The 113742-nt window shown below is 47.0% G+C and overlaps 3 protein-coding genes across 3 annotated transcripts; 2 read left to right on the top strand and 1 right to left on the bottom strand.

The window, feature by feature from the left end:
- Nucleotides 1-1673: 1673 nt before the first annotated feature.
- LHPP (phospholysine phosphohistidine inorganic pyrophosphate phosphatase) lies at nt 1674-76477 on the bottom strand. The gene is made up of 7 exons (XM_030951695.1): nt 76312-76477; nt 64428-64615; nt 62645-62798; nt 59881-59944; nt 58918-59010; nt 52969-53060; nt 1674-2380 (listed from the first exon to the last, which is right to left on the bottom strand). The coding sequence occupies exons 1-7, from the start codon at nt 76437-76439 to the stop codon at nt 2290-2292; spliced, it is 810 nt and encodes a 269-aa protein (XP_030807555.1). The 5' UTR covers nt 76440-76477; the 3' UTR covers nt 1674-2289.
- Nucleotides 76478-77190: 713 nt separating this feature from the next.
- NKX1-2 (NK1 homeobox 2) lies at nt 77191-81791 on the top strand. The gene is given in 4 exon segments (XM_030951764.1): nt 77191-77240; nt 78625-78739; nt 78742-79207; nt 80141-81791. Coding segments are annotated over 4 exon segments (1206 nt in total). The 3' UTR covers nt 80716-81791.
- Nucleotides 81792-92904: 11113 nt separating this feature from the next.
- Nucleotides 92905-103172, top strand: OAT (ornithine aminotransferase). The gene is made up of 10 exons (XM_030950940.1): nt 92905-93005; nt 96095-96321; nt 96809-97033; nt 97160-97255; nt 97828-97955; nt 99253-99375; nt 100036-100164; nt 100818-100931; nt 101708-101852; nt 102768-103172. The coding sequence occupies exons 2-10, from the start codon at nt 96123-96125 to the stop codon at nt 102926-102928; spliced, it is 1320 nt and encodes a 439-aa protein (XP_030806800.1). The 5' UTR covers nt 92905-93005; nt 96095-96122; the 3' UTR covers nt 102929-103172.
- Nucleotides 103173-113742: the final 10570 nt, after the last annotated feature.

The following is a 113742-nucleotide window of genomic DNA, read 5'->3' as shown; positions in this document are numbered from 1 at the left end:
TAAAACGGCTGCACTTCCTCCAGCAGGCAGTGTAAAAACTTTCATGACAGATGGCAGGATGTTTATCTGCCTAAACTTAATCAGATTGAAGTGATAGGCTTAGTATAATAGAACAAAAAAGGGAAGAATTAGGGGTTAAAAAAGAAATTCTCAGTGATCCATCACAGCCTGAACGTTTGACCAGGGTTTCCAGCATCCTTCCGTGTGTGTGGATGCTGACAGTACCATACACTTTGGCTGAACCACTACCCAGAGGACAGAAGATGCAAAAACAGACCCAAAAAATTGCACTAAGGTCATTTTCCCAGATGTAGTTTATTTTATTAGAACTTAATTCCCAGCCCCCTTTCCCCTGCTGTCCCCAAGGGGTGCTGTGCAGCTCCAGGGCCAGCTGGTAGCTCTGAAAAACAAGTGTTCCAACTCTCCAGAAACAGGCAGCATCATTTTGGTGTCCTTCAGTGAGTGGGGTCATCTTCAGCTGTTGGGACTGCTGGAAACAGAGCTGGAATTATCCTTTACCTCCTGCTTGCAGATGCAGAGAGCAGTGGCTGAATGTAGAAAGTGGCCAGCACGTGCTGCCTGAGAGTATGGATATATATTAAATATATGTCACACAAACATAATTACATTATTTCCTTGGTTCCTTAGAGAACTGAAACAGGTTAAAGCCCAAATAGTCTTGCCCAAAGCCCAAGAGGGTACAGAACTGCTGATATGTTGATTAAAAGGTGACTTTTGCCTCTAAAAGGTGACCCTTGCAAACACTACCATGTGTCAGTGAGGGTGGGTAGAGGACTTGATGGAACAACCCCTAATCTTTTAATTTTTTGACCCATTTTGAGCCCCTTCCATGCTCTTGCCAGGTGCAGCATGGCCAGGTGTTACCACACATGCTGCAACAGCTGCACTGCAAAACTGACAGGGGGAGAAACCAAAATCCCAGGGGAAGGGCTGCAATGCCTGCAGGCAGGGAGCAGCTCCTTTTAGAAATCCTTATTCTGATGAGCAAAAAAAGGCAAATCTCATGCCTGTCCTGGCAGCAGGAGGGGGCTGAGCTGGAGCTGAGCTGGTGCAGCAGATTCTCAGCAGGCATGTGGGACAGGATCAGGCTCAGGGGATTGTTCAGTGAGTACAGAATCCTGGAATCCCACAATGGTTTGGGCTGGAAGGGACCTTAAAGCTCATCCTACTCCACCCCAGCCATGGGCAGGGACACCTTCCACTGTCCCAGGCTGCTCCCAACCCCATCCTAACCTGACCTTGGGCACTTCCAGGAATGAAGCAGACACAGCTTCTCTGGGCAAACTGTGCCAGGGTCTCCCCACCCTCACAGGGAGCGATTTCTTCCCAAAATCCAATCTAAACCTGCCATTTTGAAGCTATTCCCCCTTGTTCTATCACTACATGCCCTTGTGAAAAGTCCATTTTCAGCTGGAGCAGTGTCTGACTCAGCCCTGGCAGCTCAGGGACTGCACATCTAAGATTTTAATGGGGAGAGGCAGGAAACCCACACCTCCTCCCACACAGGCTGCTCACAAACCCCCCTGCAGAGGGAAGACAGAGACCATCAGTCCCATGGCCTTTTCCAGCTTTTTCTGGTAGGGAAAAGCATTTCAGGTCCTGTAAACACCTCTGCCAGTGCTGACCCAACTGAACACAACGACAAGACAGGCCAGATCCACAGGACAGGGTTTATTCCTGACAGGATGGTGCAGTTATTCCCTAATGTGTTACTGATTGCTGTGCCCTCTCCTGGGGCTGCTCCACACAGGTTGATCCTGGCAGAACCACGGCTCCTGCCTTGCCAAGGCATGTGGGGCTGTCCCCCTCCCCAGGGCTTTTGTGCCACCCGAGGCACACACAGGAGCTTGGTGGCCTCCATCCTCCCTATCCCACACAGGCACCCCAAAAGGCACAGGACATGGGGGTTAAACAGGTAAATCCATTCAGGAGGGGGTGCCTGGGCTCCCTGTTTCCCACCTCCCCGGGTAAGCAAAGATAAAAAGGGGGAACAGCCCCCCAGCATCACCCAGAGGAGGCTGAGGCCTCCCACAGGCACCAAGGGCCAGACATTGAAAACTTGCCAGAGAACAGCAGGTTTGGTGTTCCCTTGGATGGAAGGTCAGTAGATCATTTTAGTACCATTATGTGAAATATGTCAGAAGGCAGATGCCCACCACCCTAGACAAGGCTGGCCTGGGTTCATTCAGGTGAGATGGAGGTGGGAGAGGATGAAGTGGTTCCATGGAGGCGTTGCACGTGAGGGCTCATCCCTGCTCCTGCTTGGATTTACAGCTCCTGGAGGATGATGTCCACAGCCTCAGCCAGGTTGTTCACGTAGGCATCAGGCTTCACCTCGGGGTGGTTTTCATCGGACGGCCTGGAAGGAGACAGAGGGGTCCAGCTGAGCAAGGGCAGGACCCCAAACAGCCCCCATGTCCCTGGTGATCCTGCTGCCCACAGAGCCCAGGCAGTGCCAATGGAGCACCCCTGAGGTTCACAGAATTCCCAGAATGACCAGGCTGCAAGAGACCTTCAAGTTCATCGAGTCCAGCCCAGCCCCAACAACTCAACTAAACCCTGGCACCCAGTGCCACATCCAGGCTTTGTTAAACACACCCAGGGATGGGGACTCCACCACCTCCCCGGCAGCCATTCCAGAACTTTATCACCCTTTCTGTGAAAAACTTTTTCCTGATATCCAACCTGTATTTCCCTTGAGGCTGTGTGCTCTGGTTGTGTCAGTGCTGCTGGAGAAAGAGCCCAGCCCCAGCTGAGCACAGGCACCTTTCAGGAGCTGCAGAGAGTGATGAGGGCAGCCCTGAGTCTCCTTTTCTCCAGGCTGAGCACCCCCAGCTCCCTCAGGGTTTGTGTTCCCAGCCCCTCTGGATGTGCTCAGTGTCCCAAGGTCCTTCCCAAGCTGAGGGGCCAGAGCTGGGCACAGCACTCAGGGTGTGCCCCAGCAGTGCCCAGTGTAGGGGCAGAGTGACCTCCCTGCTCCTCTGGCCACTCCATTCCTGACTCACATTCCTCCCTCTTCTGTTTGTTTGCCCCCTTTCTCTCTCCCACACCCATGTCTTTCCCAGATGATCAAGTGGATCATATGTCCTTTGTGCAAATGAGCTCAGCAAAACTTTGCAAAACCTCAACTGGAAGAAAATTTTCAATTAGTTAACTAATCCAAGTGAATGCACTGAATTTTACATGGCACTTTTCATCCAGGCAATAGCAGCACCAGACAGGGATCACTGTAAGGACCTCACTGCAAGCCTGGGACCCTACAAAATGACAAATAATTATTCTCCCACAGTTTTTATCTAGAAATAGGCAGAGAAAAGAACTATTCCCTTTCAACCTAGAGACACAGATAGTCTTCACACCACTTCAGTGAAAAGGAAGGCTCTGCCAGGGTTTAATTTTGCAGGACCACCATCCCTTGCAAACCCAGCAGTGCTGGTTTGAAACACCACCAGAAGAAGGTTCAGCCTCACCCTCCACCAAGTCACCACCCCAAAGCAGAGTGACTTGAAGCCATTTTTTGCCAATGCTCAATTAGCAGCACTGGCCTAACGAGGCACAGCTGCACAATCCCATTTTGCTGATTTAGCAGCACTGCTGCTGGGGAGGGGGGCAGATGTGGGAGGCAGAAATTTTCCAAACCTCGTGGTCCTGTTATGGCTCTTGGGCTGAGAAACCCAACAGCTGCTGAAGGGAAAACATATGTACTTTATACACTTAATGACCTTCCTTTGGGAGAGAGATGGGAGCCCAAATGTCCACCTCCCACCTCTCCTGCTCCCTGGGAAGGGCAAACCTTTATTTAGCACAGCCTCTCCATGGGGAAGATGCATTTCCCACCAGATGCAGGGGAGGCAGAGAGATGATGATTATTATTATTATTAATGATGTGCAGGATTTGGTGAGCACTTGTCTGTACAAGCACCAAATCACTTCTTCTGTCCCAGCACTGAAGCTCCCCAGGGCTGTTTCCTTCCTGCTCTTTTCTCAGCCCTGCTCCTCACAAAGGCATGGCCTCTTTTGGAAGCCCACACTGTGTGCTTGAGGCTCTGCTTGCTGCAAAGTTGGGCTATGAACTAGGAGAAATAAAATATTTTTGTATTTTCAGCCGATATTCATCTTTCCTTGTGTCACCTGCAAAGCTATGCCCAGCACCAGGCTCCAGGAAACAAACTGCATCTTATTGAGAGAGTGGATGGGTCTTTCTTTAAATATCCCAATTCCATCTTGTTACAGGGCTAGGGAGCAATGAGAATAATTACTATGATGTTTTTTAGGTTTTTCTCAACTGAAAAAGAGTTTGCTGATGGAGAAAAGCCTTCACACATAAAGCAAGTAAAAATCCAGTGTGTATCCACCCCTTCAGTGGTAATTATTGCTCACTCTGATTTAACCAAGTGGCTTTGATGAACACAAAGATAACTTTGGGCATACAGTAAAATAATCAATTTTTTGTCACTAATCCTTAATTTGAGTGGAGAACTAAATAAAGCAACGAACAAAACTTCACTTTGCATTTTACACCCTGAAAAATGTTCCTTTCCTAGATTACACATTAGGAGAAAATTCTAAGAACTGCTTGAAACGAAAGCTTCTACAAGAAATTTTCAGTTACACAGCACTCTTTGATCTATTAAAAGGATTTTGTGATTAATATCTGTGCTGACTACACAGAAATCCATCTGTAACTCAGCTGCTAAATGCCAGTCATCAAGAAAAAGTCCTGCACACACTTAATGTGTCCTGTGAAAAGGGGGTGTGTGTATGTATATATAAATATATATAAATAAAATATATAAAAATCAATATATATTTATATTAAAATAGAAAAATATATATTTAATACATATAATATATTTATATATATTATAGATATTTTTATAAAAAAAAATATATATATAACATATATATGTATAAAAATATATATATTTTTACCCATTTGCCCAAATACCATGGGATCACATCACACTCCTGGCTCCACTGAAGTCAATATTAAAACATAATAAATAAAGTTGTGTGAACTCTGCAGGAAAACAGAGAGCTGGAATAAACACACTTCCCTGCTTTCCTGCCTTTTCCTAGGGCTGCGCGTGGGGCTTTTGTCCCTGTCAGTGCCACCACAATCCCTGTTTCATGTGGCCCCTTCCTTTGTCTCACAGGCATTTTGTGGCTCACAAAAACAGCCAAGGGATGGGTTTGCTCCCCCCTCTGGCTCAGAGCTGCTCTTGAAGCATCCAAAGAAAGGGAACTGCAAGCAAGAAGCACCAAACTCTAATGCCAAGAAACAAAGCTCCAAATGCAGCAAAACAACTCAGGAGCCCAAGCCTGGGTGCCAGAAGTGAGGCAAAAGAGAGAGCTGTGCCATAAAACCTCTGGGCAAACCCAAATGCTGGAGGATGAGCCCTTACTCTGTTGTCCAGAGGGAGCAGAGACCATGGCTCTACACCAGCCTCTTCCCTGGGGAATTGGGGCTTTTTCCTAAGAGAAACACCAGCCACTGGGAGTTTTAAGAAGGCCTGAGGTGAAGCAGTGCTCTGGAGCTCTGCCCTGATGTCCTGGGCATTGCTCTGATGGGTCAGAAGCCACCAAGGTCACTGGGTGCAGGTGGAAGCTTGAGCCAAGAGCAGAGCTCAGCTTCTCTCAGTGACAACAACCCCATGGAACTGCAGGTCACAGAACTGACAGTGAAGGTTACCTTTTAATACTTTCTTCTTTCCTATTCCAGAAATAAATAATAATAATAATAAAAATCTAAAAATATCTTTAATTTGCTAGGTCAGTTGAAGAAGTTAGCATTGAGCTAACTTTAGGACAGATTCCTTCTGATTTTTTTTCTCATATGGGGCTCTGGTTACAGAGAAGAGCATAAATCAAAATGACAGAAAATTATATAGTGCAGCTGAACATTGAGCTGTCAGCACTCCTGGCCAGTGCACAAACTTGCTTGTGAAAAATCAACTACAGCCTTGGGAAACACTCTCTTCCATAAAGCAGGACTCCTTGGAGCGGCTGAGCACCAGGGCCTGGAAGTACAGAGCATTTCCCAGCCCAAACTGGCCATGGCACTGTGAATGTGACACTTCTGCACTGCCTTTGGTGTTCACCTTGCTGGCAGGGAAAGGAGTGGCTTAGCACAGGACCCCTCTGAAAGCCAGGGTGGTCCTTCCTGCTCCTTATGAGCACACAGGGTGATGTTAGGAGAAGAAAAGCCACCCAAAAGGACCAGTGCATAGAGCACATGAACAATATGAGCTATTTCTAACATGATGCAGCTCAGACAGTGGTCCTGTGTCCATCAAAAGCTCCTCAGGAGATGCCTGAACATCCTCCTCTGCCAGGGGTTATTTATCACTGTCAGGGCTCTGTGGCCCCTGTGCCCTGAGCCAGACCTCAGTCCATACTAAACTGGTTAGTTCAGATCAGTGCTGCACCTGGAGACATCAGGGAGCAGCAGGGTGCTGCAGGGAACTGGCTCTGCAATTTTAACTCTTCAGCTGGGAAGAGAAGCTCCATTTATCAGGAAAGCTCCAGTATCAGAGCTGCTGCCTGTCAGAAAGTGATGGCTTCCTCCTGCTGAAGCACGGAACCAAACTGTACAGGGCTGGTCTTAAAAATCAGCTTCTGCAAAAAGAAGAAGGTTCACTCACTGTGTGGGTCAGATTTCCACTGCTCTGACAGGCTGCATTCCCTGCCTAGACTCAGCTATCAGGAATGGTCTTGAGTTGTCCCAACTTCTGTGCAATTTTCTGGGAGGGTTCACCCAGATTCAGCTGAGCATCTCTGAGAGATGAAGGGATCTATGCTGGCTTGCCTGGTCCTCTCAGGAACTACCTGGAGTCTTTGAAGCAAATGCAGAGGAAAGATGACCCCAAACCCCAGGCTTTGAGTTAATTCTTTTGTTTCCCACAGCAGCTGGGATTCCAGGTGTGGTCTGAGGGTTGGAGAGGATTGGATGGTGCTGCCAGCCAGTTCCAATGGCACTGCCACAGGGAATCACTGCTGGGAAGGGAAGTGCACCTGCAGAACGTGGGATGGGACTGATTCTCTATGAGCTGGCAGCAAACCATCCCACCAGGAGCTAAGAGGGGATGTCTGAGCTCCAGGCCCTCCCAATGCTGTCCTAGGGACCCTCACACACAGCCTGGAACAGCCTTCTCAGCACCCCACTTGTGCTCTTCTCCAGCAAAGCATGGGGAACAGAAAGGAAACAGCTGGGTTAGTGCATGGGCAAAATATTCAACAGATAAAAGGCCAAGTGGAGGTGATAGATGAGCCATGATTGACTCTCACAATTAATGGACTAATCTCATGTACATAGGTTAAGAAAAGTTTTATAGATTTATAGTTAGGTTGTACCCCCTCACGTGGTTATCAAGGGCCAGCTGGAGTTGGGACACCTGGGAGGGCTGGCTTGTCCCTGGTGACATCTCACCTCCAGTCAGGATTTGAGGAAGAGATCTCCACCCCTGGACAGTGAAGAAGGGGTTGAGGGACAGAACTTTGGTAGGAGTAAAAGGGTTAAAAAGGGAAAACCTCCATTGTGAGGGGGCTGAGCACGTGGTGGGAAAAATATTTTGCTCCCGGTGCTGTAACCTTTTTTCTTTATTCAGTCTTCTGTTGTATTTTTGATAAGGTTTAATAAACCTTCCTAACCTATGCAAAGCGAGTAGCTATTTCTGACATGGAGGTAGCTGACATTGGATAGTCGTGGTCACAGGGGTGGAACCAGCACTGGGATCCAGCTCAGCCTGCTGAAACCTGCCCTGAGAGTGAGAGCAGACAGGCATTGATCAACACCTGGTTGGTATCACAGGTTAAAATTAGCTCTTACACAGCCCTTCAGAAACTGGGGTAGGCAGGAAAACACCAAGCAGGGCCAAAGCAAGGCACCAAAGTGAACCTGAAAAAGACAAATGAGCCCACATTGCAGTGCCATAGTCATTGGCAAACCTGATCCCAGCTCTGCACCACTTTTGTCACACAGCAAACCCCACCCCACAAGTCACCCTCTGTTTGACCAAGGCGTCTCTGGGTCACCATTCAGACTCCCCACCAACAGCACCAACCCCTCCTCCATAAAATGAGACAAAAAAGCCTGAGACCATTTCTCCTGGCAGCATATTCTTCAGGGGCTCTTAGCATGGCTGTAAAATATGCAAGACTGGGTTTAACAAGGTTTTCTTTATGAGGAATGCAAACAGACACTGTAACCTTTGCTGGTTGCTTTGGAAAGATGCAATAATTAAACTTGGTGCCATGAGTGAAACTCTTTTTTTTTTCTTCTGTGAAACTTGCAATTTAATCAGTTTGGCACTGAAAACCCAGATAAATCACAATGACTGACAGGTCCCTGATGGACAGCTGAGGGATGGTTGTAAAGCACATTTCCTGATCATCCAATTAGAGAAAAACCTGCACCAAAGTCAGTAACAGCACCCAGGCTGGAGCAGCTCCCAGAACTCTGGGAAACCCATACCTGGGACCCTCTCATGTCATGGACAGATCCCTGGGATAGGAAGAGAGGCTTTTGTGGTTAAAAGACTGGATTTTGGAGAGCTCCAAGCAAAGCAAACCTGTGTCAGAACAAACCAGCATCTTCCACTGCTCCTCTCCTGCCTCCCAGAACTTCACACGGCACTAATTGTGTTTAATTGTGACTCACTGAAATTCAAGCATCCACAAACGGGTGGAAATTACAGCCAAATTGTTTGCTAACACCTGAAGGAACTCTGTGGGCTTGGGACTTAATTGTTCCCATTTCTGTGAAACTGCTGCAGTTCTAACTGAGCAGAATAAACCAGACTAAGTCCAACACTTCTCCAGGCAATACATCTCAGCCTGTGGGCAACACTAAGATTGAGGGCATAGGGAGTTATCCTTCTGCATAGTTTACCTAAAAATAAAATAAAATTAAATTGCCGAATGCTAGAATTAACAGGATCCTGGAATGGTTGGTGTTAGAAAGGACCTTAAAGATCATCTCTGCCATGGGCAGGGACACCTTCCACTGTCCCAGGCTGCTCCCAGCCCCAATGTCCAACCTGGCCTTGGACATTTCCAGTCCAGGAGGAGCCACAGCTGCTCTGGGCACCCTCTGCCACCCTCCAAGGGAACAATTCCATCCCAAAATCCCATCCAACCCTGCCCTCTGGCAGTGAGAAGCTGCTCCCCCTCATTCTGTCACTCCATGCCACATCCAAATTCCCTCTCCAGGTCTCCTGCAGCCCCTTCAAGCACTGGAAAGTCGCCATCCCCCAGATTTTTGTTTTTCTGAATTTCAATACACTTCTTGGGGTGAACACTTGTGCTTTTCAAACATACATGTGCTGAAAATTTAATTGGAATTTGCTAGTTTGTAATCAGTTGGCTGCATGGAGATGCTCTAACCAAAGCTCTCAGATACACAATTCCAGAAATAACTGCTCAGAAGAGGGTGCTGAGAGCACTGGTAGTGCTAAAAGAGGTGCATGAGGGATGCCTGGTGTCCCTGCTGCACTCTGCTCTACCAGGTTTTCCACCAGGTCTTTTTAAACTGCCAAGATCTGGTGCAGGACATCACTTTGGGAAGCAAGGGACAGGCTGGAAATGGGGATTGTAACCACAGCTCTGAAGAGGTTCAGGGAGAGCAAGTGGGACTTTGTCAAATGAAGACGTTAAATGACCAGAGGTGAGAGAACAGAGCAGGAGCTGGAGGCTGGCAGGAACCAAAACCCATGGGTTTCACATAAAAAGCTTGGGAGAGAACACAAGTATTTCCCATAGTCCTCTCCACAGGCATGGCATTTAGTCGTGGTGATTGCAAATTAACCCTTGAGGAACCCCAGTTCCTGGCATCTCTGCAGGATTCAGTGCCCCCTGCACTCTGAGCACACAGAGCTGAGGAAGCAGATGATGGCAGCTGCTTCCCTCCACCTATCCCTATTTATTTTCTCTCTCAGGAAACCCAGCACATGTGAAGACATCAGATTAAAAGCTCTGGAGAATAAAAGTCCTGAAAGTCTGTGCAGAGGATATATACACATCTACAGAGAGAGAAACAGGCACAGAGGAAGGCAGGATGGTGATGGGAAGACGTGATGTGAAGTGCTGCTGTTGGGACAGAGGGTACTCCTGGCTAAATGCTCTCATGTCCTTACACCAGAGCATGAGATTTTATCAGTGCTGACTTCTTTCCCTTACCTCCAAAACCCCTCATGGAAAGTGAAGCTGGTTTGAACAAATATTTAAACAAGCACAGCACTGGTGTTCCGGCAGCTGGGCAGCAATTTTCCTGTCAAAACTGCACAGCTCTCTCATCGTGCACAGCCAGAGCAGTTCAGCAGGGGCCAGGCATTAAAAGTGTGCATACCAGCATTATGGTGGAGGAGAGGGAGCAGCACACATGCCTGATCTGGTTTTGGACTGGATCCCAGCCTGCTAATCCCAAAACAGCTGCACACGTGTCCTGGGAACAGCTAGCATGGCAGGGAGAGCTGGAACCTGCTGGGCACAGGATGGGGGACACCCAGTCAGTCCCTTCTGCCTCAAGGGGCTCTGTCCTTTCCTCTCTGCCCATAATCCAGGGATCCTGTGGGCTCTGAGCTGCTGTGGTCCCATCCTAGCCTGAATGCAAAGGTGAAGCCATAATGGCTCCAGGCTGGGTGGTGGATGCTGGGCTTGAAGACACAGGTGGAAGAGAGTTACTGCATTAGGAGCTGCCATCCTCAGCCCCATGGAAAGCACTTCAATCCAGCTCACACAGTGATGGAGTGCACTGGCAATATCTGTTCAATGGACTCTGTTAGGCCAAGCAGAACAGCCAGAGGAAACACACAAACATCTGAGAGCACAACATGCTCCTGCTACTGCAGAGATGAACATTCACCCTCAGCCACCTCAGGCTTCCCATCAGGCTGGGCCCAGACCCATTTCACCCAGAGCTCTCTGTCCAAAAACAAGATGCTCGGCCCAGGGTGGTCACCTGGAGCTCTCCAGGAGCCTCCTGCTCAGGACAGACAGGAAAGGGGAAAGGGGAAAGTACACGCAGAACCACAGAATCACTCAGGCTGAACCTAACCAAGAACCACAGAATCACTTGGGCTGAAAAGGCCTCAGAGATCACTGAGGCCAACTGTTCCCCCAGCACAGCCAAGGCCAGCACTGACCCCTGTCCCCAAGTACCACATCTACAGGTCCTTTAAACCCCACCAGGGATGGGGACTCCACCACTGCCCTGTGTAACCACTCTTTCCATGGAGAAATTCCTCCTGATGTCCACCCTGCCCTTCCCCTGGCCCACCCTGAGGCCATTCCCTCTCCTCCTGTCCCTGTCCCCTCCTGGCAGGAGCTGTGCAGAGCCACAAGGTCCCCCCTGAGCCTCCTCTTCTCCAGCCTGAGCCCCTTCCCAGCTCCCTCAGCCCCTCCTCTTGGGACTCATGCTCCAGACCCTTCACCAGCTTTCTTCCCCCTTCTTATTCATCCCGCGTTCATCCCAGTTTCTTAGATAACAAGTCTGGATAGGAAATAACCTCTGGAAGAGATGATTCTTTTCCCCACTGACTCTATTTAAACCAGATGACAAGCTCATACCCCAGAGCCAGTTCTTGGACAGCCAGAGTTAGGGTTAGGTGTAAAGAATCTAACTTTTTCATAAAATATAGATAAAGTTCAGTGAGATAAATCCAACTCCTTGTTGGAAACGAGCCATGAATGCCAGCCATGAATGCAATGACCCCCTGGCTGGCCTGGGTGCACTGGGGGACCAGAAGCTCTCACTGCACATGTGGATGCACCAAGTGCTGCAGAGCAAGCACAGCACAGCTGTTTCCAATAAAAGCAAAGCCTCCCTCTCCCCCTCAAAAGTGAAACAAGCACATTTGCTTGTTTTCTGAGAAAATCTGAGAATTGCCCCTGCTCTGCCAAACTATCCAGTCTAACAGGGTGTTTGCAAGCACCCTGAGACTCAGCTCTGCCTGCTTGGATTAATTATTGATGACCTGCTTGGCTTTGCCAGATGACCTTACTCAATTCAGTAGAAAATAATTTTAAACGCCCCTGAGAAAGAATTTGGACATAAATATTTTCTTTGTGCATACACACAAACAGATGTGCATCTTAAATGGAGCTGATGCATTAGCTATTAATCAGATTTAACATTACACAGGAGTGAGAAAGATTCATTTCAAGGGTTGAATGTAAAGCTCAGTGGTGCTCAGACATCTTACTCTGTTAGATACTTTTAAAGACCTTAGCCTAAGAGAATATTTCATGGCTTTCCTTTAATATATCACTTACAAAATCCCTGTGAAAGGTGTAAAATGAATGCTGGCTTCCACATTTGCAAAGCATCTCACGGAGATTTAAGTCACAGAACTCTGGCAGATGCAGATTCTAGCAAGAAAGGAGCTTTGCAGATTATAAAAGAAAGAAGCCTTAATTTAAGGTTTCAAATGCTGTTTGGAGAAGTTTGACTTAAAAACTCTTGGGCCAGATTGGCACTGATAATGCAACCCTCGAGACAAGACACTCCAACTCACAGCTTTAAAAGACTGTTTCTCACCAAAGAAGAATTTGAGCTACCCTAAGGAGAATAATATTTGCCTCCAGATGCCGCTCGCTAAATCAGCCTTAATTTTAAATGAGAATGAAACTATGAGCTATCTGTGCCACTCCCAGGAAACCCAAGCAGACAGACATGCAGCCAGTTCTCCTTCCAAAGGGCAGGAACAGCCAATTCACACACGTGTTGGGAACCAGCACCACCCTGCTCCAAAACCCTTCTCACGTGGGAAGCCAGAAAACCACCTACACAGGAAAATTAAGGCAAAATTTGTATTTTTGTCTGCAAAATTGTTCAGCCTGGACAAGGCAGCGGCATGGGGTCTGTCTGACTTCTCTTCCCAGACCAGATTCCAGATAGGAAAATTGCATCCAACCTCACTCAAGGATGTCAGGAACACTAAATGTGCTCATGCTGAACTGATATAACAAAAGGGAATTATATATCTGGGCTAAACCCCAGGAGTTCTGCCTTGGCTTTGAGTCAGTGCATGATTGATGCCCTCTGGAAGGGCTCAGAGACACCTGAGCATGCAGAGCCACCCAAATAACTCAGCCCTGCTCCTCAGAAACTCCTGCCCCTTCTAAAACAGAAACTTTACTAAAGTTATTCTAAATTAAGGCTCATTTGCTTAAGCAACTCTGTAAATGAGATCTTCACAATCTTCTCTTTGGAAGTTTGCATGGCCTGAATATCTGCCTGCCTTCCCTTCCATGACCACAGTGCCAAGGAAATGAAGCTTCATTTGCTTGGGAGATATATTTACCAATATCTGGAAGTGTTCAAGAGGCTTGGAGCAACCTGGGATAGTGGAAGGTGTCCCTGTCCATGGCAGGGGGTGGCACTGGGTGGGTTTTAAGGTCCCTTGCAATCCAAACTATCCCATGATTCTATGAAGTGATGGAGCTGGCCAGGTTTGCTTTTTGCTTCGTTTCACAGATGAAAAAACCCAGATTTGCTGAGCTGTTGAGGAGGTAATGAAGGAAACTTTGTGCCATGTGCCTGCACGCCCTGGGATAGTGAGTGGGGTCGCTGGGGCATAAGACCCTAAACCCAGCAGAAAGCAACACAGTTCTGTATGGAGCAGCCACAGCCAGCCCACACTGCATCCCTTTCATTTTTTACCTGCCAATGGGGACCTTCCCTGCAGAGGAAGGCAGGATGTTCTCTGCAGGTGGGGCTTACAAAGGTGGGAAGCTGCTCACAGGATGAGGACACGCCGCGCTCGGGGACCGCGCTTCGCCCAAGGATCCCAGGGCTCCTTGGAGCACTGCAGGAAATGTGCAGAACTGCTGCCCTGGAAACACCAGTGCTGCAGGGATGGCTCTGGGCTCCTCCTCCTGCTCCTGGCTCTCCTCCACCCCAGCAGGACGCAGGAGGGAGCCTGGGCTGAGGGAAGGCAGCGAGCACATTTTTCAAGGTGTCAAACCACAGCTAGGCTCGTGCTTAAGCATGGATTATGGAAACTGCACTGAGCTAACAGTGTTAGTGCAGGGATTAAATCCCCACACTCCTGGCAGCCAGCCCTGGGGCTGGACACAGAGAACAGGCCAAGGGCTGTACCTGCTTCCTTCCAGCTCTGACTTCCAGCTCCTCAGATGGAGAAGGCTGCTCGTGTGTCCCACTCGCTGTGCGCTCAGCGCAGGCTCAGAGCCAAGCCCTGGCTGAAGCCTTCCAGGAGTTTTGTCCAATACCAAGTCATGTCAACAGGGATTTTGCTGCATGTTGTTAAAGAGATAATCCCAAATTTGCAACTGAGTGATGAATATTTGGGTTTGGAATGCTTGATTTCACTGCAGGGAGTTGCACAGGTTCAGTCTGTGTCCTGTGCTAACTTACATTTTCTCTCAGTCTCTTCCACCTGCATAAATACAATGGTTAATGCTATGGCCACCTCCAAACAGCTTTTTTTAATTAGTTTTTGTGGGACTGACTGGACATTTCCCACAGCAGTTTGTTGCTGGCTGTTATCACACGTGCAAACCACAGCCTGGAACCACAAAATCATCCAGCAGGATGAGTTTGTACCACACCTGGCACACTCAGAACAGCACCAGGCACCACTGCTGCTTCCAAACCCTGCCACATTCACCCTTGTAGGGCTGAGATGGTTTCTGAGTCAGCTCCTCATGAGCTCCAAGACCCAGAAGCCAAGGATCAGCTGTGCAAGGTGCCCAAGAGGGCTGGGAATGAAAGGGGTGCCCAGGGGCTCCTCCAGTGCAGCTGGCAGGGCTTTCCCATTTCTTAGGATCAGACTGAACTTGGGACATTTCTTAACCATGAAATCAATAAAAAAGGCTCAACAGCTTTGGAACAGAGGAGGAAAAACCCCAAACAAACAAAAGCAGTGGCATGGTAACTGCTTCACCTTCTTGGTATCTGCAGTATTTGCTTTTATCTGAGCATTGTGGTTGAGACCAGTTTCCTCCCTTTGCATCAGCTTCAAGTGAAGACTGATCCTTTTTAGAATGAACAGCCCATAATGAACAGCCCATAATACTGGTTTTAGTGTGCTTCTGTAACCCAACCTGGCCTGAATGAAGTCTATTTACATACCATGCTCAATACCTTTCAGAAAATCTAATACTTAAAATACTTCAAAGGTCTACTTTGTACTGGAGGTGGGACAGCCAAGGCTGTGGTCTGCACATATTGCTAAATTCCAAAGGCATTTCAGGGTGGAGATATTTGTCTGTGGAGTTAAAAACAACCCAACAATAAGCCAATCCCCTTCAAATTGCATTCAAAGCAGCACAGAGCAATCTGTGGAGGGCTGATCAATCCTCTGATGTTTTTTCTCAGTCTAAAATGAAGCAGTGGCTTGGAGGTGTGTGCTATATAAAATATATAAAAATATAATAAAGAATTTTTTGAAACAAACCACCCAAGCCCTTGTGTGGAAAGGGTGTTAGCAGATCATAAAGGAAGAGACTTCATCAAGTAAAACATTAAAGGAAATGTTCTAACTTACAGCACTATACATTAATGCTCAGCAATGTAAAGAGTTGAACTGCCTGCTGCTTTCCCACCATAAATTACTACCTGCAGCTAATGGAAAACCTTCCTCCAGACCTGTTTATGCACCTCACTCTCATTTCAAACACTCACATGGATGGAAAAAACAGCAAGGCGGCCTGGAGTTGTCTGAAGGCCTGCAATGGGCATGTCCTGAGAAAGCAAGGAACATTTAAGAAGACCACATGTGTGTGTTTGATACAAGTTGCTTGAGCAGCTCATCACATATGCAATACTCTGCAGGTTTTATGATTGTTTATATTGAATTTAATAATTAGCTTTAATGTTAAACCATGCTGCCACTCACACACAGCTGTTTCCTCCCCAGGAAAGGGCACTTCCTTCTTTTGGGGGGGAAAAAATATTCACAGAACCATGGAATGGTTTGGGTTGGAAGGGACCTTAAAGACCATCTAGTTCCACCCCAGAGAAAGGGGCGGGCAGGCAGCTTAAAGGAGGAAGAAAAATTACCCATCAGAGGGATGCAGAAATGCAAGGTGACATTTGGGCCTGGGTTTCACTACTCTGCATCTGGGAGATGCTAGTCAGATACAAACCCAGAACAACAAGCCAGAGCCCCAACTCCTTTCCCAAAGGATTAATTAAGGAATCCTCCTCCCAGCCCCCATTCAGAAAAATCTGGCTGGAAACTAAAAGTACCAGCAACTGTTTACCCCATTAGAGCTGTGCAGTATGAAAGGACAGCCTCCTACAGCTTCCCACAACTTGGGGCAAGATAAACATCTTTGTTGTAAAGCAAGAGCCTCTCCAGTTTTATTGATGGAGACAGAAAGGGCCAGAGAATGGGAGCTGCTGAACCCAGCCTCTGATTAGCAATTAAGCACTTGGAGAGGGGCAAGGCTCTGGGCACAAGGTCCTCCCCAGTGATTCATAGCAAACCTTCTCACATAAATTAGCCATCCCTGTGATTTTAGTGCTTGGGTGTGCTCGTGACAAAGGAGCCTCACAGGGCTCTGTGCAGCCATCAGATCCAGCCTTTCTGGACTGAAAATCTGGGGGGAGGTCCAAGATGGACCTGTGCCCCCCTCAGCACGTGTGGTCACAGGGAGCCTCCAGGATGCCACACTGCATTGGGCACGATCTCTTTGGCTTGATCCAAGCAACACCAAGAACAGGGTGGGAGACAGGCAGGGGCTGTGCATGGCTCTGTGGAGCTCCCTGACTCCCTGCTCCAGGCCACAGCAACCTGGCCTCGTGGAAACTGTCCCAGCCCATGGCAGGGGGCTGGAATTAGAGGAGCTTTAAGGTCCCTTGCAACCCAAACCATTCCGTGGTTCCTCGTGCACCACAAGCTGGGGTCCAGCCCCATGCACCCATCTCCACAGCAATGCTGTGATCTACCCTGGCACATGGAGGAGAGACCAGATCAGATATTTTCTCTACAAAAGGAGCTACATAATCTCCAAAGGCTGCTCACATCCACAGTCCATGTCCCTAACTGAAATCTGCAAGGAGGCTGGGCTGATGGATCCTCCCGACACTGCATGCCCAGAGAGGTTTGCAGAACTCATCTGACACTGCTGAGGGCTTGGCTTCCCCACACACCTCCTTCCCCCACAAAAAACTACAACTGAAAAGTCCTCCTGGTCCTTGGAGGGAGCGCTGGCTTTTATCAGATGGTAACAATGAGTACATCATGAAATCATTTAATAGTTCTCATTAAATGCCTTGCTGGAGAGCAGCCCTGATTTATGAACACTATGCTGTGGGTATAAATAAAGCTGCAGTTTGCTTGTAACACAGCTGGTCCCGAAAATTAATGTTTTGTTTTCCATAACCTTTGTACCCTCCCCTTCCTCTGCTACTATGGCAAAGCTCAAGGCGTGTAACTGGATCGCTCTGGGGAACAGCAGACACATCCAAGGGCTCTGCCCTGCCTCGGGATGCAGCTTCCCAAGGGCAGCCCTGCTCTCCAGCTCTCCCTTACACGTGGATGCACCTCTCTGTTTCAAAACACAACCCTCAGGGGCAGCCCTGCCTCTTGTGCTGGAAGTGCTGCTGGAACAGCCTATCTCCCTGAGCCCAGGTCCAAGAAATGCTGATATATTTAGCACTGCTGCATAACTTTCCATCCTTAGAAGCCCAGTGTTCCTTTTTCTTTCTGTGGCCAGGGAATAGGACAAAAGCCACCCAAACCAGCTGTACATCCGTCTCCAGAGCAGAGGAAATGTGAGGCTGCTGTGACACAGGACAGTGGCCAGAGACATTTTTTAATGCTTATATTAACCACGGCACCTAATCCTAAGCAAACACTTCATCAGCTGCACAGTGGTTTTTTTTTTTTAAAAAGACTTTTTAGTCCCAGCACAAGGTGTTCACTGAGAGTGTGACTGAGCACAGGGAAAACTGCACTTCCAGGCCAGGCAGATGTTGAGGAAGCTTAGGAAAGAGTCATTTTAAACAAGGACGGGGAGCAGGGCTTTGCAATCATATGGTTTGCAGCTGGAATTTACAGGCATGATAATTTTATAACCCTCTCCTTGCAGGTTGGAAGCAGTGCAATATTCTCTGCTGCTGCAGGGACAGGGCTGCAGGAAACATCCCCCCGCATCTGACAATTTAATGAGGCCCTGAGTCTGCGCCCTGTGCTGTAAAATAGGCAGTGAGAGCTGGCAGAGCCAGTGGAGTGCAAATGGGCACTTGAATTACACAGCCATTGAAACATGAAGTCTTAAACTTGACCAGTTTACTTCTGCTCTCAGCCAGGCCTGTTGTATCTGATTGATTTTATGAGTATAGATGAGATTTTCTTCATAAAAGTCGCTTTCTAGTGAGCTCATGTAGTTCTTTTCTGGTTGAAACCAAGAAAGCTCTTACTCAACCAAGCATTTTTCATGTGTACATAATACATGAGGCTGCAAAATGATTGCAAGAGGAGACTTTCGGGCAGGAGGACTGAAAGCACTGAGACAGCTGAGAACAAAACAATGAGAAAATCACCTCTAACCATAGCAGGAAATGTGGGAAAGATTAACTTCTTTTTAAGAGTAATATTTTTACATTTCCACAGACACAGCCCCAGCGCATATTCCAGGCACTAACTGTACATGGACTCGCAATCTGCCCAAAACCAAACCCCAGCTATCATCAGGCTTAGTTTAGCCACATATTTGGCCTCTAAACACAAAGAAATTAAGAGTTTTTCCTTGGGAGGCAATGCAGATTCTGGCAACAGCTATTGAGTTTGAAACATTTGAAAGTAATTGCTAATGCACAAAGAAGCTGGAATTGAGGAGAATTTTCCCCAGGTTGGAGATCAGTGCTGGTTTCCACTCCAACAGCTATTGAAGTCACTCAGGCTCAGTCCAACATGCCCTGCACAGATGTCAGCACTATCCCCAAAACACAGATACTCACAGACACCTACATGCATTTGGATGTCCATTTCTCTGTAGATGGAGAAAATTTATATTCAATTACCTTCCTTTAAAATGATACACAAAGCAGGAAGACAACTTGTTACAATAGGAAAAATTTATTGAACTGGTTTCTAGGGTGTATTTATTTGTAATATAAATTTTCACTAGGTGATGGATTTAGATGAATCTGACCTAAAGATTCTGGCTCTTCTCTCCTACTAGTTCATGTCTTGATAATGAATAAAGATTTAATTTTTTCTTGGAATTTAGTAACGTTAAAACACATCAGTTTTGCAGAGTTCATTAACTCCAGGGTTTGTACTGAGCCTCAGGGTTTCCATGGTTGATCTTGGGCTGCTGCAGGTTCCAATCCAATTTTTCTTGCCATGAACCTTTGTTTAATTTTATTGCTCTTTGGGTTTATGAGAGAGGCTGGGAAGGAACAGAGGACATGGAGAACCTATTGCTGCTTCTGACACTGGTGTGTGACCTTGGGTACCTCACTTGGCCTTTCTTGGTTTCCACAACTGAAAAATGAGAATAACACCTTGCTGCTTAGTCTGAGCACCTCAGAACTTAACTGGAGGAAAAACAGATACAGAAGAGTGAGGTGTTTCCAGACCGGGAGAAGATTCAGAGTGATGGATGAATCTGTGGCCAAAAAGAGAATGGATCAGCCACAAACTGTTTGGGATGATGCCCTGGCCAGCTGGGAGCCATAAATGGATTTTGGCATTGATTTCAAGAACTTCAGAGTTTGGCCTTCTACATTGCAGGACCTCAGGTGTAAACCAGAAATAGCAGGATTTCTGTCTTCCCATCCCCTCTCACCAACACGGATTTTGCACCCCTTAAGGACAGGCTGTGTCTCACCTAAGGTGTTAAACTCAGTTTTGGTAGGAACCTGGAGGAAGACTGAAAGGCAGTGAAACAACCCTGCAAGGAACACAACCAGCAATAAGAGGAAGAAGAGTGAGAGAAAATAAGGAGGAGTTGTTTGTGAGTAAGCATTGAGCCCCTCTGGGCTGAAGCAGCCATGGGGTGTGGGCACAGCAATTTCAGGGATAAATTTGGGATAAAGTATGGGATAAACCCTGGTGTCTGAGCAGCTTCCTTTGACTCGAGTGGGAATTGCTTCCTTGCAGCTGAGAGCAGGATTTGTCCCTCTATGTGCAATGATAAAAAAGAGGAGGAGCCCTCTTAGATGATCATCACAGAAATGATCTTGGCCTTTCTAACACTGATACCAAGAATTCAACTGATGAGCCCCCCTCGTGATTGCATTTCTGCCAGAATAAATTTAGAAATCCAGGTTGTTGGCTTGTGTGCAGGAATGTTCGCACAAAGCTTCTACTGATTGTCTACAAGAAAGCAACGTCCCTGACTTCCTTCCATCCCTACCCACGGAATCACAGGATTGTTAAGACTGGAAAAGACCCTGTGCAAACCCCTGGCCCAGCAACACATCAGCTCCTTCCCCCTGGACAAGGGGGACAGCAGCAGCTGCTCCCCAGAGCAGGTCCTTACAATCCAAGGAAAGGAGCTGCTGCCAGGAATTCAAGGTAGCCAACCTTTCCTTGCTTACTGTAAATATTTTGCAGCCTGTTTCAATCCTCCACACTGGAAAATGCTCGCTGTTCCCAAGGCAGGGGCAATCCAACTGAGACTGCTTCTTCCAGTTCCTTTTGGGGCTCTCCTGGGGTTCTCCAGCCTCCACGGGACCATGACCAGCAGTCTGACTGTCCCTGAGAGAGGTGGCTTTGGCTTTGGCCTCGAACAGGCTGAGCCACTTCTTACCCAAACAAGAGAATCACAACAAGCATCCGCCTCAGGAAGAGTTAAAACCAAGAGTCCCGCTAACGCCTAAGTGTTACAAATCTTTCCAGTTAAAATAAATTATTCAGGAGATGTCAGCCTCCCATCAGCACCATATGAGCTACATTTTTAATAGTTCTGTGCACTGAAGACGTTCTGTCACAATATCAGAGAGACTGAGCTGTGAGACGAAGACGAAAGACGAGCTGCTCTCTCTGCAGGGCCATGAAGCACACGTCGCTCCAGGCTGAGTGGAGGGGACTCAGACAGACAGAAATAATGCTCTGACTCCAGCAATCATAGCAGAAGCCTCTCCATTTCCCTTAAAAGCGTTGTCCTACCTGATGGATAATTCACCCACCACCTTCCACCATCCTGAGGTTTCATTTAGTGTGAATGAATTCACTCCGTGGCTCCACCAGATTTTTGCAAACATAAGCAGGAATCGGCACCTGCCTTAAAGTCTCCTGGCTTAAACAATGAAGAGTTTTCTGCTCCATGTCTCCAGGGATAATAATAAAAAGAAGGGAGTATTTCTCTTCGCCTCAGATGTTAAAATAACCACCTATCAGCCCACTGACCCATAAATTAACTCATTTGGCCAAATCACAATCCACTTGGCAAAACCCTTCCATCTCCTGTCCCTGTTTCTGTTCCAGAAGAGGGGAAAAGGACCAGATTTCCCACAGGGAAGCTGTTTGGGGTAAGTAACCCAAGAGCAGAGTCTCTTGTCCTACTCAAGGGAGATGGGCTGTTGAGGAATGACCCCAAATTCTCACCCTTCTTGCTTCTGAACAGGAAGAAAATTTTGCCTCCAGTGCTGCAGCTTCAGCTGGTTCAGCTCTACCTGAGCGAGAAGGAGACACAAGGAGCCACTGCAAGGCTCCTGCAAATCCAAGGAGAGAAAAGGGATGGGGATATGGGAGATCTACAGCCTGCTCCAGCAGCGCTGGGAGGCACATCAAACCCCAGCTTCTGAGGGACAAACACCACCTGTGTCTTCTCTCTCACAAATGAGAACAGCTGCTGACACAAGCCTAGCAGCACCTCAGTAGGTCTGGTCTGCTTTTGGGCTGAACACAGCAAGGTTAATTCAGGATGTTTTACTAACTGGCTCTCCCCAGACAGACGTAGATTAAGAGATGGCTGCTCAGGCCAACAAGGCAGCATATGGAGGATGGAAGAAAGGCCCAAGGTTTGGCAGGAGTTGAGGAAAAAACGAAGCCCCTTGTTGATGGTTCCGGTGAGCACAAGGTGTGAAATCCCTCTGGATGCCCTCACACACTGCCACTGCTCACCCAGCACCTCCCCGGGACTGGAAATAAAATCCTACAAAGCACAAAAATGCTGTGGTCAGTCCTGAGCAGCCAGCAGAGAGAACCTGTACGTGCCCAGGCTGGAATGAAGAAAATCCAAATGCAAATATGCTGAAGGATCACTTGCAGGAGTCAAGTCCCCTGGGGAGTGGCAGGATGAGCCTCTGCCAGCACGGTGGTTTCTGAGAGTCAGGCCTGTGCCCAAAGGAGAGCTGAGTGATGCCATCCACCCCAGGGAGAGCAGGAAGGGCAGTGAAGCCTGAAGGTACAGCTGAACTACAAGCTTGGAGCAGCAATGCTCCTGCCTGTGTGAAAAAGAGAGTAACAGCCCCTGCAATAAAGCCAGAACTCCATCAATTTCCCCATTTTGATTTATGCCTGCTCCCTCAGCTGTAAAACAGCTTAACTCCACTCACCTGCAGCAGATGGGTTTCATCTGCCATGGCTTTGTACCTCGTAAACTTGGATGCAAGGGGGATGAGCTGGCCCTGTGGTCAGCAAGAGAATGCTTGGTAAAGGCCAATCCATCATCCAGGCTGCAGCCCACAGACACAGGAGTGGGCTGGAAGTCAGCTACTGTGTGGATGCACCCAGCATTGGGTGGAACAAGGGTAAAAAGAGAACAGGAAGAGGCAGGGATTGTAACAGTGCCTGTCCTCACAGCATACAGTGCACATCCCTGCAAGACTGGGAGGAGGGACATCTGGGGAAATCTTCCCTTTGGATACCAGGGAGGGTGAGGAACCTTCATCCCATCAAGTGTGAGGTGAGCAGAGCACCAGGATGGAGAAGCAGAGCAAGGGTGGGGAGAGCCAGCTGCTGGTTTTTGGGAGCAATGCTGCCCAAGGTATAAGGGAGGTCAATTCCCTTCTTCATCTCCTACTCACCCCATAGAAAAACAGTTTATCTGACATTCACAGAAGAAACACTGATCTTTTCCAGAAGTCCTGAGCCATTAATTTTGGGCCAGGTCCAGTACTGGTTACAGTTATGGGACCTCCAACAGAAATTGTGCTCCTCTAAATGGAATTTCTAGCAAGAATAGAACTGAGCCCCTGCCGAACTCATGTCCCTGAGAAAAGCACATTTCTGAGTGCCCTTGGAAAGCTGCTCCTTGTCATGTTACCCTCCATCCACTCCAGCAGTCCCACTCATTCCCTGGGAGGCTGAAGACAGCTCTAGGTATTTCCAGACCTGGTCTGTGTTAACAAGTCGACCATAATGCAGCAGCCAGAGGTGCAAAAATGCAGTGACGTTGTAAATAGCAAAGACTGACCCAAGCCAGAGCAATTTGTGTTGTTTGGAGCCAGCCTGGCAGTGGCTGCATTAAGAATGCAGGGACTCGAATGTGGAACATGTGTTTGCTGAGAGTAACAAAGCCTGAGCAGGAAAGCTGGGGTTGTTGAGCCTCCTTCCCTCTCTTGGCAGCCTCAAAGTTGCTTCTGGTTTATGACTTTGGGGGTGAGAGCACGATCAAACAGGTGGGCTGGGAGGAGAGCAAGGGTTTATCCTGCCATCTGTCCCCAGAAATTTGTGTGTCAGGAATGACTGACAGCGATGGGAGCAGCAGGATTCGGGAACATCAGCAAAGCTGGGGTCAGGCCCAAGCTGCTGCCCGCTCTGGCCAAGGCCTGTTTTTTATTTGAACTCCTAAAATCAGTTGCTGCTAACACCCTGAGCAGCTTTTTCTGTGGAACACTGATCTGCTCCAAGCACCCCATGTGATGGAGTGGCAGTGGGGGCCACCGAGGGTCCCTGGCAGAGAGGGCTCCCCAGGAACACCCAGACCTGGGTGACTGCTCTGCAACCCCAGGAGATTCTGGGGCTATATATATATATATATATATATATGTATTTGGGGCAAAATAAATATATTTCCCTATACCCCATTGAATTAACCCCAGAAAAAGCCTTTCTGCTGGGGAGCAGGAGGATGCACAGGTTCAGGTCCTGCCCAGTGCATGAGGCTGCCAATGTGGGAAGGGTTAAGGGAACCACAGTCCCAGGCTTGTTTACCCCAAGCATTAGAGAGGGATAGTTTGCTGTGAACACACTGATCAATATCTCCCAGCTGCCAGTTTAATCAGGATTAAGTGAGCAGCTATTAATTCTGCTCTTTTCCAACAACATTTAGCCACCATGTGAAAACATTTCTTCCATCACAAACAAATTAACCTTGATATCATCTATCCAGACATCTTAAGGGGACTTAAAAAAGAAAACCCCAAATCAAAACACTAACAAGAAGGGCCAAGACCAATAATCTGGCTTTAATTAGAAGTTTTCCAGCTCACAGCTCCATGAAGGAGCGGCGGGGATGCTTGCTCAGAGCCAAGGTGTGCTTGCCTGGCACACGGAGCTGGGTGTTGAGACAAGGCTGGATGAACACCTGCAAATTCTTTGAGTCCTAAAACACTCTGGAGGAGCAGGGAGCAGCCACCAGGTCCCCAAAGCCCCTTCCACAGCAATGTCAGAGCAGAGACACCTCCCTGGGACGTGGCCAGACACAGGTTGCCCCCATGGCAGGACAGGTTTGACTCCTCGGGTGCTAACAAAGCAAATCCCTGGAGAGCCCAGCCCTCGCAGCAAACCCCAGGAAATATTTTACCAGCCTGACTGGCACAGGCTGCAGCTCACCCACAGGCACTGGGTATTTGTGTACGTGCAAAGTGCTTCTCCTGTGAGGCACATCCACCTTGGGCAGGGGTGGCAGGCGGCCGCTGGCCCGGCGCGCAGCCACGCATACAAACACAGCACAGCCATTCAGGCCTGGGACTGAACTGCCCAGGCTAAAGATGACAGATGCTTCCAGAGCCACCAACAAGCGGCTACAGCACAGCCACTCTGAAGAGCCAGCTTCTATTTTGTCTCCTTTTCCCTAAAAAGTCTCTTGTTCTCATCCACGGGGTGACTCATGGAGGAAGAGAACACGGCTTAGGAAGAAGGGAAGCAGGACACACAGAAGCCCAGCTCTGAGCTTTGTAAAAGCCCTTTCTCTCAGCTATTCTGCACATGGCAAAGGCACCAGAAGTTCTCTGAAAAAAAGGATGACAGACGGGGCTGGACTTTCTTTCCAAGCTTCCTCTGAAATCACACTTGGCACAGCAGCCCCGGCCTGTTGAAAGAGCATGGGAACGTGCGTGGCAAGAGCTGCTCTCAGGTTGGAGCTCTCTGGGCTTTTCTAAGCCATCTGGGCTCTGATTTAGCTTGCAAGCCTGCCAGTCCCAAATGAAAAGTCAGCTCCTGACCCAAGGGCTCAGCTCAGGGTCGACAGCTGAGGAGTGTCTGTAGAAGTCACTCTTTAATCCTCCTGGTTAACAGCAGTGGGGAAAGGCCTTTGCCAGGGCAGAGGAAAACTCACCTGATCCTTTCCCAACTCCACTGCCTCATCTAGCTGGAGAAATTCTGCTGTTTCCCCTCTGCTGGCAAAGGAGGGAGAGACCCAGTGCAGGCAGAGCTCAGGAGCTGATGAGTTTCACAGTGCTGGGTTACACAACCCTTCTTCCAGCCAGCAGAGCAAGGCAGTGCTTCAAAAGCTGGTGCTCTCCCTCCAACCCTGAACCTGAAATCCCACCTGGATTAAGTCTCCTGCTGCTACTCCCAGGTGAAAACCCCAATGGCCAGGTGAAAACCACCATGCCCAAGTGGTGAGCAGCCTTAGATCAAACAATTCCAGTGCAAGTTCCATCTGCTGCAAATTCTCATTCTTTATGGAACTCCAAAGCTTTGGGAGATGCAGGGACATCTGTCTCCCTCTTCCCCAGGCAGATCTAGGGAAGTCCTTGAAGAAGGGACAATTTTCACCACAATTCACCAGCTGGTGTGAATTCTGCCCTCTTGGTACTCCACGCAAGCCACAAAGAGCCAGCCTTGGGGTGGGGAAGCACGTCACGAGTGGTGAGAAGCCTTTTGAGAGCAAACCTCAGAACTCTTTCATTGCAGAGCTCGGCTTCCTTCCTCACAAACCATCCCTGAACTGCAAAGTGACACCCAGCCCTGATTAATAGATGTGTGGCTCTGGGCCTCCACCCTGCCCACTTGTGTCAGGAACGGTGCTGATATGGATTTAACTGAGGAGCCATTGTTCACAACGGGCCAGGCTGGGCCATATTTCATCCAGAGGAGCAGAGATTGGAGGGAGGCTGGCACATGGCAGGGCAGGTTCAGATAGCACTGAAGGTCAAGCCAGCTGCACCATGCAGGGCTGGAAACCTTCAGGATTGTGGATAAAATCCTGCTCTCCAAGGAGTGGGAATAATCCGGGTGACAGCCGTTACCCAGAGCTGCCCCTGGGAATGTTAAAATAAGGTTTGCAGGGTTTCTTGAGAGATCTCAGAGAGTTTTACAAACATCAGGGAACCAAATCTCTCGTGCTCCCAGGGTGCAACACAAACAGGCTGGGATAACCCACCGAGGCAGGTCTGCAAGTGCCAACGACTCCTGCATTTGTTTTACTGAAAGGGAAACTGAGGCCCCGGGGGAGCCGAGCCAACATTTCCTAATTTGAATGCCTGATCTTAGGCAACTCATCTGCATGAAGAAATAATTTATAATTTTTACTACTACTTCTTTTTTTTCTTTTCCTTTTTTCTTTCTTTTAAATCAGATTAAAGTATTACAAGGTTGATCCCCTTCCAGACAGCTTGGTTGGCTGCATTGTGTTTCAACACTTGGATTTTTCCCACAAAAACACCACCACTATATTGCAGAAATTTGATCATAGGTCTGCACATGCTTACACAGAGAGCCTTGAAAATGGCAACACCAAATAAGTTTTTTCCCACAAAAACAAAAATTCCCTTTGAATATTACAGCTGATAGATAAAACATATACTTACTACTCCATAATTAAAAAAGCCTCCACAATTTTAATGCATATTGCCCTTGATCATGTGGAAGCAAGGAAGAACAAAATCATTAGAAGCTGAATTATTCTCAAAGCCTATTATCATGGTATAATCTTATTAAAGAAAATTCATGCTGGTGTAGCCTCTTACCTTCACCACTTACAGAAGAGCCATGTGGTGTAGTTCTGAGTGCACAGAGATAATAAAATTACAGTGAATTATGTGGCCTGTGTATGGCCAAAGGAGCATAATTTCATCCCTTCGAGGAGGGCTGCTGATTTTTCTCAGGGAGGCGACACCAGCACTCCTCAGTCGCTGTGCATAAAGGGACTATTCATCATTATCTGCAGACAAGCAATTTTGGAGAAGATCTCGTGGCTGCCAGGGCAGAAAGGCACAGCTTGCTGCCACGGCTCGGCCAGCAGCCAGGGCTGCCTTCCTCAGCCTCCATGGCTGTGGGTGCCTGGAGTGCCCTCCCAACAGCCCTGAGTGTCCCCTGACACGCCGTGGAAGCTGTGGAATCAGATGATCTGTGTGATTAGATGTTCCTTCCAACCCAAACCATGCTGTGAGGGAGGGCAGTGCCACTGCTCCGGCTTCCCCACGCTCCCTGGCCCTGGCTGTCCCTGCAGCCATCCCTGGGATAAAGCACACAGGGCAGGGAAATCCCAGCTGCACTGGGGTGATAACGGGGACAAAGGATGCCTCAGGAGCCCAGGCACAGCAGAAGGCCAGAATAACCTGTCAGCAGACATGGAGGAGCTGGACTGGCCCTGCAGCTCCACTTCCCACCAAAGCAGCACTGGTGAGATCTGAGCTGGTCCAGTCCACCACAGCACCTGTACAGCCCCATCCACCTGGGCCAGCTATCTGGGGACAGGATGGGTGACACCATGGGGTTTGGGGTCAGCTGCTGTCTTTCCTAACCAACCTCTACAAAGGCAGTTTGGCTGGTGATGAGTTAGGGACACAATACAGGACACACGAGGAGAGAGTTCTTGCGTTCATTGTCAGGCGTGAGAGGTCTGTTGTAAGAGGCTGGGATTATCCTGCTCACTTAACTTTATGTAAACTTTTCAGAACTAACATTTCATTTCACCCTTTTACTAAAAGAAACATTGGCTTGCATTCTTGTTTTGCAGATGATCACACTTGACACTCTTGGGAACGAGGAGCTCATTTAGCCTTGCGAGGTGCCTCTTGCTCTTTTGGGTCTGCACATGTGTCCAGGTTCAGTTTATCTCAGCTAAAGTGGATTTCCTTTGTTTTGTTTTTCTTTTCCTTTTTTATAGTATCTACTTTATGGATCTGTGGCTGGCTGCAGTTCTGTTAAACACTTGAAGATGTTACTCAGCTCCTCTGTTTTGAGTGGAACTCTAATGCATTTATTCTGCTTTAACAAAGCCTTAATCTTGCCCCTTCCTGAACCTGTGCAGGGTTCAGTGTTCACCATTACTCCCTGAAACAGCCAGAACACCAAATAAATTTGGCTGCTCCTGCTTGGTTCTCAGCACAAATTGCAATTAGTGAGCAAGGGCTTCACTCTAAATAATTTTTCTCCCATTGTCTGCCCCGAAGCTGGAGAGGAACAAGAGATTGGAGGAGATTGAGTCTGGCAGCAGTGTAGTTGAAGGCACATCCACATCAACCTGCTCCCTGCTGTGCTCCTGGAGGATGTGTGTTCAGAAAGCAGGAGGCTTTAGCCACGAGAGCCATGTATTATCACCCTTTGAATAGCCTGCATTGCTGTTCCCCTACAAAAACCCAGGGAAGGCTCTTTATCTGAAACCAGAATTGCATGAAAATTAGCTGGGGCTCATGAAATAGCATCTGTGGTATCTTTTTTTTTAACCCTGCTTTACCTCTCCTCATCCCAACATGTAAATCCTGTCACTAACGAGATTAATGGCACAGAAACCTCGGGAGCAAAATCTGTGGCTTTTGGAGGAACACAGAGCTGGAGTTTTCTCAGTAAATCACATTCAGGTGCAGCTCTCAGGTGCCTGCTGACTTCCCCAGTTCTCCCCAGGGTTACATGGCCATGTTTGCACACACAGAGACACAAACCCACATGGATGTGAGGATTCTCCATGTCCCAAAGCTCTGAATTTATCCTGAATTAGATTGAATCACCTTAGAATCACAGAAGCATTTTTAGGTTGTAAAAGACTTCAAAGAGTCCAGCCCTACCTGAACATCTTTTAAATCCCTCCAGGGATGGTGACCCCACCACTGCCCTGGGCAGCCTGTCCCATTCTTCTCCTTAACTTTATTTCATGGTGTTGAGGATTTTGGACATTTCAGGGTGTTGAGGATTTTGGACATTTCAGGGTGTTGAAGGTTTTGGACATTTCAGGGTGTTGGATTTTGGCCTCTTCTGGCTGCAGGCTCTCTCCCCTCTGTGCTGCCACAGGAGTGACATTATCTCCTGCTCATGAGTTCCCCTTACAGCATCTCCAGTACCTCCAGCTCCTGGCAACCTCTTTGGCACATAATTAGGTTTACTCACTCAGTGCTACTCCAGCTCCCTGCTCAGAGGGTTGGGCACTTCTCTTTGCAGAGCTGGAGGCTGCAATTCAGCCCTCACTGGGCTCAAACCCTCTCTGCCTTGCTTGTGAACTCATACCACAGACTTGGACACCAGGCAAGCAGGACTCCTAAATCAACCTCCAAATTCTGGTGTAAAATCCCCTCCTGTATCAAAGCAGGGCACACCCAGGCCTGCACAGCCAAGGACTTGATAAACTGAGCAAACACCAGCTACTGACTGGGTTAACATGGCCACTTAGGGCTCTCTAAAATGAGATTGTCCTGGAACTGCAGAACTCACAGATGTCATACCACTGCCATGGCAGGGCTCAGCAGCTCTGGAGCGCTGCCAGGGGGTTTGGGATGATCCCAGACCATTCAGGCACTGATTCGGGCAGAGAGAGGTGGCCAGAGCAGCCATGACAGCAGTGCTGTGCTGTCACAGTGTGAGGGGAGCTGTGTGGCCCCAGTTACAGATGTGTCACTGCAGGTGCTGTGGCACCAAGACCAGAAGGGTTTGCACTGCCACACTTGTTGCAATGAGGGCCACACCTCAGCCCTGAGCTGGTGTGAGGCGCTGCTGAGCTCGGCTGGTTTCTGGTGTGACCCAGATGAGATGTTCTGACTGGAGGAAGCCTTTAGTTCTGGTCTAGGTGTCACCTCAGGAGCTGCCTGGTGACACCCTGACTCATAACCACACGCTCTTCCTGAGCTCACACCTTCTGCTCCCCAGCCCTGCCCCTGAGCAGCTGCTGCTCTCACTGAGCCTCTTCCCTGCTCCTCGTGGCCAGGAGAGCACGAGGCATTCCCAGCTCTCCCCACACATCAGTCTGTCCTTTGGGGGAAAGCCAGGCTGGAGAGCAGATCCCTTCCACCAGCTTCTGTCCTGACCATGCTGGGGGCACCTGGAACATTGACATCTGCTGGTTCCTCAAAAACCAAGCCCTGACAGTAAATTCACAGAAATGATGCACCAGCTTGTCAATGTGTAACTGCCCATGTCTCACTGGTAGTTTGGGGATGCTGCTCCCCTTCAGAGTGAGTTTGCATTTCCCCTGTGCCCTCCCAAGCACCTCCAGGCGGTTTAGAACCAGGAAGGGTTACTGCAGACAGCTGAAGGTCACAGCTGGGAGAAAAGGGATCACAGATATTCAAAAATACTTTTTTTTTGGTGGTTGGAGAGGCCTCAGAAGCAGTGAGCGACTTTGCAAGCATGTCACCTCTGGTAGGAGCTGGGTGGAGACACCACCTACAGCAAATGGCTTTCTCCTGCCCCAGGCAGCGTCCAGAGAACAAGAAAGGGCTGTGCTTTGTCTTCAAACAGTGCAGAAACAGGTGCTGCCAAAAGAGTGGAAGAAATTAAGTCCAGTGCTTTCCAGGGAGAACGCTCTGTTTGCAATCCCTTCCTCATCTGGCACTAAAAATTTGGATTAAAGTAGGTCCGTTGCTCTAGAGCTGCAGAGGTGAGAGCCCTTCCTGACCCCCTGCATTCTGCCATTTCAGCTTGAGCCCTGCTTCTCTGAGCAGGGCTTTCCCTGGGCACTGCTGCTGTACCAACACGGAGCACCTTTCCCCCGTGGCTGCTGTTCAATCTCTGTCCATCTTTGCAAGGTAACAACAACTCCTGGCCCTGCTCTCTGTGCCCAGAGCAAGGCAGAAAATGGTGCCTCTTGCTCAGCAATTAGAAATGCAAAAGGTTCAGGATTGCAAATTCCCCTCTCTCCCACAGGGCACAGGGTTGGAGGGGACTGAGAAGTCGGGATCCAGAGCATGGAAGGAACAATCCAGATCTATATTCCCTCTGTTTCTGAGAGCACAAGAAACTGGTGAATGTTTGCATCCTTTGAAGTAACCTGAATTCCACTTGGATGAAGAATTTAATTAAGTGCTGCAGGCTTTAGACAACACATTAATATTTTCAACAGTTTGATCCCAAACAGCAATTAAAACTCTTTCTGATATGTGCTAATACGTGTTACACGTTTTTGTTTTAATTAGAACAAGATTGTAATCCATACTTCAGTTAAGTTCATTACACTTAGAATCTTAATGCAATCAAAAGACCAATCAGTCATTAGCCAAGTCCATTTTAATTAGCATCTACAGAAAACTTTTAACTGTGTGCCTGTCCTTCACAGCAGGTGATGAGATGAAGAACCATCTCAAGCTCTGCATTTCGTGTCCCTAACTCATGACCAGCTAAACTCAGCTTGCAGAGGTCGCTTAGAGGCAGCAGCCAGCCCCAAAACCCCAAAATGTCACCCATTATTCCCCAAACAGCTCAGCTGGGCTGGCCCAGGCCAGGATGGCAGGGTCAGACCTGGCCATGGAGGAGTTCTGGGGGTGTTTCATGGAGGAGTTTGGTGGAAATTGGAGCTGCAGGGCCAGTCCAGCTCCCCCACACCTGCTGACAGGTTCCTCTGGCCTTCTTTGTGCCTGGGCTCTGCCCTCACACGTCCCTCTGCTCCTGACACCCCATCATGAACCAGCTGGCTCCGAGTCATCACCTGCCCCTCCCTGGCACAGCTACAGAGGAAACCTTCACATACATCTCTGCCAAATCTGGAATGCCAAGGAGATTGCTGAAATCAGGCTGAAAACAGCATCTTCTCAATGGCCAGCATTCCGGCCAGGAAATGTGCTGCCTTTGCTGAAACAAGGAGATGGATTCTCCAGAATTCCCACAAAATATCAATGGGCCAAATCTGTGAAGCTCAGGATATACATACATACATATATACAAATTTTAAAATTTATTTATTTATATATTTATATTTATATTTATTTATATATACATATATACACACACATATATATACATATATATACACATACATATATAGATACACATATATACATATATATGTGTATATATGTGTGTATATATAGATAGATAGATATATATATATATGTATCTGGGAACAACACAAAAACTAGACAAGGAAAAGTCAAATTGGAGCTGCTGTTGGACAAACTTCCATGCAGTTTTTGTAGCACAGGCTGATTTTATCTTCTCCCACCAGACTTTGCCCCATGTTCTGGACAAGGCTCCCCACAACAGGGAGGGAAAGGATCCCCCTCTCTCCTTGTCCCCAGCTCTCTGAAAACCAGAATGCAGGATTTTCTTCCAGGACTATAAATGGTGAATTGCACAGGGCAGGAAGAATTAATTATTTATTCCTTCATTCCTCAGTGCAGGCAAGGCCAAACTGTCTCCTGGGAGTGCATGTGAGAGCCAAGGGCTGTGGACTGATCCCTGGAGGTGTTTTATTGTGTAAAACCTTCCTGAAACTCCAAATGAGGAGGAATATGTTGGGACAGAGGGCTTGCCCCTGCACAGTAGCCCTCTGAGAGCACGCCCACCTGTCCCTACCCAGCAAAATTGCTAATATTGCATTTTTGGTTGACTTCAGGTGCCTGATAAATCTCCAAGTGTCACCTGGGGAGGCCCCTCCTGCCTCTCCTTCCACTGTTCCCTTGTAAGCAGGATAACACCTGAATGGCCCCAGGCACTGTGATCCCTTCCTGCAGAGCATCGAGTTGCTTTTCTTTCAGCTTCATTCCCTTAATCCCCTTCTCCCCACAACACCTGCTCCTCAGGCTCTGCTCACTCACTCCCAGGACACAGGATAACAAATTGCCTGCCACTTTTCATTATTTTTCCTGGGAAGGAATCTTCTCCCTGGCACTGCGGTACATCCCACCTGGAAAACACAGCCCAGCTTCACCCTGTGAAAGGGATTTAGCTGCTGGTGCTGGAAAATTTGCCAGCATTCCAGGCTAAGTTTGTGCCTTAAAAGCCAGATATGAATTGATTCCCTCCCTCAGCACTCTGCAGAGGGGATGTTTGAGGAGCAGCACTGATGGATTGCTCACCTGGAGGATGCTGCTCCCACCTGGCCCTGGCAGCCCCAGGGTGCTCCAAGGCAGCAGCACCCACTGGAAGGTGCCACCAGTGCCAGCCCCAGCACTGCCATGGCACCACAGGAGCACCCACTGAGCCTCCTGTTTGCCACCCCAGAGCCCTCAGGAGGGCTTAATCCTGTTTTTAGGAGATCTAATCCATTAAACAAATGCATTACGCAGATTTGCTTTTCTCCTGGAGCTCCAGCAGAGCTCTGTGCTCACATCTCTCCGTCACACAAGGTTTTTGCAGTGGGCTTGCTCCGAGCACAGAACGTATCAAAAATCTGCCTGGCACACCCAACCACGCTGAAATGTCACCGGTTTTCCAGCCATGGACACTGCCATGTGCCTGCCATGCTCTGCCTCCCTCAAAGCTCACCCCACAGCCCAAATCCTGCCTGGCCCAGCCTGAAGAACCAAAGTCACCTTGAGCAGGTGAAGACTGAAGAGTACAGCCCAAAGGATTTGTGGTATCTATGGCATAGTGAAGAAGGATTTTTTTTTCTTTTTGAACTTACAAATAGAGCAGAAGACAAAGCCAGTGGGAAGAAATTCCAGCTCTTTCCTTTTAATTGAAAATAGATCCATAAAATCCTGCTAAGTCTACTGGCTAATGCAAGCACTGGGAGGCAGCTGGAACACACTTCCCAAGGGCAGGGTATGTCACAATCATTACATATAAAAGTCACAGGGATTTGAAGTTTAACAGTAAAAACTACACTGATGTTCCCTCCTCCTGCACTCACTCACTGCTCCTGACCTCCTTCTGCTAATGTAGGGAGCCTGATTTTGGAACAGCCCCAGAGAGATCAGAAATAATGGTGAGTCAGTGATGAAGTTTCAAAGATGTGATGTGGCACTGATTGGATTTCCCAGTGTGATGTGTCAGCTGAAGCCTGGCAGTGTGCTGGACCTGCTGGCCATGGGAAATCCTACAGGTTGGACTCAAGAAGAGGGATTTCTTCATGTCTCGTAGAGCAGTGACCTCCAGCAACTATGAGGTCTCTTCACAGTTTATAAATAAATACAGAAAAAGGAAGATTTAATCTCCCTACTATGCAGCACACTGCATATGCAAATATTACACACATGAATATAAAGTAAACTAAATTCAGATGTCATAACCTGCACCTGAAGGTCTATAATTAATTTTTCAACGCATTTTTCAGGTGAGATTGTGGCTGAGTGGCCAAAGGTGAGCAAAAAGTCCCCAGTCCCTGCTGCTGGGTGGAGAACTGGGCACCACGCTGGTGTGTGACATGGGACAGGTCACTAAACAGGCAAAAGAAAAGCAATGCACAGCTTACTTTTCATAAGGAGCTGGCTTTTCTTACAGGAATATCTGCTCCAGAGCTGCTGGGACTGTGGGGAGTGGAGCTGTGGGAAAGCAGCGCTTGGATCCAGCAGAGGAACGAGCTGCCTTTGATGCCATCTGCTGGAATGGTGGCTCCAGGGCCTGGGACCTGCTGCTCTGCTGGAGAGCACAGGATCAGGGCTTGCTCCCATGCTGCAGGTGGGATGCAGCCTTGGAAGGGCTGCCAGGCCACAGCGATGCTCTGCAGGAGCCAGGGCTGCAGTGGGATTTCCAGCAGCAGAGGATTTCAGAGGATTCCCATCCAGGTGTGCTGGTCCTGCCAGCCCACAGATGTCCAGGGAAAGCTGGCAGGGAGGCAGAGCCCAAGGAATGCTGTGAGGCTGGAAATGCAGGAGGTAATGGCTCTCCTAGCAGTGGAGAGGAGAGTGACCGTGTTCACAGGGGTTTTAGGATGAGGGAAGAGACCAGGATCTGACTCCATGTTTCAGAAGGATGATTTATTATTTTATGATATATATTATATTAAAACGATACTAAAAGAATAGAAGAAAGGATTTCATCAGAAGGCTAGCTAAGAGTGGAAAAAGAAGGAATGAATAACAAAGGCTTGTGTCTCGGACAGAGTCTGAGCCAGCTGGAGTGTGATTGGCCATTAATTAGAAACAACCACATGAGCCCAATCACAGATGCACCTGTTGCATTCCACAGCAGCAGATAACCATTGTTTACGTTTTGTTCCTGAGGCTTCAGCTTCTCAGGAGGAAAAATCCTAAGGAAAGGATTTTTCATAAAAGATGTCTGTGACAGAGGAGGGACACAGCAGCTCCTTAGGGAGGAAGAGCTTCCTCCATTTGCAGCCAGAGCCCAGTGCAGGAACCAGACTGGAACCACATGAGGCTGGGCTGCAGCCTGTCAATGACAGGAGAAGCAGGATTGGGATGGTGTGGCAGAAATCCTGGGATTTTCCCATGAGGATGGGCCAATCTTCATCAATTCACTGCACAGCACCACCTGAGTCTTCCTCCTCCTCCCCCATGTGCCTTCCAGAGCACCAGGCCAGCTCATGACAGGAAAAGCAAGGCTCAGATCTCTGCTCATCTCCCTTGTGCTGCTGCTGCTTCCCCTCTCACTGACCCAAAATCACCAGGTTTTGCTTTATGCAGACACTCTGCAGGACAAAGAGTGGTGCTTTTTGAGTCCTAGCCATTTTAGAAAGATGTTCAATGCCATATTTCCCTTCCTGGGGTGATTATTTATGGGAGGTTGCGCCTTTTCTTTAAGAACCACAGCAGGTAAGACCAAGACTGGCCCGGGGTTGTTTTTCTTCCTGTCCCAGTAATTATGATTTGCAGATAGGAAATTGCTGACGATGGCAGACCCAGCAATCTCAGGACAAAAGACATTTCTCCCACAGTGCCTCCCAAAACAAGCCTGACAGCATCGTGGCAGCCACGCGGCTCCTCCATCAGCCTGGCAGCTCCGGCAGCACCAGCCCCTGCTGAGCCCTCCTGTGGCTCTACAGCACTGCTGGCCCTTTGGAAAGCTCCTCTCTCGTTCTGCTGGACACAAGATCCAGCAGACAAAGGCAGGGAAAGGATTGGCTGCCATGGGGAAGGAGTAAAGGTGACAAAGCGTGCTCAGTGAGCAAACAGCGAACTTGGATGAGCCACAGGAATAAACTTTTCTCCTGTTACCACATGAGACTTCCCTGTTATTTGAAAGGACAGCTGGCCAAAGCAGATAGAGGAGAAGCCCAAACTAACAGCAGATCTTCATAATTCCACGCTGCCAGTATCCCCAGTCCAATAAATACACAGCCCAACCAGCTGGCCCCTGCATTGCTGTGCCAATAGGTTGTTCTTTAGCACTGTTTGGTGCTTGGACAAGCAGCAGAACCAAGAGTTTTCAAAGGGAATGAAAAACAAGCCTGAGAAAGTCACTTCTCTGGAAAGAAAAGCCCTTTAAAGCAACATGGATGGTTAGGATCACATTTGGGATTTGTGTGTAAGCCCAAGGACAGGACCCACCTCCACAGCCCAGCTGGTGGGGGGCTCATTCTGCAGCACGTCCCGTTCTCCTGAAGGGACATCACAGAGCCCAGCACCCCTGGGACCCAGCAGGACCCCATCCTGTGTCCCAACACCACACCCAGCTGCCTCCTGTGGCCTCCCAGCACAGAGCAAAGCACAAGAGGGAATCAAAGCACATTTTATAAATAAACAAACAAATAAATAAAAGCAGGAGTCTGAGGCAAAGAGATGGAGAAGGGAAAAAAATGAGGAAAATGACAGGATGAGTGAAGACTGGACACACCTGAGGTGTAATAAGGGGAGGGGCTGATTGAGAAAAAAAAAAAAAGGCAAATTCAGTATATTCTGCTCACAGGGCCACACATAGCCCTGTTTAACAGGTTTTGTTGCCTCCAGCATTTCCTGGGCATCTGCCACGGAGATCTGGGCTGCCTCTCCATCCAAACAAATGGGATTGATTAAATCCTATCACACTCTCAAGGATTTCTACAGGCAGGCTGTTCTGTACATTTGCAACGCGGCACTCTGACCAAATTCCCCACAGAGCAATTGCTATAGGAAAACTGTTGTTTTACTGCCCTGTCAATCCTCTAGGAGGTTCCCATAAAGGCAGCAGCTCCTGGATTTACTTGGCAATCAGCCTCTTTCCCCAGGATGGCCACCTGGGACGAGAGAGCTTGTTGTGCTGTCAGGAGGAGATGCTTTGGGAGGGGGCTGAGGGATGGGGTTTGTCTCCAGCCACCCCTACAGGAGTGTGGAATTCTCCCTTTGCAAAACAGGGCTGCACCTGAGCTGGGACAAGCACCACAGCTTTTTCTGTCTGCAATTCCCTGAGTGCTGCTCTCTTGGATAAACCTACCTGGCTGTGCGTGTGGGTTTGGCTCAGAGCAGGGCCAGTGCTCCCATTCCAGCCCCTCCAGCACTGCCTGGGTTTGCTCTTCCCCCAAACTTCTCCCTGCACCTTTCCCATTGCCCAGGTGAAGTCAGAGGGTGAGCACAGCCTGTCCCTGAGGAGCAGAGCCTGGCTTTTCCTGGGAAGCACTGCCTGGGATGTGCCCTAGGGACAGCATCCAGCAGGGACTGGGTGGGAACAGCTCAGCCCTCAGCAAGGGGGACCCTCCTCAGCAATGCCACCCTGTGCAGGAGGAGGTCTGGCAAGCAGGGCACAATGCCAGCATCAGGGAGGGCACTGAGGGAAGTTTTTGACTTTCCTGGTCTGCCCAGAGCCACACAGAGATGATTTCTGCTCCCAGAAGAAAGATATCATCCCTGGATATGTTTAAAAAAAGCCTGGATGTGGCACTGGGTTTAGCTGAGCTGTTAAGGCATGGATTGGACTCAATGATCTTGAAGGTCCCTTCCAGCCTGGTCACTCTGTGAATTCTGTGTACAGAAGTGTGAGAGCAGGCGGGCAGTGTCAGGAGGAGCTGCTGCTGTGCCTCTGCAGACCCTCCCTGAAGCCAGCAGGAGCAGCCCATGCTGGGGCTGGCACAGAGAATCCCATCAGGAGCCCTGAACAACCAAAACCCCCTCCCTGAGCAACCAGGACAGCCACTGGGACCTGAGCTGCAAAGCTGCTCATCCATTCCCATCAGATCCAGCGGCTCCTTCCCATCCAGGCAGCCTGGAATGACACTCTGCATCATTATTCAGCCTGGGTAAGGTTTAAATGTTTCTACAGCAAACTCCACTGCTTCCTTTTGATTGTCCTGTCCTGCTGGTGACAGGCTGTGCTTGGCAGGGACAAAGCTCCTGGGAGTGGCCACACAAGGGTGTGGGAGGAGGGTGCAGCATCTGGAGCTGAATGATGCTCTCTGCAGCTGGAACAGAGCGTCCAAGCACTGATGGAGGCCAGGGGAGTTACTCCATCCCACCCTCCTCAACCACCCTATTTGGCATCTCCTGCAATGCACTTCCCAAAAGCCCCCAAGAGCAACTTCTAAGACACCTCACGTTTGCACAGCATGAAAATCCTCTCCCAAGACACAGCACAAACACTGCCACAGCATTTTGCAGCTGAAAACAATCCCAGGTCAGGATTTCAGGAACAGCCCTGCCTCTTGTGACTGTGGGGTGTGATGTTTTCAAAGTAAAAAAAAAAAAGGAACAGGAAGATTTGGGAGGTGCAAGATGTTTTCCAGTTCATCAGGAGTGATGGAGAGGCTCCCACTGGCTTCAGACAGGGAGGGACCAGACCTGCTCATCTCCCCAGCCTGGCAGGGCTGCCACACACAGATGGCAGCACTCCCTGGCCCACAGCTGCTGCACAGCTGGCAGCAGCAGCCTCAGCCACTGCCACATCCCTGGCTGGCACCATTCCTGCCAGGGCTGCAGCAGGAAACCTGTGAGAGATAAAAACCTCAGGAAGTGGCTTTGATTTCCTAACCCTTGGAGCTGCTGTTGGCTCCCAGGATCAGCAATCTGCCTAAGGAGGGTTAAATGTGGGGCAGAGCTGGCACTGAGGGCACTTGCTGTGCTCTGGACAAAGGGAGGTTCATTTTTTGCTGCTCCCCACCATGTCCCCAAGCACATGCAAAGATTCCTCCCTTTGTCTCACTCAGGCCAACTGTTTTGTAACTTCCAGGCGACAAAGCACTGATGTTCCCTCATAAACCACCAATTCCACACCATCCAACAGCTCACCCCAACTTTCCAGGGCTTGGATGCCTGCAGAAATGTGACCAGGCATGGGGGGATGGCAGCACAGGAGCTGGGAGCACAGCACTGTGGAGACACTGCTGTGGCAATGAGGACACTGGAGCCCCCTGGTACCCCCAGACACATCCCAGCCCTTCCTGGGCCCCTCATTGTCTCGGGGTCTCTGCTGCTCACAGTGACCCTGAGATGTGTTAGAAAGTCTCTTTTCCCAGCCTGGTGCTTGAAGAAGGAGTCAGAGCTCTTCAGTTCTCAGTCTCAAGGTTGTTTATTGTTCCATATCTATAAAATTCTTTCTCTGGCCTGCCGAGGTCCGAGACAGGGCATTCAGCAGGACAGACAGAGGCACTCTGCCTGCCCCAGGGCAGTGTTATGTCTTTATACTAAAAACTATGTGTACAATATTTACAATTACTTCCCAATACCTATCACCTATGTTAGACAGTGAGCTTCTACTCTAAACCAATCCAAAAGTGCCAACATCACAGCAGAGGATGGAGGCCGAGAACAAGAAGGAGGAAGGCTGGACACGCCCCCTGATCCCTCCATCTTGCCCCCTGAACCCCCATTCTAAAACCCCAAAAATCTATTTTTCACCCTGTGATAAATTCACTATCATTCTACTTAACTGCAGATCTTCATGTAAGGTTGGTAACTTGCTCCATGGGTCATAATCAAAGGCACAGGTACCTTGGGCTCTGTGCCAGGGTCTCTGAGCCCCCTGGCAGGGGTCCTGGCCATCCAGGACAGCCAGAGGGATGTCCTGGGTTCTGAGACCTGATTACCTGTCCCATCTGAGCTGCTGGCCTTCCCAGTGACCACACTGCAGCCCTGGTGACAAGGATTTTTTATTTATACAATTGTTTTGACAAGGCCCCCTCTGTGTGCTCCCATGGAAGGTGCAGCAGGAAAAATCCTCCACACCAGCCCAGAGAGGCAGCCTGAGCTAACCCTGCATTCCACCTCCAGCAGGGGCCAGTTTCTGACAGGGGTGTAGCAAAATGTGGGAGATTTTACATTAAAACTTGTGCCCTGAAGGAAAAATGCCTTTTGAATTTTATTAGGGAGAATTTGGCTTGTGTCTTGAAGCATGGAGGCCTAAAGTGCTACTGAACCCCTTGGACTAAACCCCCCACTCAGAAGGAGGCAAAGGAAATTTTCCTTCTGTCTTCTTTGGAATTAATTCCTCTTTGAATTCATTTTCATCTTTCAGGGTTTGTTGTTCGGGCTTTTGTGAGTGCTTGCAAAAAACTCTAAAATCTCAAATGCGTTAGATTTGAACAGGAAATCAAGACTCTGTGTTTCAGCTCCTGCTGCACTGGAAAGACACTGACTTTTGTGGTAAGAACAGAGTAAATATTCAGCCAGAAGGCAGCACAGCCCATAAAGCCACAAACGCAGACAGGCCTAAAAGTTATGAACTTATCACAAAAAAGACCAGAAACAATTCTAAAAACCCAGCCCAGGTATTTTCCTCTATTATTAAATGATGGCAGCAAATGAAGCTGCCAGGTGCAGAGCTCAGCTCCTTTACCTGCCTTTTCACAGATTCTGGATAAGCTCTGCTCTTTACAAAGCTTCTTTTGTCCCAAAGGGATTTTCCTTCTTGTGCTGCTATTCCTGCCTCTAGCAGAGGTTTTCAGTTTTGGTAAGACTGTGTGAGGGACAGGTGATACCCATGGCTTGGCACAGGGTAACTGCAGCCAGCTCTCCAAATATTGGCTACTCTGACCTTCCTTGCATGGGGAATTTCTGAATACATCTTGCCTCTCCTAACAGAGAATCATGGAATGGTTTGGACTGGAAAGGACCTTAAAAACCACCCAGTTCCAATCCCAGACATCAGCAGGGACACCTCCCACTAGACCAGGTTGCTCCAAACAAACCCCATTCAGCCTGGCCTTGGACATTCCCAGGGATGGGGGAAACATGCAGGGAAAAAAAAACCCCAAATATTTACAAAAGAAAAATGGGCAGGTCCTGAAGAGGGGAAGGAAGGAGCTTTGTTGCCTTCCCACCCACAGCTGCAGCTGCTCAGGTCCTCCTCACCTGCAGAGCCCAGTGGAAGGAGAATGTTCTGAGTGTCTCCAGCTGATGTTTGGCCCATGCTCCCATCTGCATCCCCAGCTCCCACGGCCTCCACGTGGTGACAGTGAAAATAACCAGAGCAGCCCAGGCAGATGAGCTCCCAAGTACTCAGATTACCAAACTGCACCTCCATAAATCTGTCAGATCCCCTGCTGCAGGAAAGGGTCTGGGGTGTTAAACAAATAGGCAATAAATTTCAGAGGATTTGGTAAAATTAGGATTGTCGTTACTTTTGCATTCCAAGAAGACTAATCTGGGTTCTAATTATCCCAGCTACATCCAGGCTTTTCAATAGCTCATGCACTGATAAATGAAGCGTTCACTCTCACAAATGCCTCTCCTTCCCCTGATGGATGCAATGTGTTCCAGATGGATGGAGAAACCTTTTTCTTCCCCCCTCTTTTACACTTGCTAAGCTATTTCCAGGCATCCAGAGCAGCACAGGTGTAAATCAGCAGAGCTCTCCCCATTTACTCCACTCCCTGGAGCAGCTGAGGATCCACCCCTTATTTCTAACCTTAAAAGCACAGATTACACATAGGTGATGGTCCCATAAACAAGTGAGGTAAGAAAAAACCCCACCAGACAAACACAAAAGGCATTAATTGCACAAATCACTTTGGGCCTGCCAGCCCCTGCAAAAAAACCACTTTAATTAGGCTGATTGAAATGCAGACAGGGTTTTTTTTCCCCTCCTTTCCACTGAGGTCTTTGTACCCAATTTGTATGAACAGGAGCTGGCCTCCACATCCTCAGCCAAAACCTGTCCTCTCCCTCCTCTCCCAGGAGCCAGGACAGGGGGAAGAGGAGCCCCCAGAGGAGAGCAGCCCCTGTGACTGATCCCTGCTGCCTGATGGAGGGAGGCAGAGATGCTTTTGTGATGACAAAGGTCAGTGCTGCCCCGCAGAGGAGCGGATTCTCCCTCTGCCCTGCCACACTGTGATTCCCAGGCTTTCCTCAGGGCACTGGGATTTTCTGAGTGCCTGCCCAGGGCCAGCTGGGAGTCCATCTGCAGCAGGGCTGAGCCCACACGATGCCCCTGAGGCGGTCACGAGCGGCATTTCCAACATATGTTTGCACAAAATGCTCGAGTCCTTTCCGAGCGGGCACGTGAGCGCTCAGCCCTGTCGCCAGTGCCAGCTCTGAGCTCTGCCTCTTGGCCCTGTGTGCACAGGGAAGGACTGCAAAGCTCTGCCCCAGAAATAAATGCATCAATGTTTGTATTTAACGACCAGAAAGACATGGCAGAAAAAAGAGATGACTGGGGAGGGGAAGGTGTTGTGCTGTGAGTCCCCCACAAGTGTGCAATGGGGAAATGAGGATTCAGCACAGAGAAGGGGATGTAAGTGTTTCACCAAGCACTGCTCCTCAGAGTAAATGCACAATATGGCTCAATTCATGCTGTAATGGCCTTTTAATATGCAGTATTTTTATCTGCATGTGATTTGACAGCTTGTGCTACGTGCAGCAGCGCTGGCCAGCACCGCGTCTGCCAGCGCCTCTGGCCACTGTCTCACAACCCAGGACCCACTCCCTCCTTCCAGGCAAGGCCCATCTCCAACCCTCCCTTAAAACCACAGCACAGACATCTAGGGATGTGTTTTCAAAGAACTCTAAAAGCTCATGAACGTAAAACCAGAGCTTTGTACAAAACTACTGTATCACGAAGCTCAGGGAATGTTGAGAACAGAGTGATCAGTCATGCCAAAAACTGCAGGAAGGGACTTTTCAAAGCAGAAGTCCATTTGCTTGGGTAAAAAGGCAACTCCCCACCTCTCCACATAGTTTAAGGATGACAGGGAAGTCGAGTGTTTGCTAGAACATCTCAAGCAGCAAGGAAAAATAAAAGTGCTCCGTCTGCAAGAACGAGAGCTGGCTCGTCCAGCGTGTGCTCACCCTCACGTCTGTCAGCTCCACTAATGCTCACTGGAATGAAGGCTCTGTGCTGGAGCTGCAGCACGACTGCCATTCACTCCTGGAGTGCCAGATTTACCCCAGCTGCTCAGGTTTAGGCCCCTGCCACTCACCCAGCTGCTCCACTTGGGCTGTTCCTCGTAAGGAGCGCCAGGGATCAAAAGCTCAGAGGTTTCACAGTCTGGCTGCAAGCAGAGATCTGTCCCTGGGTCAGGCAGGCTTCAAGATTTCATGCAGAGAAAGGGTAAACCATAGAAAAACTGGTCAAGCTCCTGTCTGGGAGCTTGACCTCCTTGTATTTGATGCTGGCATGGAATTAAATTCCTGACCCTGCCTGGGTATCACTGCCTGCCCCAGGCTCAGGCAGTGCCAGGGCAGCACCTCTGCCAGCACAGCCACGTCATTTCCCAGCACACAGCCAGTGTCACTGCTCTAGTGATCTAAGAGTGCTAAAACCCCAAGAAGGAAGGGCTGCTGTGCCTGAGCCCTGTTCTCAGTCTCTACCCAATAAATTGGTTTCCTATCAGATGTCTGTGTTGACATGGTAAAAACTCCTTCCCTCTTTATCAGAGCTGGGTGAAAATGCCCAGCAGCACACATGAAATCAGCTCTTGACACAGTGTTTACACAACAACAGCAGCTTTTTCAGCTTCACTGGGGACCCAGAGACCAAACAGTGCCCACGGTTGTGCTCCAGGCATCCCTGCTACAACAGCATCATAAATACATAATGAGAATTTAAAAGGCAGAAGGAAAACAGACAGAGGAGAGTCCCCATATCACACTCAGCTTTCATCATCTGAAAAGAGCTACACATTTCAGCACTGAGGGAAAGGTGTCCTCACCAGAGGGTGAGCACAGGAGCTGCCTGGCAGCATCCAGAGGGAAAAGACACCAAGTTCCAGAGGAAAGCTGCCACCACATTTTATACACACTGTCACTTTTACAGAAGAAAAGGCAGCTCAGCACAGAAGCACGAGGAACTGTGTTCGAGCACAGAACAACAACAGCAAGGTCACCCACGCCATGTGAGCACAGATTTGGATCAAATCCCTGAAGGTTAGCCTGGGAAAAGCTGATTCTAGTATCAGAGAGCTGAAAGCAAGGCAGCCAGTCAGCACCTGGCCATCTCAGATGCTTCCACGGCCACCTCCAGCAGTATCCATGCATTTGCAAATCCAAATCATGCACAGCTGTGGCCAATATCACCACACACCACTGGGTGGTTTCACAGCCAGAACCTTGGGAGCAGCACAGTAACTTTTAGCACACTTCAAAGGAAAGGAAAATGTCATCTTCACAGGGCAGACTCAGCCTGCATGGACTTTATCATCTATCCTCGAGTTGTACACAGACAACACTCCCAAAACTCCTTCCCAACCTGCAGCTCCAATCCTGTTCCTCCCCCTTCAGGTCCTTCCTTCCCTGCTCCCTCTCTCCCCTGATTCATGGCCACAGCAAATGTGCTGCTGGATTAGCTGCTGACACATGCATTTAGCACTTCTCCACGGACAGCAACGAGTCTGGAAGCTTTTCCAACTTCCCCTCTGGATGATGTCACCCTGGGAGGGTGCCAGGCTGGGTTTCAAGTGAAAATCCTTCACTTTGGGGTCAGACATGCTCCTATTTTTAGGCCTGGACTCTGTTGTGCAGCCAACAGCTGAGCTGGACAGTTCTTGTTATTCCACGAGCCTGCTGGCTGTGTCCTGCCCCACAGAGCCCTCTGGAAACTCCCAGTGAGAAATGTGTCCCTGCACTGGGAATGGCGATGGAGAAGGGCCCTGGGGCTGCAGCCTGGGAGCTCCCACCCACCCACCTGGCTCTGCCAGCTCCATCAGCCCAGCCTGCCTCCCAAATTCCTGTTAGTGCCACTGCCCCACGTCCCCAGGTGCCACATCCACACAGCTTCTAAATCCCTGCGGGGATGGCGACTCCACCACTGCTCTCTGAAAATTCCTTTTTGTCAAGAAATTTTCCCCAAAATCCAATCTAATCCTCCCCAGCACAGCTTGAGGTCATTTCCAATTGTCCTGTTGTCACCTGGGAGAAGAGACTGACACTCACCTGGCTGCACCCTCCTCCTAAGCAGTTACAGGCTAAGAAGGTCCCCCCTGAGCTCCCTTTTCTCCAGGCTGAGCCCCCCCAGCTGCTCCTCATCAGACTCATTGCACTAATTTCCCTGACTGCAGCCCCTGATCAGCCAGTGCCTGTGCTGTGGCCATTTAAGCAAGTGATGTGTTACTGTGCACACAAAGCAAAGCAAGGAAAAGCTTTTGGGATGAGCTGCAGATCCACCCAAAGAGCAGCCAGGCTCTTGCTCTGCCCCTCCCAGCACACACCCTGTTTTGTAGGGAGGCTTTTGGCTCAAAGGCCCAGAGGATGCAGACCCCAAGCAGCAGCACCAGCCCCGTGTGCTGAACCAGCTCCTCTCAGCAGGGCTGAGGTGGAACCAAACCCGCTGTGGCAGCCCCTGCAAACCACAGACAAGTGACAATTGGGATGCTCTGGGGGCAAAGTGTGACTGTGAGTCACGTCCCAGGCCAGCTGCAGGCTGCCTGCAGCCAGCCAGAGCAGGGGCAGGGCTGCCCTGCACCCCAAACCCTTCTGTCAGCCACCCTGCCCTGGAGCTCCTGCTGCAGCACACCAGCGCACACACACTCACACAATCACACACACAAACACTCACACACTCACACACACACATATCCCAGGCTGCAGCACCCACACACTCACACACAAACACACACACTCACACACACACACACACACACATATCCCAGGCTGCAGCACCCACACACTCACACAATCACACACAAACACACGCACAAACACACACAAACACTCACACACAAACACTCACACAAACACTCACAAACACACACACACACACACACATATCCCAGGCTGCAGCACACCAGCGCACACACACTCACACAATCACACACACAAACACTCACACACACACACACACACACACATCCCAGGCTGCAGCAGACCCACAGCAGGCACTGCTGGCTGCTTTGATTCTAACCCTGTGAGTCCCATCGCCCTCCCAAAGGGGTGAAAGCCAGCCCAGCAGACGCTGCTGGAGGGCAGCAGTTCCTGTGTCTTGGGGCTGGCAGCCCCTGTCCCCCCAACAAAACCTGCATCCCCTCTGCAGCTGCTGGAATTGATTGGTGTGGGTTGGAAGGGACCTTAAAGCCCAGGCAGTTCCACCTTCTGGGACACCTTCCACTACCCCAGGCTGCTCCAAGCCCTGTCCAAGCTGGCCCTGGACACTTCCAGGGATGGCAGGCAGCCACTCTGAACCCACTCATAGAGAAACAAAAAATAAATGTCACTGGCTAAGCCTGCAGGGACTCTCCAGCATCCATGGGCACACAGAGCAGCATTGAACAGGAATGCTCAGGTGCTCTGTGCTTGCAGGGTGCCAGCACAAGGCACTGCTCTGGCACTGCTGCTCCTGGGCATGTTTACAGCACAAGCAAGGGCCCAAGCCAGATTAAACTTCAGATATTGAACCATTTGCTTCAAGGGAGTTACATCAGCAGCTTGGCCTGTCTCTCTCTTATTTGCTTCTCTCTGCCTTTGAAAACAGTGCTCTGCCTTGGTTTTATCAAGCAGAGCAGTCTGAGAGGACTCCCTGCAGCACCAAAGAGCCTGCAGGACATTTAGCTACAGGAAAAAGACCAGCAGAGAGGAGGAACCTGTGCTTTAAAAAAAAAGGAAATCTCTAGTGAAACACAAATTGTGCAGCTGTCCCAGCTGTGCCCTTCTTACAGCACATTTCAGCACTCTCATCTGCATTTTCACAGAAATAAAGTGGTTTTCCATTGGTATGGAATTCATCACTGCTGCCAGAGGCTGGACAAGCTGAGTGTTCTGCAAGGGACAAGTGTTGAGAAAGGCTCCTTCACTGGGGAATGCTCCACTGCAGCCTTGTGCAAGTGCTGAGAAAAGGGATAAAAATAGGGATAAAAATAAGTGAGGACCATCCCCTGGGCTGTGCTGCTCAGGTCACAGGTGCTGGTGCTGGACACAGCCTGTGGAAATCCTGGAAAAATTCCCTGAACTGCCACCAGCACCAGCTCAGCTCAGGAATATGCAGCAGGAGGGAACAGAAAACACTCTGGACAAGCAGCTGCCAAGGGCTCTGGTGCTGGTCAGGCAGGGCAGGAGCTGTGGAGGGAGGGTGGCTGCCAGCCCAGGCTGGAAGAGCACGTCCTGCCAAGACATCCATGCACCAGAGCAGAAGGGAATGAAAGAAGAAAGGCCATTAGCTTTGGGTGCTGCCAGAGAGGGCCTGGAAGTGCTTTGGTCCCATACACCAAACCAGCTGAGCCACGTGTCCCCCCCAGGTCCTGCTGCCTCTGGCTCCAGGTGGCAGAACCTGGCACCAGCTCCTCCCCTTCCAGCCCTTTCTCAGCTTCAGAAGAGGAGAAACAGAAACCTGAGCTGCCTCTGCTGCTGCATGAGCTGGGAGGATGTGAGGCAAGAGGGGAAGCAGAATTGCAGCTGATGTGGTCAGTGCCAGCCTGCAAAGTGCACGCTGCCTCCCTCCCCAGGGCTGCAGGTGACAGAGCTGACTGCAGAGTCTGTCATGGGACAGGCAGAGAGCAGAACTGTCAGGGCCTGTGGAATATTGCTTTTCCTCACTCATTTGGCTAATTCTTCCTTTATTTCTCCTACTCTCACCGCAGATTGATCTCTTTTCTGATATTCAGGTGTGTCCTGAGCACACACTGCTCCCTCGAGGTTTGTTATGCTACCAATAAATAAATTACCTGCTAATAAACCCCCACTTCTCTTTTAGGCTGAAGATAATTAAATTCATGCATGAGTTAGTAATTTCTGTGACTGGGCACTGGAATGCACTGGGAAGGTGGAAGGCTGTGATCAGATGTGCACACCAAGGCACTGCAGGATTTACTCTGAGCTTCCTCTGCAAAGGTGATTCAAATATTATGGTAACCAAACTGTGGTCAAGCAATTGATAAAAACATGTGAAGATCCTCTCACAGACAGAGCAAACCATAATTTAAAGATGCAATAAAGGGTGATAAGGCTGTGCCTTGGCACTGCCTGCAGTCAGCCATCACAACCAACTCACTGACTCCAGCTTTAATAAACACTGCTAAAGACATTAACCAACACGAATGGTAACACAACTTTCCACAGTGCAAATATGAGTTGGAACTCTTTCCATTTAATGCTTGAAACAGGCTTAATGATCAGGATGTGAGGCCCTAGGAATGCCTCTGGTTGTGTTTCTGCACAAAGGGAGTGCCTCTGCCTGCTCATTCTCATCACACACTGCTGGGAGATGGGAAAGAACTCATAAAATTGTTCATCTTGGCTGGGCTGGTAACACAGGGAGCAGGAAAGGGAGGGTGGAGGGATGCTCCTTCTCTGCAGAGCAGCAAGAGGTGACCATTTCTGCACAGAAATTGTCATGAGTGCCACTGAATGACACAGTGACAGCAGTGAATTTATCATGTGTGGGATATTTTTTAAGAATACTTTTATAACTTCATTTAATGACAGAATCTGCTTTTCCCAATCCTTTGTCAGCCTAAAAGACTTCTCTGCCCCAACTTTTGTATTGGTCACGTTTTGATTTCTCTCCTGGCGAGCCAATTTACTACAAATTCTGTGTGTTTTCTTTAACCAGGCAAGAGGAACAGATCACAAGCCACTTTATTAAGGAAGTCAGGGTAATTATTCTCAGAGGATAATTAAAAAGTAGGGACACATGAAGTAACCTGACCCAGTTCTGAGAGCAGCAGCAGAGCTGGCAGGAGATGGCAGCTCCCAGGGGCCTCCATGCCTGGGGAATCCTTGATGTCTGTAATGAGGCAGCTCAGGGGTGCTCACTCTGATGTCAGCATCAGCCACGGCCACCAGATAAATCCCTGACCCCAGGTGGGCCCTGAGAGGGGATGGATCCCCACTGCCACATTCCAAAGCCAGCCCAGAGCTCTCAGGTGAGCAGGGGCAGTGGGCCATGAATACTCCTGGCTGCTGCCACACACCAGCAATGGAAAATCCATTATTTACAAACTTACCAATCAAAATCTCTAAATAACAACCAGTAGAAGGGGGGAAGCAATTCTTAGCCCCTGCCAAGATCCATCTGATGCACCTGGAAGCTGCTTCCAGAGGTACAGGGAGACACTTGGAAAAGCCTCAAAGCCATTTTTCTCTGCTCTAACTTGCAGGCTACAATAAGGAATGAGGATATTACCCAGCATTGCAGAATCAATAGTTATTGTGGGAATCATTGGTTTGATGTCAAGGCCAATTAGCTGCAAGTGGAATTAGCACATGCCCCGAGCTGGAAGACAAGAACATGCTCTTCCCTAGATGGGAGAGATGTTGGCCAGGTGTGCACAGAAATTCTGGAACTGGCACCACATTTCCCAATGCTGACAAATCCCACAGCCCTCAGGAGCCTGCAGCAGTGGCCTGGGCATGGGACAGACAGACAGGAGAAACCTGCAGCCCAGACTGACCCTTTGCCTTTGGAATTTACACCCAGGAAAGGCCAGCACAGCTATTCACCCTGTGTCAGGTCACCCAGCACAACAATCTTATCCCCCCACCTTCCCAACTTTTGCCCTGATTTGTGCCAGCAGAAGTTTTATTCTGTTTCATCATTTATAGCTTTTCTTGGACTGATCTATGCCTGCTTTGCCTACTGAGGAAGAGTTCAGCACTTGAGATGGAGGGGAACAGGCAAGGAGTGTCACATTAAAGGAAACAGGCTGCACAGGTTTTAATTGACTTTAAAGATCCGAGAGAAGCAAGAAAAAGGAGCCAACTTGCAGGACTCTGTGCAAGGTGGTGCAAAACTGAATGTTTAATGTTTAATATTTTGAATCTCATGCTGGGAGCAGCCAACAGTGGAGAGACTTTGCAGAGGTCAGGAGGGTGAGAGCCTGGGGAGGAGGCAACCCCAGGGCACATCCCTGCATAACCTGGGTGGGCAGCAGACCTTGAAAACCACAGAAGTGTAGAATCAGAGAGTATCCTGAGCTGGAAGGTCCCACAGGGATCATCAGTCCAGCTCCTGGCCCTGCACACACCCCAGCAATCCCACCCTGTGCCTGGGAGTGCTGTCCAAACCCTCCTGGAGCTGTGGCAGTCCTGGGGCTGTGCCCATTCCCTGGGGAGCCTGGGCAGTGCCAGCACCCTCTGGGGGAAAAAGCCTTTTCCTAAAATGTTCATGTAAACTGCACTGAGCCCTGAAAGCAGGAGAGCTGCCCCCAAGCACCCTTGTGCACCTTGGGACATCCTCGGGGTGAGGAAGGAGGGGGACAACCCCAGCCCAAGCCATTCAGTGGTGCTGTTATTGAAACCTGGGGCAATCCCACCACACCAGCACTCCACCAACATCTGCAGCAAAACCCTGACTGCTCTGTGCTTTACAAGACTTTTGGACAAACAGCCCAGGATGGTGGGGAAGCCCCAGGCTGTGGCTGACAATGTGCACGAGCCAACGATGCCATCCAGAGGTGCTCGGGTGCAGCACAGAACTCTCTGTCATCAAAGGCTGAAGGCAAAGACAGCACCTCTGTGCATCTTACATATCAGATTTTAAACTAGCCTCACCACCAAATAATTACATTTTATTTATTTATTTTTAATTTATCCTGCCCATCACTTGTTTATTTTCTGTCTCTCCTCACCGTGTGCCTTGATTTTCTAAGCATACTAAATAAATCATTCTGCAAAATACAGATACACCTCTGACCTCTCCTGGCAAACAGGAGTTACTTCATTTTACTCCCAGTTGCTGAGAGCAGGCCTGGCACAACAGAGGGAATTGAGAGAGACACTCATCTGTGTCTGACTGCTCTGCAACAGTGCCTGAGCTGAGAAAGCACCAGCCCCACACTGAAACAGGAAACACAGTCTCTGTTCCCCATCCAGGACAGCCAGCTACTCCCTTTCAGCTGTGAATTCACGACTCCAACTTGACACAAGAAAATGCCTCTCTAGCACATGATTACACGTATTTATGTGTGCTTGTGTCCACAGAGTTTGTGCCTGAGCAGCGTGGATGCAACATCACCTGGGGCACGTTTCATGATGGGCAAAGCATGGAACAGGAGAGATCTGGTCAGTAGCAAAGACCTAATTCACCTTTGTGTACAAAGATACCCTCTTTGCTGGCACCTGGGTCTGTGTGGCAACAAAATGGGGATCTGCAAAGTGATCCCATTCATATCAGAATAAAGTCAACCACTGAATCCTTATTTTCTCCATGAGGAACCTCATGGGATTAGAGCCACAGAAAGTCCTGAGTTGGAAGGGACCTGCATGGATCATCAAGTCCAGCTCCTGGGATTGCAAAGATTACAGATAAATAATCCCAAAAGCACAAATGATATAATTACTATTTTAATCTTTGGGATTTCCCAAGCTTTATTCAGATACACATCTGATTTTCAGATGTACTATCTTAAAATTATAGAAAATACAATACACTTGCACCTGACTTTTTTTCCTCAGAAACCATCAGTTACTGGTTCATTAGAATTAAGGCACAGGGTATTATTTTATCACCTTACACAAACTAAAAAGGAAAATTGAGGAACAGCTTGGCTTGAAAACAAGCAGAATAACTTTTCATATAGTTTAGGCAAGCATAATTGTCATGTGCTGTATCCCTCCCCAAAGGAGCATCCTTCTCTTACAGTCTCAGGATTTGAAAGTGAAGAAAAACTGAAAATACAAATGACATCAGATGGCAAAGGGTGTGGCTGAACCATACTACAAGGAGGCATAGTTCTGGGTAAGGGGAGATGGCTAAAATGAGATTTTGGTGTTGGGATCAGAATGTCAAATGGAGGGACAGATCTCTGCACTGCATTTGGAGCCACCTTGGGGTGCCCTCAAACCCAACCTGCTCAGCACTGGGCATGTCCTGTTTAGAGGTGCACTCTGGGCCCCCCTCAGCAGCTGGCCTGTGACAGCTCAGTGAGAGCACAGAGCATGGGGACAGCTGCACAAGGACAAGTTTGCTTTGGGAGCCAGGAGTGACCCTACAGGACCCTGCAGTCTGGCAAGGTGAGAGCTGGGGATGCAGCTCTTGTGTTTCAGACACCTCAGTGCTGAATGTGTGTCTGGAGGGAAGGGCAGACATATGGAGCCCTTCCTAAAGCTGTGAGAGAGGAATGACCCACAGGGATGGCTGAGTCAACAGCCTAATTTTATAATCCCAATAACATAACCCCTGCCATGGGTTTCAGACATGTCTTATATCAAGTGTGCAACACTTCCATGAAGCAGCAGGAAAAAAATAAGCAAACCCCAGGAAATACACCAGTTCTGTGTGCTGTGATGAAAAAAAAAAAAATACAGCAGGAATTTAGCAGAAAATATTTCTTCCAAAGATCAAAGACAGTCTGTCCTCCCCTTCCTGCTACTTTCACACAGTTTTTTTCCTACAAGAAAATATCACCATCCACCCAAGTCTGTGCTGCTTGAGCAGACAACAAATGCAAACCTAGGTTGAGAGCAGGGGGAAAGGATGGGGAAAGGCAGGGACAAAGCCTGGCCTTGAGGCTCTGCTCTGGAGCAGCAGGGTGAGCACTGACCTGAACTTGCCCGTCCGCACCTGCAGCGCTCTCATCCCGCACTGCTGGGCTCCCCCGACATCATTCACAATGTCATCCCCGATCATGATGGCCTGTCAGGGCAGTGAAATACAGGAAAAGTTCATTTCTGCCATCTGTCACCCTCCCCTGACATAACAAACAGCTTGATCTGAGGCCTAACGCTGCCACTGGACAAATTAAACACGATAATATTGTCACCGTATTGATTAAAAGTCATCCTGCCCTGAGGGAAATTCATGCCACAGCTCCTCCAGCAGTGAACTGGCACAGCACACACCTGTACAGTTTGTAATCAATCACAGAAATCAAAGGGATTTGGGGCACAGTTGAAAGAAAATGGTGAGTTTTATGAAGTTAGGCCTCTTCTCTTCCTAACAATCCATTCCTGCTATGCTCCAAGCAGCTTAAATTAAGCTTAACTTCTTAAATCTGGTGTTCTACAGGCTGGTCAAAAGCTTAAGCTTGTAATCACTGAGAGCCTGATCCCAACCTGTTCTCAGGTTGATACAGAAATTCAGGAAATCACCGTAAAATGGAATTTATTCATTTTTGCACAGAAGGACACAATGTGTACAGGCCTAGCACCGTTTGTGTTACCATCAGTTTCAGTATATGCTAATATTAATCAACAAAAGTGAGTGGATTACCAAAAAAGTAACTGGTTGTGCTAAGATTTGTCTGGTGCTTGATAAAGAGTGCACAGAGCACCTTCCTGCCTCTGTTAAAGATATTTATTAGATCAGATTAGATTGTATCAACCAAGGGCTCCTTTCTGTTGACAATCACATCATCAAAATTTCCAGTGCTTATCATCTTGCATTACAAATTACTGTATTTATTCCATTCTTCAAATTTAAAATGATTGGGGGAATGCCATTTTATAGTTTGAACAAAACCCAGTATATACACAAAACAGCAATTTTCCATTAATGATCAAAACCATCAGCTTTACACTTCCCAAAGGTGTTCTGGATTATTCTGCAGTGAACAGAGGCAGCACCTAAAACTGGGGAGGCACAGATTTGATGGTGTGTAACGTGGTTTATCAATCAGATTTTTTCACCTTTTGCTTTGAAGTTGAATTTTGTCTAACAGAGAGTTAGCTGCATCTTTAACTAATTTATTTTCATCTTTTAAATCAGCCTTTTGCTTCATGAATTTAACTGCCTAGCTTTCACAACCATGGTACCTTCCAGCTCCAGACACTCCTGCCTGAACTTCCATCCCTTCCCCAGCTCTGTTTTGCTTGAGAAAGAATAAAAATACTAAACCTCCAGGGCTATTTTTATGAATTATCTAATTGCAACAGGATCTTCTCCCACATATTATATTCCATGTAAAGGAAATCTCAGGATATACCTAAATTTTCTGAGAGGATTCATAAACCAAACTGAGCTACAAACATGTAAATATGGGACAGCTTCTCCTGTAGATAGTTCAGCTTTCCTTAGTGCTCTTCCAAACCACAAAATTCAGCATGAAATGGGGAGAAAATGATGGATTAGATTTAAATAATTAGGAAATAAAACATAAGGAAAAGAGAATAATTCCATGGTTGCATGGAGAGCTGCAAGACCTGGCAACACCATCCCCAGCCAAGCACTATTATCAATTCTCCCCAAGCTGCTCCAGGATATTTAACCACTCTCAACCACTGGTTTAAGAGATTGTAACTCCTTTTCCTTACAGAATTCCTCCCAACACCTCCCTGAGGGTGAGAGGGAACAGACCTGCAGCACCTCATGCCCTCGCTCATCCCAAATCCCAGCATTCGGGATGTAAAGGCAATTTCAGCCCTAATAACCCTGAAAAGAATTTCCTGGGACAAAAAAGGGCAGAGCAGGGCAGCCTCCCCATGCAAGCCCTCTCCTGCTCACCAGGGCTGTATTTGACCCCATCCAGGGAAGTTTTCCTGCAAGACTCTGGCAGCTCTGGAAGTGCAGCTGCAGCGGAGCAGCGATGCCTGTCCAGGCCAGCTTGTGGCACACGCATACAAAAATGTGCTCCAGCCCCCAGGGATTTCACAGATTTACTATCAGTGAAGGGCAATAATCACTAAAGGAGGAGCAATTATTCCAAAATCATTTAGGATTTAAAAAATCATTGGCAAGAAGATAGAGGTCAGGAGGTGCGCTGTCAAGGGAAATAAAAAAACTCTACCTGTCAAACCTGGGTTTAACTTCCTCTCTGGCTGCAATATGGTAAGAAGAGAGAGAAAGATATAAAACTGAAAGGTCACATAGCCACTGAAAGCTGGAATTAAAAGATCTCCATTCGTGTTCACATTTTACACAGGGATCACACCATTAATCTGTTCAATCCTTCTGCAAAAGTTACCTTTTTTTTAGATTGGCTACAAATTAACTAAAAAGAAAGAGGAAAAAAAATGCAGGGAGTCCCTGGGTGTAATTTCAATTTCCCTAAGATGGTGAGAGGTGGTGTGTGGTTGTACACACACAGCAAATAAAGCACAGGTGCCAAAGCTGAGGGAAAACACTGCTCTCAAAGGGTTCCACCAGACTCAGCCCAGAGGGGCAGGGAGAACAGAGGAGATCAACACAACCCCCAGGAATTTGGGGTGGAAATGCAAAATATAATCCCCACAGTCAGCAATGCCACTGGTGCTCTCTGTGCCACAAACCCTGAGCAGCCAAAACTAACAAATCTTTTAGAGATGCTGTTGGGGTGGTGAGTGAGAACCTCAGATAGGTTTTGTCCACAAACAGACTTTCAGCATTCATTAACTGGTCCCAGAAAAATGTCTGATCAGAAAAGGAATTAGAGAGTAAGGAAATGAAGGAGGTAAAAAGATGAGAACACCCTGAGTTAACCAGCCCTCAGATGGGGATTTTGGAGGCTGGAGCCCATGCAGGATGCAAACACAGATGCACAGAAGGCAGTGTGCTAACTCCACCAGAATATTTAGCACAGAGAATGCTTCTAGAGTCAGAGATATTTATGCCTAAACAAACTTTTTGCTATAGATTTAATAACCTTAAGTTAAATGTGCTAGGACCATAAGGAGATAAAGCTTATACACCACACCTTGATGTATTAAATCCCTTTACACCAGAAATACAACACATTTACTTTTCTCCCTGTCCTCCTTCACCCAAGGAATAATATCCCAGGCTCCAGGATCCCACATTACTGTTCATTTTGTTTCTATCTCAGAACTCCAAAGGTGCAGGGCCAGACAGCTGCCACTAAGATTTCAGCTGGAATGAAGCTTCAAACTTCCCTTGGGCACTTTTATTTTGGGATGGAGGATCCTGCCCTGTTGTGGCTGGTGGGCAAGGAGGGGATGCTGGCCCAGGAGCAGGTCCCCTGTGCCACCCCTGGGTGACCTCTCTCTGCTCTCATGCACCACTAACTCCCACCTGAGGCTTGCAGGTGGCAGCAATGGGAATTGCTTAACTACCAGGAGTTTATGGACTCCAGTATGACCTGCCATAACTCCCATTAAAGCAGGATAATTTGCTACAGAGAGAACTTTTTATGATTATATAAAACTACCAGAACCTTAACATTATTTAGGTTTTATTGTAAAGCTGTAAAAATCATCCACTGTTAACAGCTGCCTTAAAACACATGAATTAGGCATTTCAGTAACCTTTAAGATGTGTTATTCTTTGTCATAGCACTGAACTGTAAGATAGGTCTGGTTACCTCTAAGAGGTTTAAATTTCCAATCTATTGAAGTAATACTGGCAATCTGTTATTTCTAGGCCATTGAGGAAAGGTTAAAATGAAAATTGGACTTTAGGGAGTTCCTCTTATTCTAAGTGCAGGCTGAAAACATCTCAGCAGCAGAAGGCAGAGTCAGGGTCTCAGTAAGAAGCAGTTATCAAGGGAAATGACTGGTGATAACTTTATTGATTAAAGCAGCTTGAGGAATTTCAGAATTGCCACTGTCTCAAATTACTGTGGTGAGACAGCTTTATTAAAAAGGTATTTTTCATTAAAAGCCACGTGAAAGAAAATTGTACTATGTTTTCAAAAGCACAGCTCATCTAAAATGGTTTAATGATGGTATGGATTAAATGCATTCCACAGGTGGAATAAATTATTGGAATAAACATTTTGTAAAAGCAAAGGAAAGTAAAACCAGCCCCTGCCATGTTACTACAAATGCAGAATTCATCCAGGAGAAAGATTAAAATGCAATGTAGTGCATTACAGGAACTTACTGAAGGGCCTATACTGAGGTTTTAAACTGAAAATAATGAGGTTTTATTACTGTGTACCACAAAACTAAACCAACCTGCAAATCCTTCTCCAAAAATACAATACAGTCACAAGGTCAAGCACTCAAAAGTTAGGAAAAGATGCCAGAATAAAGGCAGTTTGCTTGTTTGGAAATACTTCTTCCTACACATGTGTGAATCATGATCCAGCCTTTAACTCCAGCAGTGTGGATTATTGTTTCCATGGTGGAAAGCATGGAGTGACTGGTGCCTTTATCCAGAGGTGTCTGCTCCACTCCTCCTTGCTTAAGAACACACTCCCTTCACTTCCAAACTCTCTAAATATAAAATCCTATACCTACAAACTAGATATATCACTGCAACAGATTGAGAGCATTTATCACTAGAAACAATATGATGAAAAGTCAAAACTCTGACAAAATATGAAGTTGGGCACGAGTAGCAGACATGGCAAACAGCAGAGAAGGAGGAAATAATCTCTTCTGGGTACTATTTCTGCTTTTCTGTACCCAAAACAAACACTCCTGAAGCTGATGGGAACCAAAACCCTATGGGACCAGCTTTGCCAGCCTGGTGATGCACCACATCAGGTTTGTTTCCTGGGGCAAGGGTTAGAGACAGGAGTTCCTGCACCTGGGTATTGCAGGGACAGTCCAGACTGGGCTATCTAATTCCTGGGAGGATATGGACAGACTGAAGGGAGCACAGAAAAAAGGAGGGAGACTGAAGGGAGGGAAGCAGCAGAACTAAAGCACAATTTTAGCAAAAAAACACCTCCTGCAATGATAACATGTCTAGACATAACTGGATGGAGAAAATATCCAGCAAGTTATTTTGGTTGTTAACTAGAGTAAAACTAGAAATAAGGAGGTGCATTTTAAAAGGGAAATCTCCTGACAAATCTCAGGAAAAGCTGCCTTCCCCCAAGACCCACTGGGCTGAACACCGCCCCCAGGGCACTGACAGTTCTCTGGCTCTCTGAAAACCACTGTGGACAAAACATTAATAACTGTGGAGGAGGGAACATTCCTGCATGGGGAAGGAGATGGATTAGATGGCCCACTAGGTCTTTTCCATCTCCCCACTCTGTAATAAAGCAAAACCCAAGCACATGCTGAATTACAGGGCCATAATTTCATCTCCAGGCTCCAGGGACCTACAAGCCACCCCAAACTTCCCTCCTGTTGTTTATAATGTCACCCAAACCCCCCTGATGGAATTACTGTGTTGTAATTCACTGCTGTTTGTGAGGCTTCTCATACTCATCCTTATGTCCTGTGTGACAGAACAACAAATCAATAAAGAGGAGATGGGAACAACTACAGAGAGGGGAAAATGGGCTGTGCTGAGGAAGCACAGCATGTTTCTGGAAAGCCAGAAATACAGGAGGGGGTTTTGGGGTCAGTCAGTGCTTCCTATTCACCAAAATGATGAAATATTTTACTTCTGCCTTTTTCTTTTACTGAAAAAAGGTAGTCAGGGTGAGAGCACAGGAAATAAATGACATTTTGAGATCAATTCCATCACCCTGCAGCCACCAGTCTTCCAAGCAGACTGCCAGGCATTAGGGCACCTCTTCTGCCTCTGCCAGGCATTGAGTCCTGGTCACATTCTCCTTCAGCCTCTTCTGCAACTTTTCAAAGCTGCAGCAAAGCAGGAAAAAAGCAAAAGTGGCCACAAATATCTGGCACAGCCCCTGGGCATGGCACCTCAACCTTACCTGCTCTGCTGGGACTCCCAGTTCTGCCAGGGCTGACTCAAAAAACCTCTTTGCTGGCTTCCCCACCACCTCAGCCTGGATATCACAAGCATACTGGAGGGAAAAGAGAGAGAGAGAAACACAAAAAATGCTGATTGGAATAGGATTTGTTCAACTCCATAACTCCAGTTATAAAACTTTTGTGATTATTGATTTTTGCCCTTAAATAACACAATGGATTAGCAGGTGAAGGTGAAGATCAGAGAATTTGGATAAAGTTTTTTGGAAGGAGAGAAAATGCTCGTGAAAGGCCTCAAGGTACAAATCTTTCACATTTTCCATCATTGAGTAATCTTCAAACTCAGTTCCAGTACTGTTCATTTTGTTAGGAGCATCACTCTTAGAGATGTAACAAATATTCTTTATATAAAACTATCAAAAGTACTGAAGGGCCTTAAAAGATATAGAGGATTTCTTCAACCAGCTGGCATGATTTTAATGATCCAAGTGAAAAATAGAGTTTCAAATTCGGGTTTTGAAAAGTTACACTTGAAAAAGCAGATTTTACAAGTTACATTTTCCTGCAACTAAGTATCAGTGCTACACTGAAAAAAATTGTTTCTTGCTTGTTCCTAGACAAAAGCCTAACAGCTAACATGGACCTTCAGGTTTTCCTGGGTATCTTGCACACAATATTGCACTTTTTTCTTGTCTGACTCCTCCTTTCAAGGGCCTCACTTGCAATAAGGGTACCACAACAGAAGAAGTTCATGGTTTAAGTAAAACAAATTTAAACCAAAAAAAAGAGAACAAAGGCAGAAAAGAAATTAATCCACCCATCTTCAGAATGCAGCAAATGAGTTTCAATGTGTGGAAACTCCCTCCACCAAGGTGAGTAATTACAGAGGATGACCCATATTGATGCCAGTTACTCTTTTAACAAGGTGCACAGGGTGGGTAAGCACAATTCCAGCTATAAAATACCTCCAGTGCCTTCATATATGCTCCAACATCAAGTTTCAGCCCATCGGTTTCTTTATAGTAGCGTCTGGAAATGAAAGTGATAAAGTTCCCATGAAATGAAAATGCTGGCAGTTAAAGACAAAGAAACCACATTTTATTATTTCTGGATCTTTATGGATGTCCATATGGCTGCATAAAAAGTCAAGTAATCAGAAAATCCCAGGCCAGGTTTAACACCAGGAGTTAAGGGAAGGACAGGCGCAGGACCGTGCAATGCTCAGGCAAAGGATCCCAGCTGCCCATCTGGGAACAACCTCACTGGTTCAGAAGGATTTCAGTGGACTTAGACCAGGATGGGCTGGGCTGTGCATTATTGCACAGTGACACAGAGCCCTGGCAGGTAAAAGGTGAGGGCTGGCCCCACCCAGCAGCTGTGAGCCCTCCCCAGTGTGTCTGCAAGGAGACCCCAGACAGGACCATCACTGCTGTCTCAGCCTCCCACACCAGGAAACCCTGGTTAGAAGGACTAAAAGCCCTCAAAGCTGAATTTTGTTCCTTCTTAAAATGCTCCCATGGCCATGAAGCTCATGGAATTAGACGGTGTCTTCAGAGAGTGTAGCCATGATATTTTCTGAAAAATCCTTTCCTTAGGATTTTTCTCTCCTGAGAAGCTGAGAGGCCTCAGGAACAAAATGTAAACAATGGTTATCTGCTGCTGTGGAATGCAACAGGTGCATCTGTGATTGGTCTCGTGGTTGTTTCTAATTAATGGCCAATCACAGCCCAGCTGGCTCGGACTGTCTCGGTCAGTCACAAGATTTTATTATCATTTCCATTCCTTTTCTATTCTTAGCTAGCCTTCTGATGAAATTCTTTCTTCTACTCTTTTAGTATAGTTTTAATATAATAGATATCATAAAATAATAAATCAAGCCTTCTGAAACATGGAGTCAACATTCTCATCTCTTCCCTCACCCTAAGACCCCTGTGAACAGCACCACAAGAGAGTTTTTCTGGAACAGCAATTCACATTCTTGCAGGTCTTCCAAGCTCTGGGCAGAGCAAAGACAGGTTTCTGTATGACAGGAAAAAAGGTAGGATGAGCAGTCAGCTAAGATTTTATGCCTTATCCTTCTGCCATTTTCGATTATTCAGCATAGCCTTCCTTTAAAATGACCACTTGACCTTTGCTGGAACAGCCATTAACCTTCCATAGTCTGGCGTAAACAGCTTAATTTTCTGACAGTGGCATGACAGAAGAAATTACAAAGCCAATTCCCACTCTCAGCCCAAAACAGATGCTAAATGTAAATCACTCCATTTCCAAGAGCAGGGCATTCTGCTTCAGTGCCTCTGACACTTTTGTTTTCTATGGAATGAACAAGAACTTCTACCAAAACCAACCTTACTGGCCCAGGGCAGGCACCTTGCTAAGGCCCTCCCAGCTGTGCTGGTTCTGCAGGTTGAAAATGAAGCTGGGTTTTGTAGATGGCCCTTTGCATCCATGAGGCTTCTCCAGTCAGGAGAACAGTTCTTATAATTTATAATCTCCCTCCTTTGAGTCAGAGAACTCACCAGAGAACTTGTATTCACATCACCTCAATGATCAGCCATTAAAAGGCAATATGCTCTTGGTTAAAAGCTCTGAATATCCCAAAATCTTTACTTTCTAACAAAAAAGAGTATTTCAAAGAAGTAATAAAAAGAGCTGTTTCTATCAATGAATGACCAAATAAATACTTTTTACATGCACAGGGTACAAAGAATTTTTGTATTGGTGACAATACAGTTCCTAAGAAAAGAGTGACTCTACATTTAATTTTGAAATATGGTATTACATAACACAAAATTTGATTATTTTATGTACATTAGCCAGTCTCCTGTTGGATCAACATTTTCTCCTCATCCTTCTGAGAAACAGTAAGGATTTTTCAGCTCTGTTGGAGGATTAGAGTGTCGGGTAAGGCAGCACAATGAATTTAACTGCTCCTTCCCACTGATAAGTTCTGCCCAGCTGGATCAATAACCCACAAACTAAGAAGGGTTTCATGCCCATTACAGTCTATTGAACCACTGAGCAAAGTTGTCACTGCACTTTCCCAAAGATAAACATGCACAGTCTCTTTTAAACCCATGCATCACACAACAGATAAGAATAACTCCTCTTGCTCCTGTTGGGATTTGTCATTATTCAGCAGGAATTAATAATGTCCTGTTTAAAATCTCAGAATACATCTAAATTAATTATTTTCAGGAAAACATTCCAGCTCCCTGACTGAATTTTTTCCTGTGTGTGAAAACAGGAGGTCAAAATTTACCCTTAATGTGCAGTGAGTAATTAAAAATGCTGCCTGACATTAAAACTACCAAAACAATTGATCTGCCACTTCAAAAGCATCAAACGGCATCAAAAACCTACACTGGGAAAACTTTGTGTTTCTTTCACTATGAAAAATAATTTATATTCAGCTCAGATAGGAACTACAGTGGCTACAGGCAGCAGTTAAACCAACAGTTCTCACCTCTGAGATACTAAATACTCACTCACTTGGGGGTCACACAGATCAAAATCCAAACTCTCCGTGATTCCTATGAGGCTTTGAGGCTCTCTTGAAGCACCACAAATCCTCTTTGACAGGCACCTGATCAGGTCAGGCCTCAGCCCAGGCACACAGACTAAAAACTGAAATGTTGGTACTGGGAGTGCCCACACTGATTTCTGGCCTCCATTAAAGATATTATTAAAAAATGAAGAGACTTGAGGAAAAACCAGAGCTTAACTCACCCTTTTCCAAGGGAGATCAAAACAGGCTTCTCCATCCCAATCAGAAGTCGGAAAGCCTCGTTCAGGTTTGCGTAGGTGAAGTTTTCTGCTGCATCTCCAAGAACCACACAGTTTGGGTTTGTCTTATCAATCTCAGCAAATTCAGGGACAAGATCTACAGAAGGAGGCAAAAACCAAAAAACATCACAAATCTCTCACTGTGGATTCTTTGCTTCTTTTTTCTGCTAAGGTCAGGATTAAGTGTGTGAGATGGTATTTCTTGTTGGGACTCAGATGTTTGTTAGTTCTTATCTATGTTACAGTCTCACAAACCCTGAGTTCTACAGCAGTTCACTGTAACAAACTAAAAATGGAGCCCCATCTCTCTCTCTACAAGGCCTTTTAAGGATAAACTGTCTAATTAAGAAACGACACTTAAATTATTCTTACTTTTAACCCAATAACCAACCTCCCATGCCCTCAATGTGGACTTTTTAATCCAATTACACAAAACCACCCAAACCCACGGAGAACAAGGTGAAGAAGAAGGACCAGCCTCCACCCTAAAACCTCCATCTTGCCTTATAAATATTACTATACTCTAAAACCTTAAACTTTGAGTTTTCCACCCTGCGACATTACACACTTCTAATCAAACTCCACACCCACAATCCTGTCGCTGTCATATTTTATGAAAAATTCCTTTGCCAGGATTTCTTCTCCTGGGAAGAAGGGAAGCTTCAGCTTCTCCATGTTTTGCTCCTCTGGAATGTGATTTGGACAACTGTTTACCCAGCATGTGAATTGTTTTTAATTAATGGCCAATCACAGCCAGCTGTGTCAGACTCTGAGTCTGTCACGGGTCTTTTATTATCATTCTTGTTTAACCTTCTGATGTCTCCCTTCTCTTTCTTTAGTATAGTTTTAGTATATATTTTTCTTTTAATATAATATAATATCATAAAATAATAAATCAGCCTTCTAAGAACTTGGAGTCAATTCTCATCTCTCACCTCGTCCTGGGACCCACAACAACACTGCAACAATTAATAACCACAACTGGTGACCGCCAACAATTGGTGTCCCTGAATGAGTGACATCCCAACACAATCCCAGTTCCATCATTCCATTTTGGAAGCCTTCTCCACAGCCTCAGGTCAATGCAGTGTTCTCTTGGGGGTCAGTGCCTGTCAGCACAGAAAGTCTGAAATTCTCAGCACCCAGGGTTCCAACACCTCATCATTTCAGATCCCATGGAAGTGACTGTGGTGGTGTTCGCAGGGGTCCCAGGATGAGGGGAGAGATGAGAATCTTGACTCCATGTTTCAGAAGGCTGATTTATTATTTTATGATATATATTATATTAAAAGAAAATTATATACTAAAACTATACTAAAAGAAAAGAGAAAGGAGACATCAGAAGGCTGGCAAAGGAAAGGAATGGAATGATAATAAAATCTTGTGACTGTTCACAGCCTCAACACAGGTGGCTGTCATTGGTCATCAAGTAAAAACAATTCTCATGCTGGGTAAACAATTCTCCAAATCACATTCCAAAGCAGCAAAACATGGAGAAGCTGAAGTTTCTCAGGAAAAAGATCCTGGCAAAAGGATTCTTCATAAAATATGTCTGTGACAAGAGACAAACCCCCAGATTCGTGCTTCCCATCACTCACGACAACACATGAAAAAACAAATAAATCTCAGTCTGAACCAACTCTTCGTACACCTACTCATCTACCCCAAAACAAAGAGGAAAACAGAGCACTCCCCTCCCTCCCCTATGTCCCCAGGGCTGTCCCACCGTGGTGCACCAGCAGGTGTGGCCTCAGGCCGCGCTCCCTCAGGAGGTGACAGGCGGCCGGGGCCGGCGCTGTCACCTGGGCCACCGAGATGTCGAAGCCCAGGGCCCGCAGCTTCCTCACAAAGCTCTCCCGGGTCGCCTGCGTTTCGTTGGTGCAGAGCTGCAGCTTCAGCCCAGAGGCTTTGATCCTGTGGAGGGAAGGCAGCAGAGGGGGTAAGGAGATGAAGGAAATGAGACAAGAGTCACTCTCAAGGGAAATATAGGTTGGATATTAGGAAAAAGTTTTTTACGGAAAGAGTGATGAAGTTGGCTGCAATGGCTTGCCCAGGGAGGTGGTGGAGTCACCATCCCTGGATGTGTCTGGGAAGTTTTTGACTTTCCTGGTTTGCCCAGAGCCACAGAGAGATGATTTCTTGTTGAAGAGTTTTTTGCAGGTTGAGGAGTTTTTGCAGGACAATGGCCATATTCAGCCGATGCACAATCCAGCCTGCTTGTACTAATGGACAATGGACACGTTCACAAACAATGAATAATGGACATACTCAGAAATGGGGTTGGTATATCCTTGAAAGAGTTACAAGAAGAAGAGTTGTTAAGACTCAGCAGGTTTGTCAGCGAGCTTGGGAAAGTAAGAAAAAAGCAAGCCATGGGTGGGCCAGATGACCACAGCAAAACGCGTGAAAAATTAGCTGATCCAATCAGCATTCTAAATTAGACATGTGAACAGCACAACGCTCCCTCGCATAAGTTAAAAAAAAAAAAAAAAAAAAAAAAAAAAAAATAAAAAAAAAATAAAAAAAAAAAAAAATAAAAAATTTAAATAAATAAAATATGTTTTGTTTGAAGGACAACCCCCACCCCCCCCACCCACCCTTTCCTCCCAGGAGAAGGTCCTGGATGTGGCACCGGGTGCCAGGGTTTAGTTGAGGTGTTGGGGTTGGGTTGGGCTTGATGATCTTGAAGGTCTCTTGCAACCTGGTCATTCTGTGAATTCTGCTAAAAAGGTTGAGATGATATTCCAAACCAGGAGCAGGATCCTCTGCTGGGACCAGATGCACCCGAAATCCTGACTCTGGGCACTGCAGCTGCCAGTTAGTTCAGTGATGTTTTATCAACACTGGGGTGGATCCAGTCACATTTATCATTAAATCTCTCCTAAAACACCTGTGCTGTTACTTGGTGGATCATCCTGAAAAATCTGGCACTTTATCTGATTCATTAATAAATGTTTACAGGCAATTGGCATCTCAGGGGACGAAAACACAGCCACGAGTGTCCAGAGCCAAGGACATGGCTCCTGTGGACTGGCACTCTGCAAAAGTTGTGTTGTTGCCCCATTCCTGCAGTGTCCAAGGCCAGGCTGGGCAGGGCTTGGAGCAACCTGGGATAGTGGAAGGTGTCCCTGCCATGGCAGGGGTGGAATGGGGTCTGTAAGGTCCCCTCCAGCCCAAACCATTCTGTGAATCACCTGCAAGCCCTCTGCCTCTGAGCAGCTTTGCTTCCCAAGCTGGGAACCTGCTGTGCATGTCCCCAAAAAGCCTCTTCCCCAAGGATGAGCTGTCAGCTGTTTGGAGAGCCAATGTACTTCAAAGCGGCCATAGAAAATCAGAAGGACTGAAAATGTACCACAGTTAATAAAAATTAAACATTTGCCTAAGGGACTTTCACTCAGCTCCTCTAATACATGAAAATGCCTAGTTTTTGTCGGTTTTCATGTGAATTTGTGCAAAAGCATCTTTGAGGACCTGAGCACATGCAGATTCAGATTCTTAGGTAAGTCTGGAACCAGGCTTATAAATTTTTATAAAAATATTATGACTGTTCTTTGTATTAAAACGAAAAAGGACTTTTCTACTAAGGAAGTCCCTGCACTGATTCTCAAGATAACAAAACACACTGGGTCCATTTTGTAGGGAAGATCATCTCAGTTGGTTGGTGCAAACACCAAAGCCACCTCAAGACAACAGATCTGATGATGAACTTTCCATCAAAGGATTCTTGGAAATCTGGTCCTGACCCAGAGAGTCCCTTCTGCTCATATAAACTACACACCAGTGTCTTCTTTAATAATGCTGGTGATTCATTTCTTTCTTATTATTTGTCTTTCCTAATCATAGATATGTGAATTATCAATTACACTTAGTGGTTAATTGCCCTTCATAAAGATAGCTTTTCTCTTTTAAATTAGGCAGTTAATATATTGTAACTAATAGCATCCACTTGTACATTATAAATATATCTTCATTGATTGGAGCACTGAATGTGAGATTCACTCTCAAGTTAATGAAGCAATTGAGTGAAGAAGTGCAGGGTGTACCCAGGGAATAATTATTGTTAATGAATTATGATGTGACCTTCTCAGAACAATGAACAATTGGTGTGACAGTGGGATGACAATATTCCACATCTGTTATTTGAGACATGGTTTCAGCTGGAGTTAAAAAGCAAAGCAGTGTAATTTGGATATACAACAAACTTTAATAGAGTGTGCCATGGATGAAAAAAAAAATATTCTAAATGCAAAGCCTCCCTGCACACTCTTTGGGAAAAAAATCCCATGATTCACAACTGCCTGGAAGCAGACATTTGTTGAATTAGAATCTGCTTTTTCTCTTCCTAAAGGTCAACGTAATGAATCCAGGGACAACATCAACCACAGACCTCTGCAGACAAAGCAGCACCCTCACAGGTCAGCTCAGTGAAAGCACAGATTCAGTTATCCTGTACTACAAACTTCACTTCTTTCTCAGCACTTTGGATGGAAACCAGAGCGACACTTCTGAAAGGACTGAGAAAAGCAGGAGGAGTCTGGACACATCCCAGACTGCTTCATGCCTTTATGGCCACCAGCAATTCCCACCCCAACAAATGAGCTCAGGAAATGCTCAGGATCAGGTCTGCAAAGAGTCAGGCCAAACTGGACAAAAAAAATAGGAGTCCTCTGGTGACACATGAAAAGGACTTTTAAAAATATCCTGGAACACTAAATGAAACAAAAATCCACAAAACTCTAGAAAATACTTATTTTTACAAAAATACCTTTCCAATGAAAAGTCACCTTTTCCTTCCCAATTAGCATGAAAAGAGCCCTGTAAACTCTGCCAAATCCTGCACAGAACAGTCACACTCACCTGCACATTCAGTACCACACACACTGGGATGAATCCATCCCTGGATGCTCAGCACAGGGATGGTGAGCAGAGCCTGCAGGCCAGCAAACAACTGTTAACTCACAGCTTCAATAATTAGGGAGAGCTTTTACCAACAGCTCTGCATTGGGAAAAACCTGCTTCCAACCATGTTTACAGCAGAACTCTCCTTCAGTTTCCCTGGCCTGGCAGGTTTTGAATGTGGAGGGACTAAAAGAAGTGGCTTGAAGGTCTGTGTCTCACAGGTGTGATGCTGTGCTCAGTGAGCCTACAGGGCTGCAGAGCTTCAAGGGAAACCTCCAGCCTCTGAACTGACCCACTCTCACACTCCCCAGCAAAGCAAGGCAAGGCACTGCAATTTCCACTGCTGGCAAGTGTGGGGATGTCAGGAGAAGAATAAAGAACAAGATTTGTAATGTGATGTCTTATGAGATAAAGAGCAAGGGATTAGGTACCTGCAAGAGCAGAAGAATGAGGCAGCAGGAGATGAAATACACGACACACGTTTTATCGAGATCTCAGAGTATTACAGATTTATCAGCAGGTCCATTACAGAAGCACAGGCACACCCAGGAAACCCAGTCAATCAGGCCTTCAGCTGACTTCCACACCTCGTGGCTGTGATAAAGATCCCACTCAAACAGCAGGAAAATCAATGCTGATTAGGGCAGTGGACAGGCAGCACTGCTGCCCATGCTGCAGGGACCCAGCATGGCCCAGGTACCTGTGGGCATCCCCAGGCTGCCTCTCCCTCCCTCTTTGGGGCCATCAGCAGGCTCAGCATCAGACAAACCCACTTTTTCCACCAAATCCACTCAATTTCCAACATCACTGCTCACACCACTCCTAATGCCCAAGAGCAAGAGCAGGGGAGCTTCACCTGAATGAGGCAGAGCAGCTCCTGACCCTCCAGGCTGTGACAAACGCCAAACTCAGCTAAAGTGGCAAAAAAATGGTCAGAGCCCTTCTTGGAGGGGATGGCAGAGCAGAGATGGCAGCAGGGAGCAGGTGCAGAGGCCACTGTCCCCTCCAGCTGTGTGTCACTGCTGCCAGTGCCTGCTCTGCCAGGGAGCTGCCACAGCACACAGACAATGAAGGAAGAAGTCACAAAAAAACCCCAACTTCCAAGCCCCAAATTAAAAGCAGACAGGTGAGCACTGAGCTACCACAGCAGCCTTACCAGAGGAAGGATTTAAGCCCCCTCCAGATCCAAACAAGCACTTGGCCACCCAAATGATCCCCAAATCTACACCTGGGGCACCCACCCAGCCTGAGCACCTGCCCAGGGGAGAAGTGCATGTGAGGGGTTTAATTGCAGCCCTGAGCTGCCCCTGGAGCCTGAGCAGCTCTGTGAACTGACCTTTACCTCGTTCAGCTGGAGCAGGACACGGGGCTGAGTGACAATGTCCCCCAGTGCAATTACCATGCGTCAGATGAGCCGGTCCCTTACAAATCACCTCGAACTTTACACATCTGCTGGCTGTCAGCATCTGCCAGGCTCACTCACCCGAAAATAATGAAAAAAACTCTCATTATTGCTCCATAACAGGTAAAGTGTTAGGACAATTATTGGACATCCTCACTGACCTTGTGCAGACTTAGCCAGGCGCCCTTGCCAACCTTTATGGGCAGCCTTTGGGCACATAGAACACAAAATCTGTTCTTTCAGGTGATGGAAAGGTTGTGACACCCGTAGGAAAAGCAATGGTCCTGGAATCCAGACTGGGAATCATCAAACTTAAATTCACATTATCCTGCACATGGCTGGAGCAACTCAAAAAAAAAGGTAAAAGGCTAAACTTCAGATTTCCCATCTCTTCCCACTGTCTTTTGCAGTGAAGATTTTTCCTAAGATGGGAATAGGGGGAAAGTGCAGCCCACAGCCAGAGGTCCTGTGCAGATGGGCAGTGGGGCAGAAAGCAAAACCCTGGAACAGGCAACAAACCTGAGCTTGGAGACTGTCCAACAAAAACTTCAAAGGGGTTTGGAAATGTGCTACAAGAGATTTGCAGAATTGGCTTTTTATCCTGCTTTTGGTTTTTCAGAATTCTTTGGGTTTTTTGGTTTTTTTGGGTTTTTTTTTTTTTTTTTTTAATTTAAAAGAAAGCATGCCGAGCACTTTTGCTATTTGACTCTTTTGCATCAGTGGACAAATATGAGTGTGCTTCAGTGTAAACCTTCCAGCACTCTGATACCTTGTCTGAAACACAGGGAATCAACAGCACCTGCAACCAAGCCACAAAGTAAAAGCAGGACTGGGCAGGGTTAATGTCAGTGCACTCTGCAAGGGCCAGGGTGCTGGTGGCTCCAGGTAAAACCTCTCCTGATCTTGAAGGTTTTTCCCAGGAGAACCTCCCTGGGAGCATCACACACACCAGAGGATCCAAAAGGCTTTTCTGGCTCAGCACTGGCTCAGAGCAATAATTCCTTCTGGGATCCAGCTGTGGAAATGCCTGGTGGGAGCAGTGCACATTGGCTCTGCTTAAAAAGTGTCTTTTTGGCAAAAATGTGCTGTATTTTCTCTGCAAATCTGTATTCCTGCCACTCCAGCAAAGTCATTATTTCAGAAGCCTGAAGGAGGCCATAAGTGCCTTTGCCCATCCTTACATGGTACAAACCTCTCCCAGTCCCATGGAAACACTGAATTCCCTGGTGTTTTTTAACCTGGTGGGTGCAATGGAATCAGAGAACTGTGGATAAAATGCCAGGATTTTCCTTCTCTCTCCCAGTGCCCAAAACTTTCTGTTTCTCTGATTTCTGCCACCACAGCACATCCAAACTGCTTCAATCTCGCTGTCACATCTCTGATGCCACTTTTGCCCCCTGACCTCCTGGTGTTTCCCTTCACTGATGTCCTGTCATGGTTCCTGAGTACAGCCAGGCTCATTAAAGCCCTGGTTCTCTGGGAATCCAACTTTCTGCTCCACGTAGCCCTGACAAATCCTTACACGTGGCACTTTTTGGCCCCAGTCCCTCCTGCATTCCTGAAACTCATCTCTACATCTGCCATCTCCCCAGCACAATTTCCTCTCCAGCCCCAGATGGCTCACCTCCCCCCTAAATATAGAAGGGGATAATTTGGAGGCAATCCAAAGGAGGGATTGCAAAAGGGATTAAAAAATAGGAGGGCATTACCTTTGCACATGAATAAAAGCAGATTAATGGGCACACATGAAGGAGCCACAAGAAGAGGCCAATGTTACTTAAGGGTGGGCAATGGTGACAAAAGGAAGAGTACAGTTTCAAGAGTAAAAACTCTGGAAACACCGCTTTGAGAGAGTGTTTGACAGTAAAAACTGGGAAAAAAAATCACTAAATTGTAGCTCAAAGCAAACTTTAAACACCCACCAACGCCTTTATTTAGGTGTTTTGATAATTTAGAATTTTTCAGAGGTAGAAAGAAACCCTGGAAGTTTTAACTGGAAATCTTGGAAGTTTTAACACTGAAACAAACACAAAGTCCATCTTGTCCTGAATTCTCTACAAAGGCCATTGAATACAGCTGGATACCAGAATTACTGCACAAATTACCCAACCCCATAAATCATAATCCAGCTCCCTGAACAGCAGGGAAGACAAGAGATTTGTAGGCAGCAATATGCCACAACAGTAAAATCTAGAATTCAGTATTTAATAAAAATAACACATGCTTCTGAAAGGAACTTGCAGAAAGGAAGCACAAAGCAGAATACAAGAAAAATCTCTCCGGTCCATTAAGTTCAATAACAAGATGCATTTAAGGCTGCAGATTACCAAATCAGCTTAATGTACTACACCTAAAAGACTTTAACCACACTGCAAATGGTTCAATAAGTAAACTCTGGCAGACCTTAAATAGCTGGTAAATCTCCACTTTGGGAGCTGCCAAGAAAAAAAATCAGATTTTTGGGGATTCAGTCTGGGATATATTTATTTGCATTAAGCAAAATATTTTTATGGACAACACAGTGAATGATACCCCAACAGCTTTTGTTCTGTGCAAAAAGGGGGGTACATGATCTTTAAGGTTGCTTCCAACCCAAACTATTCTATGAAGCTGCTAATTACTCCATTAAAAATTCACTCAAAAACAAGTTATCTTTGACAGGGCTGAACTCTCACTTTGTACACAAAGAGCACCTGTTTGTAAAGAAGGAATTCTGTTTCTGAGACCCTGAAGGTTAAGGATGTACAAACTCCAAGAATACAAGCACTTACTCATGCACTTTGTGCACAAAGCAGGTGAGCACCCACAACTTCAGGGACACAAATCTTTATGAAGAAATAATGAACACTGCTGACTAGGAAAGCAAATAAGGGTTAGGAACAGCCACTGCTCTCTGAAAACTGAGACCACAGCTAATGTTACAGACTGGAGTGCAGCTGAGGATCAGTTCCTGGATCCCCTTCTGGCTCTGCCAGGGAACAACAACATGACAATACAGAATGGTTCATTTTTTGTGTGTCTGCAGCTTCAGGAGGGCAGTGACACCTGGGGCACTGGGTTCCTTTGGGTAGAAAGTGCAGAGAGAGCCAAGTACAAAAATTAACAGACATTTACACAAGGGTCTGTATACTTTATTTGAAGGTCTCTTTCCAGGAGGAACAACTCCTTTTCTATCAAATGTCCTGAAGGCACAGCAAGCCTTGGAGCTCTGAACATCTGCACAGCCAGTGCTAAGCCACATTATCTGCTGTGACAACAAAGATTTCCTACTCCTCCCGGCACACACACTTCCAAAAGGCTCTTTGTGAGCTCCCAACTCCTCTGAACCCCCACACCCTGAATTGCTTTACAGTCCCAGTTCCATTTGTTCTCCTCACAATCTCCTTCTTGTTAGACTCTCCAGGTATTTTATTTTAGCAGGAGTGTCCAGCTGCTCCCCAGCCTCCCTGCTCCCCAGATTTCCGCTGTCCCTTTTCAAGGGCTCTGTGGAAAGCTGTGCTAACAGATGCACCAGCCCAGCCCAACAACAGGATGTTGTAAACCTCCAACTCCTGTGTGCTTTTCATATGGATATGCTAATGGACACACTATCAGCACGCAGCCGTAAATGCAAATGCCAGAGCACAGGCTGAGCATCTTTTATGGGTGTTTAACCACCTTCTGTCTTGTAAGGGAGCAGCTCCCTGCTATTTGGAAGATAAAAAGCAGCTAGCTCACCTCGTGTCAATGCTGTGTAAATCGATTAGGACAATAACAGCACGGCAAGGAGGCTCTGTTAGGGCTGGCTCCAGGAGAAGCCTTTAAGTCACCGATGGCCCTTCTGATCTCACCCATGGGCTTTCTGATCTGCTCCAAAGCATCTGCCAGGGAACTGCACACGCTGGGAAGAGATGGGTGGGGTTTATGTAACTTTTTCAAAACAACAACAAAGATACGCCACAGTAAGTTAAACCATCGAGAAACATTGTGTCTTAAAAGTTTTGAAGGGATAAATTATCTTACCGAGCCACTTTTGGCTTTTTTAGCCATCCACTGCTCTAATATCCCCACCTAAAGATAACAACAGCAGTCCCTGGAGAATTTAGAGACATTCCTGGCTCCAGGGGTGCCAAGGACCCGGATTCACCTTATCCCTTGAGCACAGGACACAAGCTCAGCTCAACAAACACTCCTGTGATTCACTTCCTCAGCCTCCAACTCATCAACCCCCTCTCAGTGCACAATGAATCCTTCAGTATTTCACAGGTGAGATGTATCAGGGCTGCAGGTACACCAGCAATAAACAAAGCAATCCCAGCTGTTAACAGTGTTTCACCACAGGTTATACCAATTATTGATGCCTTGCTCAGGAGGGTCTCTACAGCACTGAATGTCACCTTGCTCAGCGTGTTCCAGTGTCCAACAGCTTCTCTGGCCATGTTTCTGCTCCATCTGACTGTACTGTTGGCTAAAAACAAACAAACAAGAGGGAAGCAGCCATCACAAATAGAAACCAGGCCAAATTCTGCTGGCAGAAATTAGGCTGCTGCCCTCACAAACACTAACTCACATAACTGCACAGCAGAATTCGGCTGAAAACAAGAGAAATAATGCAGAAAATGTAGTTTTAGGAGGTCAGGACAGCTTCAGTCACATGAAACCAATGACAAATTAGTATGTTTACTTATCATTTCTACTGGAGTGTATACTATATGTTGTTACACTAAGTTAATTGCTGTAATGGGGAGGTGATGTAGCAAGACAGTCTGAAAAGAACAGGTCAGCTGTCCTGATGTAAGAGTCCTTATCTGTACTCTGACTTATCAAAATGGGATTTGAGGTTTCTGTTGGACATATATATACACTAAAATATGCTAGCTCCTTCAGCAGAGGACCACAGCAATTTGAATTAGTTATAAGGTTCCTTGCTATCTGCAATTATGGCTCTTTAATTGATTTTAAAAAAAGGAATTCATTAAAAAGAGCTCCTTTTAGCTTTGATCCATCTGCTTGAAACCACCCAGCTGTACTGTGACGCAGACACAAATATTAATGAGCAACTGGCAATAGGATAATGAGTCAATAAAGAGTTTAAATGGTGTGAGCCAGAACAATTACTAACCTAATAGGCAGATAAATAAGGCTACTTGACTTTACCCAAGGAAAATGATTATTCTTCACCACTTACATTGAATGACCTGAACAAAGTGGTCTGGTGGGGTTTTTTTTCCCCTTCCTGGCATTTTTCCATTCTGCTGTTCCCAGCTCCCACAGCTATGAACACTGCTCACCAAATCCTGCCCAAAGGAGATCAGCTCACCCTGGACAGCATTCCAGAGCCTTTTGCTGCATTGCATCTCTAAACTCTTCCCAAAGACTCCTGCAGCCCTTCCAGACAGGCAGACAGGTCAGATTAGCTGCTGAGGGCTTCCTGTGACTAACAGGCAAAAAGGGCTTAGACATTCCCAGGATTTCCAGAGAAAATTTTCCTACATTCAGCCCAAGGCCAGAGTTTTACTGCTGTTTCATCAGCATATTTCTGACATTACTTTAAGTTAGAATGCAGTTTAAGTTGCCTCTACACAGGAGGTTTCAGCAAATGCAGTGACAAAGGTTATTTAATAAACAGCCTGCAACACGACAAAAGATGAAGTTTAAAATTTAGGAGAAAAAAAACTATGTCAAAAGCATCTGGTGAACCACAACACAGGTATTATTGAACATGTCCTGGTTTCTAAAGGAATGATCTGATCTCTGACAGCATTTATGCAGTTGTTGTTATTTGTGCTTGGTTTGGCTGTGCCTGGAGGCCTTGGCTATGATCTGGGCTGTGCTCTGCACATGCACAATCCCCTGAAAGAAACACATGCCACAGGATTTCAACACAAACAACTTCTCCCTCTGCCTAGTTTTCATTGAATTTCCTGGGAATGCTGCTCTCCCCTTGGCTGTCCTGGAACCGTGCAGCTTCTCCTGGTCAGGTGAGCACCAAAAACCAGCCAAGAGCCTCAATAAGGCTTTAACTTACTTCAAATATTGCTCTCTGACAGCACTGGGAACTCTGATCCATCTGATAACATCTTCTGTGCATCCTACGTGTGTTTCAAGAATTATGAACAAACACATAATTATGGGGGGAAAAAAAAGCAAGTGGAAAAAGAGTTCTGTTATTACCACTTCATTTGGATGCTCTCCACTTCTGCCTTTCCATGGTGGTTCCAGCAACATTCAGGCACATATTTAACTAACCTCATATCAGTAATTATACTGAATTCAATATTTCTTCCTGCATGTTTTCCTACTCAATAATGCACTCATCCCAATTGTGTCTGTGCTGAGTGGCCCCAGAGGGCAGAAGCTGCAGAGGTTCTCACCAAGCAGAGTTGTCAGTGTTTCACAGGGGTTCAGAATTTAGACATTTGAAACATTACAAGGGGGGTACATACAGCAGCACAGAATCACAGAACGGTTTGGAAGGAACACTGAAGTTCCAATCTCCTGAAATGGACAAGGACACATTCCACTACCCCAGGCTGCTCCAAGCCCCATCCAGCACCTGCCAGGTGAAACAGATCTGGACTTTCCACAGCGGGTGAATGAAACATCACAGAGTGCCAAAAGGCTCTTCCAGAAATTCACAACCACACAATCAATACCTGTCTTTAAACAAAGGTGTCCCTGTGGCCACTGCTCTCCCCTGGCCCCATCCTGCTCCCCTGGTCAAGCAGGGCCAATATAGACACACTGGCAAGTCAACCTAATTAACTCAAATTAGTTAAGTTAAAGTTACTTAGCTCCTATTACCTGGACAGCATCACCCAGCTAAAAGTGAAGGAATTCCCTACCTGTGGGCACTGGAAGTAACTCAACAAAGACCACACTTCGCTTTTGAGTCACTTCCAAGCTGGGCAATCATTAACCCCAGCACAGAAACTCTCCACTGCAGGGTTGCAAGTTCCAGCTAATTTGACAGCAGAGTTAATCAACTGACAGACACACCAGCGTGGGTAATACCTGAAAAATGATTACCAGGGACAGTGGTGGATCTCCTGCACACTGCCGGCTCCTGCCACCCGTGCGGTGACACCAGCACACACAGGAGGCTGCGCCCGCCGCACCGCCCCAGGCTCTCCTCCCCATCAGCCCAGGCTGTGCGGGCTCCCTTCCCTAAAATAGCCCCCAAAAGCACCACGCTGCCCCCGAAAGCTCCCGATTCCCGTGCGGCACTCACACAGCACAGCGGGGGCTGGACTCACGCCATCCCAGGCTGTGGCCGCGCTGTGTCCCCGGCCCCGCGCTCTGTCCCCTCTCCCCGGCCGCCCCCACCCACCTGCGCACGGCCTCGACCGAGCCCGCGATGGGGACGCCGCCGCCGGCGCCGCTGTCGTAGAGAACCCCGCTGACATCGAGCAGCAGCCCCCGCACGGCCCGGGCCCAGCCCCGGCCCCGCTCCGCCATGGCCGCTCCCGCTCCAGCGCTGCCGGGAAATGCAGTCCGGGCCCCGCTCCGCCCCGAGCCCGCCCCGCCGCGCCGCCCGCCCGGGGCACAGCGCGCTGGAACGGCCGCTGCACCAGCCCTGGACGCGGTCAAGGCCAGGCTGGATGTGGAGCAACCTGCCCTAGTGGGTGGCATCACCACCCACGGCAGTGGAGTGAAATTAGATGATTTTTAATGCCCCTTCCAACCCAAACCTGTCCTAGCGGGTAACATCACCACCCATGGCAGTGGAGCGAAATTAGATGATTTTTAACGCCCCTTCCAACCCAAACCATTCTGTGGTTCATATGACAACCAAGAAAAAAAACCCCACTGAGTCATCGTGTAAAGAATTTTACAATCGCAGATAAGATGTTATCAGCTGTGTTCCAGCTTTACGGATAGTATTGTTCTCTCCCAAATATCTTCTCGTTGCTAATGTCATCAATAGCATGGCAGGACTCCCAGAATGTATAAGGAGCTGTGGTGGAATTATAGTCCATTTTGTTTTAAGGAAAGCAGAGGAGCCTTGGCAGCATTGATTTGCATCACCGCTTCTGGAACAGCCTCTGGCTTCTCCCTAAAGATAATATCTAAACTGTGAAATTCATTAAATAGACTCAGAAATGGATCAGGTTATTTAAAACAACATTACTAATGGCACAATATCTCAGCTGTCTGCAGCGATAGTGAACATTGTCTTGGATAGTGTTATCAGTGCAGGACACCCGCTATGAATATTGATCCACAGCTTGTTACAGCCATCACTTGCCGTCAGGACAGGTCAGGGTTGAAACCCACCTAGCATCAAAGCAATTTAAAGACAGCACTTGGGCTGAATTTTAATGCCTGAGCTGGGAAACGGACCAACTTCAGAGTGCTGGAACTAATCCATGAGTGCGTGCCCTTCCACATGCATGTATGTTTGTAGGTTGTTGTGTACATACGTGTGAAACTGATGAGATTTGAAAACATCTTGTAGCTCACAGATTCATTTCAATGCTGCAAGTTACATTCTCAGCTCCTGCAGACCCAACATGGCTGTAGTATTTGTAGTCTCAAGTATACCAGATTTTTTTCCCGGTTCACCAGCTCCCACCTCTCCAAAACCAAGCTTTAGCCACCTGTAGCTTGTGATGTGAACTCCTCAGGTCTGAGCTCCCTTCTCTTCTACATTCCTGTGGTATTCTACCCCAGAGGCCAGTGCCAAATGGGCTCTTGGATAATTAACAGTAGCAGTTACTTTTAATCACATCACCCTTGCACATCATCATCTCATCTTTTTGCTTTCCTCTTATCTTAAGGCCTATGCCAAGAATTATTTGTGAGCCCAATTCTGCTGAGGCTGAGACAGCGATGAAGAGGAGGGCAGCACTCTGCATCTCTCCATTGGAACCGAAGCAGGTGGAGCAGCAGATTTCTACTGAGGGCTGCCTTCCCTGGCTAAAGGGTGCCTTTCCCCAATCTATCTGATGATTTGTGGCACCAAAAAACGCTGAAATGCCAAGGAGAGGCAAAAGCATCCCCCCGAACAGATACAGGTGTGCAGAAATACGCTGCAAGTGTGTTTTCAATAAGCAAGACTGGCTAGAAGTGGTCGCAGGGCTGGTGCAGAGTGGGGAGGCTTGGCCTGATGTCACCTCCCCTGTCCCAGTTATAGAGCGAACAGACAATGTTTTCTCCCAAGACAAGGAGGGTTGGGTAGGGGGGGTTGCTCAGTGGGTAGGAGCTCCTCCAGCACAGGCAGGCCTCAGTTTCCCTGCCTACTAACAGGGAACCGTGTGAACACCACGGGACAGTTGCAGGAGTGGCCCAGAGTCTGAATTACACTGATCCCAAGCTGCTCCCAAATGAAAAGCTTCTCCTTTCTCCCTGAGGACCAGGCAGTAGCTTCACATCTCAAACAGCGGCTGCTGGCACAGGGAGCACTTGGAGCTTGGATCCTGCCAGTGCAGGAGAGAGATGCAAGAGCCATCCCTCCTCTCTGGGTCCCTCTGAACACGAGGCTCACCCCACTGGACCCGCACTGACCGGGAGAGCGGCAGGTGGCTCAGCGGAGGGTGAGGGGACAGGTGGGGACAGGTGCAGCCGGCAGCTCTCTGGGTCCCGGGAGACGCCATCTCCTGTCGGGCTGCCGGGTGCAGCCGCATCCCGGTTCCGGTGCCAGGGGCTCCTGGCCGCCCCCTCTGCACATCCCCCCGCCCAACCCGGGGCAGGTAACGGGAAAGCCCCGGCGCCGAGAGGCTGCGCTGGAGGGAGGCGCCCGCTGCGCCCCCGCGGAGGCAGCGCGGCGGGGAGGGGGCGCGGGGGCGGCGTGCCAATGGCTGCGCTGCCCCCTCCTCTGCCCCCACCCCGCCGCCGGCCCCTCCGCCTCCCCGGCCGACCCTCCTCCCCGGCGCTCACTCCGCGCCGCCAGCGCCGAGCGTGCGGCTCCGGAGCGGCCCGGCCCGGCCCCGCGCTCCGCCGGCTCCGCGCTGGGAGCCAGCAGGTCTCCGGGCAGCGCGGAGGGTGGGGTGGGATGCCGGAATGCCCGGACCGCGGGGCCAAGGCGGCCCCCATCCATCATAAAATCTCCTTCTCCATCTTAGACATCCTGGATCCCCAGAAATTCAGCAGAAGACGCGAACCGGCCTCGGGGAGCTGGGGCAGCGCCCCCCGCTCGGGCGAGCGGGAGAAAAGTTTGGGAAGAGTTGAAGTAGGAAAGGACGCTGCTGCTCCCGGCAGCGGGAGGAATAAACTAGAGGCACATGGTAGGAACGCGCTCGCGTTTCTCCGGCCGGCGCTGGCGGGGCGCGCAGGTGGAGGCGCCGGCACACGGGGACCCTCGGCCCCGCGGGACGCGCTCCCCGCGCGGGGTCCCGCAGGAGCGAGGGAAGGGGGGCTGGAACTTCATTTTAAGTCTCGATGATGCAAAGGGAAAAGTTCTCGATATCCGCGCGCCCTGCCCGGCTCCCGGCGTGCGGAGCATCCTCTGCGGCCGGAGCAGGAGGGCGCACATCAGGGCGCGCCGCCGCCACACCCCGGCGCCGGACGGGCCGCGGCTCTTACCGAGGCACCGCACGGGTTTCTGTCCCCCAGCAAGGGCGGCCCCCGGGCTCTCCTTTCCCCGGGGCGGCAGCGGTCGGATGCCCCGGCCCGCGGGACGGCCGGCTGGGTAATTGCTCAGCCCGTCCCCACCGGAGGATGCCTTAGCTCCCGGTGATCGATATCCTATTACCGACTCCCGCCTATCTCCTCCCCGCAGCTTGCAGGTGCCCACTTCAAACCTCCTTCCCCCGGCCTGATCCTAATATTGTTCGATTAAAACTTACCTTTAATAGATGACATCTATCGATCTGGCCCTCGCAAATCTGAAACTCCATTAGTGCAGGGATGGGGAGGAGGGGGGGAGGGGATTTATTTCGCTTCAGAAGGGGACTTTAATAACTTCTTTTTTAATTGGTAAGAAATCCATATCGACGGCTCCCCCCTCCCCACCGCGGATGCGGTGGCCCAGCGGGGGACGCAAGGGGGGGGGGGGGGAATCTCGCAGGATGGGCGGAATTTTTCTCCCCTTTATTTTGTTTTTAGCGATTGCCCTTATGTCGGGAGGAGGGGGGGATGTGGGAGCAGAAGCGCGGGGCTCGGAGGGGGAACGGGAGGAGGGTGCGCTGTCCCCTGACGATCCCCGCGGTCTCACCTAGATGTGCACGCCCCGGCGGAGAGCGGCGCCGAGGACGCGGGGCAGGAGCGCGACGAGGAGGAGCCGAGCGGGGACGGGAGCGGCACCGCGAGCCCGCCCGGGCCGGAGGAGCCGGGCTCGCCGCGGAGCGCCCGGCGGCGGCGGGCAGAGCCGGGCTGCGGGAAACCGCGGCGGGCGCGCACCGCCTTCACCTACGAGCAGCTGGTGGCCCTGGAGAACAAGTTCCGAGCCACGCGGTACCTGTCGGTGTGCGAGCGCCTCAGCCTGGCGCTGTCCCTCAGCCTTACCGAGACGCAGGTGAAGATCTGGTTCCAGAACCGCCGCACCAAGTGGAAGAAGCAGCACCCGGGCGCCGACGGGGCGGCCCCCGCAGCATCCCCCGCGGCGGCGGCGGCGGCGAGCGGCGGCAGCCCCAGCCCGCCGGGCCCCGCCGCTCTGCCCTTCCAGACTTTCCCTTCCTACGCCGCCTCCAACGTGCTGGTGCCGCCGGCCGCCCCCTTCCCGCTGGGCGCCGGCCCCTTCGCACCCTTCCTGGGCCCCGCGTACCTCGGCCCCTTCTACGCCCCGCACCTCTGAGGCGGCAGCGGCGGGGCAGCCCCGGGAGCCAGGAGCGCACCTCAGCCCTTCTGACCCAGCGGGGAGCACCGTCATCACTTCTGCTGCTTGCGTGGCCATTTGAAGTGTAAGAAAGTTGATTTTTCCTAGGCGTCGAGGCAGCATGCTTAACTTTGACACACAGAGGAAAAAACCCCACTGTAACCACTGGATTTTATTAGCACCTTTGAGATGTAATTATAGATGTTGGAGATGGGAAAAGTAACCCTCTTTACACATGCCTGACACTAATTCCCTGCAGATTCTTCTCCAAGTTCATTGTTAAGATGCTCCTCGTTGCTGTTCGGCTTGCCAGCACACGTCTGAAGCCTCGGGGGCTCGGGAGCTGTGGCACTCGTTAGCACTGCTGCGATCCCGATGCTGATGAGGGTGCAGGCGGCCGTGTCGAATCCCAGGGATGCTCGGCAGTGAAGACGTCCCCAGGCTCTGACTGTGCTCGTGGGACTCTGCTGAGCCGTGTTTGACCCACGTTTCCTTATCGTTTCTGAAAACTGCCAGTCACGTTCTTGACACCCTACCTGGAGGAGAGCTTCGTTTGGAAAGGTGCAGGAAAATGCAGCTCTGTGTCATCGGGAGACAAGAAGGAAAAATCTGCCTGGTCAGTGGGAAAGTGTTCAACTGCTGCTCATGTCCACGGCCTCTCTGCCTTTCTCTGCAGTTCGGTCCCAATGACTTCACAAGTTTTGGATAAGAAATCTAAAGATCATTCTTTTTGCAGAGACCAGTTGTTCTTGTAATAACACAGCATTAGTGCCAAATGAGGCAGAAAAGAAAACATAAATCAGAGAAAATGATTACATTATTCATTTCTTTAAAAATGGGACATTTGTGGTAGAAAGTAAGTAAAACAGAATTTCCAGCATGCTGAGACCTACTTTCCATAACAGAGAAACACATGCTTTTTCTGGTTTTGCTTTTTGGAGCATTTGTTAGAAGGAAAATCACATTTCATCTTCATCGTTACAAGCATCGGAATGAAAAGGAATTTTAGCTGGGGGCTCATCTGTCCCTGAATGGATGGGAAGTAATTGGTTTAAAAAAATCTGTCTCATGCAGTTTTACAAATTATTACAACACAGTATTCCAGACTGTATCCTCTCGGTCTCTGACTATGCTTTAAAGTACACACTGGCTTTCCAACCAAAAAACTTAGCTCATAAATCCTATCTAGCTCTTGTGTTGGTCTAAATAAAAAGCGTTTTTAAATTATTCCCTGTTTAATTGCTTTTAATTTTACTGGTATGAGGCTCTGTCTGCTTTGTGGACTATTTGCCCACCTGGTGTGGGTCTTGATGGTCCCTGTTGCATGTCAGTGACTGAGGGTGATACCTCATCTCCTCTGGGCTGGCTGTGAGGAGATGATAGGACAACCCTCTCTTGCCAAAGTCACCCTCCTGACTTCCAGCTTTGCAGGGATCAAGGGTGTGAGAGCCATAAGCCTAAGCTTGGGCCAGCTGAAATGACCTGAGGCTGTCTTTCCACAGCGAGAGGAGGTACCCAGTGTCTCCTCAGTGCTTTGCAGAGCTATTAATGGAACACAAAGTTCACCTCAGGTCACGGGGCTTGGACATCATGGCTGCTGTGTGAATGCCTTTACTTGGAGGTTAATTAAAGTAACTTTTCAACCCTAATTTAAGTTAGAGTTACAAAAGAGCAGAGCATTTTAGCCGCTTGGGGTGCATCCAGAGCTGCCTGCCTTTCTGGCCAGGCAATCAGCAATCCCAAATGCCTGAGCCATCAGGTCCCACCCCTGCTGACAAACGGTGTCCACTTCTGGCTGCTCATGGCAGTTAAGAGCTCAAGCCCTACAGGGTGGGAAAGGCATTCCTGCAGGCTGGCCTAGTCCATCTTTGCCTCAAGTTGGGACTAACTAGACCTAAATCCTCTTAACTATTCATGGCCTCCTACTTGTGATGGTCTGTCCATGCAGATACCAGGTCTTGATGTCACTTTGCTGTCACTCTAAGAGGTTCCCAGAGCATGACAGGGTTGGTTGCCCACAGTGTCCCCACATCCCTGGTACAGGATGGGCTTGTGCCCTGCTATGGTCATATGGTTACTTCTTCTCCTTGAAAAGTGTAAATCACAGAAAACCAGGGCATGTTACAAGTCAAAATAAATAGTATAAATTGTCTCTTCCTTCAAGATGTGGTTTTTGCTCTTCAAAAACCTTTCAAGGCTCTGCTTTGCCAGCAATTTTACCCTTGCCAAAACTGTATTAACTTTAGAGGAAATATTGATTCCTATGCAAGACGCTCTAGCCTTTCTTTTTCCCTATCACTCTGTTTGGTCACTTCTAGCCCAGCTTCCCAAAAGATGTTTCACAGTTATTTCCAGAGAATGTAGCAGTCATGGTCCCCACTTTGCATGACTTGCACCTTTGCATGGCACTGGAAGGGGGACACACATCAATGGGAATGCAGATTCTGTGGCTCCAATCCCAGGCCACTAAAGTTTTCTTGGCTAAATTCTTCCAAGCCCTTTGGACAGAGCCTTCCTTCCCTGTTTTGTCAAGCAGGGCTGCTTGTGTGGATGATTCTCATTAGGGATGTGGTGGCTGGGCACTTATTCCAACCAGTCCTGGGAACAGCAATTGCAGTGAAACTTTGCAATGCCCAGATGAGGCCATTTGCACTGGTAACACTTCTAGAAATGCCCCACTGAGTATCCATTATCTCCAACAATTCTGAATAAAGATTTGTGCAATATTTTCAGGCACAGACAGAAACTGACTTTACTCACAGCTGAATATAGATGTTAAAAGGAATCACGAGTAAGTCCTAAGTGTAAAAAGTAAAAATGTATCTATATTAAATTAAAAGAGCCTTGAATTCAAATGATCCAGAGAGAATAGGAAAGTTAGGAGCCTCTCTCATTCCTGGGCAACCTGATCTAGTGGGTGGCATCTCTGCCCATGGTAGGGAGTTGGAACTTGGTGATCTTGAAGACCCCTTCCAACCCAAACAATTTGCGATTCAGCACCTGACAGTGTCTGCAGTGAGCAGGCAGCAGCAGCTGGGGGTCAAAATGCCCAAACTACTGCCAATTCTGAGTCCAAGAACCACAAACTCACTTGGGAAACAGACTTCATTTAACCTGATAATGAAACAAGTACAGGAGGCACACTGTGACATCACAGTTAGGGAAATGTTAGAAATGTCAATTTAACCAGAATTTCAGAACTGTACTTAAGAAAAAATATCCACAACAATTCATGCAGTTGAGTTTGCAAAGTTGGAAGAATAGAATGAAAAATTAAATAAATGGAGGAACAAAAGATAAAATATATTTATTGGCATGTCATTGACCAAGCATTTTTCTTGAAGGAAATCAATGGGATTTGTTGTGTAATACATGACTGGAAAATTAAACTAAAGTCTATTTCCTTCCTGGAAATCTCTCTCTTGTTCTCGCTCTCATTATTATTAGAACATGTGTAATAAGATTTGTGCTGCCTTCACACAGGTTCTTGAGGTAAGAACAGACTCCTGTTTTCCACCTGTGGATTTTTCCTCACTGAGATCAAGTAGGACCATGAGAGAGCCAGAGATGACCCAAGACAAGGAGTAGAGAGAGCTCAAAGGTCTCCTACTCCCCCTGTTTCTGTCAGAACATGAGTTCCTTCAGAAGAGATGTGGTCACTGATTTTTGTGGTCACTGTGGAGCATGCGAGTCTCACCTGCTGGTGGCAGCAGAGGTTGAGAGGTGCATGGCAGCGTTCTCTGGTGACTCAGGAACCAAGTCACCAGAGAAGTGTTGCTGTACTCCCAAACACCTCTCAGGAATGGGGGCAAAGTCTGATTTTCAGCAGATTTATAACTCACAGGCAGACGAGATGTCTAGCAAAATATTTGGTGGGTGAGATCCTCCTGAAGAAAAATTGATAATTATGTTCTTGCATCACTAGGCCTGAACCATTTTTGTTTTCCAGTATGACCCTGTATCAGCTGAAGTCACCTTGATCTTTGCAGCACTTTGTTGTCATGGCAAACTCATGTTGTGGGCCCCATTTCTGGTAGTGCACTCAGAAAAAGTTTCTGGGAAGATAATGATGTGTACAACTAATTTATGAGCTGCTTGTTACTCTTAGCTGGCATCTTTACCATGTTGTTTACAGGAGCTCTTCCGTGGTGTCTGTGATTCATGCAGCCTGTAGCAACACTACCACTGCTTTCTACTGTAGCCCTAATATTAAACTCCATTTCACTTATATTTTCCCCTTCAAACACTGAAGAGTTCCCAAGCTGGCTTCTTTCTCAAGCTGATCATTGCTTTTTCTGTGTTCTTTGTAATGCCACAGGAAAAATGTAATTAAAAATGTGGCATTCCATGGGGCTTAGGGATGCTGCAACACTGCAGAGGGATTTTAGCAGTATTCAAGATCAGTGCTTTTCCACTGAGCAGCCTCTGACAGATTGAAAACACTTTGAGTAATACCAGATCTATGTACAAGATCAATACAAATAAAAGATATTTCTCCTTTCCACACATGCTGATTTATTATAGTAGCTTTGATCATAAACAACTGCTATTGTTAAAAGAAAGATGCTATAAACATTCATTTAAAAAAAGAGAGAATACATGAAATTACATCACCTTTGCAAAATGGGAACTTTCAAAGCTGTCAGGTTTTGTATCTGTGGTCTTTAAGAACCTGACACAACAAACTGAGAGTTGGGTCAGTTGAAACCTTGTCCTGTCAGGTGAGACCAGTTCTGTGATGATGTCCCAACATCTGATACCTCCCCTGATGTTTGTGGGTACCAATTGGACTGACAGGTTCCCTTATCATCCAGTCCCTGCCATGGAATTACCCTGCAAAGCACAAGCATTGCTGAATTCAGGATTTGCTGCATTTCACTGGAATTGCTCCAGAAGAGCAACTGATGAGTCCTAGTACAGATTGGGTGGGAAAGGACCTTAAAGACCATCTAGTTCCAACACCCCTGTCATGGGCAGGGAGCTCTGTTAGGCAAGCTGCAGAGAGCAAAGAATGAATTAAATTTTTAAATCAAGTGCCTAAAACAGGCACTTGATAGTTTAAGAGTAGACAATTTCTGTCAAGGTCTTTCTGAAGATTCCTTCCTTTTCTATACTTTCCATATTTCTGTATCTCAAGGTGTGTGATTTTTGAAAACAATTATGATGAAAGAATTTGTCTTGAAACAACAGATGGAAAGCAAATTCCTGTGTCCTAAGATGTATCAAGAAAACCTTTAATTTTCTCAATTATCTAATATTCTAGAAAAATCTAAGGATTGTTTAAAGTCCTGACTGGGGAAGGGCAGGAAGTCTGGGTAATGACGAGTGACAGGTGATGCAATCAGTCACCCTGCTGATCTTTCACCTCAGTGATGTCCAGTTAAAGCCTGACCTGGTGCATTATGTAACCTGTCCAGTGTCTGACCAGAGCAGCCCTGAGGTCAGAGCTGAGTGCTCACCATTTAGCAAGGTTGGCAATCCTGGTGGCAGCAATGTCACACTCTGCAACAGCAGGGCCGGTGGGGATGTGTCACTCTGGAATTTTGAGAAGTTTCCCAGCTCCTGAGATAAAGCATATCCAGATGTTCAGTGCTCAGTCCCGAGATTAACCAAATTGACAAGGTATTTATTCTTGTTACCCAGTTAGAAGTATTTATGTTTGTTTTCTGTGTGCTCTCAGAGCTGCCATCTGGGTCAGATTTTCAAAGTCAGGAGAGCATGTAAAGGAGTTTTCCAGAAATCATTGTCCTGATAAAATCCAAGAATGAAGATTGTGAGTTAGGAAACACAAGGTTCTCAGGATCCAAATCAAAATACACTCATTCAAGGAAGAAGCAAGGTCACATCCAAGGCACTGGAAAACCTGAAATTTAAAGCAAGTCTCACTCCAGTTTTCCTTGGATTTTATTTTAACATTTGTGAGTTTTATGCTATAAAATGCCATTTATAAAGCTCCTTTAATCTGTCTTGGGAAAGCCAAAAAAATATTGTTTTTCCCAAGCTCTCTCCAATTTGTCTTTTTGCTAGTATGATATCCAAGGAATGTGATGCTCATCAGAAATGTGTGTAGAAAGGCTCATTAAATTAATTACAAGTCCAAGAAATGAAAGAGCTTATAATTCACCTTTAGGTTTCACACCAAAATAAAACATCTCACCTCATTTGTGGAAGGCTCTGGATGTAGCTATTGCTGAGCTGCAGAGGAAAATGACAGTGTAAGTTCAAACATGGGGAACACTGCCTGAGAGAAGACAGCAATTTAAATTCTTTTGTTTCTGTAATTCAGTTATCCATGCTGTCATCTAACAGAGTATCATGGAAATCTTTGTAAAATAAGCCAACATACAAATCAGGGAGCATAAGTATGAGCTGTAGCTCAAGGTTGATACTGCAAAAGGAATATCAGCTCTGAGGGTTGTTTGTGGCGCTTTACGCTGGGTTAACTAACATCCATCCAATAAAACAGCATTATTTTGAGGGGGCTGTGCTATGCTTTGCCAAGCTATCTTGAAAGATATGAACTAAAAGAGAAATCTCTAAGTGGACTTGAGAGGCAGATCTGCTTTGCATGCATTACAATTTGTTGCTGCTCTGCTCTGACACACTGCACTGCGAAATATTCTAGCTGCGCTGCAGGAAAGGCTAAGGTTTCTTGTCCTGCAAGATATGTTCTACTGTAGAGTTCTACTATCAGTAAACAAGCAGAATAACACAATCATGGGCCATGGAAAGCCATTTTTCTATATAAGGCACTATGGGCAATCCAATAATCCCACCCTGTGCCTCAGAGCATTGTCCAAATGCTCCTGGAGTTCTGTCAGGCTGGGGCTCTGCCCACTGTCCTGGGGGCCTGTTCAGGGCCCAGCCACCCTCTGGAGTGGGAACCTTCTCCTGACACCCAGAGCAAACCTCCCCTGACACAGCCCAGCCATTCCCTCACTCCCATCCCTGGTTACAGAGAGCAGGGTCAGTACTTCTCCTCTGCCCATCGTGAGGAAGCTGTAGGGTGCTATGAGGTCTCCCGTCAGTCCCTTCTTCTCCAGACTGAACAAACCAAGTGACCTCAGCTCCCACTTGTATGGTTTCCCCTCCAGACCCTTCACTATCTTCGTAGCTTCCTTTGGTCACTTTCCAGTAGCTTGATATCCTTCACAGTCAGACTGGGACTGAAGGTTGACTTCCCCAGCAATGTTAACTGTGAGGTTTGCCTTCAAACCTGCCTTTGGCTCAGAAAAGTGCCTATTTTTCATTTTTGCTAAGTGGCAGCAGCATTTCAACAAGAGGAGAAAGGGTAAAACCTGTCCTTGTGGCTTTGCTATGGGTGGGAAGAGAGGTGGAACTGTCCTTGTGCCAGCCCTGCAGATGCGTGCTGATTTTAGGTAATGATGAACTTGCACCTTGAACTCCTGGCTTGGTGAATGCCATATCCAGCCAGTGCTCACAGGTGAGGAACTGTCCCTTGCCACTGAGGAACTGAACTCTGGTGCCATGGGGCAAAACATCAGCTCTTGAGGAACGCTGGATGTTTCCCGCAGTGTTCCTAAGACAGTGTTAAATTCGAGTGAGGGTCCTGCAGTCCTGCTTTGGCACCAGTGCTTGAGCTGCTCCCACGAGCAGCATGTGAATCCCTGGCACACGCTGAGCTTGTGCAGCCAAACCAACACACAATTCCCTGTTATTTACTCTGCCTCTAAACAACCACAATAAGTGGGATGCAATTCCTCAGTCTCCTCACATGCCTAATTCCCAACAACTTCAATGAGCATTTCTGCCAGAGACAGGGCTGTGGAATTACTCCTAACAACTGGCATGACTTAACTTGTTCCTTCTTATAACTTTATGGTTTACTTACATGTCAAATTGTATTTTCTGGATTAGCAGAATGAATATAATAACCCTCTTTCTTCAAGTAGGTCAGAGTTTTCCTTTTTTCTGCAGGGCAAATTACTGTAAAATGTGAACATTTCATGGATTCTCTTTTACATATTTTGGTTACTGTCATGTGGAGTCTTTTAGGTATCTACAGGTAACTAAATAGTACACATTAAGCTTCTGCTTTCCCATTTTTATTCACATAAAATACTTCATCTAGCTGAGAGCGATTCCTCCAAGATCTACAGTAATAGCTGCTACTGTGCATAATGTGAATGGTTTAAAATTCCATTTTGATAGTGTTTACAGAAGAAAAGTGGATATTTTCTGTGTCTTGATAATAAATACCAAAAACAAAGGAGGAAAGAAAGTGAGCCATGACACTGATCCTACATAAACTGATCAGGTTTAAATTAAACAGAGCTTTGAAGGCACTTTCTCTCAAGTCTTGATTAACCAGATTCCAGTTTGAGAGTTATTTCATATTTATAATTTTTAAATCTCAGAAACAGTTCATATCAGCTTAAAAAAACCACATTTACATATAGTATCTGTGCATTCCACATTACGTCTTTATTTCTTCTTTCAGACCTTACAGAATCCAAAAGCAAGCAAGCCTTTTCTTGCTTGAGGGTTGCTTGTTTGTTTATTTGCTTGTTTTTGAATCTCCACTTTCCAGACAGGAATCTGCTGCTTTCCTGCATGTCTGGCTTCTGAATTCACCTCTCATGGGGCAGTTTGCCTCCAGCCCTATGAGGCAGAGCTGAACCCAAGATTCAATTGATCTTGGCTGCCTTTAGTTTGCACTCTTTACATTTTTAAATGTACATTTCTCTTATATGATGGGCGCTACTTAATCCTTTGGACAAGTTTTGTTCTTTCTATATTTTTCTGCTTATTGTGAAAAGAACATGGTTGGATGAATCTAAACCAATTTGGAGGTGAGCTTAAGAATAAGAGCATTTAAAGGCAGGTAAAAGGCAGCTCTTGAGTTGAGTCTGAAAGACGAAAGGGATGTAGCTCTCAGCATGTTGTTTTTGTGGCTAAATAGGTAGAAGACATCATTAGCATGAATTGAGATAACAGATCTATGTTAATGAAATGCCATGTTAATGAAATGTCAAAGTAAAAAGTAATCTAACCTTAAACCAGCATTTCTTACCTGGGAAAATCCCATTGATCTCATGGATTGCAAATCCTGGACCGTGTCCTATAAGGCTATTTAAGAATCGTGAATAGGCAACAAACAAAATTATGTGATTTTTTCCTCACACCAGAGATTGTAGAATCATGGTTTGAGTTGGAAGGGACATTAAAGATCATCCACTTTCAAACTCCCCTGGCATGGGCAGGGACACCTTCCACTGTCCCAGGCTGCTCCAAGCCCTGTCCAACCTGGCCTTGGACACTTTCAGGGATCCAGGGGCAGCCACAGCTTCTCTGGGCACCCTGTGCCGGGGCCTCACCACACTCATAGGGAGGAATTTCTTCCTAATATCCAATCTAGAGCTACTCTCTGGCACTAGGAAGCCACTCCAGGTCCTTGCCCAAAGTGTCTCTCCATCTTTCTTGTCAGCTCCCTTCAGGAGCTAAAGGAAGGCCTCAGTCAGGTCACCCCAAAACTTCTCCAGGCTGAACAATCCCAATTCTCTCAGCCTCCCCTCACAGCAGAGCTGCTCCATCCCTCTGATCAACTTGGTGGCCTCCTCTGGACTTGTTCCAGCAGGTTCTTGTCCTTCCCTTGCTGGAGACCCCAAAGCTGGATGCAGAATTCCGGGTGGGATCTCACCAATGTGGGAGCAGAGAGGCAGAATGAACTGGGACAATGTGTAATACTCAAAGCAGAGAGGTCATTGCTTATTTTCAGCCTTAAAATGTTAGGATTTTCACAAAAAGTCATAACTTCAACTAGAAATAAAGGGTTTCAATAGCTCCTAGACAATAACTGCCTCTGGACTTAAGGAACTGGGCACAGTACTACTGTGTATTCATTCAGCAGTCATGACTCTGAAATGTATTTTGCAATTTAGCACCTAAGGCACAACCTTTTGGTGCTTTATGAACTCATCTTTGGCAGCAGATGCAGGGCACTGTTTGCTGGCAGAATTGGGCTAGTAGGAGACACAAACATATTAGCAAATCGAGCCTTACTCTCTGTGTGTATATAGAGAGCTCAACATCATCTGCTCTCCTCCCAGCCCTCGCTGCATCAGGCTGACTGCACATTGGGAAAATTTCCTCCGAGGGCGTTGTTCTCCAAAGGCATAAGCGGTGCTGCTCCCTGACATCCAAGGTTTGAGCAATTTGGTTAGAAGATATGACAAGGTTCAGGAATCTTTTCAAATTGCTTGCTTTAGTGAGGAGAAGCTATGCAAATTCTCTGTGTGTCAACTAGGATATCGTGTTTTCTTTGTGGAAGAAATAAATTGTTTTCCAGCATTGATAAATTTGTCAGGGCAATTTATGGGCAAAGAGCAAGAGGCACTAAGAAGTCACCGCTGCTAAGACTGAGGGGTTTTTTGGTTTGCTTTTTTTGTTTGTTTGGTTGGGGTTTTTTTTGTTTTGTTTTGTTTTGGGGGTTGGTTTTTTGTTGCTCTTCCTAGTGAGGTGCGATAAAAAGTGAAATATTGTTTGTTTTCTTCTGTACTCTGCTCTTGTACTCTACTCCATCCGGAGTGCTAGAGCAGGCCCAGAGGAGGGCACAGCAGTGATTACAAGGATGGAACACCTATGAGTAAAGGTTGAGAGAATTGGAATTGTTCTGCCTGGAGAAGAGAAGGCTCCAAGGAGACCTCAGAGCCCCTTCCAGCGCCTAAAGAAGCTCTAAGAGAGCTGGAGAAGTTCTTAGGACAAGGGCATGGAGGGACAGGACACAGGGAATGGCTTCCCACTGCCAGAGGGCAGGGTTAGATGGGATATTGGGAAGGAATTGTTCCCTGTGATGGTGGGGAAGCCCTGGCACAGGGTGCCCAGAGAAACTTTGGCTGCTCCTGGATCCCTGGAACTGTCCAAGGCCAAGCTGGACAGGGCTTGGAGCAGCCTGGGATAGTGGAAGATATCCCTGCCCATGATAGCAGATGGAACTGGATGAATTTTAAGGTCCTTTCCAACCCAAACCAGTCAATGATTTTTTTTTATAAAACCAGAATGTACGTATGAAACACACCTCACAGTTCCCCTTAAACACCCAGATCTTCTGATTACAAAATGCTCTCCAGGTGTAATTTAGCCTGGGGAAAGGTCAGGGTTGCGCTGGCTTGTTCCAGCCTGCCCCTGCTCACCTGCTGGTCCCAGCTCAAAGCTCCAGCTCAGAGCACACCGGGCCCTCCTGGACCTCACTCCCCCCACGTTCCCTCCCTCTCTCCCAAGGCAGCAGAGCCTGAAGTTCGGCGCTCCATCAATGCCCTTCCATGCGGAGAAGGGCAGGGCATGGGGACAATGGATGGACCGTGACAGACTGGGGAGGATGCTGGTGTAGGAAAAAACATCTGGCAGAGGAGCTCCATGAGCAATTCCTTAGCAACCTCTGTGAATCCCTGGCTGTTATTTTGAATTATTTTCTTTTAGCCATGTATTAAAAGATTGGGAAAAAGCTCATGTTCATCTCTCGGGAAGAGAAAGGTCAGAGTTGAGCACACACAGAGCACCTGTCATCACATCCCTGGGAAACCTGCAGCCACCAGCGGAGGTACCACCACCATCCCACACACTTCCTATTCCCAGGAATGTTTTCCCAATTCCTCTCAATTTTTTCGTCAGTGCTCGCCCTTTTCTACAGCGACTTCCTCCAGGGCACAAGTGCGGATGAGCGGTGACAGCGGCGGGAGGGCGCGGGGGCGGAGGGGGTCCATGTGGGGGGTTCTCTGGCTACAAAGATTGCGCTCAAGGCTAATTCGACAGAGCGGAGACGAGTCCTCAGTTTGAGGGACGGGGATGCCGTTGTGAGGGATCAGGGAAGGTGGTGAGGGAAGGGGGGACGGGATCAGCCGGTCCGAGGGCCGGAGCCCTCAGTCTGAGGAAAAGTGAACCTGGTCCGAGGGCCGGAGCGCTCGCTGAGGGCCGGAGTGCCGGTGTGAGGGACAGGGGAAGGAGGTGAGGGAAGGAATAACGGAGCCCTCGCTCTGAGGGCCGGGGGCACCGCCCCTGAGGGCCGGGGGTAGGCGGGGCCCTGGCTCGCGCGCACCCGCCAATGGGGAGCCCACGCGCCAAGGGGAGGCGCCGCAGCGCGGGGGCGGCAGCTGCCAATCAGCCCCGATAGCCAATCGGCGGGCGCGATTTTAGTGACGTCCCGCGGGAGAGGCGGAGCGAGGAGCGGTGACAGTGGCCCGCGGCCGCATCCGCCTCTCATCCGCGGGCCCCGGCACCGGCAGCACCTCCGGCACCTCCAGCAGCACCAGGTACGGCCCGTCCGGCCCTCGGGGGCCATCTCTGCCTCTCTCCGGGCCACCGTAGCCCCGTTCTCTCCCGCCGCAGCCGGCCCCGTCGGCAAGGCCCCGGGAGCGCTGTCACTGCGCGGGGAGCGGGGGAGGTGACAGTCCCTCCCCGCGTCTGTGCCTGTGCCAGCCCCGCTCCGCGATGCCACATCCCTGCCTCTGCATTGTCTTTGACCGTAGCCTTCGGGGAGGTGGCCAGCGGGATCTGGTATTTCGCCGCTGGGTTTATTGCTTTTCCTTATTTTTATTATTTTTTTTCCATTTGTTTTGCTGGAGAAAAGAAGGCTCAGAGGGGACTTTATCCTTTCTATAACTCTCTGAAAGGGGACTGTAGCCAGGCAGGGATCGGGCTCTTCTCTCAGGTGACAATGACAGGATGAGAGGAAATGGGCTCAAGCTGTGCCAGAGGAGGTTCAGGTTGGACATCAGGAAGAAATTCTTCCCTGGAAGGGTGATTGGACATTAGAAGGGGCAGCCCAGGGAGGTTTGGAGTGCCCATCCCTGGAGGTGTCCAAGGAAGGGCTGGATGTGGCCCTCAGTGCTCTGGGCTGGGGACAAGGTGGGGATCAGGCACAGGTTGGACTCAATGGTCTCAGAGGTCTTTTCCAGCCTCAGTGACTCTGCAGTTCTTGTCTGCCAGCCTAGGTCCTGAGCTGTTCCTGCTGTGGGGCTGGTCTGCACAGGCAGCTCGGCATGTCCACTCTGATGTCCCCCCTGCTTGTCCCCTTGAGGGTTCACCCCTTTGTCTCAGCTGGTAGAGGCTGCAGCCTGACACCAATTCCTCTCTGCTCTATCAACATGAACCTGAGTGTTTTCATGTTTGACAACATCCCCCCTTTACCTTGGGGTGTTTTTCAGTGTCAGGTTCATACAACCATTCAATTTACCTGTGCAGTCTGCAGGATCCTGTCTGGATAATCTTGCTCAATAGCTGAGCAAAGCTGTTCAAGTGTTTTACAGCTGTGTTTTGAGTGGTTTTCTGTTCTGATGCAAGACTTCTTCCAGTTGGTGTAATTTCCTGGTTTCCTGATTCCTGTACTGCCTGCTCCAGTGCACGATCATATTTCTCACTCTTGGTAATGAGTTTGATTTTATTTCATTTTGTTTGCTTGGGTTTTTCTCCTTATTATGCCCCTCCTCTTTCGTGAAATTTCTGTTCACCTTGTCCTGCTGATCATCAACCCCAAATTTTCCCTCTCCTTTTAACTCCAGATTCATCTGTAATTCTCAGTTTTACTCAGCTCTTCTCCATGTAATCTTCCACACTTGGCTAAAGTGATGTGGCCTTACTAGCACAGTGTGCAGGGCAATTCCCTTCATGGAGGAAAAAGCCCTTTAAAAAAATCTGATTAATATTTTCCAATATGCAAGAAGAAAAGCAAGAACCTCAAACTGGGGATCTGTGATCCTTCATGCAGAGAGGTACCTCTGATACAGGGCAGATAAGAGTTTAACTTTTTTGTACCTTTCATTTCAAGAATGTCTGGAAAATCTCCAAAATCCAGAAGCTTGTGATAGGATTAGCTGCTCTGCCATGGAGGTGTTCCAGGGGCCAGGATGTCACAGACCAATTACATTTTAGGGCTTGAGCAGGTTGAAATTTTGAGTCATTAGATTTTTTTCTTGCACAGAGAAGTATTTGTCTTTTTTGTTTGCAAGATCCTTGAATAATAACCTTGAAAAGTATTAACACAAAGGGCTAATCTTTAACAGCTGGAGACATGCCCAGAGTTGTGCAGCATTCATCTCTTGCTGGAATGGAGAATACCGACTCTTCCTCAACACTTGGATTTTGGTAGATGGAGAAAAGTCTTCTGGCTTTGGTTAGAACTGAGGAGCAGAAATATAATACCTGGGGAGTCTGCTGAAAGAAATGCCTCTCTGTTCAAGGCAGCACATTCAGGGTGTGTTTTTTTCCAAAGTAAATTAGGGATAAATCCATGACTTACTACTGCTGTCTTCTGCAAGCAGCCTGAAATAACAGCGCCCTTGTGTAAGCCATGCTTGCATCCTGCTGTTGGTATTTAGGGGAGGTTTTGCAGTCTGCCTCTGCTGGGTGGTGCAGCAGTGTCCAGGCTGCTCAGCTCTTCACTCTGCTGTGCAGTGTCGCAGGGAGGCTGCATTTGATAAGCAGAGCACTTGTTGTGATCTGTGATCCTGCTCTGGGGATTAAACCTTTTGCCAGTTTGTCAGTGGGATGTTCTTCTGTGAGACCAGAACCCTGAGCTTTGGGAACTCTTGGCTCTCTGCTGTTCCCTGCTGTGGGAAGAGCTTCCTCAAACAGCTTTTCAAGTGCCAGCTCACATCCTCTTCTCTGTGAAGTATCTTTATATTGACTGAGGTGGAGGCACGGAGAAGAAATCAAAGTGCATTTTCCTCATGAAATCCTACCCTCAGGCTATCCCTAAATGGTGAAAATACAAGGTTATGTATTCAGGGGAAGTTGCTGGGAAAATAAGAGTGCTCTAATGATCATTAATATCTGACATATTCTTACTTTACATCTATTTTTTGATCATAGAATCCCAGAACGGTTTGGGTTGGAAGGGACCTTAAAGCTCATCCAGTGCCATGGGCAGGGACACCTTCCATATCCCCATCCAACCTGGCCTTGGACACTTCCAGGGATAGCCAATACCAGTTTGTGACATGATTTGTCTGATGAAAATCTAGTAGAAAATGGGCATTTCAATAGAACAAGAAATGTGATGAGCTTAACTTTCTTCCTGTAGTTTATATTAGTAAATCAGAATTTAAGGGGCAGTGAAAAAGGAACACTTACAGGAAAAATGATGTAACTAGTTCACAGACTTGCTGAGTCACACAGTTTAGTTTATTCTTTCTGTTTCTGTAAGTGTAGAGAATAGAAAAAATGAATTGTTTGATGTTAATCCCACGTTAATTTATACTTCATATAAGCTTTCTTGGCTGAATTGCAAAATAGTTGTGGAACCTGTAATCCTGGCAGTAAAACCACTTCAATCGTGTCAGACATTTCTTCTGAAGAGTTCTTAGTGCTAATTATTAACTTTCTTTATTTTTTTCCCCTCCAGACCTGCATCAGAATTCCTGAAGGCCATCATGCTTTCCAAGCTGACCCGCTGCCAGCACCTCGCTGTTCTCTGCCGAGGTCTTCATTCCTCACTGAGCTCTGCTACCTCAGTTGCTCCCAAAAAAACCATTCAGAGGCCTCTCTCCTCAGATTTAATCTTTGAACGTGAGGCCAAATATGGTGCTCACAACTATCACCCACTGCCTGTTGCTCTGGAAAGAGGAAAAGGTATTTTATTTAGGTTTTTCCTGGAGGTTGCAGGTGTTGTATGTCTGTGGAGATGAATGAGAACATGGCAGAGTGATTTTGATCTGATTGATTTCTGAATCTTTGTTGGATTTTTTTTTGGGTAGGATTAAGATAATTGATGAAATAAAGTCAGCAAATTGTTGATTAGAGAGCTGGATCATTATGCATAAGGGCACCTGAAAAAATTGTGGTGTCTCTAAAATGATTCAAAGGGTTGATAATTTCCAGAATAACTCAGCAAGAAAATTTTTAAGCAACTTAATTTATTCCGTTACTTTGTGTGGAGAGGTTTAATGTTAATGTGAGCAGGAAAATGTGCTTTGGAACCCTATCTAAATCCTTGTGGACTGTTCATATATTATCACTTAATTTAAATTTACTCTGGTCTTTAATTGTGTTTGAGGAGCCTTTTTTGGTCTTGTGTCTTCTTTTATTTTGTGTGCTGACCACAGGTTTGTTTTTCCAGGTGTTTACGTGTGGGATGTTGAAGGTAGGAAGTATTTTGACTTTCTGAGTGCTTACAGTGCAGTCAACCAAGGCCACTGTCACCCAAAGATTGTGGATGCTCTGAAATCCCAGTCTGAAAAACTGACCCTGACATCCAGAGCATTCTACAACGACGTCCTTGGGGAATATGAGGAGCTGGTCACCAAAATGTTCAATTACAACAAAGTTCTTCCAATGAACACAGGTAAAGAAATATTTTGTTGCCATTTCAGTTCTTGTCTCTGAGATTCATTGTTTGTGTAACATTTTCTACTGCACTGATGGCCTGTGTCATGTACAAGAGTGATAATGGTGCTGCTTTATGTTTTAGGAGTGGAAGCTGGAGAAACTGCCTGCAAACTGGCTCGGAAATGGGCCTACACTGTGAAAGGAATTCCAAAATACAAAGCTAAAATCATTTTTGCAGGTATGTTAAGTGTGTGTTATGAGTTGAGGACTTGAGGATCTGGACACTGGGTTACTGGGAGGCAGCCTGAAGTCACAGGGAAAGAAAGAACATCCAGTCCTCCATGCTCTTTTAATCACTTAAAGTGCAGTACTTTTTATTCCGGAGTTGTTGTTCCTGCATAACTTTTTTGTGGGTTAATTCCTCAGATTGGTGCCACACCTCTCCCAGATTGCTCAGTAGGGTTAAGATGCCCTCTTGGCTTCACCCGCCACGGCTTTTGTCCTGTATTTTCCAGGTCTTCCAGAAACTGGCATTATCAGAGTTATTTTCAATTTTCCAGACTACTAACAAAACTTAAGGAAATTATTTTGTATAGTTGTCAGGTCTTAGAGTGTAATTTTCTTTTCGTTTTTGATATAGCAGCAGAGTGTATTTATGGCACCAATGCAAAATGCTAACAATTAGGAGGGGGGATGCTAATATCTTGTTAGATAACCCTTAAAATGCATCTACAAGTGGCAAGTGAGATGTTCTTTAAAGTGTTCTGGCTCTTGGTCAGTTTTGTACCAATTTCCCCCTTTTTTTTCCAGCTGGCAACTTCTGGGGCAGGACAATGTCTGCCATCTCCAGTTCTACTGACCCATCCAGCTATGATGGCTTTGGGCCCTTCATGCCGGGATTTGAACTGATCCCATACAATGATCTACCAGCTCTTGAGGTATTTGACAATTTTTTGTTCTTTTATATGGAATCATTTTACAATATCTCTTTGGTAAATAGCAAGGAAGATCAGATAGTTGTACTTTGAAACATGTGCTTTGACATTAAGATATTTGTAAGTAGATGTATATAAGGAATGTGTTTGTTATAACTGTGGATAGGAAATGTGGGTAAATTCTGCTTTGGTTTTGATTTTCAGTTAAGCTTTAGGATGTGAAAGAAAAACTACATGATCTGTTTAATTTCCCAGCCACCTGGTCTAGTGGAAATGTCCCTGCCCATGGCAAGAAGTGGGATGGGATGAGCTTTAAGGTCCCTTCCCACCCAAACCATCCTGTGATTCTATCACTAGAATTCACTGCAGTTGCAAATATTCATTTCCAGTTTCACAGCATCCTTAAAACCATGCCAGGCTGCTGTTTCACTTTCACAAGCTCCTGAAATGCCAGTGATTCCCAGTATTTCCCTGTGTTTTCTGAGGTTAATCCTGTTAAGCACCAGGGAAGGGGTGACCTTGATTAGGTACCTGTGAGTAAAAACCTCTGTACCTGTTGTGTCTGCTTCATACAAGTGAGTGGGCTTTGGAGATTGAGGGATTATAGGACAGAGCTGCTTTTCTCCTTGGACTTGGCTTAGGGGACACAAAGGTCTCTCAGTGGGCTGCAGCTGCAGTGTGGAAAGGCTTGTTCAGGTCTGAACCTACAGCAGGCTGCCCATGGTGAAAGGCCTGCAAGTATTTAATGCCTTCATTAGAGCTGAATTCACTCTGCTCATGGGGCAAAGCTGAATAAAGCTGTAGTAAGTTCATGCTGGGAGTCATTAGATCTCTTGTGCCTCGTGGACTTCTAAACCTTTTTGAACTTGATACTGCAGAATGAACCTGTGGACTTTGCTTTAAGGTAAAATTGTCTGGAGGGGCTCAATTCTTTTTTTTTTGTTTAAGGGAAGAGTTGAGCAATTGTTTGTATTGTATGGGGCAATATGAAACTGAAGATATTTCTGAGGTGATTTATGAAATGATCTGATAAACTGCTTTGCAGTTTAAAGCTGGATTTGCAGTTTGCAAGGTTTGTACTTCCCAAGCCAGCACAGCAGCTGATTTCACACTGCCAATGGTGACACAGCTTTGGAACTGAAGTGGCATTCAGAGAGAGCTGCCTGACAGCAATGCTGCTCTCATCCTTTGAGGAAGAACACTAGGGTTAGATCAGGTTCTGTTACATGTATTTTCTGTATTTGACCAGACTAAAAGCTTTTTCTTTTTGTCTCTCCTCTCCCTGTGCCCAATGTTGCAGCGGGCCCTTCAAGACCCCAACGTGGCAGCTTTCATGGTGGAGCCAATTCAAGGGGAAGCAGGTGTGATTGTTCCTGACAAAGGCTATCTCACAGGAGTGAGGGACCTCTGCACAAAGCACAATGTGAGAATTCACTGTAACATCAGACATTAAACACTTAACAGTACACACTGTGTTTACTGGTGTAACTTGTAAGGTCACCCTTCTATGCAAGGTGTACAACTTTATATGCAATTTAATAATTCCCTCTTCTTTCAGTGGAATAATGAAGAGATACCTCTTGTGTTTTCGGGCAATATCTCACTAAAGAGTACTTCTTAGCAGTGCACATTTTTCACTATTTCTTACTATTGTCACTGATTTAAGTTTCTAATTAATATTCTTCAACTAGATTTATTTTATATTCATTTAACTTCTAATTTCTTTTCCACATTATGAGTTTCCAATTACCATGGCTATCCAAGACCTTTGTTGCTGATGTGCATAACTGCTGCCAAGAATCAGTAACAATAATGGGTCACTGAATGAAACACTGAGGAAAATGGTTATCAGTGATCTCTGATTTTAAAATCAGTGGTCTCTCTGTTCCAGTAGAATTCAGATTCCTAATTTGTAAGTGCTAGTCATAATTATTTTCATATTTTCAAAGAAAGACATTGACATATTATTAATTAAATTGTCTTCATTACTGCTGTGATACCTGAAAAAATTGTATTAGGATTGGTTTAGGAATGCCAGTGAAAGTAATTCCCTGTTCTGTTTGGATTTTTCTTCTCTTTAAAGGTTCTGTTTATTGCTGATGAAATACAGACTGGTTTAGCCAGAACAGGGAAAATGCTGGCTGTTGACCATGAAAATGTGAGACCTGATATAATTCTTCTTGGAAAGGCCCTTTCTGGTGGCTTATACCCTGTGAGTACTAAAGAAATACCAATAATTTAAAGTAACATAAAATTACCCAAACATTTGTTGAATAATCTTTTTTTTTTTCTTAGTCATCAACACTGAAAATCTGCCAGTTGGAAGAACAATAAATCTGATGTTTGTTGTACTTGGAAATTGTTGTTTGCAAGACTAACTATGATTTATGACCAGACAGTCCAGCTTGAGAGAGACATAATAAAATAATGGAATACCAAATACTACCTTTATAGCTGAACAACTGGCATTATTTCATTTGTCTGGCATGCCTGCATGGCTGATTTTATCCTCTTGGAGTGACTTAAATTCCTGCTGATTAGGCTGGAAATTACAATGCCTTGAACTATTTTGGCCAACTGACAGGATTTCTGAGTTGTTAAACCAAGTATTGAAGCTTAAACTCTTGAAATAATATTCAGTTTGGAGAAATTCCCCTCACTGGGATTGAAAGTTGTGTTACCACTATAGCTAAGTGTATTTAAGGGATTAATTATGGGATTGTCAGATCTGCTGTTCTGCTGGGAATGTAAATGTAATTTATCACCATAGGCTGAAAACTTCCTGAGTTTTGAGGGAAGGTTTGCTTTAGATATATTAAAGTTTCCTGTTGTAAGTATGTGAGTTTGCTGTCCTTCTCATTTTAGGTCTCAGCAGTGCTGTGTGATGATGAAGTTATGCTGACCATTAAACCTGGTGAACACGGATCCACGTATGGAGGAAATCCATTAGCTTGCCGTGTGGCAATGGCAGCACTGGAGGTTTGTGTGGGGGGATAGAGATCTGGAATCCAAATTAAAAAGGGTCTCGTGATCTTTGCTTAAATAAATGGTGTTATTTTTCATGCTATCAGTAGAAATCTAGCTTTAAATAAGTATGGAAAATTGGTAGAGGGTATCTGTAGATCATAAAACAAATTTTAATTTTTTTACTGGAAATGTGGCCTGCTTCCTGTGTTCTTATGATCTTAAGGTCTTAAATGTCAAAATAAAGTTCATCTAGAGGAAGTTTCAAGGCAATTATGTAAATTTGGCCAAATACCTTCATTAATTTCAGGAAGGCATTTTGAAATTGGCTTATTTTACTATATCAGCAGAAGCTGCTGCTCTGTGAGCTTGAGAACAGGTATGGATCTCAAATGGAAACTACAATGTCCTGTCCAGAAGGTACAACTCAATTATTCTGTGGTTGCTTAATTGACTACATTGATGCAGGTCACACAGAAAACCTCATCACTACCCAGTACTCAGACTTGGAGAGATTCAGAGCCTTCAGAGGTTTGCTGTTTACTTGCAAATAACAGCAAACAAAGAGCACTTTATTTAAAATAAAATTTCAAAGACATTATTGTTTCTTGTACACATGAATGAGAAAAGGCTTAATATAATCCTGCTGGGACTTGCAGCCTGTGCAGGGACACTGTGGCTGCAACAGCTTTTGTGAATCAGCAGGTTCAGTGTCATTACCTATCCTGCCCCATGGTAAACAAAACAAATGCAGTGCCCTTCAGCTGATTGTAGATCTGACTTCTCTTTAGGTAATTGAAGAAGAAAATCTGGCAAAAAATGCAGAAATAATGGGCAATCTGCTAAGAAGTGAGCTCATGAAGACTCCATCTAATATTGTGACTGCTGTAAGAGGAAAAGGGCTCTTGAATGCAATCGTAATTCGGGAAACCAAAGGTGAGGAAATAAAACCAACTGCACAAACACAGCATGGAGAAGTATTTTTCAACTTAAATTGTAGGTAGGGGATGGCATGGAGACATGATGTTTGTGTTCAGAACATGGCTATAGTACTGTAGTACCACTGAAAATTAATTTAAGTTACTGTGTGCTGTTAAAAATAGGGGTTTTTAATCAAGAAAGGCTGAATGGTTGTTTTTAAATTATTTGAACTCTTTTATGATTTGATAATGTTTAAACCTGATGGTGAATCTGCCTCCCAACAAATACCTTTATCTCTTCTCTTTGGGAAAAAACTGTCTACAGCTGGAACACCAGTTCCTGCCAGATTATGGGAGCATGGGCTGGGATTAGTTGTTTTCAGAAGAGTTTGAAGAGTACAATGAATACAGGAGGGTACAAAGAAGAAAAAAGTTAATGATGGAGAGCAAGTTTCTAGGGAGAAATTATATCAGACTAATATTGAATTATGTCAGAAATCTGAATATCAAGGTGCTTGATCAAGGGATAAAGTGCTGCAGGAAGGTGGTGTCATTTTCCACAATGATGTGCTGAAACCCAGATTACATAAACATAACCTTATCTGAAATCCTGTCCACATGTTCCCTTACCTCCTCCTCACATGCTTCCCCTTTTAAAATTTATTTTAAAAATCTAACTGAGTGCCAGACAAGCACTGAGCTGTGAAGGAGCAGAACTCTGTGTGCTGAGGCAAAGGACATCTCTGGAGCAGTGTCACTCTGTGCAGATTCCAGAGAGTGACCTCTCCTTTGTGAGCACCCAACATCACCCCTCTGCCAGCTGGCACACAGCACCAGGTGCTGCAGGTGTGACACCTCCTCTGCTGTGCTGGGAACATCCTCAATGTCCTGCTGATGTTCTCCCTCCCTCCCTCTCTCCCTCCCGTTGCAGACTACGATGCCTGGAAGGTGTGTCTGCGGCTCCGCGACAACGGGCTCCTGGCCAAGCCCACGCACGGCGACATCATCCGCCTGGCCCCGCCCCTCGTCATCAAGGAGGATGAGATCAGAGAGTCCATCGAAATCATCCACAAGACCATCCTGTCCTTCTGAAAACATGGCTCTTACAGCCTGGCTGCTGACTGGTCCAACGGAGTGTGTTCAAATGTGCGTGATGAAGGCCTGCTCTTGAAGCAAGCATCTCTCATTCCTTTTATCTAAGAGGACTTGACTATTAAAACATAGCTGTATCTTTAAATTATAATAGCTCTGTAGAAAATACAGAATGATTTTAAAGACTTTCCAGTCTTTAAATACTTGGAAATAAAGTTCTGTACATACTGAATAACTAAGTTGGAGTATTTGAGGGAGATACCTATAGAAATCTGCTTAATTGTTTTAAGTCTTGCCCAGAGTTTAAAGTGTGATTTATATATATATATATATATATATTTTAGGTTGCTGTGCACTCTCATATCACTCTCCAAAACATGGCATTTGGCAATTTTTGCCTCTCAGCAAGATGTCTGTAGGATGGAAGCACTTATCATTGTGGGTGAATTTCTGTTTTTCATGTGCAGCTTGAAAAAAATTTCTAATGCTGAAGGTTTGACAAACTGGGTGTTATGCTGGTGGACTTGAGAAGCATCGAGCTGTGTTCTGTGTGTACAATATTTTGATTGTATGACAAGAGATGCTGTTTGGCTTTGCAATCTTGTAAAATAAATCTGAACATTTAGATCTGTTTTTACTGTTACAAAACTTTCTATCATCTGGATGTTTATATTAAAACACATTTTGCATTAAAAAAAATATGTTGACGTGCAATGAAAATACTCTGAGTCTTCAGAAGGAGCAAACCTCATAGAAGTTTGGAGTTTTAAATTTTTCTTAGCTGGTTTTAGCTGAACTAAGCCCCAATCAATCAATCAATCACATAGTTAAAATGTTCCCTTTGCTGAGCATAGGGGTTAAATACAGTTACATGCTCATAAAATAATCCTTTGGGAGTTGGAAGGCACCTTAGTTCATGGCAGCGACCCAATGGGGTGACTGAACATTTTCCCTTCCTTGCCTTGGGTGATGTGTCAGCTGTGGGTGAAGTAACACTGAACTGAAATACCTGAGAGAAACCATGGGGTAAACAGCACTTGCTGGAGACCTTTCAGAGCCCCAACAGGTAAACTTCCAAAACCCTTGGCAGCACAAAAGTTGACTTTTTTTAGAGTTACAAGGCTGGCAAGGATGAAGGACATGCTCAGGTCTGTTCCTGCCCCAGCTCTGCCACTGTTTGCCTAATTGCCAGAAGGGGCTGTAGGGCAGAAGGTTCCAGTCTGTGTTCTGGTGCTTCCCTGTCCTCACTCTCAGCAATATTCCTGCCACCTGTGTGTCATGCTGCCATTGTGCCCCTCAGGCCACAGAGCATTGTATTTTCCTTCTGTGCAACACCATCCACGTACCTAAAGTTTGTGGTTGTTCTTGTTTCAGTTCTTACCCCTTTTCTGGTTAAAATTCTCTTTTTTTTCCTCCAGAGGTGCCGTTTTCTAGAGCCCTTGCTATTCTGCAATACCCTGCTCCCCCATTCCCTCACTAAAGCTGGGAAGAGCCAGTCAAGTTCACATGATTTGGGCGCTGTCCTGTAGCTCATGCCCACCATTGTGGAGGATTTTTTTTTTCTTGAAACTGTTTTAAAGTACAGCTTTGAAGCTGTTCCCCCTCAATTATTTTATTTATGTAATAAACAAGAATTGTATATAAAACTCTGTGACTTGCTTTACTCACTTGTACTCTCTGAGAATATTTTTTTTGTCTGCTGATGATCAATTTGAGCTCAGATTTTACCCAACCCACTTTCTGGTTGCAGTTTTAATAGGCCAAGACTCTTCAGAACTTGAGAAGTTTTTCTTTTTTTCCAGCACAACATTGTTGAATCTCTGAGCTCTTAATTTGTCTTTAGTTGCTTCATGAATCCAATTTTTTTGCAAGCTTATGAAAATTCCCAAGTCATCCTAAATTGCCCTTATTTAATGATGGGGTAATTGAGTTTTCTCTTTTAACCTGAAAGCTCTTTGGCCCTCTTAAGTAATCAAGGTCCAGGGTGTGTGTCTGGAACCAGAGCTAGAGCAGACAGAGGGTTTTGATGGTTTGGTTTATTACAGTTCAATGCCAGAACAAGTACAAAATTCCATGTGTTATTTCAGAAGTGAAGACACATACAGGATGTCTCTTCCAAGACACTATGCCTGTCACCAGCTAACCTCCACTTCAGAAACAATAAAAGCCATGTTGGCAGCAGTTTGTGAGTTAGGAGGTGGAGCTGGATGGTCAAAGGGAATGTCAAAGCTCCTTTTTCTGTGCAAAGTGATAAAATGATAGGCTATCAGAAAGCTTTTGGCATGATGTGTCTGTTTTGGGGTTTGCTTTATTATGGAAAGTGGTTTTTGTGTCTTCTGGCAATCCTAAACTGGGATTTGGCCAGTTGTCAGTGACACTGCCTGAACCTCCCAAACTCAAATTCTGCTGCTTGTACAACTAATGTGCTTGTAAAACCTGCCTGTGCTTTTATTGTCTGGGATCTTAATTAGCCTTAGAAAATTTCTTCAGGGCTTTTATTCACAAAAAAATGTAGACAACTAAAGTGCCTTTACCCACCGAGTGCCAGAAATCAGTGCTCTGGGGTTTGTACTTGTTCCACTGATTGCTCAAGCGGAGGTAGCTCAGCCAAAGGCTGGTGTTGAGCAAATTTTAACTTGAAGGAGGCGAAACTGAAAATAATTTACAAATTAGTGTAATACACACGCTGGCATGTGCACAGAAAATGTATGTTTCATGAAATGAGTTTGGCTTTTGCATCGTAACTGTAGGTGGTGAAAAACTGAGAAGTGCAATCTCAGAGAATTCCCTTTCTGAACCTTCCTCGTGAATTGTTTTTTAAGTTTGCATTAGGTAGAGATGCAAGTGTGGAAATGGCATTACTTTTTTCTGCTGTAATTGAAATTCATTTTTAAAATGGCACTTGAAAGAGCTCTGTATTGCCTATCCAGAGGGCTTAGTTTTCTTTAGCAAGAGCTGCACAGCAATAAAATTTTTTAAAGGCACACATATGTATCTGCAAAATGTTGCTATAAGAATTTGGCTGAAAAGGCCTAATCTGTCTCCATCATATCACTTGCACATATTTTTGTCAAGTAGCTTGTGATGTTTCTTTAAATCAGGTATATGAAATGCTTTTCTAAATGAATAGTGACCCTGCCTTCAGTGCTGGGCAAACACACGAGGTAATCCAAGCACCCCAGAGCCAAACCAGCATTCCTGAGGCACCCAGGGCAGCCCTTGGCTTCACTGGGAGCTTTGTTTGTGGAAATAATGCTCAATTGTGCTGGCACCTGTGCACTTTGGCAAGGGAAAAGCATGTGGGTTTTGGCATGAAATCGTTAAATGTACATATCGGAAATCGTTAAATGTATATATTGGCATAAAAAGAAAAGATTACACTGTTTGTGGGTAAATGTAAACCAAGATTTAAGGGGACCATGTGAAACACTGAGAGGCAAGAGCCACACAGTGAACAGGGGGAGATGGGAAAACATACAATGCAGGGTTTCCTTTTTCTTCCTCCTTCCTGTTGGCAATCTTAGGAATCATGCTTATGGCATTGCCCTTGACCTGGGTTCTTTTCAGCTACAAAATCGATGAATTTGTATCATCAGGCAGTATTTTCTAAAGTTAAGGAATCTATTTTGGTAATTTTTAATTGGACCCAAGCGCCTGGAGGTCATGACTGGGTAAAGAGCTGCACATCTTGAACCTGTTAGAATCTTCCATGATGAAACAATCTCTGTTTTGTCTTCTAACAACAATGTTGGGAGGATGAGCTAAGTAGGAAAGCAGACCTTAGTTATTTCTTTGTTCTTTTTAATTTTTTGTTTTGTTTTGTTTTGTCTGCAGCTGCTTCTTCATCTTTTCCACCCTTCCAGCAGCAGGTGGAGCCAGAAGCTTGGCTTAGAACTAAGAGTTTGCTGCTGGGTGGAGAATTTTTGGAGTTTGGGAACTCCTGGGGGCTTGCTCTTGGGCTTTACGAACACCAAGGTATGACATAAGCTTCAAGTCTCAGCTCTGGGTGTTCTCTCAGTGCATAACTTGTGCTGTGCACTCCTGTGGCTGATCTTGAGTGAAGGGGATTGTTAGAAGAGTTCCTGTACCTCCAGTGTGGCAAACACCCAGAAATTCTGACTGATAAAGATGTGGGGACAGCTGAGAGGGGAAAAAAAGAGGCTTTCCTTCTCACTTCACTGAAGGAGAGAAATGAGAAGGTGGAGATTTGAGACAAAATTTTAAGTAGACTTTTAAACTTGTGAACTGCTTTCCCTAGACCTCCCTGTCGTGTTTCCATCCTTAACCAGCTGGAGTTGCTGTATCTGTGCAGTGAAAAGAGGTGTTTTGCTGAACATTCCCTCATCAGGAAAAGCAAGGGAAAAAACATTACTGGATTAAAATCCCCTTGTAATACCCTGGTGGGAAGCTCATGAAGCTTCTGTGTTGAGGATCACTTGTAAGGGGCCCTGAGGGTCACCAAATGCTTGCAGAGTGGTAAGATTTCATGGAATCATTAAGGTTGTAAAAGACTTCTAAGATCATCAAGTCCAACCTTTCTGTTTGTCTGTCAAACGTGGGGAGTTATAGCTCATGGCTCAAGGAAGAACAGCTGACTTAGGCACAGGTTGGAATGCTCCTTTATTTTTAATTTCCACTCAAAGTTCTTGAGCTTTGGATTTCATCCTTGAGGCAGCCCAGCGTGGTGAATGTACCGTGGTGCAGATAAGAGGTGACCATCAGGAATCCTCTTCAGCTGTTGTTGCCCTCAAAGCTTTCTGTCCCTCTGCTTGGGCTTGCTTGGAGAAATCCGAGCAGAGATGGTGCTGTCTGGAAAATCCCCAGGCTGTTATCGGCACTAGTCCAAACAAATACGGGTAGAAAGCAACTCCTACTCGTTCCTGTATAAAATCCTAATAATCTGCTATGATTTAGGCTGCAGAGAAAGCCCCTCAAGAGTAGTGACCCTTGGCACAATGTGCAAACCAAACAAAGGCCTGGACCTTGGATGAACTCCCAGACCTTCTCCGGGTCTGACACATGGGAGACCTAATCCTCAAATTAATACAGTCATTTGGAGGAGCTGTGAAATGAGAAAGGAGAGTAATTATCTTCTAAACACTCAGTTCCCTGTCTGCCATAGGTATTTCCAGCAGACACTGAGGCTGCCCTGCCTCAGATGAGCTGTGCTAGAGCCTAGTTTGGTGTAAGGAATAAAACCATGGCCCGAATTGGCTGTCCTGGGAGGAATGACAGTGGTGTACATTCCATCTGCCTCTTGTTGACAAGAGAGCCAATGCCTGGTCAGTGAAGTATTTGGCAGTGAGGGCTCTGCTGAAGGAGCTTGGGCTCACATGGATGTGGTGGGAGTTTTCAAATAATTTTTCTTCAGAACTCATCCTAAGACCATTGAGGGAGAAGATGCCCAGGACTGCTTCCCTACATGCATCGATGGTGGACCAAAAGCATCTATTTTCCAGCATACCTTAGTAGTTTTAAATCTTTTATCCTTAACAATCAGAAATCATTCAATATTAATTACTGGGTCTTTTGAAAGCATTTCTGAAAAATGTGTGTTAGGAGAACACAAACATTAATTTCTACCCTGATGGAGGCAGGAAAGCTGAGGAAATCACAAAGCTTCAGTGATTATCCTGTGCTCCACATCTTCTGCCACCAGTGCTGTGGCAGCTCCTGCCTTGTCTGAAGTTGAAAACTCCCCATTTTGAATGATGAGGGTGAGTCCCACAGGGACTGGACAGCTTTGTCATCACAGGTGTCAGCAGCACCAACCGTAGAGACTCAGAGAAAAAAAATCCACACTTTTACATGTATTTCAGTATGTTTAATACACAAACTTTGCTCAGGACTTAGATTTAGCAGAACATTCCTAGTTGTATTGTATTATAGATGTGTAACTGTACATTGTGTGTGTGTGGGGGAAGCTTTGTTGGAGCAGGTGGTTTGAGAAGTATCCTTTATTTGGGGTTATGTCATTTGCAAGGCCAGGAAGCTGTTGTGGCTCAAATTTATTTTATTGATTCCCTGTTAAGTTTGTTCTGCTGTACCCCCATGTTCTCCTCGAGTTGGTTTACCCCTGGGTTTTACCCTCCCTCAAAGCTGTCACTCATGCCATTCCCCACCCCTTGGTCCAGCTCTTTCCCTGCCTGTCAAGGCAACCCAGCCCCTTTTGTTCCAGAACCTTCCCTGCCACTCTCACCTTGGGCCAATCCCTGTCTGCAACACCCCTTTGGAATTCACCTACTCCTGGAAGCCCCATTGGCCCATGTGGTCCGTCCTCTCCACCCTCCTACCCTAATTGGCCCCAGACACTTGATGGCATCCCCTCACTCCTCCCCTGAGGGCTCCCTATTGGTTTGCTGTTTGCATCCGCCCCCTGACTTGTATCTCTATAAAACTTGTTGCATAAGTGAGCTGGGAGTTCATTTTTCATTCTGCTCTTTTAAGTTGTAGTGGTGCTTTCTCGTGGGACTTCAAGGTGGAGAGCCTCGTCTTTTCTCCTCTGCCTGGTCCCTGTTGTGGCTTGTGTCTGGCGCTGTAGAGCAAGTGGCTCTAAAGCTTGTGCCTTTGGTAAATCCCATACCAAAGCAGTTCCCCATTGCTGGCACAGCCTTGGAGCTCTTAAGAGCCAGCCCAGGTTCCGGTGGGATACATGAGGAAGCTACTGGAGGAGCACTTGTTCCCACTCGGTTTTCAGATAAAAAATCTCAAGATAGTGAGGTTTTGGCTGCTCAGTCTGCCGTAAGGAGCCAGGGCAGTGTTAACCAGTGCATGCTCACTTTTTCTGACCAGTTTGTGTTTGTTCAGCTGCTCTGGTGAGGGAAGGGAGTGGTGAGCCAGGTCACTCCTGGGGAGCTGGTGCTTGAGGAGCTTCCGTGACATGTAGACAGGCACCCAGCTCCATGCAGGGCAGATGCCACTGCCCTGCTGCTGAGCCCAGCACCTTTTTCTTCCGCAGAGCAAGGAGAATTCACCTGTATTCTTTTGCCACCACATTTGGTGGACTAGAAGTTCTCGAGCTGGCTTGCAAGCAAGGCTGAGTTAATACAAATAATATTGATTTTTGAGTGTTATCTATAGCAAGGAAGAAGACAAGGTTGTCAGTATGGAAACAGAAAAGATACATGAAAATTTTTGCAAGCTACACTATGTGCATAAGTAGATTTGTATACATACCTTCCTGAATTTTTTTAAAGCTTTTGCTGATTATATTGATCCTAATTGTTTTGCACCAATGAATATAATCAGTTACTGTGATGTAGTTAATGACTTAAGGTCACATTTTGTTAAGAGTATATAAGCTGGAGAACACGCAGAATAAAAAACTATTTTCTTCTTAAACCCTGATCGTGTGCATATGTCATGTCCAACCTAACAGTAACAGTGTCCCTTCCTCGGGGGGTGCCCTATGCTTGGCATGACAGGACCCTGATTCCTCCTTTGGCCTCTAAGCAATGCCATCCTGGAGTAGGCCCTGAGTAAGTGATGCGCCTTACACATACAGGGTTGCAAACTTCTACATAGCAGAATATTGTAAGGGAATTGTCAAAGAGGACAGGGAAAATGAGGATGTTTGTGCCCTTGCACAGGGCTGGCTTTTTCTAGAGGAGGTTCTATGTGTGCATGGACCAGAGTCATGTAACTGGGACGTGTTGTATTGTCTGGAGTGCAGTAAATGCCAGGTAGTTGCTGTACAAACACAGCGGTGGCCGTGTTGATACAGTCCTTGATTCTTGTCTCTCGTCTACAGGAATAGTTCCTTCAAATCCAGGGTAAAGGCAGTGTGAGAAAGGGAATGGGCATTTGTATGCAGTGCAGTCTCAGCTGAAGAGCTCGGGTTTGAGCTCCCAGCTCTGAAATTAGCCTTGGAAAGCACAAAAATGAAAACAAGATTAAAGCCAAGTGGGGTGGGTGTTCCTGTGCAGCCGTTGGGTTCGGGGAAGACCATACCTACATCATTACAGACATCAGGTGACAACAGAGTGGCCTCTGCAAGCACAACTGCTTCTTGGTAGTGAAGGAGCTACTGAAAGAAAGTAATTTTAGAGGATCTTGTTCATTGTGGCCCTGTGGAGATGAACTGTGGTCATGTAGCAGGGCTGAGGACTGGTACCATTATTTATGTCCACAGGTGTGAGGTACAGGTTGTCATGAGGCGATCTGGATGCACTTCATCCTTGGCAGGGAGAACGCCTTGTGCTTTCAGGCTCCTCTTGGAGAGTGGGAGGCCAGGGAATGAACGCAGGGTCCTCAGACCTGGATGGGGGTGGCTTTTTCTGAGCTGAAAGTGACCACTTTGGAATTGACACAACATGGGTTTTAGAAGGAACATTTTGGTTTTATCTAGTTCTTCTGCCCATGCTGTTCTTCAGCAGACTGGTGGGTGGTCACACACTAAACCAGTAGCAAGAAAATTAAAACAAAAAAAAAGGGCTTGTTGGAGAAGATGAAATAGGGGAAAGCCTTATGATTGTCTGTCAAAAGATTTTGAGAATATGGGAACTACAAACAAGATTGAAATGAAAGCAAGCTTTGAGATACCTTAGTTACTGAACAACTGGAAAATAATGGTGTGGCTGTGCTGGCAGTGTGGGTGCAGGAGCTGTGAGGGAGCCCCAGCCCCTGTGTGGGTTCTGCCCCTGTGTGTGACAGGTTGCTGGCAACCATGGGCTCCGCTCTTATGTGTTCACTGGGGTGGAAAGGGCTTGGAGATCAACACAGGGGCTCCGAGGTGAGGGTAGACAGCCCACCTGTAGGTCCTGAAGTACTGGGTGACACATTGGCCGTCTGGGGCACAGGGCAGGTGGAAGGTTGTCACCTTGATATTTTCTGAAAAATCCCTTTGCCAGGATTTCTTCTACTGTGAATATGAGAGGCTTCTCCATGTTTTGCTGCTCTGGAATGTGATTTGGAGAACTGTTTACCCAGCATGTGAATTGTTTTTACTTAATGACCAGTCCCAGTCCAGCTGTGTCAGACTCTGGTCAGTCACAAGTTTTTGTTGCTCGTTCTTTGCTAGCTTCCTGATGTCTCATTAATCTTTAGTATAGTTTTAGTATATAATTTCTTTTAATATAAAAAGTGGCAGTGGTGTTGCTGGTCCCTGGACATGCCAGGTGCTGGGGGCTGGCCAGGGCTTGCTGGCAAGGCAGAGGCTGAGGGAGCAGCTGGGCTCAGGAGTATGAACATGGCTCAGGAGCCGAGCACTGCCCTGCAGGGCCACTGACAGCAGCTTCTGAGGGCCAGCAAGGCCTGAGCAGCATGGCCATGGCGCTGTGGACGGCTGGAAAGGGCAGTTGCACACTGGAAATGTGCTGCCAACCCCGGGGATGTAGATCCGTGTTCATTACACTAAGAGAAGCTTGGAGAAAGTCTGAAGAAAATGACTGGAAAAGACATAGGGGTTCTAGTGTAAAAAAACCTTTATTTTTTGTCTATCCATCTCTATCTATCTGTCTATGTATTTATATATACATATATATATCTCTATCTATGTATGTGCTTATGTGTCTTTGATGGGTAAGGGAGATGAGGGCTTTGGGCAGACTGACATTTGGTGCTGCTGTGTTTTTGGGGCCGGCTGTAGGGCTTTTTTGCCCGCCGTTGTTGCCGCCAGACGTGTCTCATGCGAATTGGCCCAGGCTGGGAGCGGTTGTCCATGGTGGATCCGTGGAAGATCCATGGAGGCCTGTATGGAGGTCGTGGCCGTGCTGCTTGACTGTTGGCAGCCAAAATGCCCTCAGGCAGCGCTGGCACTGCCTGTCTGGAAGTGCTGGGGCTGCTTTCATCAGCACTCTGGGCTGGCTCATTGTCAATCCTGCAGCGTTTTGCGGGTGGGCCGTACGATATCACTGAGGCACTGTCTTTCTCTGGGTAGCCACGTTTGAAGGCACACCGAGGGCAAGTGGAAGAGCTGCCAGTCTTGGCAGGACACTTGCCCTGGGAGAGCTGTGATGCTGCCTGGCTGGAAGAGCTGGATTTGCAGGTGTCAGCACTGTGGGCTGGCCCATGCTGGATCCTGCAGTGTCCTGCAGGAGAGCTGTGAGTTGTCTGTGACTGCACTTCTTCCTCAGTGTTGCACTGCTTTAAGGCCTGCTGAGGGCTGGTGGAGCAGCTGCTCTTGAGGAGCACCGTGTCCTGGGACATTGTCAGCAGTTCTGGGCTGGAAGTTTTGGGGCCCACAAGCTCAGGTTTGCAGGTGTCAGCACTGTGGGCTGGCCCATCCTGGTGGATCCTGCAGTGTCCTGCAGGAGAGCTGTATGTTGTCTGTGGCTGTATCTCTTCCTCAGTGTTGCACTGCTTTAAGGCCTGCTGAGGGCTGGTGGAGCAGCTGCTCTTGAGGAGCGCCGTGTCCTGGGACAGTGTCAGCAGTTCTGGGCTGGAAGTTTTGGGCCCCACAAGCTCGGGGTTGCCAGTGGAACCTGCAAAGAGGGGCAGCAGGAAGGTTGTCAGGACAGCCCCCAGGCTGCAGGCAGGAGTGGCCACTGTGGTATCCAGTGCCCTCCTGGATCCAAGCCGTGTGCCAGAGGCCCTGCTGCCAGGCCCATCCTGGTCCCTGTCTGCATTGCATGGCGCTGAGTGCTTTGGTGCGTACCAGTGTGTGTGGCAGCACAGGTGCTGCACTCCCAGGAGCAGGTGCTGTTCCCCAAAGAGGAGCAGAGTTGGTGGATGCCCTCAGCAGCGCAGGAGCTGCACAGCCGCAGTTGCCAGGGTCTGGAGGAGCAAGGAGGTGATGAGGACAAAGTGTCAGAGCAGGGGATGGCCATGCCGTGGCAGAGCACCCTTGTTCTTAATTGTATATCCCTGAGCCTGTT

Source organism: Camarhynchus parvulus, chromosome 6 (assembly GCF_901933205.1).
Source record: "Camarhynchus parvulus chromosome 6, STF_HiC, whole genome shotgun sequence".
Taxonomy (NCBI): Eukaryota; Metazoa; Chordata; class Aves; order Passeriformes; family Thraupidae; genus Camarhynchus; species Camarhynchus parvulus.
This window is presented reverse-complemented; position numbering and strand designations above follow the sequence as displayed.

Bases quoted from the DNA above. Each gene is read 5' to 3' on its own strand.
- OAT (XM_030950940.1), top strand. From the start codon at position 96,123: ATGCTTTCCAAGCTGACCCGCTGCCAGCACCTCGCTGTTCTCTGCCGA. The intron at 97,956-99,252 runs GTATTTGACAAT...CCAATGTTGCAG, and splicing joins ATGATCTACCAGCTCTTGAG to CGGGCCCTTCAAGACCCCAA. The intron at 101,853-102,767 runs GTGAGGAAATAA...CTCCCGTTGCAG, and splicing joins CGTAATTCGGGAAACCAAAG to ACTACGATGCCTGGAAGGTG.
- LHPP (XM_030951695.1), bottom strand. From the start codon at position 76,439: ATGGCGGAGCGGGGCCGGGGCTGGGCCCGGGCCGTGCGGGGGCTGCTG. The intron at 64,616-76,311 runs GTGGGTGGGGGC...TTCCCTCCACAG, and splicing joins TCGGTCGAGGCCGTGCGCAG to GATCAAAGCCTCTGGGCTGA. The intron at 2,381-52,968 runs GTCAGTGCTCAC...GTCTCCTTCCAG, and splicing joins GTGCGGACGGGCAAGTTCAG to GCCGTCCGATGAAAACCACC.